Source organism: Carcharodon carcharias, chromosome 10 (genome assembly GCF_017639515.1).
Source record: "Carcharodon carcharias isolate sCarCar2 chromosome 10, sCarCar2.pri, whole genome shotgun sequence".
NCBI classification, from domain to species: domain Eukaryota; kingdom Metazoa; phylum Chordata; class Chondrichthyes; order Lamniformes; family Lamnidae; genus Carcharodon; species Carcharodon carcharias.
The window spans coordinates 38,241,673-38,356,602 of NC_054476.1; the positions used below are offsets into that span (position 1 = coordinate 38,241,673).

The 114,930-nt window shown below is 42.4% G+C and overlaps 1 protein-coding gene across 3 annotated transcripts; it reads left to right on the forward strand.

The window, feature by feature from the left end:
• The first annotated feature begins 12,029 nt into the window (after nt 1-12,029).
• phrf1 (PHD and ring finger domains 1) lies at nt 12,030-109,340 on the forward strand. Of its 3 annotated transcripts, XM_041198081.1 has the most exons (18): nt 12,030-12,185; nt 29,526-29,646; nt 36,095-36,241; nt 38,422-38,618; nt 41,895-41,978; nt 42,530-42,651; nt 53,338-53,429; nt 56,676-56,854; nt 62,856-62,994; nt 64,494-64,621; nt 64,706-64,893; nt 71,555-71,686; nt 77,895-78,052; nt 79,159-82,590; nt 87,753-87,907; nt 92,436-92,804; nt 104,424-104,552; nt 105,572-109,340. In XM_041198081.1, the coding sequence occupies exons 2-18, from the start codon at nt 29,541-29,543 to the stop codon at nt 105,722-105,724; spliced, it is 5,910 nt and encodes a 1,969-aa protein (XP_041054015.1). In that variant the 5' UTR covers nt 12,030-12,185; nt 29,526-29,540; the 3' UTR covers nt 105,725-109,340. The 3 variants fall into 3 exon arrangements, with proteins under 3 accessions (XP_041054015.1, XP_041054017.1, XP_041054016.1); XM_041198083.1 differs by lacking the exon at nt 92,436-92,804; XM_041198082.1 differs by lacking the exons at nt 104,424-104,552; nt 105,572-109,340 and adding an exon at nt 92,901-93,035.
• The last annotated feature ends 5,590 nt before the right edge of the window (nt 109,341-114,930 follow it).

Here is a 114,930-nt window from a genome sequence, read left to right on the forward strand (position 1 = left end):
GTCCAGCGGGATGCACATAAAGATCTGGCAGAGATCCTGAGGGTCTGTGTGCCACGGTCTCTGTATTGGAGGAGTCCATGCAGAGCGTGAGCACTGCGTGGCTCAGAGCTCTGAATGCACAGCATCCTCCATAGAGAGAGTGATGACTCTCATTGAAAAGGAGCTCTAGGAACTCAATCAGGGGTTTCTGGTGTTGCATTCAGAAATGCAAGCCCATACACTGGTAGTGCCCTCAGCAGGTAATATGAGAGATGGATGAGGCACCTAGTGACTTTGCTGAAGTCCCATCTATCTCTGGTGAGCAGGGAGGTTCAAACGAACCTCATGTTGGGAGATGACCTGCAGCTCCATGCATCTGGATCCTCTCAGGCTCCTGCTGATGGCAGCAGCTCTTCCGCCCCTCTGCCAGTGACTGTTGCATTCGTGAACACCGTGAGACTGAGGAGTGCTCAGCCATGGCACTGGGCTGTCCTGCCCTGTCAGGGCCTACACAGGCCCTGGCGATCAGAGGACAGCCGCCAAAGTCATCAAGGTCAAGAGGGCATCAGAGTCAGCAGCCTGCCTCCATTGCAACTTCCAGCGAGGGGAAAGCACCAAGATGGAGCAGGGAAAATTTAAGTCACTATGATTACAGAAAGGGTCTCACGGGTGAATAATTTTTCATTGACCTGATTGAGGGACCTGATCGAGGTATACAAGATTTTGAGGGGCATGGACAGGGTGGATAGGAAGCAGTTGTTCCCCTTAGTTGAAGGGTCAGTCATGAGGGGACACGAGTTCAAGGTGAGGGGCAGGAGGTTTAGGGGGGATGTGAGGAAAAACTTTTTTACCCAGAGGGTGGTGACGGTCTGGAATGCGCTGCCTGGGAGGGTGGTGGAGGCGGGTTGCCTCACATACTTTAAAAAGTACATGGATGAGCACTTGGCACATCATAACATTCAAGGCCAAGTGCTGGTAAATGGGATTAGGCAGGTAGGTCAGGTTTTGTCACATGTTGGTACAGCCGGGTCGAAGGGCCTCTTCTGCATTCTGTGATTCTGTGATTCTGTGACATGTGTGTAATTGTGCATGTATACCTCTCCCTTCAATATTAAAATGTGGGATCATCTGCAATCACCTGAATCCCCCACTGGTGCCTTTATGGGCACGTGCATGCAGTCAATGGCTCTCTGAATTCTTGGAAATCCTGCAATTGCAGTGAATCTTCTGGCTCGCACTGCCTGGCTGGCCTTGACTGCCATGAAGTGAATAAACCTTTGGAAAGGTTCATCCATAACCACCTTGATGCAGCTGTGGGCAGTGGATTGCGAGGCTCCACAGAGATCACCCACTGACCCCTGGAATGAACCTGAGGCATAGAAGTTCAATGGACACTGTCACCTCAAGAACTACCGGCATTAGGTGGCCACCTACATAGTTGGAGGCTATTTTGGGGCCGATCCTGTCACAGAAGTGACAGTGTCCCTGGAGAGGCGGAGCCTTCTTTGGCACTGAATCTCTGTTATATCCAGGTAGCATGATTGCTGTCTATACACTCTACCCATTGGGTATTGGCGTCATCTCCAGACCCTTCTCCGGACCCTTCTCTGGACCCTTCCTGCTGGCCCTCCACCCCTTCTGGCTGTGCCTCTCGGTTCAGAGGGCAGACGCTGGGATTGTGCCTGTGGGCAGCTGGCCTCCTCTCCCTTCTGGCCCTCTCCTCCTCTTTGAGGAGGCCCCTCCAGCTGAATACACAATCCCCATGTTTGTCCAGATGGCTGCACAGGTTTCTGCACTGAAGGGGCCTTTCTGCAGAAAGCCTCTGCAAATGTCTAACAATCAAGAATTATCTAAAACAACCAAAAAAATGCCAGAAACCATCCCTAATCCCAAAACAAACAATTCACAGCACAACGCTTAACTCTCCACCTTACCAACATCCTGTGGGCCTTTTATTCCGCCCTGGATGCAGAATGAATGAAAAATGTGAAGGCCGCCTGGCTAATTGGCCAATGCACCGAAAGTAAAAGCCCATGGGCCATTTAAATCCTGGTCAATTGGGCATTTAATGGGCTTAATTGGCCCTTTAACTGTCGACAGGCGCGCTTCCGATTTCAATGTGCGCCTGCCACCAAAATATCACAAGGCGGCGCAATGATGTCAGGACGCCCTGCTGATGTCATTGCACCCCATTTCATGAAGGGTTGGGTCTACTGTGCACCAGTGCAGCAATCGTAAAATTCTGGCTATAGGAAGGAACACAGGGTCATGAAGAGACTATTCAGCCTCTCGAGCCTGTTCACTGATTCGATCAGATCATTGTTGATCTGTATCTTAACTCCACCTACCCACTGTGGTTCTGTACATACTTAAGTGTGTCTTTCTCATTCATTGATGCGGCATATAGCATTATGTTTATTTCTCGTGGGTGGTGCCCATGTTATGCACAGGTTGGTTGAAGATAGTGAGTGACTGAGGTTATTAATTAGGTAATTTACCTTGTGTTGGTCACAGAAAGTGCAGTTCTAGGACAGGCATGATTGTCTTCTTTGTCATTCAGTTCCTGTCCTCACTGTCCCACACTGCGGAAATGGTCAGATATGTTTGTGTGGAAAGCATTTTCTTTTGTCCTTTGATTAGAGACAATTGGTACAAGCTGCACTAACATAGTGCCTTGAATATAATAAACCATTTCAAGGCTCTTCACAGGGAGAGACAAGCAGGAATAGGAAAACTGAGAGAGGGGTGCTTGAAGGCATAATTGAAGGGATAGGATTTGTGCATAAAGTGGGAGGATACATGGACAATAGGAAAGTTTTAAGGAGAGTTTTCTGGCATGGGAGGAGAGAGAAGTAGGGAAAAGAGTTCCAAACTTTTACCACCCTTTGCTTGTAGAGGTGTTTCCTAATTTGCTTCCTGAAAGGTCTGGCTCTAAGTTTTAGACAATGCCACCCCACCAGTCCTTGATTTCTCAAACAGCAGAAACTGTCTCTCTCTATCTATCCTATCTGTTCTTGTTAATACCTCGAAAACTTTGATAAAATCACCCCTAACCCTTATTCATCAGGAGAAACGCTTTTACTCAGGAAGTGGTGAGAATGAGGAACTTGCTACTACAGGGAGTAGTTGAGGCAAAAAGCAACAGAGATGCCAACCCCACTGCCTCATAAATCAAGGACAAACTCTTAAAACTTGAGAGATTTGGTATTAAAATCTATTTTCAAATATAAACATATAAACCAACATGAAATGACATGACAGTTGGTTTATAAACCTCATTAGAGGATTATTCAATCTCTAACATGTCAGAGATCTTCACAAAAACTAGATTATTGCATCTGAAAGTACCTCACAAAAAACTTTAAAAAAAACCTGCCTAATAATTGCACATGAGTCCCCCACCATTTCTCACACTAATCAAGGAAGGTAAACTGCCAATTATGCCAGGCTTGTCATATGAGTCCAGCCGTACCAGGAACAGAGGCTCCAAAAACTCGATTGGATAAATGCCCATGTTCCAAAGGTAAACAATTAACGTCTAACCCATTGTACAAACCCGCTCTCCACCTCTCACACTTCAGGAACTTTGCTCTCTGGGCAGGTTTAAGTCCCCAAAATTGCAGAAAAGTGGGATATCCAGACTCAATGGGTCTCACTCAGTACTCTGTGTTGATGAATCCCACTCTTTAAAATAAACACAGCTACAAGGAATTAACTGGACCTTGCTCTCTTCAACCAGAATTCTCCCTAAAATAAATGCCCATCTCTCCAAAATTTCTCCCCCAAAACCAATAGCTGAACCTGTGCTACAATTTCTGGGTCAAGCTGCTACACTAGGCAAAGGCACATGCACCGGTTTGGAGACAGCCCCACGGACTTCAAGAGCTACCACCACTCTCTCACACCACTGGTTGTAGTCACCAGCCCGCATGGTCTATCTCTCCCTCTCTCTGTTCCCGGGACAACATGGGCACGATGTGGGAGTTGCCTCCTTCTGAACTGTATTCGATTTCATCCTGACCTGTGAAAAAGCAAAATACTTCAGATGCTGTCAATCTGAAATGCCAATGGTGGAGCAATAATATTGTGGATGCTCAAGAGGCCAGAATTGGAGGAGTGCAGATATCTTGGTGTGTTATGGGCCTGGAGGAAATTACAGAGCTAGGGAGGGGGAAAGTACGTGGTGAAGGGGTTTGAAAACAAGCTTGAGGATTTTAAAATTGAGGTATTAACTGGACCCTGAGTTATTGGAGGTCAAAAGAATCACAAAGTACAAGGAAACCACTTGGGTCTAACATGAAAAACCATGCTTTAATGTCAGAGAGTGATTGGATTAAGAAATCTAGAGTGCTTGGCCATTACTAATAATCCTTGAACGTACATCAGGACAGGAACCAGACAATCCAGGATTAGTACTTAGTGATGTTTATAGTTTATTTACAAGAGCAAAAGGTAAATTTCAGGGGAAAATAGTTATATTAAATAAAAAATGAAGTATTTCAGCAAACGAGTATGGTGGAAACTAGATAAAAATGTGGATCATGAGTGAGATCATGCCTGGGTATTACTAGAGTAAAACGTCATTTATAATAACAGGCACTTCAAAGTTTGAGAGAACGGGCTGCAATCAGTAATAGAATCATTGAATGGTTACAACACCGAGGGAGTCCATTCAGCCTCTCCTGTTCATGTTGGCTCTCTTTAAGAGCAATTCAGCTAGTCCCAAGCACCTGTGAATTGCCTCTGTTGCCATTGTGTCACTTGCACTATGGCAACAGAGGCTGGAGTGATGACATCACTTCAATCTTAATCGTGTTTCTCAAAGCTCTTGAGATTGAGATAAAGAACGGGATGTTCCCATGATGTAGATTTTGACACCATGTCTCATTAGGAGATATTAGGACATTTGATATTAGGACCAAAAGCTTAGTCAAAGCAGTAGGTTATAAGGAGCATCTTAAAGGAGAGAGAGGTTTAGGGAGGAAATTATTAATCTTTGGAATTCTCTACCCCAGAGAGCTATGGAGGCTGGGTCATTGAATATATTCGAAGCTGAGTTACACAGATTTTTGATCTATGAGGGAGCCAAGAATTACGGGGAACAGGCAGGAGAGAGGAGTCAGTGTGAAAATCAGATAGTCATGATCTTATTGAATGGTGCAGTAGGCTCCAAGGGCCGAATGGTCTACTCCTGCTCCAATTTCTTATGTTCTTAGCAAATCATGGATGAGAATTTTAAAATTGAAGCATTGTTTGACTAGAAGTCAGTGCATGTCAATGAGAACAGGGGTGATAGGTAAATAGGACTTAGTGCAAGTTAGGAAATGGGCGAAAGAGTTTTGGATGGTCTCAAGTTTACAGAAGGAGGACCATGGGAGGTTGGCTAGGAATGCATTGGAACAATCAAGTGTAGAAGTAACAAAAGCATGAATGCTGATTTCAGCAGCAGATGAGCTGAGACAAAGTTGGAGTTGAATGATGTTACAGAGGAATTTCAGTTCTGTGAATAGATTCGAGAAACTGGGGGTGTTCTCTTTGGAAAAGGTTATGAGGTGATTTGATAGAGGTGTTCAAAATCATGACAGTTCTGGGCAGATAGGGAAAAACTTCCCATTGGTGAAAGCATTAAGAATCAAGGACACTGATTTAAGGTAATTGGCAAAAGAAGCAATGACTACATGAGAAAAAAACTATTTTACTCAGCGATTGTTTAGGATCTGGAACGTATTGCCTGAGATCATGGTGGCCGCAGACTCAATCAAGCCTTTCAAAAGGGAATTTGATAATTTCCTGAAGAGAAAAGATTTGCAGGGCCACAGGGAAAAGACAAGGGATTGGAACCAGCTGAGTTGCTTTTGCAGAGGGTAGGCACAGACACAATGGGCTGAATGGCCTCCTGTTGTCTAGTAACCCATCTTTGAATTCTATGATTATATAGCTGGAAATAAGTCGTCTTAGTGATAATGTGAATTTGTGATTGGAACCTGATCTTGGGGTTAAACACAACACAAATTTTGTATGATTCAGCCTCAGACACTAGCAAGGGAGAGGAATGCAGTTTGTGGGGGCACCGATGACAATGGCTTCAGTAATCCCAATATTTAATTGGAAGAAATTTCTGCTCATACAATACTGGATGTTGGATAAGCCATCTGATAGTAAAGATGTTTAAATTTGCTAAGATAATTTTATGTGAGTTGGCTTGTCTGATCTTAGATACTTTTAAGCAGAAGCAAGATAAATACATTGGGGCAAAAGGAATAGAAGGATATTGGTAGCAATTCCTTCAGTTGCCTAAGCCCCAAGTTCTGGAAATCCCTACACTTTTTCTCTCTTCAACAACATAAAAATTACTACAGATGTTCAAAATCTGAAATAAAAACATAAAATGCAGGAAACAGTCAGCAGATCAGGCAGCATCTGTGGAGAGAGAAAGTGGGTTAACATTTCAGGTTGATGAAGACCCTTCATTGGCTGTAAACAGTTAACAACAGGAGCACCTGATATTGATGTAACGACTGATGTAACTATGATGTAATGTTACATGAATATGAGACTGAGATCTGGTGGGAAGCAGAAGTACAAACTCATGTGGGGAACTGAGATGCATATTGACCTGTAAATAAACAAGAATGTTTTTTTACGAATACCAGTCTATGATAGTACTCTTAGGATAACAGGCAAACCTTGAAGAAATGCCATCTAGACCATGGACCAAAGACCAAAGATAGGGGCAGTGGACGGTGCAAAAAGACCCTGAAAAACTCCAAGAAGAAGACTGCAGTCCTGAAAGACCTACAAACCCTTGGAAAAAGAACAAGAAGAAAAAAGATTGAAATTGCACCTGAGAACGAACCATCATGGGTGCTGCAGATACAGGCAGACACACAGACCTGGAGTCCAGACAGCAGTGAGTACAGATTACAATCTACAAGCCAAACTACTGAAGCAGCAAAAGATCCAGAGCCTAGGACAAGCATGGAGTTTACATAGCTATTCCCAGAACCTTTCCAAAGTGCTGAAGGCTCAAAACAGGCTAAACATTGGGACAATTGGAAGAAGAGATTTTCTAAATACAGAACAGCTTCATGTTTGCACAACGAGGAACAAAATGATCAAGTCAGTACTTTCCTCTATGCAGTAGGGGCTATTGAAGATGATGTAGTAGCGAGACAAGGAGTTGATTTGGCTTCAAGCGAATATGATGAAATCCTCCAGGCATTTGATATGTACTTCAGTGTTCGAAAAAATTTGATCGTTGAATGAGCAAAATTTAATGAGAAGAATCAAAAACTGGATAAATGCATGGATTCACTCAAAATGAGCTGTACAAGTTTGTGGAAAATTGTGAGAATGGGATCCTCAGACATTAATTAATAAGCCAATGTATAGTAGTTGGGATCCTATCAGATCTCTTGCCAAGATTTAACTCTCACAAAGGCAGTGCAAATAGCATGACAGACCGAGCTTAGGAAGTAAAACAGAGAGGTTGTTTGTGGGAAAAGTGATGTCCCTTGGGAAAAAAAATGAGTGAAGCCATTCAATACGTTGGACAGAAAAGAGAAATTGCAGTGAAGCAAAAGCCTGCAACATCGGAAAAAGCAGGCCAACCACCAACTTGAGATGCTCTCAGGGTGGCAAGAAAACCCTGGCCAAGTGGGAAAAATACCCTGCAGGGGAGCAGAGTGCCACAACTGTGGAAAGTTAGAAATGTCTACCAATCTAAAATATAAGTAGCTCACAGGAAGAAATCACAAGGCCAAATGAAATCCAAGAAGTAGAAGAGCCAGAGGATAAACAAATAAGCTTCCTAGGAGAAGTTAACAAAACAGAAAATAATTGTTGGAGCATTCAATTAGAATTTGATGGTCACCCTACAGTATTCAAGCTAGATACTGGGACACGTGTTTCAGTATTACCGGATGAAGTAAAATGGCTTAAAAATATCGCATTACAACCATCCTCTTTCCAGTTGCAAGGTCAAGGAGGGACTACACTGAAAGCAATAGGCTAATTGGTGAGATTAAGATACAAGGATAAAGAAATTATTGAACCTCTGTATGTTACACAGAACCAAGAGTCATCATTGTTGAGCAGAAAAGCATGCTTGTAGTTGAAGCTGATTTACATGGTTGATGAAATTGCTAATGAGTAGTCCAGTAATGTATTCAGAAATGAATTTCCATCCCTTTTTTCAGGTTTAGGAAAGCTGAAGACAGAGTATCATGTAGCCCTGAGGGAGAATGCAAAGCCAATATGTCTCTTCACAGTAAGGAAGGTCCTTCACCCAGTCTTAGACAAAGTCAAGAATGATATTGAACACATTACAACAAGGGGTCATCTCTCCTGTAACATACCGTCAAAGTGGTGTTCTGGAATGGTCACAGTACCAAAGGCTAATGATTCAGTTAGAATCTGTGTGGATTTGACTCAGTTGAGCAAGTCATAGAGCACAGGATCCACCAATGGCATCAGTAGATGAAAATCACGCCAACTTAGCAAAAAGCACCCTCTTCACAAAACTGGATGCTAATAGCGGCTTTTGGCAGTTGCCTCTGGACAAAAGATCCAGATTGCTAACTATTTTTATCACCCTATTTGTTTTTTTCTTTTCTAAGGTTACCATTTGGAATTGCTCATGTACCTGAGATATTCCAAAGAACGATGACTCAGGCATGGAAGGAGTAATATGCCATATTATGCCAAATAGTAATATGCCATTCTTGTACATGGTTTATCGAAGGAAGAACATGACCGTTGAGTGAGAGACATCCTCAAAATCCTACAAGAAGCAGGTTTGACATTGAATGACAAATGTGTATTTGTAAAGCCTATGATAGCATTCTTATGCCAAGTTGTTCTCTTTTATTCATTTACAGGATGTGGGCATCGCTGGCTAGGTCAGCATTTATTGCTGTCCATTATTGCCCTTGAGAAGGTGGTGGTGAACTGCCTTCTTGAACTGCTGCAGTCCATGTGGCGTAGGCACACCAATGGTGCTGTTAAGAAGGGAGTTCCAGGAACTTGAACCAGTGACAGTGAAGGAACAGTGATATATTTCCAAGCTAGGACGGTGAGTGGCTTGGAGAGGTCTTCGAGGTGATGTTGTTCCTATATATCGGCTGCCCTTGTCCTTCTAGATGGTAGCTGTCAGATTTGGAAGGTACTGCCCGAGGAGTTTTGTTGAATTGCTGCAGTGCATCTTGTAGATGATACACACTGCAGCCACAGTGCGTCAGTGGTGAAGGGAGTGAATGTTTGTGGAAAGAGTGCCAATTAAGTGGGCTGCTTTATTCCAGAATTATGACCAACCCACAGAAAACCAATGTCATTAGAGAGTTTTCACTGCCTAAAAAAAAAATCACAAAATTACAAAGATTCCTTGGGATGGTCAATCAGGTAGGCAAGTTTCTACCAAACTTGGCAGGAATTGAGCCGTTAAGGCAGCTGCTGAGACAAGGTCACCAGTGGTGTTGGAACATGAACCAGCAAAATACTTTAGACAAAATCAAAAATCTCCTAATTTCACTAGAAATTCTAATGCATTACGATTTAGTGTTTCCAACAATTGTAGCAGTGGATGCACCATCTACAGACTTGGGCATAGCGTTGTTTCAAGTTCAAAAGGATGGACTAAGACAAGTTTATTATGCCTCGAGATCTCTCATGGACACAGAGAAGAGGTGTGCGACAACTGAGAAAGGAGCATTAGTAGCCACCCGGGCCTGGGAGAAGTTCTCTGATTATGTCATGGGATTAATGCTTAAAATTGAAATTGACCACAAACATTTGGTTACTCTTCTTAACCTAAAGGAATTGCAAAAATGTTGCCAAGTATTCAATGTTTCAGACTGAGACTCATGAGATATGATTCAGTTACTGGGTACATTCAAGAGAAGTACAAGACCACAACAGATGTGCTACCAAGAATACCAGTGGAAGGAGTCAAACTGGAAGTTTTAAATTTTATTGAAGAAGTGGAAGCATATTCTTTGTTCATTACTAAATACGTACAAGCTGCAGAAGAGATTACAAGAGATTAAGCAAGCACAATAACAAGGATGACAAATGCACCCAAATAAAGGAGCATTGCCAGAATGGATGGCTGGATTATTTTCCTAACAACCAAGTAATCACCAATACTTCAGAGAGAACATCTCACATCTAGTTTTTAATGACAGACTAGTCATCCCTAAAACACTTTGTCTCAACATTCTCCAGAAAGTTCATCAAAGTCATTCGGGAATAGTGAAATGCTGACTAAGAGCTGAACAGTCAATCTGGTGGACAGGCATCAGTCACCCCACTGAAGAGTTAATCATGAACTACCTTATGTATGCAGTGAATAGCCAACAATGGAGCGAACCACTGGTACCCTCCACTTTTCTTCGAGGCAATGGCAGTGCCTAGGAACAGATTTATTTGAGTTCAAAGGTAAAGTTTTCATCATTGTCATTGATTACTACTCCAGATGGTTTGAAGTGAGTAGACTGCACAGCATCATGGCAGAGGCAGTTATTATGTCACTAAAAAGAATCGTGACATATGGTAACGCAGATGTCATGGGGTCAGAAACGGTCCTCAGTTTGCTAACGAACTGTTCCATAACTTTGTGCAGGAATATGGTTTCATACATGTGACACGTTCACCTCGATATTCTCAGTCGGACGGAGAAGCAGAAAGAGGAATTTGAGCAACAAGGAATTCATGAAAAAGAACAAAGATATTAACTGAGTCCTTCTTAACTACAGAACCTTGCTACTAAAATATGGGTTCTCACCATCAAAACTATTGATGCGAAGATGGCTGCGAACATAACTTCCAGCTGTACAGCAAACACTACAACCTAACATTATCTCAGATGATCATGAGAAAGTTAGGAAGAGTGAGGAGTAAAAAGAGGCAATCAAGCTCGTAATTTCAACTTGAAGCATAGAGCACGAAACTTGAAAATGCTTTATCCCGAGGAGAGTATAGATACATTATAATAGAAAGAGCTCCATCACTGAGATCTTATAGAATTGATTCAGACCAGGGAAATATCAGCAGGGACCAAAGAGCTTTGATATAATTAGGAAGGAAACCAATGGAACCTCAAAATATTATTTAGATCCGGATGGGGACAAGGAACCAGAAACAAGTAGAAACTCTATAACCATCCAGGTGGAAGACCCTCCTATCAAACGAAATGAGAGTGCAGTTCGTCCTTAACCTCAAAATGAAGTCAGGACCAGATCAGGGAGATTGGTCAAAGCCCCACATAGACCAACCCTGTGAAGTCTAAGACTTTCGGGGGAGATGTCGGAGGATGTATAAAATTGGGATAAAGACGCGGGGTGGGGGGAGATGTAGAAAAGTAAAGGGTTAACATCAGGACCACCTGATATTGATGTAACTACTGATGTGATGTCACATGATGAAGAGACTGCGATCTGGTGGAAGCAGAAATATGACCTTGTGTAGAGTACTGAGCAGTAAATAAACAAGAACGGTTTTTTATAAATAACAGTCTATGGTAACATTCTTAGAGTAACAGATGACGCCTAAAGAAACCCCATCTAGACACCAAACTGAAAATGAAACATTTACTACTGCTCCCTCGATCTCACTTTCCTCCTATTTCCACTTCCAAAACCTGTCTCTTTGACCAAACTTTTAGTCACGTGTTTAATATCTCATGTGGCTCAGTGTTCTACTTTGTTTTGTGCTATCATTACGTTAAAGGTGCTTTATAAATATATGTTGCTATGCTGCTACGAAGGAGGCTCCACAACAATCCAAAACGCTTGACTTTCCACACAAAGCAGCCCTGACTAGCCCAATGACGTCAACACGGCGGCGCACGCACCGAAGCATCGGCAAGCGCTCGGCTTTTTCCGTCATTGCCCCACTCACTGGACGATGCCTTAGTCGCTCGGCTGTTTCCGCCACCCGCCCTCGGGTACCGAGGCAGCTCGGCTTTTTCCGCCACCGGGCGCTCGGGCGACGAGGTCGCTCGGCCTTTACGGCACCCGTTCCATGGCGCCGAGGCCGTTCGGCTATTTCCGCCACGCGCTCCCGGGCACCGAAGCCGCTCGGCTATTTTCGCCACCCGTTCTCGGTGCGGCGCCGAGGCGCTGCGTTCGCTTAGGGGCCCGTGTGGCGACTGACTGACAGGAGTGAGCGCCCCTGGAGCTTCCATCCTAGGACCCCGGGAACGAAGAGAGGTGAGCGGGAGAGGTGATCGGCCGGGGTGGGGGGAGAGTCAAAGCCCGGCCGGTCTGCTGTTTTAATACGGCACAGCCTGAGGCCTACACTGCCTCGGTGACAGAGTAATCCAGAGGCCGCGGTCACTGCCAACGACCTGTAGGTGGAAACAAGCCTGGGAGCAGAGTGCCAGGGCATCGCTCCTTCACCAGCCCGAGCCAGGGTGTCGGGTAGGAGCTCCCCGCTGTGGGGGTGTCGGTCAGACGTGGACCGGGAGAAGGAGAGTCCGTGGTGCAGGCCTAGCTCTGGGCTGCAGCCTCTGTCCCTGTGAGGGGGACCCTGCAGGAACTCAAATCCCAGGCTCTGTCACCTCACACCAAAATAAACAGGCCTCACTGCTCACCCTGTCAGAGCACTCAGAGTATGTGGAAACCTTCAACCTGCAGCAACTGACCCCAGACACATGCTTCCCACTCTCAAATACATATTTATGGGGTTTCCATATAAAATCTCTAAATAGTGTTTATGTATAGAGTCTATATATATTTAAAAGGATCACTAAAGTTATATCTCTGTGGTGTCTACATAATATATTTTGAACCTTTTAAAAGTTCTGTTTAGGCCACAACCTGAGTATTGCATCCAGTTCTGGTCACCACACTTAAGGAAGGATGTGAAGGTCCTTGAGAAGGTGCAGAGGAGATTTGCCAAATGGTTCTAGGGATTTTGGCTATAAGGTTAGGGCTGAGAAGCAGAGATTCTCCTTGGAGCAAAAGAGATTGAAGGGAGATTTAATAAAGATGTGCAAGATTATGACAGGTTTGGATAAGGTAGACAAGGAAAATCTGTTCCCTTTGGATGATGGTGCAAGGACTAGGGGGAATCAGATTTAAGATTTTGGGCAAGAGATATGGGGAGGATGTGAGGAAGAACATTTTGGTGAGTAGTAATGACCTGAAACTCGCGGCCTAGGAGGATAGTGGAAATGGTGAAAATGAATGATTTTAAGAGGAAATTGGATGGGCCCTTGAGGGAAATAAAATTGCAGGGATATTGGGATAGAGAGGTGGAATGGGACTGACTGGATTGCTCTATAGAGAGATGGCATGGACTCAGGCTGAATGGCCTCCTTCTGTACCGTAAATGACTTTCTACAGTTGGGGGTCTCTATCAAATACATGTGGGGAGTCTCTATGTAATATATATGTCTGTGGGATCAGTAAAGCATCTCTCTGTGTGTCTTTTGTTTTTAAATAATCAAAGGAAGCTGGAGGTGAGAGAAACATGAGCGAAAAGGAAATCAAGAGATGCTAAAAGGCTGAGATGAGGCAGATGGAATGAGAGGAGACTCATAAGAAGTATAAACACCAACACGGACTAATTGGGCTGAATGTCCTGTTCCTGTGCTGTATATTCTATACAATATATTATCCCTGCTTACATAATCTATATTGAATCAACTTATGGTGGAATATTACTGCACAGGAGGAGGCCATTGAGTCAAGCAGCTTACATTACAAAAATGTATCCAATTAGTCCCTTTCCCTGTTGCACTATCCCCACCTTTCCCTTCCTCCCCCAGATAACCTTGCAAAATTTCTCCTTTTCACATATTATCCAATGCCCTTTCATAATTACTGTTGAACCTGCTTTCACCACCATTTCAGATGTACGTTCCAGATCATAATTCCATTATCATCTCTCTCAGAGGAAGGCTGATTGGAGAGATTTTTTTATTCTTTCATGGGATGTGGGTGTTGTTGGCTTGGCCAACATTTATTGCCTATCCCTAATTGCCCTTGAGAAGGTGGAGGTGAGCTGCCTGCTTGAATATTGGAGTCCATGTGGTGTAGGTACAACCACTGCTGTTAGGAAGGGAGTTCCAGAATTTTGACCCAGTGACAGTGAAGGACCGGCGATATAGTTGCATGTCAGGATATTGTATGGCTTGTAGGGAAACTTGCAAGTGGTGGAGTTACTAGGAAGTATGGAGGAACCAAGGGATTTGGGTTTCTGTGTACACAAATCATGACAAGATACAAAGCGGCTAATGAAATGTTATCCTTTATCTTAAGGGGCTGGAATACAAAGGGAGGAAGTGATTCTTCAATTGTTCAAACCTTTGATCAAACTCCATCTGGAGTAACTGCATTTAGTTTTGTATATTAAACCTCATGAAAGATGAGCTGACTTTGGAAGGGGTACAGTGTAGATTCAACAGGACAATACCTGATTTAAAGATTAATTTATGAGGACTGCTTGTATGAACATGGCTTGCAAGGTCTTGAGATTAGAAAGTTGAGAAGTAATTGAGACATTTAAAATGATTAAGGGACTGGAGATAGAGAAACTATTTCCTCTTTTGTGGGAATCAGGGATTACGGGGGCATAATCTTAAAAGTGGAACCTGGTTATTCAGGGTGACGTCTGAAAGCACTTTTCCCACACTGTTGTGGAAATTTGGAACTCTTCTGTGGCGGTGGGTGGTCAGCTAAATTTTTCACAACTAAGATTAATAGATTTTTGTTAGATAAGTGCTTCTAGGGATGTTACATTGAAGCACAGCATGGAAAAAGGCCGTTTGGCCTGACTGGTCTATGGTTATGTCTCACCTGAGCCTTCTCCCACCCTGCATGATCTTTGCAACAGCTAATGAAGAAAGAAAGAACTTGCATTTTTCCAGCACCGTTCACCGCCTTATATATAGTGTATATATATAGTATATATATATATATATCCTCCTTCCACCACTGGCTCAAAGGGGTAGAAGTGTGCGCCCTCTACAAGATGCACTGCAGCAGCTTGCCAAGCCTCCTTCAACAGCAGCTCCTAAACCCCTCTAACACATGGAAGAACAAGGCCACCAGAACACCACTGCTGCAATTTCCCCTCCCAACCATATCGCAGTTCCTTCACAGTCACTGGGTAAAAAAACCAGGAACTTCCTTTCTAATAATACTTATGATGGACTACACTGGTTTAAGAAGGAGGCTCACCACCATCTACTCGAGGGCACTTGCGGACAAACAACAAATGCTGTCCTTGCTAACGATGCTCACATCCCATGAACAAATGAAAATATGTCCCAAAGTACTTACAGCCAATAAAGAAGTTTTGAAGTGTGGTCGTTGTTGTAATGCGGCAGCTAATTTGCCGATAGCAAGATCACGCAAACAGCATGTGAAATAAGTATAGCAGATAATCTGCTTTAGGTGTTTGTCGAGAGTTAGATGTTGGTCAGTGCACTAGGAGAACTCCCCAGCTCTTCCTCAAATAGTGCTGTGGAATCTTTTACATTCACCTTAGAGGGCACAAGGGCCTTTGGTTTAACATCTCATTTGAAAGGTGGCACCTCCAACAGTGTGGTGCTCTTTCACCACTGCCTCACTAACGATATACCATCAGTACTACCCGCAACAGTCCTTCAATACTGCCTCTACAACAGTGCTCCCTCAGCACTGTTCCTCCGACATTGTAGTGCTTCCTCAGTACTGATCCTCCAACATTGCTGCACTCCTCAGTACTACCCCTCCAACAGTGCAGTGCTCCCTCAGTACTGACCCTCCAGCAGTGCAGCATTTCTCAATACTGCCCCTTCAATGGTGCAGTGCTCCCTCAGTACTGCCCCTTCAATGGTGCAGTGCTCCTTCAGTACTGCCCCTCCAACAGTGCAGTGCTCCCTCAGTACTGTTCCTCCGATATTGTAGTGCTCCCTCAGCACTGATCCTCCAACATTGCAGCACTCCTCAGTACTACCCCTCCAACAGTGCAGCGCTCCCTCAGTACTGACCCTCTAGCAGTGCAGCATTCCTTAGTACTACCTCTCCAACAGTGCAGTGCTTCCTTAGTACGGATCCTCTGGCAGTGCAGCATTCCTCAGTACTGCCCCTCCAATGGTGCTGTGCTCCCTCAGTGCTGCTCCTCCCACACTGCAGTGCTCCCTCAATGCTGCACCTCCCACGCTACAGTGCTCCCTCAGTACTGCCCCTCCCATGCTGCAGAGCTCCCTCAGTACTGTCACTCCCACAGTGCAGTGTTCCCCCAATACTGCCCCTCTCACAGTGCAGCGCTCCTCAATACCACCGCTCCCACACTGCAGCGCTCTCTCAGTACCGACCCCATCACATTGCAGTGCTCCCACAGAACTGACTGTCCCACAGTGTAACACTTCATTGGCACAGCACTGAAGTGTCAGTCTAGTTTTTGTGCTCAAGCCTTAAGAGGAACTTAAACCAATGATCTTCTGCCTTGGGAGCTGTAATGGTGTGAACTGTTGTTTTTCATGGAACTATAAACTAGATGGGCTGCAAAGTCTCCTCCATCTATATTTATCTTGGTAATTACCAAATACTGGAGTGTACAGATTAGAACATTTTAACTCACTGTCTGCATTGTGTCTACACACAAAAACCTGAGCATCTCGTGCAACCAGTTTGGCATTCCAGGAATTAATTGTGTGAAGTAGTCTGATGTTATATAAATCTCTTTTCTACTTTAAGATCCTCTTAAGAACTCACAATTGTCACCCTTCCCAATATCTTCTTTGTTTGGGTAACCATTTTTGTCTGATTACTCCATTGAATCACCTTAGAATTTTTTTTACATTAAACGTGCAATGTGAGTTCAAGCTGCTGCTGAGGCGTTTTGATATTGTAATGGTGTATCTACAGCACATGGCCTGCAGCGGTTCAAGAAGGAAGCTCACCACCACCTTCTCAAGGGCAACTAGGGATGGGCAATAAATGCTGGCTGAGCCAGTGATGCCTATATTCCATGAATGATTTTTTAAAAAGTGCTATATCAGTGCAAGTATTGCTGTCTCTAATATATTAAAAACAACAAGCTCTGTTTATGGAGGCTTCACACTTTAGACATCAAGCTTTGTTTTAGTGCTGACCTGCCCTGCGTTTTGGGGAGGTGGCGATGGCATAGTGATATTGTCGCTGGACTAGTAATTTGGAGATCCAGGGTAATGCTTTGGGGACTTGGGCTCCAATCCTGCCATGGCAGATGGTGGAATTTGAATTAATAAAAATCTGGAATTAAAAGTCTAATAATGACCATGAAACCATTGTCGATTGTTGTAAAAATCCATCTGGTCCTTTAGGGAAGGCAATCTGCCATCCTTACCTGGTCTGGCCTACATGTCACTCCCATAGCAATGTGGTTGACTTTTAAATGCCCTCTGAACTAGGGGGCAACTAGGGATAGATAATAAATGCTGGCCTGGCCTTTTCAAAGAAAGCAAGAAACTGCATTTATATCCTTTCAGGATGTCCAACAGTGTTGTACAGCTAATTAAGTAGTTTTGAATGTACTCACGGTACATTCTCATTGTAGGGAAATGTGGCAGCTAATTTATGCAAAGCATGACCCCACAAAAAACAAAATAAGTGACAAGATTACTTGTTTTGGTGATATTTGTTGTGGGTTGCATGTTGGGTCGGACACCGTCATATCTCCCATCAAACTGGTAGATGGGCTTTGATTTGATGGGCTTTGATTCAATGTCTTTGATTCAATGTGTCACCTAAAAGACAGCATCTCCGACAATTCTGTACTTAGTGCCAGTTTTATTTACTTAGTCTAGTCCTTGAATGAGGTTTGAACCCAAAAACACTTGCCTCAGTAATGAGATCACTGTCATCTGGCCAGTTCATTTCGATTCACTGCCCCATGATACACCTCTTGCTTGCTGCTTTAACCATTGCTTCCACTAGTATCTACTAGTGACAGGCCCTTCATCAGTTTGTCCTTGCTTTAAATAACAATGCTGTCTCCAGATGCATCCCAAGGGATACAGAATGAAAGTTTCTCAGAGGAACATAGGAATTCCTGAATGAAAAGAAGCCCAAGATCCATATGGGTTCTGCTGCCATCCTTATAGTCACATAATACAACAATAATGGAGTTGTTGACTAATTATGGCAGTGTAACATCCTCTCAGTACTGCACTGCACTGTTATCCTAGATGATAATCTCTCTCGGGTGGGAGTGCCAAATGAACACAATTCAGCATTTGGAAGGCAGTGGTTCTAACGGACACAGTAACATTTTATTGTAAGGTTCCACTATCTGCTGCACTTGAACAAAAGAAATTAGAATCATCTTCATAAAACACTGCGTCTAACCCCTCACCCCCCATACTTTTAATATCCCACCCTGCCTAAACCCCACATTCCCACTCGCTCTTCTTACCCTTTAATATTCCACCCAGTTTACTCACCTGCCATAGCCTTTGGTATCCCACTATGGGATTAGTCTAATCCCACTCTTCCCACACTCCTCATACCCTTTAATATCCCACCCTACCCATTCCTCATACCTGTTAATATCCTACGCAGTCTAATCCCGCTCTCTTTCTCACTCAGTATACCTTTTAATATATCGCCCCGCCTAATCCCACCCTTCTTTCACTCCCCATACCCTGTAATATCCTACTCAATCTTACCCTACTCTTCTCTCACTCCCTGAATCCATTAATACCCCACTCAGTCTAATCCACCCTCATTGCTGAACGAAAAATTCCAAGGTCCAATTAATTCTCCTACCATTCTGGTAGTTGTATTTTAATCAAGACAATCATTCTTTACCAATTAGCTCACAATAGACCCAGACATGAGGCGAGACATACCCCATTGTAGTAGAGAGCTTGGAACCATAGAACTTTATAGTACAGAAGGAGGCCGCTTAGCCCATTGTCTTTGTGTCACTTTGAAAGAGCTGCAATTTAGTCCCGCTATCATTGCTGTTTTCCCATAGACCTGCATATTTTCCTCTTTTGAAAATTAGATATAAAAACTGCTTCAATCATCCTTTCAGGCAGTGCATTCCAGATCATGATAAATTGCTGTGTAAAAAGCTGGAAGCCAGTGTCCAGTGGCATACCACAGGGGTCTGTGCTGGGTCCCCTATTATTCGTTATTTATATAAACGACATAGATGACTATGTGGGCGGTAGGATTAGTAAGTTTGCGGATGATACAAAGATTGGCTGGGTGGTTAACAGTGAGGTTGAGTGTCTTGGGCTTTAAGCTTGGCCTATATAGCCAAGTGGTTATGGCACTGGGTTTGTAACCCCAAGATCAAGAGTTCAAATCTCACAATGGCAAACTATGAAACAATGTAACTTCATCTGAATAGGAACAGATGGAAACGTGTTTGTACTCGAAAGAGTTACAGGAAGATACAGACAGGATGGAAAAATGGGCAGATGGAATTTAACTTGAAAAGTGAGAGGTGATACACTTTGGAAAGAGTAATTTGACAAGGAAGTATTCAATGAACGGCATGTTACTAGGAAGTTCTGAGGAATAAAGGGACCTTGGCGTGTCTGTCCATAGACCTCTGAAGGCAGTGGGGCATGTTAGTGGAGAGGTAAATAAGGCATATGGGACACTTGCCTTTGTCAATCGAGGCATAGATTACAAAAGTAGGGAGGTCATATTGGAGTTGTATAGAACCTTGGTGAGGCCACAGCTGGAGTACTGTGTGTAGTTCTGGTCGCCACATTATAGGAAGGATGTGATTGCAGAGGACATTCATCAGGATGTTGCCTGGGATGAAACATTTTAAGTTATGAAGAGAGGTTGGATGGACTTGGGTTGTTTTCGTTGGAGCAGAGAAGAATGAGAGGTGACCTGATCGAGGTGTACAAGATTGAGGGGCACGGACAGGGTGGATAGGGAGCAGCTGTTCCCCTTAGTTGAAAGGTCAGTCACGAGGGGACACAAGTTCAAGGTGAGGGGCAGGAGGTTTAGGGGGGGATGTGAGGAAAAACTTTTTTTACCCAGAGGGTGGTGACGGTCTGGGTTGCCTCACATCCTTTAAAAACTACTTGAATGAGCACTTGGCATATCATAACATTCAAGGCTATGGGCCAAGTGCTGGTAAACGGGATTAGGTAGTTAGGTCAGGTGTTTCTCATGTGTCATTGTAGACTCGATGGGCTGAAGGGCCTCTTCTGCACTGTGTGATTCTGTGAAAAAGGCTTCTCTTCAACTTGCCTCCTCTTATGCCAATCACCTTAAACCTGTGTTCCCTGGTTACTGACCCTTCTTCCAGTTGAAGCAGATTCTCCTTCTGTACTCTGACCAAAGCCATTCCAAGTTTTGAACACCCCTGTTAAATCACCCCTTAACCTGCACTGTTCTTTATAAAAAAAACAGCGTCTCTGGTCTCTAGCTAACTGAAGTTACTTATCCCTGAAACCATTGTGGTAGATCTCTGTGTCCTCCCTAAGACCTTGACATGCTTTCTGAAGTATGGTGCCTAAAATTGAACACAATACGCCAGCTGGGGACTAACCAATGATTTATGAAGGTTTAGCAAAAATGGCCTTGCTTTATACTCTTTGTCTCTATTAACAAAGCCAAGGATCCCATGTCTTTTTTTTAAACGGCTTCTCAGCTTGTTCTACCACCTTTGAAGATGTGTATACATCCCAGGGGTCTCTGTACCTGCATCCACTTTAAAATTGGACCATTTCCTTTATATTATCTCTCTTCGTTCTTCTTACAAAAATGCATCACTTCATAGTTCCGTGTGTTAAATTTCATCCGACATGTTTCTGTCCATTCCACCAGTATCCTCCTGAAGCCTTAGTGTTTTTCTCACTATTATATTTCTGAGTTTTATGTCAGTGGCAAACTTTGAAACGATGCCCTGTATACCCAAGTACAGGTCATTAAAAAATTTTAAAAAGTGGAGTGACCCTAATACTGACTGCTAGAGGACACCACTGAACACTACTCTCCTATCTGAAAAGCAACCGCTCACCCCTACTCTCTTTGTCTTGGACGACGAATTAAAGTCCCTTTAATTCCATGGACTTCCACTTTGCTAACTAGTCTACTATGTGGCACTTTATGAAATGCCTTTGGGAACCATGGGTTCCTCTTGAGCAAGCCACACTTAATGTCCTGTTTCAACATTAGTCATATAATGTATCCAAATTGTTATTTTCTGAAATAAGCCTTACTTGATTCACATGCTCATCATTACTCATTGCTGAAATACTTGTGACAACAGTGTTAGTATAATGATTGCATTTTTTAAGTTCATAGATAATTAATTAAAATAATGCTTTTGTTCAATTTTCGTAAAATGTTATTCTTTTACTGTATGAGATTTGCTGTTAGATTCATAGAATTTTACAGCCCAAAAAGAGGAAATCAGCCCATTGTACCTGTGCTTTGAAAGAGATATCCACTTATTCCTGCACCCTTTCAAATTTTTACTCTTCAAATATTTACCCATTTCCTTTTTAAAAAGCTATTGTGGATTCTGAATCCACTGCTGTTTTTGGTCAGGAATTCAAAGTCCTAATAACCCTCAGCTGGGAGGAACCAATAAAAAAAAAGTTCCCATTCTTCTTTTGCTAATGGTTTTATATTTATTCTTTCCAGTTAGCAGCCCACTGACCAGTATAAATATATTTTCTCAATTTATCTTATCAAAACCCTTCATAGGTGCAAACATCACGTCAACTGCATTTTGCATTAAATCTTATAGAATGTGCACTATTCATAGGAAATTAATCTTGGTTCCGTTCATAATACGTTGATTGAGTTGTTTTTAAAATTAGATTTTGTAGAAGTAGCAGTGATTCTCTTTCATTCATAAAGCAATATAATGGTTTCCAAATGCTGCAATTGTACTCTAGTTGTGTGAGGCGATGTTTCATATCTGAGATTTTCAGCTTTGATACAAGCATTTTTTATGGTGCATGTATTGATAATGATGTGATGTTTAGATATACTGGATGTATCTGAAAATAGATTAAAAAATGAAGTGGATTTACTATGGAATGCTCTGGGTGTTGATTTACTCATATTTGGCAGACTCTGAGAGTTTTAGTGTACGTCAGCACAATAGATCTGAAAGTGTATAACTTTACTGTTCTTTAACCTGTAGATAAAAGCATAGCATGTTGAATTTGCTGCCTTGTTCTCAGTTTATTTTCTTAATGAAATCCATCATTAAAGATATTTATCTGTTATGTTGGACTTGCGGATTATGTTGTAAACATTTTTTTTTCATATGCTTACAATTCATATTCATTCTGGCCCTCGGTTCTTCAGTCTTGCTATCCCTCTTCTCATTCTCTCCTCCCTGCCCTGCAGTATAAGTGCAAACTGTTGAGACATGTTTGCAGGTTAACCAGTAAAAAGTGACATTTGATTAACAAGGAATATCAGTGCATTAGTCCGGTGTCCTAAAACATCCTTGCCCCTCTCTTCTTGTTTAAAACAGTCCTAAAACCTACCTCTTTGACCAACCTTATGATCAGCAGTTCTAATATCTGTTTTTTCTTTCATGGAGGTGGACCTTATTGACAAAGGCAGCAGTTATTGCTGACCCCCAATTGCCATTGAGAAGGTGGTGATGAGCCACCTTAAACCATTGCAGTCCACATGGTGTGATGCACCCACGGTGCTGTTAGGAAGCGAGTTTCAGGGTTTTGACCCTGTGATGGTGAAGGTACAGTGATATATTTCCAAGTCAGGATGCTGTGGGGTTGGAGGGGAGCTTGCAAGTGGCGGAATTCAAGGGCAATTAGGGATGGCCAATAAATGCTGACCCAGCCAGGGGAGCCCACATCCCGTGAATGAATAAAAAAAAATCATGATTCTGCTGCTCTTGTCCATCTAGGTGGTAGAGGGCATGAGTTTGGAAGGTGCTGTCAGAAGAGCCTTGGCAAATTGCAGTGTACCTTGTAGCTGGTAGATGCTGCTGCCACTGCGTGCTGGTGGTAGAGGGAGTGAATGTTTAAGGTGGTGGATGGGGTGCTGAACAAATGAGCTATTTTGTCCTGAATGTTGTCGAGTTTCTTGAGTGTTGTTGAAGATGCACTCATCCAGGCAAGTGGACAGTGCTCTATCACACTCTTAACTTGTGCCTGGTCGATGATAGACAGGCTTTGGGGAGTTAGGAGTTGAGTTACTTGGCACAATTCCTAGCCTCTGACCTTCTCTTGTGGCCACAATGTTTATGTGGCTGGTCTAGTTAAGTTTCTAGTCAATGGTGATTCCCTAGGATGTTGATTGTAAGGGATTCAGCAATAGTAATGGCATTGAATGTCATGGGGGGAGAGGGTTAGGTTCTCTCTTGTTGGAGATGGTAATTGCCTGGCACTTGTGAAATGTTACTTCTCATTTATCAGCCCAAACCTGAGTGTTGTCCAGATCTTGCTGCATCCGGGCATGGACTGCTTCAGTATCTGAGGAGTCACAAATGGAACTGAGCACTGTGTAATCACCAGCGAGCATGGCCACATCAAACCTTAAGATGGTGGGAAGCTTAGCAATTGAGTAGCTGGAGATGATTCAGCCTTGTTTACTGTCTTGATCTGCAATGTCGTCAGGTTTTGGTAGTGTTCTTTCTTTGTTGATTTCTTTGCCTTTTATTTATTTATGTTGTATTTGATCTAAAAATGATCCATGTGTTGATACAGAATACGCACTTGTATTTCTAGGTCAGCGTCCATGATCTCAGAATAATCCGAAGCACTTCACAGCCAGTGAGTGTTTTCGAAGTGTAGTCACTTGAAATTCGAAGATGCTTTTAGAAATTTGTACAGATCAAGATCCTACAGTCAGCAATGTGAGAACATCCAAATAATCTGATTTTTTTTCTCTGTGATGTTGCTCAGGGTGGGCAAATATTTGCAAGACACCGGGAATGAAACTGGACAGACCACCCAACATTGACCTAGGCACCGGGAACAGCAATGGCAAATCCAGCCCTGTTGACCCTGCAAAAATCCCTTACTAACATCTGGGGGCTTATGCCAAAATTGGGAGAGCAACAGCCTGACATAGTCATATTCAGTTAATCATACCTTACAGATAATGTCCCAGACATGACCATCACCATCCCTGGGTATGTCCTGTCCCAACGGCAGGACAGACCTAGCAGAGGTGGTGGCACAGTGGTAAACAGTCGGCAGGGAGTTGCCCTGGGAGTCTTCAACATTGCCTATGGCCCCCATGAGGTCTCATGGCATCAGGTCAAAAATGGGCAAGGAACCCTCCTGCTGATTACCACGTACCACCACCTCCCCTTCTCAGCTGATGAATCAGTGCCCTTCCATGTTGAATACCACTTGGAGGAAGCACTGAGGGTGGCAAGGGAATAGAATGTACTCTGGATAGGGGACTTCAATGTCCATTACCAGGAATGGCTCGGTAGCCCCATCACAGACTGAGCTGGCTGAATCCTAAAGGACATGTCGCAGACCCAGTCTAGCAGCTAAGTGTGAGGCAACCAACAAGAGCGAAAAACATACTTGACCTCATCTTCACCAACCTGCCTGCCACAGATGCATCTGTCAATGACAGTGTTGGTAGGAGTGACCACTGCACAGTCCTTGTGGAGACGAAGTCCCGTCTTCACATTGAGGATACTCTCCATCGTGTTGTGTGGCACTACTATTATGTTGTGAGGCACAATCACCATGCTAAATGGGATAGATTTTAAACAGATCTTGTAATTCAAGACTGGGCAACCATGAGGCACTGTGGGCCATCAGCAGCAGCAGAATTGTGCTCGACCATAATCTGTAACCTCATGGCCTGGCATATCCCCTACTCTGCTGTTACCACCAAGCCTGGGGATCAACCCTATTTCAATGAAGAGTGAAGGAGTGCATGCCAGGAGCAGCACCAGGCATACCTAAAAATGAGGTGACAACCTGGTGAAGCTACAACATCAACACTTGCGTGCCAAGCAGCATAAGCAGCAAGTGACAGACAGAGCTAAGCGATTCCACAACCAACAGATCAAATCTATGCTCTGCATTCCTGCCACATCTAGTCGTGAATGGTGGTGGACAATTAAACAACTAAGCGGAGGAGAAGGCTTCACAAATACCCCCATCCTCAATGAGGAGCCCAGCACATCAGTGCAAAAAGTAATGCTGAAGCGTTCGCAACAATCTTCAGCCAGAAGTGCTGAGTGGTTGATCCATCTCGGCCTCCTCCCAGCATTACAGATGCCAGCCTTCAGCCAATTTGATACACTCCATGTATATCAAGAAATGGCTGAAGGCACTGGATACTGCAAAGGCTATGGGCCCTGACAATATTCCAGCAATAGTACTAAAGACTTGTGTTCCAGAATTTACCGCATCCCTAATCAGGCTATTTGAGTACAGCTACAAAACTGGTGTCTACCTGGCAATGTGGAAAATGGCCCAGGTATGTCCTGTACACACAAAGCAGGACAAATCCAACCCAGCCAATTATCACCCCATCAGTCTACTCTCCATTATCAGTAAAGTGATGGAAGGGGTCATCAACAGTGTTATCAAGTGACACTAGTTTATTAATATCCTGCTCACTGACACTCAATTTGGATTCTGCCAGGATTACTCAGCTTCTGACCTCATTGCAGCCTTGGTTCAAATGTGGACAAAAGAGCTGAACTCCCGAGGTGAGGTGAGAGTGACATCAAGGCAGCATTTGACCAAGTGTGGCATCAAGGAGCCCTAGAAAAACTGGAGTCAATGGGAATCGGGGGGAAAACTCTTCACTGGTTGGAGTCATACCCAGCACAAAGGAAGATGACTGTAGTTTTGGAGGTCAATCATTTCAGTTCCAGGGCATGATAGAGGAGAGTCCGAGAGGGATCTCGGGACAGGCAGTCAGAAGCACCTAGAGGAGAGCAGAGGAGCTATAAAAACAGCACGAGAAGTGGCGAGAGTTCAAGAGCAGAGCTGACTGAGGGAGTTCAGTGAGGAGGGAGGAGGTGCTCCTTTCTTTTTCTATCTTTCCTCAGAAAGAAGAGCGACAGCCTTGGTAAGTAAGACCTGGTGAGTAAATTAGAAAAGTGTAATAGTTTTAAATAAGTAGCTATACTTCGATTTAACTGAGAAGCGCCAGGAATAAGGGAAATTTAGTGCCAATATAATAAAGTAATATAAATAATTTAAAATAGAATAAAGTTAATGTAAGAGAAATAGAGTTAGGACATGGCAGGGCAGCTCAGTCAAGTGGAATGCCTGTCCTGTAATATTTGCGAATTCATGGACGCTACCCGTGTCCTAGACGACCACGTGCAGGAAGTGCTGCCAGCTGCAGGAACTTGAGCTCTGGCTTTCAGAGCTTGAGCGGCGACTAGAGTCACTGTGGTGCATCCTTGAAGCTGAGAGCTATGTGGATAGCTTGCTCAGAGAGGCGGTTACACCACAGCTTAAGGAGCCGGGAGACAGAGAGGGAATGGGTGACAACCAGGTAGTCCAAGAGATGTAGGTAGATAGTGCAAGAGTCCCTTGGGGTCCCGCTCCACCAATCGGTTTTCCATTTTGGAAGCTGGTGAGGGCACTGGTTCTTCAGAGGAGTGCAGTCAGAGCCAAGTTTGTGGCACCATGGCTTTACAGGAGGGGAGGAAGGGCAATAGTGATTAGGGATTCGTTGGTTAGGGGAGCAGACAGGCATTTCTGTGGCGGTAGACGTGACACCAGGATGGTATGTTGCTTCCCTGGTGCCAGGCCAGGGATGTTGTAGAGTGGCTGCAGGACATTCTTCTGGGGGAGGGTGAACAGCCAGAAGTCGTGGTCCACATTGGTACCAATGACTTAGGTAGGAAAGTGGATGAGGTCCTGCGATCAGAATTTAGGAAGCTAGATAGAAAATTAGCAAGCAGACCTCAAATGTAGTAATCTCTGGATTGCTCGTAGTGCCACGTGCCAGTGAGTACAGAACTAGGAGGATAAGGCATATGAATGCATGGCTGGAAAGATGGTGCAGGAGGGAGGGCTTTAGATTCCTGGGACACTGGGACTGCCTCTGGGGGAGATGGCACCTGTACAAGCCAGATGGGTTGCACCTGAACAGTGCTGAACCGAGTTCCTTGTGGGGCATTTTGCTAAGAATACCAGGGTGCACAACATACTGGGAGAGACAGATAGCACTAGAATAGAGAATACTAAGTTAATAGGTGAAGTTGGGGTGAGGGAGAAAATAACAAAATCTATATCAGGGTTACTACGCATGTATGTGAATGCATGGAGTATAGTAAACAAGATTGGGGAGTTACAGGCACTGATTGCCATGTGAAAATATGATGTTGTGGTGATAACAGGGACCTGGCTCAAGGAAGGGCAGAACTGGATGTTAAATATCTCCAGGTACAAGATGTTCAGAAAGGATAGGAAAGGAGGAGAGGTGTCGATATTGGTTAAGGAGAGCACTGTAGTGCTGGAGAAAGAGGATTCTTGGACAGAATCAATTTGGCTAGTGCTAAAGAACAAAAAGGGTGCAATTACATTGCTTGGTGCAGTGTATAGACTGACAACTAGTGAGAAGGACATAGAAGAACAAATCTGCAGGGAAATTGCAGAGAAATGCAAGCATTATAGAGTAATTGTATTGAGTGACTTTAGTTACCCGAATGTAGACTTGGACAGTATTAGTGGAGAGGGGCAAAAGTTCCTAGCTTGAGTTTAGGAACATTTTCTACAGCAGTATGTGTCCAATCTAACAAGAAAAGATACACTGTTAGACCTGGTTCTTGGAAACGAGGTGGGCAAGTAGCCCAAGTGTCAGTGGGAGAACATATAAGGAGACAATGATCATTGTATGGTATGTTTTAGGATGATGATAGAAAAGGACGATAGGCAATCCAGAGCAAGAATAACTAACTGGATGAGAGCTGACTTCGATGGGTCAGAATGGAGCTGAGCCAAATAGACTGGAATGAAAGATTGGCAGGAAAAATTGTAACTGAACATTGGGCTATCTTCAAAAAATTGGTTCTGGCACAGTCAAGGTATATTCCATTGAAAGGGAAAGGTATGGCAAACAAATCCAGAACTCTCTGGATAATTAAGGAGATAGAAATTAAGTTGAAAATGAAAAAGTGTGCTTATGACAGGCTTCAGGTAGAAAATACAATTGAAAAACAAGAGGAATACAGAAGGTTCCGAGGGGAGGTGAAAAAATATATTAGAGAAACGAAGAGGGATTATGAGAAAAGACTGGCAGCCGACATAAAGGGGAATCCCAAAGTCTTTTATAGGCATATAAATAGTAAAAGGATGGTAAAAGGAGGAATAGGGCTGATTAGGGACCTAAAAGAGAGTTTACCCATGGATGAAGGGGCCATGGCTGAGGTATTAAATTAATACTTTGCATCCGTCTTTACCAAGCAGGCAGATACTACCCAGGCCATGGTGACAGATTAGGAAACCCTGTCACTAGAAGGGCTCAAAATTGATGAGGAAGTGTTGAATAGACTGTCGGTATTTAAAGTTGACAAGGCACCAGGACTGGATGAGATGCATCCAAGGGTGTTGAAGGAAATGAGAGTGGAAATTGCAGGGGCACTGGCCATAATTTTTCAGTCTTTCCTAGACTCAGGGGAAGTGCCAGAGGACTGGAGAATTGCAAATATTAGGCCCTTGGTCAAAAAAGATTGTAAGGATAAGCCCAGCAATTACAGACAAGTCAGTTTGACTGGCAAGATTCTAGAAACAATTCTTCAGAATATAATTAGTAACCACATGGAAAAATATGGGTGATAAGGAAGAACCAGCATGGATTTCTAAAGGGGAAATTGTTTTTAACTAACTTGCTGGAGTTTTTTTTTGAAGAGGTGACAGAAAAGGTCAATGAGGGTAATGCTGTTGATGCGATGTACATGGACTTTCAAAAGGCATTCAATACAGTGCCACACAGTAGACTTGTGAGATAGGTTATTGCTCATGGAATAAAAGGGACAGTAGCAACGTGGGTACAAAACTGGCTGAAAAATAGGAAGCAGAGAATAATGGTCAATGGATATTTTTCAGGCAGGAGGAAGGTTTGTAGTGGAGTTGCCCAGGGGTTGGTATTGGGACCCTTGCTTTGCCTGATACATATTAATAATTTGGAGCTTGGTGATCAGGGGACAAGTTTAAATTTTGCGGATGATACGAAGGGGAGGTGGGCGGTGGGCGTTGGGTTGGGATTTAATAGAGGTGTTCAAAATCTGTTCATGATTTTGATAGAGCAAATAAGTATAAACTGTTTCCACTGGCAGAAAGATCACAAATTTGAGACATGAGAATTTTTTTACACACAATGTCGAATGCACTCCCTGAAAGAGTGCTGGAAGCAGATTCAGTAATAACTTTCAAAATGGAATGCGATAAACACTTGAAAAGGAAAAGAATTACAGAGCTATGGAAATGAATAATTGGGTAACTCTACTAAAGAGTTAGCACAAGCATGATGGGCTGAATGTTCTCCTTCCATGCTGTATCATTCTGTGTTTTAATGACAGCGATCACAGACTTGATGACCCCCAAATCCGGTTGTTCTCTTTAAAATTGTGCCTCTGTTGGGTTTTAGTTAATGGTACCTCTTTGTTTCTTGTAGATATTCCATTTCTGAATGTACACTATGGATGACGACAGCCAAGATGAACTGATTAATGTAAATGCAGCACTGGGAAAAGAAAGAGGAAAGCGAGAAGTTGTTTCCATTTTCAGTGATGAAGGTAATGTTCAGCGCGAGCTTGAGCAAAATGAGGTACTGGATAGGATATGGTGGACATGCCAATGGGGTAAAACTATTCTTGTTTCGGGTCGACGTGCATATTTGAAAGGGACTGTATGCACATTGAAGGCAATGAACAGCAAAAGAGGGGTGGCATTCTGGGAAGGGAGCTTTCAGTGACACTCTAGCCTCAGAAATGTGCTAATACATCTGTGGTCCTGACAGGCTTATGATGAGTTGAATTTTAAATATTTAATCATTTAGCAAACTGAATTTTTCATTTTCTGTTTCTATGTTCTTTCCCCTTATCTCCAGAAAATGCTCACTATTGGGGTATGGCTCCAAGGTACTGGCAGTCACCTGGTACTTTTCTAAAGTTGTCATTCTTCACATGAAGGCACAGGCAGGGTGCGGTGACAAGATGGTGGGGCAGTCCACGGCAGGGAGACATCAATTTAAAATCAAAGCCAGGTCATTCAGGAGAGAAGTTAGGAAATACTTGTTTGATAAATATATTTTTGCTAGTCAAGAGCATTGAGATATGGAGCCAAGGCAGGTAGATGGGGTTAAGATACGGATCAGTCGTGATATTGAATTGTGAAATAGATTTGAGGGGCTGAATGGCCTCCTGTTTGTATTCCAGCTTGGAAGGCATCACCTATCCTGTTCTTCATCTGATATCCGCAAATGGAGTGGAGATCACTGATGATAATCTGGAAGGATCATTCCAGCTGACCTTTCTCTTCATTAGTCCAGGGGTTCTTTCCCTGAGCCCGCATGCTCAGCATAGGCCAAGGACTAAACCTCAGAGCTTCTGGACTGCGGGTGCTTAATTGTTCACAGCCATTGAAGGAGAAAAGCCAATGGAGCCACTAACCTCCTGAGGTCCCCAGCATCACAGATGCCAGTCTTCAGCCAGTTTGATTCATTCCACATGATATCAGGAAACGGCTGAAGACACTGGATACTGCAAAGGCTTTGGGCCTTGACAACATTTTGGCAGTGGTACTGAAGACTTGTGCTCCAGAACTAGCCGTGCCCCTAACCAAGCTGTTCCAATATAGCTACAACACTGGCATCTACCCAGCAATGTGGAAAACTGCCTGGGGTATTCCCTGTCATGAAGGAACAACCACAAAAAGCAGGACAAATCCAACCCAGCCAATACCGCCCCATCAGTCTACGGTTGATCATCAGCAAAGTGAGGGAAGGAGTCATTGAAGTACCACTTGCGCAGCAATAACCTGTACACTGATGCTCAATTTGGGTTCAGTCAGGGCCACTCAGCTCCTGACCTCATTATAGCCTTAGTCCAAACATGGACAAAAGAGCTGAACTCCATAGGTGACATGAGAGTGACTGCCCTTGACATCAAGGCAGCATTTGACAGAGTGTGGCATTAAGGAGCCCTAGCAGGGGATGTTCGCTGATGATTGCACAATGTTCAGCACCATTCGTGACTCCTCAGGCACTGATGCAGTCCATGTCCATGTGCAGCAAGACCTAGACACCATTCAAGCTTGGGCTGATAAATGGCAAGTAACATTCACGCCACACAAATGCCAGGCAATGACATCTCCAACAAGAGAGAATCCAACCAACTCCCCATGACATTCAACAGCTTTACCATTGCTGAATCCCTCACTATCAACATTCTGGGGGTTAACATTGACCAGAAACTGAACTGGACTAGCTATATGAATACTGCGACTATAAGAGAAGGTCAGAGGCTAGAAATTCGGCGGTGAGTAACTCACTTCCTGACTCCCCAAAGCCTGTCCACCATCTACAAAGCACAAGTCAGGAGTGTGATGGAATACTCTCTACTTGCCTGGATGAGTGTAGCTCCAACAACATTCGAAAAGCTCGACACAATCCAGGGCAAAGCAGTCCACTTGATTGAAACCCCATCCGCCACCTTAAACATTCACTCCCTCCACCACCGACGCACAGTGGCAGCTGTGTGTACCATCTACAAGATGCACTGCAGCAACTCACCAAGGGCCCTTTTACAGCACCTTCTAAATCTGCAACTTCTACCACCTAGATGGACAAGGGCAGCAGATGCATGGGAACACCACCGCCTGGAATTTTTTCTTCAAGCTACACACCACCCTGACTTGCAACTATATGGCTGTTCCTTCATTGTCCATGGGCCAGAATCCTGGTACTACCTTCCTAACAGCACAGTGGATGTACCTACACCTCATGAACTGCAACAGTTGAAGAAGGCAGCTCACCATCACCTTCTCAAGGGCAATTAGGGATAAGCAATAAATGCTGGCCTAGCCAGTGACGCCCCCATCCCTGATCGAATAAATAAAAATAAACCTGTCAGTTCGTCCTCTAATTAATACCCACTTAGCAAGACGAGGGTTAAGTAGGGAGAGCCAGCACCATTATGTAAAAGGTAAATCGTGTCTGACGTATTTGAGGAAATGTCAGTGTAGTGATATAAGGAAGTACAGTGTATGTTGTGCTTTTGGTAAGGTGACACATTGGAGGTTTGTTGATTATATTAAGGCACAGTGTTAAAGGCAGCATGGTAGCATATTGAAAATTGATTAAAGAACAGAAAACAGTGTGTGGTGCTCAATGGACATTATTTGGACTTGAGTATTGTAAACAGGAGTCTCCCCGTGGTCAGTGTTAGACCTGTTGCTCTTCTCATTGCACAAAAATGAGCTGGACTTGGCTATAGGAAACACTACAGCTGATTGTTTAGGTGCACACCTTTTATCACATTGTTTCTGATGTAGCAGGACATGCTTAAAAATCAGATTCGATAAGCAAAGGGACAGATATAATCCTTCATAAGCAGGATTGAGAGTCTCACATTGTATTTTACCTTTCTGCAGCCAGGGTGAGGGGCATCTCAAAACAACTTGACAGGATATTGGAGAGGGAGGGGTAGAATCCACTTGTTGTTATCCATGTTGGGACCAACAGCATAAGGTAGGCAAGTGATCCTGTTTAGAGGGTACCAGGAATTAGGAGCTAAATTTTTAAAAAATAACCTTGGATTATAATTTGAGGTGCCGTGATCTACAGAGCTACAGACCAAGAACTGGAAGGTGGGATTAGACTGGATGACTTTTTTTCAGTCAACACGGACACAGAGGGCTGAATTGCCTCAAGAATTTCTGTGTACTTGAGCTACATGCAAATTAAGGTGGGGATAAGTAGCTTAGGGTGGTGAGCATGTGGCTGAAGGAGTGGTGTTGGAAAGAGATATTTGATTTTATGGGACACTGGTATCAGTACTGGGCCAGAAAATGTGCTGCTGGGTCCAGCTCTACCTAAATTTGGCTGGGAATAAGGTCCTAATGGAAAGAATAAATAGTGGTCACAAGAAGTTTAAATGGAGGGCAGGGCTCGGGTGGAAAAGATAGTGTAAATTATAGATCGAAAACCAGCATCAAGGAAGAGAATAGAATAACAGTCAGAAATTGTGCTTTAGGTGTTATAGATAAAGGGAAAGTTAAAATATGTAAAGTGATTAATCCACAATAGAGAAATAAGAAACATGAGTCAAACATTAGAGCAGAATGAAAGGTGGCCCAACTATGCATTCTTATATAAAAACAGAGTAAATGCAACAAATTGATTGAATTGCAGGCAGAAATTGAGCTTGGAGGGTGTGACATGGTAGCCTTTACTGAGATGGTCTGCAAGATGCTCAGGTTTTAAGGTCCATAGGGAAGATGGGGAAAATGGTAGGAGTGCTAACTTGGTGATTAAGGATGAAATCACTTCAATGGCAAACAATGATACAATGAGAAGTAAGCAGGCAGTGGAAACTTTATGGGTAGAATTAAGAAAAATAAAACAATTTAAAACTGTAGTCGGAATTATGTACAGGCCTCCTGATAGTAGCTCTGAAATGGTAGATTATATAAAAGCAGAGATCTGACAAGCAGATAGCAACAACAGAGTGCTTTTATTGGGGGTTATAACTTTCATAAATATTGGGATGAGCAGATTGGCACTTCTCAAAAGAAGTATTGTGTCTGTTTGGGGTAACTTTCTGCAATAAGATGTCCTACAGCCAACAAGAGGCAAATTAAATTTTGCATTGAATAATGAGCCAGACTTGGTTAACAGCCTAATGGTGCATGAGCAGTTATCTAATAATGATCATAATATATTTATTAACAACTTTGATGGAACAGAAAGTCTCATAGCTAAATTTGCTGTTGACACAAAGCTAGGTGGTTTTTTAAGCAATGTCAGTGGAAGCATAACATTGCAAAAGAGATAATGACAGATTAGGTGAATGGACAATACTATGGCAAATGGATTTCAGGCAGGTAACTGTGAAGTCAACCACTTTGGACCTAAAGTGGATAGAACATTGTACTTCCTAAATGGTAAATATGAATCACAAAAACTGAGCATGCAGGTATAGCAAGTAATTAGGAATGTAAATGGAATGTGGCCTTTATTGCAAGCTGGATGGACTTTAAAAATATGGAAGTCTTGCTACAATTGTATAGGGCATTGGTGGCACCAGACAGAGCATTGCGTACAATTTTGGACTTGTTATTTAAGGGGGAATATACTTGCGTTGGAGGCAATTCAAAGAAGGTTCACTAGGTTGATTCCTGAGATGAAGGGGTTGTGTAATAAGGAAAAATTGAGCAGTTTGCGCCTTGCTCACTGGAGTTTAGAAGAATGAGAGGTAATCTTATTGAAGCACGTAAGATTCTGAGAGGGCTTGACAGGATAAATGCTGAGAGGATGTTTCCCTCATAGGGGAATCTAGAACTAGGGGGCACAGTTTTAAAAATAAGGGGTCTCCTATTAAAGGTAGAGGTGAGGAATTTCTTCTCTAAGGGTGGTTGATCCTTGAATTATTCTACCTCAGAGAGCAGTGAATGCTGGCTCATTGAACCTATTCAAGGCTAAGTTAGACATTGTTTTGATCTACAAGGGAGTGAGGGGTTATTAGCAGGTGGAGTTAAGGTCACACTCAGAATAGCCATGATCTTATTCAATGCTGGAGAAAGGCCTGAGGGGCCATATGGCCCTCTGCTGCTCCTATTTTTTATGTTCTTAAGTGAAAAGCTAGAAACAGTGGAGGTCCAAAGAGACTTCGGGTCCAGCTACATAGATCATTAAAATGTCATGAACAAGTACAGAAAATATTCAAAAAGGCTAATGGGATGCTGGCCTTTATATCTCAAGGACTAGAACGCAAGTAAAAGTCAGGCTGCAGCAATAGAAAGTCCTAGTTGGACCACACCTGGATACAGTGAGCAGTTATGGGCACCACCCCTTCGGAAAGATATATTGGCCTAGTAGGGAGTGCTGTGCAGCTTTACCAGAATGATACCTGGACTCGAAGGATTAAATTACAAGAAACGACGATCCAAACAAGGATTGTACTCCCTGATATTTAAAAGGTTAAGGGTTGCTTTGATTGAAGTTTTGAAGATAGTAATGGGAGCAGATAGGGTAGATAGAGACTGGTTCTGCTTGTTGGGGAGTCTAGGACTAGAAAGTGTAATCTATAAGTTAGAGCCAAACCTTTCAGGAGAGAAATTAGGAAAACTTATATCTGCAAAGCATGGCAGAAATTTGAAATTCTGTTCTATAAATGGCAATCGATGCTAGATCAATTGTTAAATTTAAAACTGAGATTGGATAACAAAAATCTAACAAAGGTATTAAGGTAGACGATTAACCATGATCTAGTTGAATGGCAGAGCAGGCTCGATGGGCTGAATGGCCAACTCCTGTTCCTATGTTCCGGGTAAGGGATAATATAGGGTAAAGGCATTTGGAGCTAGGTTGCAGATCAGCCCTGAGCCCATTGAATGGTGGAACAGGCTAGAGAGTCTAAATAGCCTCCTGGTCTGCCCTTGTGCCTATAACTTGTTGACTTTCTTAAATATAAGCTGAAATATCTGAAATTATTCAGCACATGCAATTCTAGTATTTTTTTATTCCAAAAATATACAGTATTTGTTTTATATCTTTACCAGTTCATCCTAACAGCTCTTTTTTTTTTAAAGTTTCACTATTTAGTGCATTTGTTCTCCCCTTATTGTTACTCTCAAGATGTTTGTTGAGCCTATTGGCCTCTTAGTGCTGTAAAATGTTTCGGTTTCAGTAAATCATCCTGTCCTCATAACTATAGTCTCTCATCCATGACATTGACCACTATAGCTTTTATTGATTGACTGAGTCTAACTTGAAATATGTATGAAATTTACTGTAATATCTGACTGGAATATTTTGCCATCCACTGGGCTCTTAGACATATGGCCTGTTCTAAGCTTACAATCTTGAGGTGCCTTAATCCTTCGGTTTGAGTATTGCCAGTGAGCTTTGCAGTTTTCACACAAGTAGTGGATAATGACATGTCCCCATTCCCAAAGAAGGATGGAGCGAAAGTCTAACCTCAGGCGTGTTTTTAAAACTCTGAACGTGTGTTCTTTTGTTAGAGGAATCTGGTAGCGAAGATGATGTAGATGAGGATGGTACAGACGATGATGATGATGAAGATGGAGAAGAGGCAGAAGATGATGACTTAGATGATGAGGAAGGTGACGAGGATGACGAAGGGGATGAAGATGAGGAGGCAGAGGAAGGTATAGTATTGGTTTACTACCTTGTAAGACTTGATCCAGTTGAGTTCACTAGTGCCTACTTCATAATTGATCTGAGTTAAAAACTGTTAATCCTGAAGAGATTTAAAATCTATAGGACCAAGCATTGTTCAGGTGCATTACTGCTCTTGTAAAATCTACATTTAAAAAAAATCTCATGACTGAGCTTGAGAGGAAATTTTCTCCTCAGTCCTCCCGCCCTGAATGCTAGATTCCTATAAAAACTGGTATCACTGGTAATGGTGCCCTTTGGTGCTTCAACTAAATAGCCATTGCTACATATAAATTGCATAGTGAACAGGACCAACACAACTAAGCCTGTTCCTGTGCTTATCTATTTGTGTGTGACCATATGTGGGTATCCTCTGCTGGTAGAGATCACTGGGTGGTGATTCAGGAACTCTAGGCAATGTTTTTTTTCTCTCTCTCCCTCCTTGTCCTAACTTGTAGATTCTTAAGCCAGTTGTACCCAAGCTGCAAATGGACAACATAACACAGACCAGGTATTTAATGGTGCAGGACCCTACAGCATGGAGTGGGTGGAAATTGTGCCAATCAATGCCTCGGTATTCCGTGTTATTCTAGACAGCCCCTACCACATAAAACATCCATGTTTAAAATGGCCAAAAATTTGATAACAATTAACCATTTTGATTTCTAAATTGCCAGTTGTAGCATCTTAAGTGCTGACCTTATTACAATAACAGCTGTCTTTACTCACCAGCTCATACTTTGATCAAGTGCACCAAAAGCAAGAGCAATCATCACTACACATCTTCAAGTTACTTATACCACAAACTAGAGGAAGCTCACTTTCCTTTTGCACTCTATCGAAACTATTTACAATCTTAAAAACCTCTTATTAAATCTCCCCCTAGCCTTTTCTGCTCTTGTGGGTATTACTGCAGTTTCTTAAGTCTTTTTTCAAGCTAGAATCTGTATACTATACTTTTAACTACTTTCCACTTTTAAATTTCTATTATTTGAATGGATTGCTAATCTTGCTCCATTATCCCAGCGTAAATTCTGTACAGAAGGAGGCTGTTCAGACCATTGTGCCAATGCTGGCTCTTGGAAAGAACTATCCAATTAGCTCCATTTCCGTGCTCTTTCCACATTGTCTTGCTGTGATTTCATTTTTAAGTTTTTAATCCAATTCCCTTTTGAAATGTTTCCAATGTGGAGGATTTTACATGCATTTCTTTTCTCTGCTGTACGTTGGAATGCCTGTAGCATTATCCCAGTGTAATTTGCTTATGTTGCTGTTCAGTCCTGCCCATTAAACCCTCAATCATGTGTTTATTATCTCTAGACTCAACTAGGTCTCCTAGCTGGCCTCCCATCTTCCACCCTCTGTAACTTGAGCTAATGTAAAACTCTGCTGCCTTACATCCAAACTTGTGCCAAGCCCCATAAATCCACTGCCCAGTGCTCGCTGACCCTACATTGGCTCCTGCCAATGTCTCGAATTTAAAATGATCATCTTTACGTTCAGATACCATGGCCTAACCTCTCCCTATCTCTATAAAAACTTACTTAAGCCCTACAGCAACCTGAGATCTCCACATTCTTCCAATTCTGGCCTCTTGTTCATCCCCAGTTTTCATCGCTCCACCATTGGTGGGCATATCTTCAACTGCCAGGACCTAAACTCTGAAATTCCTCCCTGAACCTCTCCTAACTAATTCTCCTGTTTTAAAATGTTCTTTAAAACTTACCTCTTTGACCAAGCTTTTGCTCATTGCCCTAAAGCCTCGTAATATAACTCAGTTTCAGAGTTGATAATAAAAGCAGAAAATGCTAAAATACCCAGCAGGTCTGGCAGTATCTGTAGAACAAACGACAGGATAAATGGCCATAGGCCTGAGACGTTAACTTTGTTTCTCTCCACAGATGTTGTAAGACTTGCTGAGTATTTCCAGCATTTTCTGTTTTTAGTTCAGATTTCCAGCATCCACTATTTTGCTTTTGTATTTGTTTTGATAATACTCCTGTGCAGCACCTTGGCATGATTTACTATGTTAAAGACACTATATAAATTTACATTGTAAACTCTGATCCACAGTCATGCTTTTTTATAATTCGGGTTTACAAGCGGAGGGCGATAAGTGGAAATGCCATTGAATTTATGAAAAAAAAATCAATTTTTCTTTTGTCCCAAGACAATGATGATGATGATGGGGCAATTGAAGGAGACGACACAGAGAAGGCCAGTTCTGGAGGGAAGTGGGGAAGCAACTCTGATGAGGAGGCTGAAAACTGCCCGATCTGTCTGAATACTTTCCGGGATCAGGCAATTGGAACTCCAGAAAGCTGTGCACATTACTTTTGCCTTGATTGTATCCTCGAATGGGCAAAGGTGAGTGCTGCGAACAAAGCATTGTAGTCTATTGAACGATTTTAAATTTCTACTATTAATGAATCGATCCCTAATTTGCTTTCACTGAGACTGCACCTCAGTGAGACAACCGCTGAAGAATATAAAATCATACTGCACAGAAGGAGGCTGTTCAGCCCACTGCTTCCTATCTGGGAAAATTGTTGGAGCTGCGGGCTGACAAGTCTCCGGGTCCTGATGGACTTCATCCTAGGGTCTTAAAAGAAGTGGCTGGTGAGATAGTTGATGTGGTTTTAATTTTCCAAAATTCCCTAGATTCGGGGAAGCTTCCATTAGATTGGAAGATAGCAAATGTAACTCCTTTATTCAGAAAGGGAGACAGAAAGCAGGAAATTACAGGCCAGTTAGCTTAACATCTGTCATAGGAAGAATGTTAGAAGTTAATATTAAAGTTGTTAGAGCAGGGCATTTAGATAAATTCACGGTAATCAGGCAGAGTCAACATGGTTTTGTGAGAGGAAAATCGTGTTTAGTCAATTTATTGAAGTTCTTTGAAGAAGTAGCATGTGCTGTGGATAAAGGGGAGCTGGTGGATGTACTGTATTTAGATTTTCATAAGGCATTTGATAAGGTATCACATTTGCAGAAAATAAAAGCCCATGGTGAATGGAGTAACATATTAGCATAGACAGAAGGTTGGTTAGCTAACAGGAAATAGACAACAGGCATAAATGGCTCATTTTCTGGTTGGCAAGATGTAACGAGTACCAGAGATTATGCTGGGGCCTCAACTTTTTACAATTTATATAAATGACTTGGATGAAGTGACTGAAGGTATGGTCACTAAATTTGTGGATGATACATCGATGGGTAGGAAAGTAAGTTGTGAAGAGGACATGAGGCTACAAGAGGATATAGATAGATTAAGTGAGTGGGCAAAGACCTGGCAAATGGAGTATAATATGGGAACATGTGAAATTGTCTATTTTGGTAGGAATAATAAAAAAGAAGCATGTCGTCTAAATGATAAGAGATTGCAGAGGGATCTGGGTATCCTAGAACATGAATTGCAAAAGGCACAGCAAGTAATTAGGAAAATGAATAGAATGTTATCGATTATTGCTAGGGAAGTTGAATACAGAAGTAGGGAGGTTATCCTTCAGTTGTATAGGGCATTGATGAGACTACATCCGGAGTACTGTTTACAGTATTGGTCTCCTTATTTAAAGAAGGATGTAAATGCATTGGAAGCAGTTCAGAGAAGGCTTACGAGACTAATGCCAGGAATGGGCAAGTTGTCTTATGGGGAAAGGTTGGACACGCTAGCTTGTATCTGCTGGAATTTAGAAGAGTAAGAGGTGACTTGATTGAAATACATAAGATCCTGAGGAGCCTTGGCAAGGTGGATGTGGAAAGGATGTTTTCTCTTCTGAAAGAACCTAGTACCAAGGCTCACTGCTTAAAAATAAGGGGTGGCCTATTTAAGACTGGGATGAGGAGACTTTTACTTTTTTGAAGGTAATGAGCCTTTGGAACTCTCTCCCTTAAAAGGTGGTGGAAGCAGAGTCTTTGGATATTTCTAAAGCAGAGCTAGATAGATTCTTGATAAGCAAGGGGGTGAAAGGTTATCAGGGATAGGTGGGAATGTGGAGTTAAGGTTATTCAGATCAGCTGTGATCTTATTGAATAGCGGAGCGGGCTCATGAGGCCGAGTGGTCACTCCTCTTAATTCGTATGTTTGTATGTACTCTGTCAAATCCCCTCATAATTCTAAAAACGAATTTACTTGTAACTTTCCTGGCTCTGAAGAGAATAACCCCAATTTCTCCAAATAACTAAAGTCCTCAACCTGGCACTATTCTGTTAAATCCCTGCACTCTCTCCAGGACCTTCTTAAGTTGTGGTGCCCAGAATTTTGCACATTACTCTAGCTGGGGCCTGACAAGTGTTTATTAAGTTTTGCATAACTTTCTTGCTTTTTACACTCTATTCTTCTACAAAGCCTAATTTTCTGTATTTTTTAAAAACAATTTTATCAACTTGTTCAGCCACCGCCCTTGATGTTCATTGGCATTACCATTGCAAACACCGCCCCCCAACCAGTAACATCCTGGGGATTGCCATTGACCATCACTGTCTGCAAGTTCCCTCCAAACCACACATCATCCTTACTTTGAACTACTTTGAACTGTTCCTTCATTGTCACTGAGTCAAAATCCTGGAACCCCCTTTCTAATAGCACTGTGGGTGTACCTGCACCAGATGGACTGCAACAGTTCAAGAAGGAGGCATACTACCACCACAAGGGCAATTAAGGATAGGCAATAAACGCTGGCTTTATCAGCAATGCTCACATCCCTTGAGAGAGTTAAAAAGATAACTTCACATACTTCTGCATTGCATTTCACTTACCTTTTGTTTGCCTTTTCAACATTCTATCTATATTCTGTGAGGTTGTTAATTATCCTCCTCATTGCTCATACATTTTTGGATTTTGTGTCATCTGCACACTTTGAAGTCATGCCCTGTATACTCAAGTCCTGACCATTAATATATATCAAAAAGAGCATTGTTCCCCAAATGAAGCCCTGGTGAGCAGCACTGTATATTTATTTTCAGCCTGAAAAATGACTGTTCTTCACTGCTCTCTGCTTTTTTGTATCCGTAATGATTTGAAAGAGATATGGCAGTAGTATTTCCCTTCGGGTTGAGAATGTCAGCCATGTCTTAGTGGGGAGCACTCTTGCCTCTGAGTCAGAAGATTGTAGTTTCACTACCCACTTCAGTGCTTGAGCACATAACCAGCCTGTCACTTCAGTGCACTGTTAAACGTGTGGTTTTTCAAATGAGATGTTAAACAGGGCCTGTCCCCTCAGCTGGATGCAGAATTCCACAGCACAACTCATAGAAGAGCAGGGGATTTCCCCCCTGTTATCGTGACCAATAATTATCCCTCAATCACCATTGCTAAAGCATATGATCTGATCATCACATTGCTGTTTATGGGAGCTTGCTGTGTGCAAATTGGCTGCTGCATTTCCTATATTACAACAGTGACTGCACTTTGGGGTATTCTGAAGTCATAAAAGAAGCTATATAAATGCAAATTCTATCTTACTTTACCTCCCACATGCTGGAAGTGCAGATATTGACAGGCCCTTTTAAAGCCAGCTGCCATATAGTGATAGCCACCGTTAAGTTCAGTCATAAAATTCCAAAGCAGATTGATTAACTCACAATTTTGCAAAGAAAAAGGAATTGCAATGATAGTTTATAAAATGTTTATTTCTCAAACAGAATGCCAATTCATGCCCTGTTGATCGAATCCTCTTCAAACACATCTGTGTTCGCACACATTTTGGAGGGACAGTTTTAAAGAAGGTGAGTTGGAAAGAAAACTGTTCATTAGAGTAGTATAAGTATGTTTGCATAAAATCAGGAAGATGTTTCTTTTTCCCCCTCCTGCTAGGGATCAGGGTGATGTGATTAGGAATTGGGGGTGGGTTGGGTTACTGACAGTGCCCTATGTGCCAGGAACCTCTGACGCTTTGCACAAATGTCAGTTCCCTGTATATGATCCTGGACAGTGAATTTCCTGAGGGCATCATAGGTGATCCTGCTTTACCAGGCATAGGGGTGTGCTTGGCTGTACCTAACACAAGTGCCTAACAATGACCCCTGGGGTAGCAAGGCCTGTTGAACCTATCCTTGCTTATATTATGCAAGTATCTAATGCACTTCCTTGTTTTTACTGCCAACTGTGACCTCGCATTGAGAACAGGCCCACTAACAGCCAAACTCAATTGAATGGGAATCACACCGTGGCTCTTCCTAATCTTCCTAGGTATCAGATGTCTGGTGTTGTTGAAGCAGGAGGTAAAGATGGTATCTTTAGATCATCAAACATTTAACTACTCACATTTCTTTTGAAGATTCCACTCCAGAACCCTGATAAAGGCAATGAAGAGGAGGAAGAGGATGTGACAAACTGTGAGGTGTGTGGACGAAGTGACCGGGAAGATAGCCTTCTCCTCTGTGATGGTTGTGATTCGGGGTATGTAACCAGCTAAACGTGATAACCTAAAACTGTGCTTGGAAACAGTGGTAATTCAAATTGCTTTTATTATAATGACAACCTATTATCTGATCTTTGGCATATCCGAACATTAGCACTATATTGGAAAGAAAATCTACAACTGTTAGTTCTGGGGAGCCACTTTTTTCCCTGTTCTCTGTTGTTTGATCTTTATATTATCTTTGTGTAGTATTTGTTGCAGCACTGCTTCAGCTAGTGAACATGCTAGAGGATGGGATTCCTTTCTTCTAAGCTTAGAAGTTCCTCCTCAAAATAATAGGGTTCAAATTGCTGATGGTCAGAATATTAAACATATAGTTGGTCAGAATATTAAACATATAGTGATAATTGTTATTTGATAATAATTACACACAAATTTAGCAGCACTTTGGTGAACTCTCAAGGTATCTCCCTGAAAATTCACATTACTGTTATCGACCTTAGGGTTCGTGACTGATCAGGCCTCATTGAATTAATAATCCTTTTATACTTCTGTCTGAACCCAGCTATGTGAGCATGCACATGTTCCATAGCATCAGTTTATTCAATTAGCTGCTCTTGCTCATTGATAACCATAATTTTAAAAGAATAATTTCCCAACTAGCTTCACCTTGATTAAACTGTCAAATCATTCAACTGGAGACAGTTACTGAGAGATTAATGAATTAGGGGCCCCTACAGGTGACGTTTTCACTTGGCCTTGGAAGATGTCTCCTGGGAGGTCAGCTGAGGGATCTAGGGGGCCAGAACAAGGAAGCTTGTGACTGAATGAACCCTTTTCAGCTAAACGTCTTTGTCTGGTAAGTTCTAATTCCCACTGACTGAGTGAATGTTGAAGCCCATTTGACAGGCATAAGCTAAAAGTTAATATGCCGATCACCAGACAATTGAATTATCCCTTTCCTTAGAAGCACACACATGAATCATGAGAAGGTTGTCAGTTGCTGCTTGGTCAGGGAATGCAATGAAACATGATGTGCTGAGGCAACAATGCCACCCTACTGGCTACAGCCTGCAACTACAGTACCACCGTGACTTGTTTACATGGGAAATTCTCATTCTGACTGATTACAGTGTTTTCATTGTCACAATGTTGAGCTAAGAAGCATGACTAAAATTGTTGCAGCAGGAATGGAAATTTGCCACTAGGGAATGCCAGGATATATTTGATTTCCAATGGGTTATTAGTTGATCTGCAATGGCGTTATACATGGAAATTCAAAGCCTAATGTAATTTTCAGTTGAAGTGGTGTCAGATGTTGGAGTGGGGAGGGCGGTCGTTACATCTGGAATAGTTTGAGTTAAAATAATGTTTCCCCATTTTAAAAAATTCTGCAATCCTTTGGGCATTTTCATGATAAATTCTTCTGACACATTTTATAAAGAAAACTGCTATGTAAACTTGCCATGCTGTTATTGCACTCTGCGGAGTGATTATTTTCAGTCCACTGAGGGCAAAAGAAGGGATTACAGTGTGATAAGTTTACGTGGGCAGGTGCCATTATAAAAATGTACTTGGGAAGTTAAAATGGGAATTTATAATTAACAAACAATAGGAAGTGTGTGCAAGTGCATGATTTTCAATATAGATTGGTGTGTGAATGGGAGGTTGTCACATGGAGTGAGCCGGTTCAATTTTACAGCAGGGAACTGTCAATTGCATGAGGTTTTGCATAATTTTTAGAAATATAAGATGAAAGCCTGAGTTTTGCTGTCCCCCAAAAAAATTAAAATGTGCAAACTTTTTTTTTTCTTCCTCTGTATATTTTTATGTAAACAGTTACTAGTTTATAGCAAGGGTTTACTGAAAGGTTTTTCTGTAATTTCACAGAGGCCAATATACCCTGGTGCAACCTTTCTGACTTCTCATTGTGATGTTTTTGGGGAAAACATAATCTACAAGATCATGGCAGATACAGTGATGGGGAAAGCTGTAACTTGAAGAAGATGGGCAAAACAATTCTGTGATAGAAATATCTATATAATGTATATGTGTTTGTCTGTGTATATGATATGATGTAATATTGAGGTTAATTTGATTTATCAAAGAAGCTGAAAATTTACAATAGATGTTGTCTTAGGAAGTAAGTTTTCCAAGGGTTATCATCCATTATCCAGGTGGGGTATGTTAACATAGTGGCTATGTGATTTGTTTTGAAAGTCAAACTTACCAAAATGTTGAGAGTGGAGGTCAGGAACTTCAACTCCCAATGGGCCTCAGAGCTTCTCTGCATGCGCAGGCAGGGAGCAGGCTACACATGTACAGTGTTTTTACGTTCTTTGGGCCCAGTGCGCCAGTGCCAGTAGAAAAATGGCGTGAAAATCTGGGCCAGGTGACCGGGAATGGAGTGCCACCAAAAAGTGGTGTTCCAGGCATGGGACAGGGAAAGGTCCTAAAGGGAGAGGGACAGGGAGAAGTCCCAGTTCAGTTAAAAAAGAGTAGAGGAAAAAGGCTCCAAATAGGGAAAGGGCTGTGGGTAACGGACTTTAAGTGAAGAAGGCTCAAGGGAAGTCCTGGTAATTGAAGAGGGTTCAAGAGAAACCCTGACGGTCCAAGAAGGCAGCCAAAGGTTGGTGACTCTATGCTCTGAGCCACTGGGGCAAAGATACCCCTGAGGAGCAGTGGTGTTCTGCTCGTCGCAGCCGAAGATCTGAAGTTGTGCTTGTGAGTTGGTGCCTGAGTGCAGACTTGGGAATCCAGGGGAACGGAATCTTGGGAGACGAGATTGAAACCCTCTGAGATGGGCCATTGTTGATACTGTCCAAATTGGAGTGACTTTTGGAAAGAATTCCCAGATTAGATCTTCAAAGGTGAAAACTGGAATTCTTCGTGAGAGAGAGAAGCAGAGCTTCAGTGGGATTGTTTGACTCACAGCGTTACTGATGTCTGGGTGGGTGTTGAGAAATTCATGGACTCTGCCTTGGTCCCATTTGCCATTTATTGTACAGAATGGTATGTTCAACTACAGTTTGCCTGTTAATTCAAATGCACCTCATTAATCCTGAATGTTATACAATAAGATAGATATTGTAAATTGTTTTATATTTATGACCTTGTATAGTAAAGTTTATTTTTGTTTGTTCAAAACCCGTGGAATCTTGTGGCTTTATTCACTTAGTAAGTGTCTTGAATTTTATATTTTGTCTATTTAAAACAAAACATTATTGGTCCTTAATTGAATCTTACCAAAAACCTGGGGGTCTGGCCAAGGATCATAACAGACTGGTCTAGTAATCTAGAGGTGATGTCTAATGCTTCAGAAAATGAGCTCAAATCCCACGATGGCAGCTGGGGAACTTCAATTGAATTTATCAAACAATAAAAAGTCGTACCTGTAATGATGACCATGAAACTACTGAATTGTTGTAAATACTGATGTGGTTCATTAATGTCCTTAAGGGAAGGCAACTTGCTACCTGTACCCCAGTCTGGCATACATGTGACTCCAGATCCAAGCACTGTGGTTGAAACTTAGAAACATTTACGACACAGAAGGAGGCTATTCATCCTTGGTGTCAGTGCTTACTGAAAATCCAGCCTAATCCATCTTTCTAGCTCTTGGTCCATAGCCCTGCAGGTTACAGCACTTCAGATGTATATCCAAGTGCATTTTAAATGCCACCCTTTCAGGCAGTGCTTTCCAGACCTATCCACCCTCTATCTCTTAACTGTCCATTAAAATCGTCCAGAAAGCTATTCTGTTGCACTCAAGAAGATGGATCACCAACACCACCTTGAGGGCACTTAGAGCCAGACGATAAATGCTTTCCTTACCAGCAATGCCTGCATCCCGTGAATGTGTAATATCGCTGAAATTAAATATTTTGCTGTTTAAACCATTAAGTCATTGTTTCAGTCCCCACTCCAAACTCCGCTCCCTAACTACTGACTTCATCCATTTCCCTGTGATTACCTGAGATTAAACCAGTCTTCACAATCTTGGTGTCACGTTTGACCCTGATATGAGCTTCTGATCTCATCATGCTTTCACTTTTTCACCACCTTAATATTGCCCAACTTCACCCCCTTCTGTCTCAGCTTATCTGCAGTTGAAACCCTTATTCATGCCTTCATTACCTCTAAACTTAACAATTTCAATGCACTCCTGGCTGGTGTTCCATATTCTACCCTCTGAAAACTTGAGGTCATCCAAAACTCTGCTGCTCATGTCTTCACTCACACCAAGTATTATTCCCCTGTCACCCCTCTGCTCGCTGACCTGCATTGGCTCCCGGTCAAGCAGTGTCTTGATTTTAAAATTCTGGCCTCTTGTACTTCCCTGATATTAGTCTCTTCAGCATTAGTAGTTGTAAATTCGGTTGTCATATGGTTAAGTTCTGGAAAACCCTCCCTTAACCTCTCCACCTCACCTTCCTCCTTTTAAAGCACTTCTTAAACTATACCCAAGCTTTGATCAACCGACCTAATATCTCCTTATGTGGTTCGGTGGCATTTTTGGTTTTATAATGCTTCAGTGAAATGCCTTCAGATGTTTTATTATGTTAAAGGCGCTATTTAAATAATTTGATGTTGTTGAGTGCTAAACCTTCAAGTGTTTCCAAAATATACAGCTGACTGGGACTGGAGAAAAGTAATACAGTAAAGCTTCCCAGAGGTTGGTACTAGGTCAGAATAGATGGAGAAAAACTGTTTCCCCTCGAGGAAGGTTCAAGAACCAGAGAACACTGATTTAAGGTGATCTGTCATTAATTCTTTTGACACATGAGGAAATTTTTTTTTTTTTTGCAGCATGTGCTTAGAATCTGGAGTGCTCTCCCTAAGTGGTAGAGACCAATTCAATCAAGGCTTTCAAGGCAATTGGATAAGCATCTGAAGAGAGAAACATTGCAAGGCCATGGGGGAAGGGTGGAAAGTGGGACGAGTTAAGTTCTTGCAGAGAGGCGACACGGACACGATGGGGGTTCAGTGGCTACCATCCGTGCTGTAACCATTCTATGATTCAATGACTAAGTTGAAGCTAAGTATCTACAGGGTAACACAGATAAAGTACAGTGATGTGTCTAAAAGATTCAGTACAGTGGCCTATCTAACAGGGTAACACAGATACAGCATAGTTGAGTGCCTGAGTTTCAGATTCAGTAAAGTGATGTGTCAAGCAGGGTAATGCAGATACAGTATAGTGACGTGTCTTAACAGGTGATACAGTGCAGCTGATCATCGACCTTATCTCCACTTTTCCGCTTTAACCCCAATTCCCTTGATTCCCATAGTGTCCAAAAAGTGTTACGTAGGACAGTTAGCTTGTCAAGCTTGACCCACTATTCACTGGGATCTTGGCTGACATGTATTTTATTTCCATTCACCCAGCTCAAAATTTCACCCACTTATTCTTAATACTCTTGCCTCAACAAAAACCTATTGATTGCAGTTTTGAAATTTTCAATTGACCCAGAGCCTCAGAAGCCTTTTTGCTGGAGTGAGACCTAGATTTGCACTACCTTTTGAGGAAGTGCTTCCTGACATTACTCCTGAGTGTCTGAACTCTAATTTTAAGGTTATGCTGCCTTGTTCTGGATTCGTCCACCAGAGAAAATCATCTCCCTCTCTCCGATCTATAACTCCTTTAAATCATCATATGTACCTCAATTAGATCATTCCTTAACCTCCCATATTCAAAGGAATCAAGCCCAGTTTCAGCAATCTATCTTCGTAAGTTAAGCCTTTTAGCTCTGTTATTGTTCTGCAGAATCCATGCCGCACCTCCTCAAAGACCAATATACCCTAAAATGAATGCAGTACTCCAAATGAGGCTTGCTCAGTTGAGGTTTGTGCTGTTTGAGAATTAGTGTCCCCATCTTAAGATTTTAATGGAGGAAAATAATCTGGGAAATACCATGCAGCATTTTTACTCAAAAGAAATGGGATAACTGAGTGTCTTCAGATAACTTTTGATGTTATGAGATGGCAATAATGATGAATGGTGAAAATCCCTGGTTTATATGTTAAAAGTATTTTTTTGGCATTTCCTTTTTAACTATAATCATTGGTCTTCTGTTCATTTTGGAGTCTTATAAGTATCTTAAAATTTCACCCATATATTTTGCAGTGATAAACTCTGAGAATTGAAAATGACTGAACTGAGCGACAAGTAATGAACCACAATGTATTTTTGATATCTTCACAGAGAAAGACACAAATAACTTCCCAGAAATTCTAGGGAACGAAGGGTTTAGTGAGAAGAAGGAAATGAAGGAAATTAGTATTACTAAAAAAATTGTGCTGGAGAAATTAATGGGACTGAAAGCCAATAAATCCCCACAGCCTGATAATCTACATCCCCGAGCACTAAAGGAGGTGGCTATGGGAATAGTGGATGCGTTAGTTGTAATCTTCCAAAATTCTGTAGATTTTGGAACAGTCCCGACAGATTGGAGGGTGGCAAATGTAACCCCACTATTTAAAAAAGGAAGGAGGGAGAAAACAGGGAATTACAGACCGGTTAGCTTAACATCTGTAGTAGGGAAAATGCTCGAGTCTGTTATAAAGGATGTGGTAACAGGGCACTTAGAAAATGTCAACATGGATTTATGAAAGGGGAATCATGTTTGACAAATCTACTGAAGATTTTTGAGGATATAACTAGCAGAGTAGATAAGGGAGAACCAGTGGATTTGGGGAGAACCAGTGGATGCGGTGCATTCGGATTCAGAAAGCTCTTGATAAAGTCCCACACAAGAGCTTAGTGTGCAAAATTAAGGCACATGGGATTGGGGGTAATATATTGGCATGGATTGAGAATTGGTTAGCAGGCAGGAAACAAAGTGTAGGAATAAATGGGTCTTTTTCTGAGTGGCAGGCAGTGACTAGTGGGGCACTGCAGGGATCAGTGCTTGGGCCCCAGCTATTCACAATATATATATATCAATGATTTAGATGAGGGAACCAAATGTAATATTTCCAAGTTTGCTGACGACACAAAACTTGGTGGGAATATGAGTGGTGAGGAGGATGTTAAGAGGCTTCAAGGCAATTTAGACAATTAGACGATTTAGAGTGAGTGGGCAAATATATGGGAGATGCAGTATAATGTGGATAAGTGTGAAAGTATCCACTTTGGTAGGAAAAACAGAATGGCAAAGTATTATTTCAATGGTGGTAGATTGGGAAATGTTGATGTACAAAGGGACCTGGGTGTCCTTGTAAACAAATCACTAAAAGCAAGCATACAGGTGCAGCTAGCAGTTAAGAAGGTAAACGGTATGTTGGCCTTAATTGTGAGAGGACTTGAGTACAGGAACAAGGATGTCTTACTGCAGTTGTACAGGGCCTTGGTGTCACCACACCTGGAGTATTGTGTGCAGTTTTGGTCTCCTTACGTAAGAAAGGATATACTTGCTGTAGAGGGAGTACAGCAAAGGTTCACCGGACTGATTCCTCGGAAGGCAGGGTTCCTGTACGAGGACAAATTGGGTCAACTCAGCCCGCATTCACTGGAATTTAGAAGAATGAGAAGGGGTCTCATTGAACTGTACAAAATTCTGACAAGGCTGCACAGACTGGATGTAGGGATGATGTTTCCTCTGGCTGAGGGGGTCTAGATCGAGGAGTCTCAGGATACAGGGTAGGCCATTTACGACTGAGATGAGAAACTTCTTCACTTAGGGTGGCGAACGTTTGGAATTCTCTACCACAGAAGGCTGTGGCGGCCAGGTCACTGAATATATTTAAGAAGGAAATAGATTTCTAGACTGTAAAGGCATCAAGGGGTATGGGAAGAGAGCGAGAGTATGGAATTGAGATAGAGGATCAGCTATGATCATGTTGAATAGTGGAACAGTCTCGAAGGGCCAAATGACCTACTTCTGCTCCTATCTTCTATGTTTCTGTCTAACATCCTTTTACATTTCAGCACTGCCATGACTGCATTGCGAATAGAGACAGGAGATATTCATACCCCTTTCCTCATTTCTTGGATGTCAATGGTCTGATCATGTAACCTATCCATGCAGCCCTATCATGCTGTGTGTCAGCATTCTCTGACACTGGAGAAACTGCTCTGCCTGATAATGGAAACACTGTTGTTTGGGCCACTGCACTGCTGCGAGATTCTGCACAGGCACATACATTTATTATTTGTAATGTGAAATCAGTTGGGGCAATGTAGGTGGGGTGAAATTCAGTACAGTGGGAATCCCAACATGTGCACCAATTTGAATATAAGGAGTTATTGTGGAACCAGTGGAATTTCCACACAGAAGACCACCATTCAGCCTATCTAGTCTGTACAGGTTTAATGTTCGAGCAGTCCTCAACTTGTGCTACTGTATGTCTTTTTCTCTCAGAACCCTGTATTTGCTTCAAACATTTATAAAACTTTATCTTTGAAGTTGCAAAATAAAGGGGACATAAAGTGACGAATTTAAAATGAAGGTATTGTTATTGTGGAGGTTTACTCATATTTTAATACATTGGGTGAGTTCATCGAGAGCAAAGAATTATATCGTTCAACATGTGAAACAGAGTTAAGTTGAGAGAACTGGCTGGTTTTTCATTAGGGAATAGATTGAGATGGTGGCATCATGACGAGAGGCAAGGATAATTTGGAGCTAATAGCTTTCACCGTGGAATATATTACAATCCCTTTAGAGACCAATAGCTTTGAAAAGGATATTTGAATTCCCAGTGACTGACCTAAAAGAATTGCACAACAAAATTTCAAGTTTTAAGATCTTTACTGTAGCAAACGAAGTAAAAGCAGCATCAAAAACATATCTCTCGTCAGTTTCTTAACTTGACCGATAACCCCACACCGCAGTTATACATTAAGGCATACCCTCCACAGGATTACAGTCTTTACAGGACCCAGTTCAAAGTTACACCCAGCTTCCAATAGGCTTGCTTCTCCCCCTTTCACTGAATTGTAACATCCATTGGCCATCAAAGGTCCTTGCCCTTTTTCCAAGAAATCCCAAACTAACCTCCAGCAGCACAGCTCACCTCAATGATTCCTTCTCCCTGCTACACCAGGATGAATCTTTCAGAGTTCTTAACTTCCTGCCAGTTCCTTCTCCTTGATTAGAAGACTTGCTGCCACCAGCATTCTGCCTGGTAATTACCACAGAACAGCCTATTCCTTGCTGCTCGCAATTGCTGTTGTCTCTATCCCGGACTCCCCCACTCTCTCTGTTCCTGTTCTAAGTCTCTGAGGCCGAAAGTCTGAAAAAACAAGAACAAAAACCTGGCACTTGTATTTCAATAGCACTCGACCTGGTCCCCTGATCCCCGTGGTAACCAGTCTTCTAGTCTTAGGGCAGAACTCAAAGCAGATCATGTGACTCTTCATTACTCCATTTTTACCATATATTAAAGAGACAGTTCAAAACATAACCCATCTTAGTAAAATGTGGCATTATATCAAAAAAAGAGAACTTAAGAGTTTGAGTTAACAAATCTGAAGTGACTAGGGAGTGAAAGCTTCACTCACCCACCCCAAAAGGGGAGGCAATTCAACTCCAAGCCTCACTCATCATTCAATTAGATCATGGTCGATTTGTACCTCAACTCCATTTGCTCCATATCTCTTGATATCTTGATGATTCCTTTTCCAAGTTTCATCCAGGAAAAGGAATCATCTCCTGACAATCACCTGTCTTAAAATGAGTTAGAGTAACAGCTGGGAAAAGGGTGATTGAAAGGTGCCTGCAGAATCTGCCTGAACATCACTGAGGAACACTTGCCTAATGGGGGCTGCTTTTTATGATTTATGAAAACTGCCTCCTTTCCTTCACACCCTGACAACTGTAGACATGGTTCATCAGACACTGTATGACCAACACTGATTTGTTTTATATTCAGCTGATGGATGACCACTTTCTAAATGCTGCTAGTTAAACTCAAATCATGTCTTTAAAAAATAATTCTTAGGATGTGGACATTGTTGGTGAAGCTGGTGTTTATTGCCCCTTCTAATTTCTTTTGAGAAGGTGGTGTTAAGAGCCTTCTTGAACGACTGTAGCAAAGGTGTTTCCACTGTGCTTCCATGTAGGCAGTTCTGGATTCTGAGCCAGCGATGGTCAGGCTGATGTGTGGCTTGGAGGTAATGATGTCTCCATGTGCCCCCTGCCCTTGTCCTAGGTGGTGAGCTGGAAGCTGAAAGTGTTAATTGAGTGGGCTTCACAGTCATGTAGGTTCAGTTCTGTCTTTCTTCCCTTGGAGTCCCCAGTGATTAATATAAATAATAACAGCTCCTTCAAGTCACATCCTGGAGATTTTAACCATTTGTTTAGTACCCTGAATGGAGAGTCGATTCAGGGGAATGGACTAGATGGGTGAAATGGCCCTTTTATCATTTTTATTTCATTCATGGGATGTGGGCGTCGCTGTCTAGGCCAGTATTTATTGCCTATCCCTAACTGCCATTCTTGAACCACTGCGTTTTTCAGTGCTAATTGAGTGGGCTTCACAATTGTGTAGGTTCAGTTCTGTCTTTCTTCCATTGGAGTCCCCAGTGACGAATATAGATAATAACAGCTTCAAGTTGTTGGAAGCAAGTTCTATAGCTCTGTATTGGAAGTAACAGGCTCGCTGGAAAACATTTGGTGCTTACATTTTAATTCTTTAAAGTTCTGCTTTTGTGTTTGCTTCTTAACTGTTCTCACTTATGAGCATTTTTTGCTGATTCAAACTGTCTCCATTTTTTTTAGATACCATTTGGATTGTCTCACTCCCGCCCTTGATACTGTTCCAGTAGAAGAATGGTTTTGTCCAGAATGTGCTGTTAACAATCCCACAGATGGTAAAAAAAATTAGCCATGTGATTTATATTTGGGGGAAAATTGCCTTTTTAAGTACTTTAAGTTTGATAACTGAGTTGATATCTGTGCACACTATATATATATATATATATATATATATATGCCTTACACCAATAGTTACTCAGAAAAAGTTAGAAGAATTAGAACCTCTTATAACTTCTGGCTAGTTAGTGTAAAGACTCAGACTGACGCCACGGGACTTCCTGCATCCCTGACCCTTATGGGGTTTGTCCAAACCCCCAACACCAACACTGCCCCCCCATGCCCCCACCTTTCCCCTACCTGGACCTCTGATCACTGACCTCCAACCCCCCTGAGCTCTGACACCTCCCCCCCCCCCGCCTCTTCATGGACATCCCCCCACCTTCCCCCAAAAACCTTTGGACCCCCCCGATCCCCACCAACACCTCCCCACCCCCCAAATCCTATCCACTTAGACATTTCTCCCCGGCCTGTCAATTTCGCTGATCCTTTAAACTTACCTGCTTTACGGCAGCAAGTGCCGTAAAAAAGGGGATGTGGCATCATTGAAACTGTTGGAACTACACTTTGCTGGGGTCTGTGAGGAGTCTTTTGATGCAGGCCCCGAGCAGCTCCATCGAATGGAAAGGTCAGCGTAATTTTCAAGGCCAGTTAAGCGTACGTTTATTCATCTAATTCCTGCGAGGCCGTACTTTCCAATGCTAGTTGGAAGTTTCAGCCCATAGGGGAGAATTTTCTCCCCGTCGGGCAGGCCGGTCGGGCACGGGCGTGGGCAGGCACGGAGCTGATCACCACACGCGATCAGCTGCCTGCTGCCGTTTTACATGGGCGGGCCATTTAAGGCCCGCACAATGTGTTGCGCGCCCAGTAGTGCTCAGTGCTACCTGTGCAGACGGGGGGAGGAGGGAGAGTCAGGGCCTGCTCTCTTTCGCACATGTGCGCAAAAGAGCGTAGAAATCTCCCTGAGGCACGAAGCTGCTTCAGGGAGATTAACTTCAGGTTCAAAGTTTAAAATAATGAAAGTTGAAAATTACTTACACATGTCCCTTCACGAGATAGTGTCACATGAGCTGGGACATGTTTATGAAATGTTAAAAAAAAAAATTTATTAACTGTTCATGAAACTTCATTTCACCTGTGGATGAGGTTTCATGAAAAATGCAAAAGCTGCCTGGGCTCCTCACCTGCCAACCAGCTTTAAGGTTGGACGGGCAGCCCTGTCAGATTGGTCAATTACTTTATTAATGGCCTTTACAGGCTTTTGACAGTTCGGCAGGCGCGTTGCCAACTCTGGTGCGATCGGAATGATGCGCGGTGACGTCGGGAGAACAGAAGATTCTGCCCATAGTGTTAGACTGATTGTGGTGCTGGACTGACAGTCCGAGAGCCTGTAATGTGGAGGAGTTCAGTGGTCACAGACCTTTAAGGATGGGTGGGTGGTCAGCAGAGGAGGGTGGCAGTGGCAGAGCCTTACACGTGAGTTAGCTGGCAGTGGTGGGGCATTCAATCTGGCAGCAGCAAGCATTCTACCAGGGGGAGGCAGTTAGGCTGCAGGCAGCTGGAAGAGGCCTGTGGGATGAAGCTGTTTGGAGACAAGGAGCGGAGAAGTAGAGGAGGTTGTAATGGAAAGTCTTGGGCAGCAGCCACCAGACAGGACAAAATTGTAAAAGATTTTAATTTTACTTAGAAACTTTGCCAGTTATGTAGCTGGCTGGAATCACATTTATGCTACTCCACAGTGATTGGCAGTGGCCAGAGTTTGTAATTGCAAGTAGATCTAACCCTTTTATATACCCCATGTGCCTATGCTGCTATTTTAGCAAAGAAAGAACTGAGAGTAATATCGCTCTTTTCAGCACAGTGCTTCACAGCCAGTTAAGTATGTCTGAAGTGTGGCCATAGCTATAATGTATGGAAACATGGAGCCATTGTACACACAAGGTCCACATTGAGATAACTGACTAGATAATCCATTTTACTGATGTCGATTGTTGGATAAATATTGGTCAGGTCACTGGAGGCAACATTAGTGTTCTTTGAAAAGTACTGTTATATTTACGTCCACCAGAAGTGGACCTCGGTTTAAAGTCTGCATCTGAAAGCCAGCACTTCAGACAGTGCAGCATTCCCTTAGTACTGCACTGGAATATCAGCCTTGAATTTTGTGCTCATGTCTGCGAGGTTGGGCTTGAACATATGACCTTCTGAGTCACAGACAAGAGGGCTACCCACTGATCCACGGCTAGCACTAAAAGTCAGCGTCAGCCAATATCATGGACTGAATTCTCTGGAGTGGGGCTATGTCATGCAAAATTATCTATTGAAAACCCAATAATATCACTATTTACAAACATGACAGCTAAATGGAGGTGCATTTCTAATGGATTCCCATTTCAGATGTACAAGAATATAGGTGTAGACCATTCAGCCCCTTGGGCCTCTTGCACCATTCAATTAGATCATAGTTGATCAATGTCTTAACTCCATTTATCTATCAATTTCCGTTTTGAAATGTTCAATTGACTCCCAGCTGTAACAGCTTCCTAGAGGGTTGAATTTCAGATTCCCACCACCCTTTGGATGACGAAGTGCTTCCTCTTTACCCCCAAATGGCCTAACTTTAATTTTAAGATTTTGCCTCCTTGTTCAGGGCTCCCCACTCCAACCTGACAAAATAATTTCTGTCTATCTTCTTTCATATCCTTTAATCATCTTAAACAACTCAATTAAATCACCCTTTATTTTTCTATACTCAAGGGAATACAAGCCTAGTCTATTAGACAAAGGGCTTTTAAATGCGTTTAGAAATCAAGTGTTGCGACACACTCGGTTGTATTAATGAATAATAGATGCTGTGGTGTTCATGTATTGAATTATGCTGCATTAGATTTTTTGTGTGGGATTTGTGATGGACAAAGGTAGCATTATGCTCTTTATCATAAATGTGCTATTGTACTCTCAATAAGACTACCGGAAGCTTTAGACTATGGTAAAGCAACAATGTAAATATAAGTTGTTCAGATTGTGTCCCAGTTAACTGATCATTGCTCTTGAACCTTTTCCCTGCCTAAAAGATGTAATTTGCCTGAATATAGGTCCTTTCAGGTGGGCCTACCAGTGCATTGGGCTATGGAACAACGAACTGGCTTGTTTCTTACTCTAAACTAAAACTTGCGAATGGAACAAAGCTCATCAGAAATGGTGTTACAGGAGGAATTGCTGACCCTGTTTCCCTCTGTTTGCAGATGTTGAGATTGATGATGAAGAGGTTGCCTTCCTTGTTGCTGATGCAGCGCAAGAACCCACTACTTCCCGGTTACGTCCATCTGCCAGAAGAACCCGTGCTATAGCAAGGACTCGTCAGAGTGAAAGGGTTCGGGAAAATGTAAACCGGAACAGGATTACCCGTGCACATCAAATCGAGGTACGCTGAATTTCACAATACAAAACTACATGGTTTGGAGATAGACTTGGACAATACAAAGCTAAGATAGCACAGGGGTCATGATGCAATGATGTTTTCAAATGTACTTTAGGGTATGTCTATGCCTGAGCTCCTACAGGGTTATGTCTCTGTTGGGAAGTAATTGATTAAGACTGCATCAACAGCCATGTAACTGGGTGTTCTATTTTTTAATTCATTCATTGGATGTGGGTTTCACTGGCTGGGCCAGCATATATTGCCCATCCCTAGTTGCCCTTGAGAAGGTAGTGGTGAGCTGCCTTCTTGAGCTACTGCAATCCATGTGGTATAGGTACACCCACAATGCTGTTAAGAAAGGAGTTCCAGGATTTTGACCTAGCGACAGTGAAGGAACAGCAATATAAAGTCATGGGGCTGAGTGACTTGGAGGGGAACTCCCAGGTGGTGGTGTTCCCACGTATCTGCTGCCCTTGTCTTTCTAGATGGTAGTGGTCCTGGGTTTGGAAGATGCTGTCAAAGGAGCCTTGATGAATCCCTGCATTGCATCTTGTAGATGGTACACACTGCTGCTACTGTGTGTTGCTGGTGGAGGGAATGAATGTTTGTGGATATGGTTCCAATCAAACAGGCTGCTTTGTCCTGGATGGTGTTAAGCTTCTTGAGTGTTGTGGAGCTGCACTTATCCAGGCAACTGGAGAGTATTCCGTCACATTCCTGACTTGTGCCTTGTAGATGGTGGACAGGCTTTGAGGAGTCAGGCGGTGAATTACTCCTCGCAGGATTCCTAGCCTCTGACCTGCGCTTGTAGCCACAGTATTTATATGGCTAATCCAGTTTAGTTTTTGTTCATTGGTAAACCACAGGATGTTGATAGTGGGGGATTCAGTGATGGTAATGCCATTGAACATGAGGGGGTTCTGATTGAGTTCTCTCTTGTGTCAGGCAATGACCATCTCCAACTTGTGTGGCGTGAATGTTACTTACCTGTTGTCAGCCCAAGCCTGGATAGTGTCCAGATTTTGCTGCATTTGGACATGGACTGCTTAAGTGGTGCTGAGCATTGTGCAATCATCAGCGAACATCCCCACTTCTGATCTTATGATGGAAGGAAGTTCATTGATGAAGCAGCTGAAGATGGTTGGGCTGAGGACACTACCCTGAGGAACTCCTGCTGTGATGTCCTGGAGCTGAGATGACTGACCTCCGATAACCACAACCATCTTCCTTTGTGCTAGGTATGACTCCCAACCAGCGGAGAGTTTTCCCCCTGATTCCCATTGCCTTCAGTTCTGCTAGAGCCCCTTGATGCCACGCTTGGCCAAATGCTGCCTTGATGTCAAGGGCAGTCACTCTCACCTCACCTCAGGATTTCAGCTCTTTTGTCCATGTTTGAACCAAGGCTGTACTGAGGTCAGGAGCTGAGTGGCTCTGGCGGAACCCAAACTGAGCACCAGTAAGCAGGTTATCGCGAAGCAAGTGCCGCTTGATAGCACTCTTGATGACCCTTTCCATTACTTTACAGATGATGGAGAGTAAACTGATGGGGTGGTAGTTGGCCGGGTTGGATTTGTCCTGCTTTTTGTGTATGGGACGTAGCTGGGCAGTTTTCCACACAGACAGGTAGATGCTAGTGTTGTAGCTGTACTGGAGCACCTTGGCTAGGGGCGCAGCAAGTTCTGGAGCACTAGTCTTCAGCACTATTGCCGGAATATTGTCAGGGCCCATAGTCTTTTCTGTATCCAGTGCCTTTAGCCATTTCTTGATATCACATGGAGTGAATCAAATTGGCTGAACACTGGCATCTGTGATGCTGGGGACCTCCAGAGGAGGCCGAGATACATCCACTCTGCACTTCTGACTGAAGATTGTAGCAAATGCTTCAGCCTTATCTTTTGCACTGATGTGCTGGGTTCCTCCATTATTGAGGATGGGATATTTGTTGAGCTTCCCCCTCCAGTGAGTTGTTTAATTGTCCACCATTCATGACTCTATGTGGCAGGACTGCGGAGCTTAGATCTGATCCGTTGGTTGTGGGATCGCTTAGCTCTGTCTATCACTTGCTGCTTATGCTGTTTGGCATGTAAATAGTCCTGTGTTGTAATTTCACCAGGTTGACACCTAATTTTTAGGTATGCCTAGTGCTGCTTCTGGCATGCCCTCCTTCACTCTTCATTGAACCAGGGTTGATCCCCAGGCTTGATGGTAATAGTAGAGTGGGGGATATGCTAGGCCATGATGTTACAGATTCTGTTCGAGTCCAATTCGGCTGCTGCTGATGGCTCACAGTGCCTCATGAAGGCCCAGCCTTGAGATGCTACACCTGTTCGAAATCTATCCGATTTAGCATGGTGGTAGTGCCACACAACACGATGGAGGGTATCCTCAATGTGAAGGCGGGACTTTATCTCCACAATGACTGTGCAGTGGTCACTCCTACTGATACTGTCATGGACAGATGCATCTGCGGCAGGCAGATTGGTAAGGATGAGGTCACATATGTTTTTCCCTCTTTTTGGTTCCCTCACCACCTGCTGCAGACCCAGTTTAGCAGCTATGTCATTTAGGACTCAGCCAGCTCGGTCAGTAGTGGTGCTACCGAGCCATTCTTGGTGGTGGACATTGAAGTCCCCTGCCCAGAGTACATTCTGCGCCCTTGCTACCATCAGTGCTTCCTCCAAGTGGTGTTCAACATGGAGGAGCACTGATTCATCAGCTGCGGGAGGGCAGCACGTGGTAATCAGCAGGATGTTTCCTTGTCCATGTTTGACATGATGCCATGAGACTTCATAGGGTCTGGAGTCAATGTTGCTCAGGGCAACTCCCTCCCAACCGTATACCACTGTGCCGCCACCTTTGCTGGGTCTGTCCTGCCAGTGGTGATGGTGGTGTCTGGGACATTATCTCTAAGATCGGATTCCATGAGTATGACTATGTCAGGCTGTTGCTCGCCTAGTCTGTGAGACAGCTCTCCCAATTTTGCACTGGCCCCCAGATGTTAGTAAGGAGGAGTTTACAGGGTTGACAAGGCTGAGATTACCGTTGTCGTTTCTGGTGCCTAGGTTGATGCTGGGTGGTCTGTCGGGTTCCATTTTTTTTTTATGACTTTGTAGCGGTTTGATACAACCAAGTGGCTTGCTGGGCTAATTCAGAGGGTATTTAAGAGTCAACCAAATTGCTGTGGGTCTGAAGTCACATGTAGACCAGACCAGGTAAGGATGACAGATTTCCTTCCCTAAAGTACATTAATGAACCAGATGGGTTTTTGCAATGATTGGCAATGGTTTCATGCTCATCATTAGACTTTTAATTCCAGATTTTCAGTGAATTCAAGTTCCACCATCTGCCCTGGTGGGATTCAAACCCAGTCCCCAGAGCATTACCCTGGGCCTCTGGATTACTAGTCTAGCGACAATACCATAATGCCATCGCCTAACCCAGAAACTCAAGTAATGATGTATTAAAGAAATTATGGCTGTTGTGAATTTGTGGTCTGGGTTTTGAGGTCAGCAGCAAAACAATGGCACTTGTCTTTAATGTCCAAAAAAGATGCCTACAAAAATCTAGCAATCTTTGTGGCATAGTTTTCACTTTTTTTGATGCTTGAATCTGGTGCCAAGTTAAGGGGCTTGCCAGTCGCATAGTAATATTAATGCCATCAAGCAGGATAAGCAGCCAATCACTTTGAAGTATTCTCACAGACAGCAAACCAGGAAGTAAAATGGACTGATTATTTTTCACTTTTAATTAACTTTTACGAAGACTGAAGTAAAGATTGGGAAATACATATTAGAAGCTGAAATATCATAAACTTCAAAAAAAAAATTTAAACTTGGAATTTTTACCAAAATGGAAAAATTTAATATTATCCAAATATAGGCCCAGATAGTTTCTTCAACTGTAGTTATGACTTAGCACACCGTTAAAATATCAGTTTCACTTCATTAACAAGGGGAGATCTTTTTGGGCGTTTTAATAGTGATATTATAGCATAAAAGGGGAAGTTCTTGTCATTTCAATGATGTTTAATTGATTGTAGCCTGGGGACTTCAATTGCATATCCTACTGCTCTGATCCAGTTAGAGACCAGCAACTTGTGTTGTAAAGTAGATGAAATTTGAAATACCAGTTACTTACTAAGAGAATAAAGCCACAAGATTCCATGGTTTTAAACAAACAGAATTTTTTTTACAAACCAACTTTCAACAAAGCAAATAGTCAATTCTGTCTAGCTTATACTCCAACACCCAAAATTAACATGAGGTAAACATGAATTAATGGGCAAGCTGAGGTCGAACACACCACAAACTGCACATTAAATGGTAAATACGACTAAGACAGACACGCACATTTTCTCAGCAGCTCACCCAGATGCCAATGATTACTGTGAGCTGCAAAAATTCTTTAAAGCTAGTCTTCGTCATGAGGGATTTCAGCTCCCCTCTTTCCAGAATCTAGTCTGATTTCCCTCGACCGCAACTCCAACTCAGCCTTGAAGCCCTCTTGCATCTTCTGCCTGCATTGAGTTGTCAGGCAACTGGATTCCAGCTCAGACACCCCCAACAACTGCTCACCTTCCAGGCACTCAATCACTTCTTCAGAGGCTGCTTCCCATTGGGTTATCCATGCTGCATCCTGTATCAATCACAGCTATTTATCTGTACTGAACAGACAACTACTGCTTACCACAGGTTTCTCTTTGTCCCAACTTCCAGCTTCACAGAGCAGACAGCTTCTCTGAGCCCCAACCCCCAAACAGCACGGAGCTATCAACTGCTCCTGGGCTTCTCTGAGCCCCAACCCCCAAACAACATGGAACTATCGACTGCTCTTGGGGTTCTCTGAACTCAGCACCCCATGGGCTTTTCTGAGCCTTCGCTGCACGGAGCTAAAGACCTTCTGCAGCCTCTTCAGCTTCTGATTAAACTTGTCCCATGGGTTCCTTTTTGCGCATCCCCCAGTTCCTGTGGTCGGGTTTCTGTGCCAAAACCCTGGTCATTCTTTTCACACAATCTGCACAGTCATCAAAGGGAACCTGGAACCGAGCATGCGCAGCCTGCCCCCCACCACACTGTGCGCTTGTGTCATTGCCCCAGGTATGCCGGGAGTTGTAGTTCCTTAACCAGGGCATGGCCTCTAAACAGAAAGTACAGAGAAACAAATTGGAAACATAGATTCCTTCACACTATGAGCAGGTGTAGAATCACTGATAGCAGCTTCTGCATTTTCATGTTATCCTACACATGTGTGGATTCCAGAAGTTGCTGTCAGTTTTAGAAGAATAATGATGGTGAACACACTGTTTTGCTGTCATTATTACTGCAAAATCTGGGCCTTTATAATAGGTTCCTTTTGTAAGCCAACTAGGTACCTTTATAATTGTCATTTCTTTGGTCATGTAAAATCCTTTTAGATAGTGACAGTTCTTAGAACTTCAGTTGCCTCAAATATCTCATCCTGACATTACAGCAGTGTATTGAGTTCCAAGTGAGATGGTAATTTATTTTCTTTGTATTTGAATTCAGTTTACTCGAAGGCAGTGACTCACACAGGGCCATAGGTTCACTTATATCACTGACTCCTCTTCATAGTTTACCCTGGAGAATTACAATTGCTGTGATATCCACTCCTATTCCTGACCCTAACCGGGTTAGACAACCATGCAAGTTAATTATCGTGTCTTCACCAATTAATCGGCCAACTCAACACTTCTGGCAGAACATGGTTGGAAATGCTTCAGCCTTGCATTATTAGAGGGGCAAAGCACGATTTGTGCTAAGTGATCCAAGCTTCTTTATTTTTGATCAAACCCATTAAGGTTATTATACGCGTCTCGGTATCATGGAATTTACAAGAGGTTCATGTTCTTTATCAATCGTCGCACTGTGTCATACCAAAAAAAATGATGACATGAGCTTGTTTACAACTGCTGGGATGCACTGAGCGATACAAAATAAAAATGTGCTTGGGGTTTTGTTATTACTATGTTGGTTTTTACCTGCAGCATGTACCACAGTACCTGATGAATGCGAGTCTGCTGGATGAAACTATTGAAACAGTCGTCGCAGGCTTAAACACAGCCGTGTATCATCGGCCCCTCACTCCACGAACTCGAAGCACAAAGAAACGTAGAAAAAGAACAGGTAATAGTGATTAGCTTCATGCATACAAAATGTCACGAATAAAAAAACCAGTGCCTCCTGCACTTAAGCATTCCCATTCCTCCCCATCATTAACTCTCCCAACAGAGCCATAGACTCTCCCGTCAAAGCCCGTCCCACTTAGCCAACGGCTCTCCCATCAAAGCCCATCCCACTCGGCCATCAGCTCTCCCGTCAAAGCCCGTCCCACTCGGCCATCGGCTCTCCCATCAAAGCCCATCCCACTCGGCCATCAGCTCTCCCATCAAAGCCCGTCCCACTCGGCCATCAGCTCTCCCGTCAAAGCCCGTCCCACTCGGCCATCGGCTCTCCCATCAAAGCCCATACCACTCGGCCATCGGCTCTCCCTTCAAAGCCTGTCCCTCAGCCATCAGCTCTCCCGTCAAAGCCCGTCCCTCTCGGCCATCAGCTCTCCCGTCAAAGCCCGTCCCTCTCGGCCATCAGCTCTCCCTTCAAAGCCCATCCCACTCGGCCATCTGCTCTCCTGTCAAAGCTCATCCCACTCGGCCATCGGCTCTCCCGTCAAAGCCCATCCCACTCGGCCATTGGCTCTCCCGTCAAAGCCCATCCCACTCGGCCATCAGCTCTCCCGTCAAAGCCCGTCCCACTCGGCCATTGGTTTTCCCATCAAAGCCCATCCCACTCGGCCATCTGCTCTCCTGTCAAAGCTCATCCCACTCGGCCATCGGCTCTCCCGTCAAAGCCCATCCCACTCGGCCATTGGCTCTCCCGTCAAAGCCCATCCCACTCGGCCATCAGCTCTCCCGTCAAAGCCCGTCCCACTCGGCCATTGGTTTTCCCATCAAAGCCCATCCCACTTGGCCATCGGCTCTCCTGTCAAAGCCCGTCCCACTCGGCCATCGGCTTTCCCGTCAAAGCCCGTCCCACTCGGCCATTAATTGTCTCAGCAAAGCCCAAACTGTGTACATTAGCTGCTACTTACTGTATTTATGCCCAAAGTTGTTGTCTTGATTACTCTGTTTCAATATTACATAGAATACACAGCACAGAAACACAATCGGTATTTGGCCCAACCAGTCCAACAATAGATTGTTCCAAACTTTTTTTGCTTGTGTAATTTATTTTCTCTAATTTTCATTTATTTCCTTTGACTCCTTCTTAATGTTTAGCAGATCATTATTCCCAAGTACGACATTCATATCTCTTTAATATTTTAGATATTTCACTGAGGCCTTCTCTTATTTATCCTATCCAAACTTACTAGCCAGTGAAGCTCAGATTCTCTGAAGGGTTATGTGGAAAGATTAATGTCCATAACCTGGAATGGGATTGGGAGCAGGGGGAGGGTGGTAGGGAGCAGGAGATGGGTATGAAAAGAGTGTATTTTAAGTGTGCCTAACTCTGCATTTCTATGCCACAGAATGGAAATTGGTGTAAAGACTAATTTCTAGCCTTGTAGTTGCCACTCACGCAAGCTGTAAGTGTTGACTTGAGACGTGTTCTAACTGGGGTCTCTCCAGGTAAAAAGAAGAAAAGGTTTGGAGCAAAGAAACCTCTCAGCAAAACCAGCCTGACATCTGGAACTAAGGTCAGCGGAAAGCGAAAGCGTAGGAGAAAAGTGAAGAGAAGGAGGGGAATGAAGAAGGCGGTGAGAGCAACATTGCTGCTGTTCTGTATTGTAGTTCTGAGTTTTCAGTCAAATGTCGGGTAACATTTTTGTGTTTTTAAATAGATTAAACCAAGTGTCACAGCACGCTCACGCATTGCAAAGAATCTTGGCCTTGGTAAGCCCGTAAATGGGATTTCAGTTCCTTCCATGTACAGGCCACTGGAGCCTTCCCTGAGGACTATGCGAACAGATATTGGAGCAGCTTCATTATCTGTGTATGGTGATCCCAATGACCTGGATCCTTTTGAAAGGTTAGTTTTCCATTGGTGTGAATCTTCTAAGATGCTTCTCGACTTTTGAATGCAAAACCTAGGCTGATGCCGCAGGGAGAGGTTTCAAGAGCACAGCCAGTGTTATGAACTAGAGATAGTTTAAGTAAGATATATTTGTATTTGTTGGAATAAGGTATATCTTTAAGTTTAATTTGTGTTTCTGTCATTTGCGTGTTAAGAAAGGGGGAACTTGAGTTTTAGTTTCACTTTAAAATTTTAATTAGGTTTTATGACTCCTGAAAGGAAGTTAAAACAAACAGAAAGTAGAAAAAAACTGGGCTGTTGCTTAGCATCAGGAGGCCTACACAGAGACAAGGAAAACACAGGGAAAGTAGCTTCAGTTCAGTTGAAAAGAGTTGCCATCAGAAGCAGCATAGGAGAGGGACAGAGAGCAAGTCCCAAACTAAAGTTGGAAATAGGAGCTAGGAGAAGCTGGGCAAGAGGGAGCTGCAGGAAGCAGATTTCCCCAAAGAACAGAAGAAGGAATATCGTGAGAAGATGTTCTAGTCAAAGGGAAAGAACGGGAATCTGGAAAAGGTCCTGTTAAGTGAAGTCAAGAGTGAGGAGCAGAGAAAGGCTCCAAGCTTAAAGGGAGAAAGCTGCAGGATGCAGGCTTAAGGTAAAATAGACTTTCAAGAAGCCAGAGATCCAAGGAGGCAGCTGAAGATCTGTAATTCTATTCTACGGGCATGTGAGGCAATGGTGTTCTGTTGGCATGGCTGAGTGTTTGAGAGAGAGAGAGAGAGAGTGCATGGAAGGCAAAGGTTGAATGCACATGGCAATCCAGGGGAGAGGAACATCAAAAGGAGAGTTCAAAACACTGGAGGTGGATCCTTGTGGAAGGCACCTGAGAGGAAGCGTCAGTTTGGAAGAAAGCAAGTTCTTGGAGAATGGAGATTGGAAACATTTGTGTGAAAGAGGGAAAACAAAAACAGAATTACCTCTCTGCGTGTGAAAGAGGGAGTTCAGTGAGACTGGTTGGCTCATGGTGTGACAAGCATCTGGGGGGGGGCAGTTGCTGAGAGATCCATATCATCTGTTTGGTGTTGCATCTGTCACTTGGTTTCAGAGAGTGGTGCCTGACCACAGCTTGCCTATTAGTTTACATGGGCTATGTACTTACTGTGGACACTTGAGTATAAGATAGCTTTTGTAACTTGTGTTATCCTTATTAATCTGAATATATCTGTAAAGGTATAGTTGTGGGTGAAGGAGCATAGTAATATAGTTCAACTTTTCTTGTTTAATAAATGTTTCTTTTTATTAAAAGCTCATCAGCTGACTCCTGTGACTCTGTTCAGTAGCTGCCCTCCACGTTTTTAAACAAAAAATTAAAGTTAGGATCTATCAAACGAGGTTCCACCCTAGGATCTGACTTGTCCAGTAGTAAACCAGCTGGGATCATGGTGGGGGCTTGTCCAGGATTATTGTTATAAAAGTAGGATCTTTTGTGGGATTGGAAATCTTTGATTTTTGGTGGGATCTGTGAATTCTTAAAAAACGATTACGTGGAGGTACTGGACATAGGAATTGGTGTTGCTGTGAGGTATATTATATGGGTTGGAATTTGAAATGGCTTTGGAGTTGTTAAGACTTTTTTACAGATAGAAAATGTAACCCTGACTGGTTTACAGAAATTAACCAAGAGTAAGTTAATGGAATTGGCAGATAAACTGGAGTTAGAATTACCCCTAGGGGCGAAGAAAGCAGACATAGTTGTGACAATAGCGCAGCATTTGAAACTGGAAGGGATGCCAGATAGACCATGTTCTCTGGGGTTGAGTCAATTGAATTAGCAAAGATCCAGTTGCGAATGAAGCAACTTGAATATGAAAAACAACTGAAAAAACTTGAATTAGAGGCACAAGAAAAGGAAAAGGGGAGTGCGTTTCAAAGGGAGCAAGCAGAAAGGCAGGAGAGAGGAAGAGAGCGAGATAGGATAAGAGAACTTGACCTCCAGAGGGAGAAGTTAGCAATGGAGGAAAGAGAGAAGGAACGAAAAATGGAATGCTGGCTTAAAAAGCTGGACTTTTAAAAAAAGAGAGACCTCAGATGCAGAGGATGGCTCTGATGGTGAAACAACCACCTCCAACCTAAAGCCTAGTGGGGAGATGTTTAAATTTGTACAATCTCTTCCAAAGTTTCACAAAAGGGATCTACAGGCATTCTTTATCTCATTTGAAAATGTGACTAAGCAAATGAAGTGGCCTAAGGAAATCTGGACATTGTTCTTACAGAGTAGGCTGGTGTATAGAGCTCATGAGGTAAATGCATCGCTGTCAGAAGAGGTATCTGTGGAGTATGATGTAGTGAAAAAGGCTATTCTTAGTGCATATGAATTGGTCCCTGGGGCATACAGGCAGAAATTTCAGAAAACAAGGAAACAGCCTGGGCAGACCTATATTGAGTTCGAGAGGGTAAAATAATTTTGACCATTGGATACAGGCATCAAAGTAGAGACAATGTATGAAGCTCTTAGGGAAATAATTCTCTTGGAAGAATTTAAAGATCCACTTCCTTCGGTAGTTAGAACCCATGTTGAAGACCAGAGGGTTAAAACAGCTAGACAAGCAACAGAGATGGCCGATGATTATAAACTGGTCCATAGATCTAAAGCCTTTTTCCATCATCCCCACAAACCCAAGAAGGATAGAAGGTGGGAAGGTGAAAGGAAAGCAAGTAGCCAGGGAAGAGAAGGGACAGCTGGGAATTCCCAGGAAATTCTTCCTCAGACCAGAAAGGAAGGTGGTAAGGGTGGCAGTGACATTCAAAGGCCTAAGCGTTTCCATTGAAACAAGGTGGGACATTTTTGGGCAGATTGCTGGAAATTAAATGGTAAACCTATTGCATAGTAGGAAAGCCTAAGGAATGCTCAGGAAAGATTGCATCAGAAAAGAAAGTGGTTGTTAAAACTGTAGCAGTGGTACAGGTGAAACATATTCCCTGAGAACTAACAGTAAAGGGGGATATGATTCAGGATAGTCCAGAGAATTTTTCTTTGAATACTGGTTAAGGAAGTCAGGCTATTAGAAGGTTTGGATGTTTTGTTTCGAAGGGAGAAGTGTTCCCTTACTCCTCCAACAAAATAAGTTAACAGATCAAAATTTTGAGAGATACTTGGGCAGATCAGTCATCGATGGTGGCTGATGATACAATTTGTGTTCCAGGCAGTTTTATAATGGAAAAAGCATTAATAAGGGGTATTAATGGAATTGATGAACCTGAGAGTCAACTTACAAAGTAACTTTGTAAACGGAATTGTTATGGTGGGAATATTCCTAGATCACCTCCTGAAGGGGTCAATTTTATTCTGGATAATGATTTGGCTAGTGGAGATTGAGATGTGGCAACGTATGTATTGCAGCAGGCGGTTGATCATGCTGATCTCAACAATTACTGTGGTCAAAAATTAAATTCTTTATGCCGATAACAAGCAATTGAAGGAAACCCTGATTAATGTAGAAAACCAAATTTCATGAGTAAAAGAGGAGTTTGCTAATGTAAAAAGAGAATTGGTGAGAACAATTGAGGATCAGCCACAGAAATTAAAATACTTGACTGAGGACTTGGAATGTCTAAATGATATCTAAATGATAAACTTGTAGAAGCAAATTTAACAAAGGTCAATATTCAGTTAAAACTTGATGAACTTCAAGCATCAGTAGTCTCTATGAAATATAATTGAAATTGCCTTGAACAAGAAAAGGAATTATTGGTAAATCAGAATAATTGATTGAATACAGATTAAAAATAAACTAACGAACTGTTAGAACATCATTGTGAAAAGAGCAATGCGATTCTTGAACGCTGAAGCAAACTGGAGAAAATGCTAGAGAAGATGTATGGTATGGAGGGTCACAGTTCTGAAGGTGTTCCTGTGAATAAAAAGTTCTTGCCGACTTGTTCAGTTGAGCAGAAAACTGATGCAAGTAATGTTACTGATGTATCAACTTTAGTAATGGACAATGTGAAAACAGCTCATGTGCATGCAGAATTGGAACTTAAGAATTGTCAACAAAAAGGACTGAAATTGGAAATGGTCTGGAAAGGTCAATGACCAGACACGCTGATTTACAAGTGCTTGCGGTGCCAATGCACAAAATGCAACAATTGGAATCCAGGCAAGTGGATAGTTTGAAAAGACCATTCAAAACCTGCTGAGGAGTGCACTGTTATAGTTCTTAAATTATGCAAAAGAATTGAAGGGTTGGAACGAACTATGAAATTCCAGAGGGAGAAAGTGATTGACATTGCTCAAAAAGAAGTGGAAAAGACCTGTTCAAAGCGGGATTGGGCGAAACAACGAGATCATAAAAAGTTTAAAGATCAAACCAAGCAGGAGTACAAAACCCTTTTGTCTGAATGCAAAAAAATCTCAATATCTTTGAAACAGCAAATAGAGATTTTGATCAGGGAAGAAATGAGATGTTAATGCAGAAAATTTTAACTTTGCTAAATCGAAATGAGAATTTACCACATTTGAATTTGGAAAATGAGGTTGGAATTACATCTACAGCTAATGAAAAGGACAATTGGACTGTGGACTTAAGTGAAACATTCTTTGCTGTGTTAAAGACAGAGTAAGAGGAAAACGAAACACACGACTTGAGTTATGATAATGCTATGATGTACAAATTCTGCTAATCTTGTTAAATTTATTGACTTTAAGTATATTTTTGTAATTGTACAGTGTGATGTGTAGTTGTAAAATGAGATGGAAAATTCATTTGTATAGACTGTAATAAGCTATTGTTAGATGTTTATGATAAATTTGCATGAAGCGGATGTAAGGCCATTGTAAAGAAACCTTCACTGTTGTGAAGCTTTCTTTCTTTCTTTCAAGGGGAGGGGTGTTAGGAGTTAGAGATATTTTAAGTAAATTACATTTGTATTTGTGTGTGATTGGAATAAGGTATATCTTTAAGTTTAATTTGTGTTTCTGTAATTTGAGTTAAAGGGGGAACTTGAGTTTTTAGTTTCACTTCAAAAGATGCCTACATTTGAATTAGGTTTTATGACTCTTGAAGAGGAGTTAAAACAAACACAAGGTAGAAAACACTGGGCTGTTGCCTAGCACCAGGAAGCCCCCTCAGAGAACTAGGGAAACACAAGGAAAGTAGTTTCAGTTCAGTCAAAAAGAGTTGCCAACAGAAACATCATAGGAGACGCACAGATAGCAAATTCCAAAATAAAGTTGGAAACAGAAGCTAGGAGAAGCTGGACAGGAGGGAGCTGCAGGAAGCAGGTTTCCCCAAAGAACAGAAGAAGAGGGGTCCTGTTATGTGAAATTAAGAGTGAGGAACAGAGAAAGGCTCTAAGCTTAAAGGGAGAAAGCTACAGGATGCAGGCTTAAAGCAAAATAGGCTTGCGAGAAGCCAGAAGATCCAAGGAGATAGCCTAAGGTCTGTAACTCTATTGTATTGGTACATGAAGTAGTGGGGTGTTCTGTTGGCACAGCTGAACATTTGAGAGAGAATGCATGGAAGCCAAAGGTTGAATGCAAGTGGCGATCGGGGGGAGAGGAACATCGGAAGGAGAGTTTGAACTCTGGAAGTGGATCCTTGTGGAAGGCACCTGAGAGGAAGCGTCGTTTGGGAAAAGATTCCAAAGCGAGTTCTTGGAGAATGGAGATTGGAAACGCTCATATGAAAGAGGGAGTTTAATGAGACTGGTTGGCTCATGGTGTGACGAGCCAGGGGTCGGGGTGGCGGTGGCGGGGTGCTGAGAGATCCATAGCATCTGTTTGGTGTTGCATCTCAAACTTGGTTTCGGAGAGTGGTGCCTGACCACAGATCGCCTATTGGTTTACATGGACTGTGTGCATACTGTGAACATTAGAGTATAAGATAGCTTTTGTAACTTATGTTTTCCTTACGAATCTGAATATACCTGTAAAGGTATAGTTGTGGATGAAGAAGTATTGTAATGTAGTTCATCTTTTCTTGTTTAATAAATGTTTTCTTCTTTTGTTAAAAATTCATCAGCTGACTCCCGTGACTGTTCAGTTGCCTCTCTGCACGTTTTTAAACAAAAAAAAAATAAAAGTTAGGATCCAGCAAACCAGGTTCCAACCTGGAATCTGACTTGTCCAGAAATAACATCAGTTGGGATCATAAAACCAGGAGGGGTGAAAGCTATGCATTTGGAAATGAAGCACAGGAACTTTGGGAATGTTCAGGAGACCATAGTCAAAGAATTGAAGTGCTTGGACTCTGTCTCAGGAGGATGAAGAGATAGGGTGGGGATAAGACCATGGATATGTACATGAGGAGGATGTTGTTGATGAGTCTGCTGGTGGCAGGTTGCCTACTGCAGAAGGTTGTGGATGCTCCTTTGTTGGGTATATTTAAGACTAAGATGGACGGGTTTTTGGTGTCTCAGGAAATCTAGAGATATGGGGTGTAAGCAGGAAAGGGAATTGAGGCAGAAGGTCAGCCATGATTGTGTTGAAAGGGATGCAGGCTTGATGATCCAAATGGTCTACTTCTGTTCTTATTTCTTATATGAAGCTCCTCAGGGCTTCCTTTTACATAAGAATTATAATTACATTATAATTTGGATATCATTTTAAATGTAAAATTACCAATGTTTTAGGCTTCATGAGGAAATTAAATAATTTAGAAATAAATGTTCTTTTTAGTGCTGCTGAACCTTTGGACAGGGAAACTTCAAGTCCCAGGTCCCCTCTTAGCAACAAAAGAAGAATTCTCTCCCGCTCAGCCCTGCGGTCTCATCGGCCAGTAGCCCGACCCATCTCTGTAAAAATCTCAAGGTAGGAAATGCCATTGATGAATTGTTACTGTGATTGGAGGTTTGTTAAAGGGTTATTCAGAATAGGAATATTAAAAAAACCTGTCTTATCCTCTCCTCCAACATTAGACAATCCCCCTTAACTCCCTCCCTTGCTGTAAAGAGAGACATGTTGCCAAAGCTTTTCATCTTGCAATCGTCAGGACAAATGCAAGAATGCCAAATTTCAAACGATCGCAACAATTTATACTAATGGGGAAAAGGGTGTTGATTAGTTGGCAAGTCGACTCTGGTCGCATTGTTGCCATGGAGAAAGCAATGGGCTCCCCAAGCTCCTGGGTGATTCAAAAAAGGCACAGGGCTTGAACATATTCCTTTTCTTTGCATATGAATGCATGTTGCTTCCAGCAAGCGTAAATGAGCCACATTACAAGCTCGACTGATTATCTTAAATGGGTTATGTAACAATCAGCACACTCAGGATTTTTCACCAAGTGCTATCCAATTGTGGAATCACAGGTAGTAGTAAATATTTTGTTTTGAGTTTTGCAAGTCCGGGCTGGATGAGTATGGTCTGTATTCTACTTATTATGAGCAAACATTCCTTTGGCTGTTGCTTTCTCCATGGCAGCACCTCAGCCAATCAGAGTCGACTGCCGTCATCACTCTTTTCTCCTTTAGTATAAATTGTTGTGATTGTTTAAAATTTGGTATTCTTGCGTTTGTTCCTGATGCGTGCAAGACAAAAAGCTTCAACAATATGTCTCTCTTTTCAGCAATATTTTCTTTGTTTTGGATATTTAGTAATTTCATCTTTCGATACTGATTTCAAAATTTTTCCTGCCCCACATATTAAGTCAACTGACCTGTGATTACTCGGATTAACCATGTCTCACTGTTTGACTTATGTTGGACATTCTCCAGCTACCTTCAATAGACCTTTGGCATATAAATTCTATGGTCTCTGCTTCCATTTCCCTCTGGCTCCTTGAATTTATCATGTCAGGTTTCAAAACTGTCCTGTAACTAACTTGCACAGTAACACAGAAAAATATACAACTCTGAAGAGGGCCATTCGGCCCATCACTTATGTGCCTATTCAAAAAGAACAATCCAGCCAAATTCCATCTTCTCTTGATCCATAGTTACAGCTCCAAAAGTGCATATTCAAGTGTTTTTTTAATGTGATGAGGGTTCCTGCCTCCACTTTAATAAAGTGAGTTCCAGACCACACTGCCCTCTGGGTGAAAATATTTCTCCTCAACTGCCCCTAGTCCTTCTGCTAACTACTTTAAACCTATGCCACCTGTTTATTAGCAGACCTATTCTGCTAACCAAAATAGATCTTTCCTATCCACTCTTTATATGCCCCTCATAATTTAATATCCTCAATTAAATCTCTACTGGTCTCTTTCAAAGAAAACAGTCCCCAACTATCCAAACTTTTGTCATAGCTAAAATTTTCCATTCCTGGCACATCCTTGTAAATGTCTTCTGTATGGTCTCTAGTGTGAACACATATGTCAAGTTAGCTGCGACTAACGTGTTGTATACAGTTCTAGCATAACCTCCCTGCTCTCCCACTCTCGGTTTTGGCTAATTAAGGAAGTTGTGCCATATGACTTCTTCACCAACTTATTTATCTGTCCTGCTACCTTCAGGTTCAGTATAAATATATTCTGAGGTTCCTCTGTTCCTCTACACTTGCAGTATCCTACTATTTATTCGTTATTCCCTTGCTTTGTCTGATCTTCTCAAATGTTTTACCTCACATTTCTCTGGATTGAATTCCATTTGCCACTTTCTTGTCTACCTGACCAGTTCATTAATATCTCCTTGCAGTCTACAGCTTTCTTCCTCAGTATCAACCACACAGTCACCATCTGCACATTAAGTCAATCATATATACCATGAACAGTAAGGGACACAGCAGAGAGCCCTGCAGAATCCCACAGGAAACAACCTTCCAGTTACAAAAACACTCATCGACCATAACCCTTTGCTTCCTGTCACTGAGCTAATTTTGGATTCAGATTGCCACTTGCCTTTGAATCCCATAAGCTTTTAACTTACTGATCAGTCTGCCTTTTTGGACCTTGTTAAAAGTCTTGCTAAAACCCATGTAGACTACATCAAACACATTACCCTCATTGACCCTCCCCCTAGTTACTTGCTGAAAAAAGGAAATCATTAATCAGGTACGACGTTCCCTAAATCTATACCGACTGTCCTTGATTAATTTATGTCTCTCTAAATGATGTTTTATACCATCTCTCGGAGCTTTTTTCCAATAATTTGCCCACCACTGAAGTTAGGTTGACTGGTCTGTAATTAATCTGCTTTGCAACAATGGTAAAATGTTAACTTCCTCCCGCAACACACCTCTAGCCAGAGAGGATTGCAAAATGATGTTATTTTCCTCCCTTGCTTCCCTTAACGGCCTAGGATCATTAAATCCAAACCTAGTGATTTATCCATTTTCAAGGTTCCTCACCATTTTAATATTCTCTCCCTCACTCTGTTTATTCCATCCAATATTTTGCACTTCCCCTTAAGTATAATCTATGCTTTGTCCCTCTCTTGTGATAACAGACCCAAAGTATTCATTAAGAACCATGCTCATGTCTTTCACCTCCACACACAAGTTTATCTTTTTGGTCTCACTCTTTCCTTAGTTATTATCTTGCTTATTATGTGTTTATAAAATATCTTTGGGATTTCCTTAATTTAACTTGCCAATGCTTTTTTCATGCCCTCTCTTTGATTTCCTAATTTCCTTTTTATTTTCACTCCTGTACTTTCTATACTCCTCTCGGCTTTCAGTGGTATTGAGCTCTTGGCATCTGACATATACATCCCTATTTTTGCCGTATCCTGTTCTCTATGCTCTTTTACATGTAAGGGGTGTCTGGATGTGGGAGTCCCACCCTTTTTTTGTGGGAACATATTTGTCTGAACCCTCTTTATCTCCTCCTTGAATCCCTCCCTCTGCTCTGGCACTTATTTACCTTCAAGTAGTTGTTTCAAGTCCACTTCGGCCAAATCACTTTATAGCTTACTAAAATTGGCCTTTCCCTGATTTCAATCTTTTATTCCTGATCTACCTTTATCCTTTCCCATAACAACTCCAAATCTAACTCTAAATTATGCTCACTACCACTAAAATGCTCTTTCACTGATACCCCTTCCATTTGCCCAGCTTCATTCCCTAAAACCTAAGCCCAGAACTGCCCCTTCTCTTTTTGGGCTTGCTTTTACCATCCTAAAAATGTTCTCCTGAATACATTTTGAGAATTTTGCACCCTCTATACATTTTACAATGAATTTTCCCAGTTAATATTAGGATAGCTGAAGTCCACTGCTATTACTGCCCTTTTGTTTCTGCATTTCTCATCAATTTGCCTACATATTTATGCTTCTATTTGCCTCTGTTTGAGGACCTATACTATATTTTCATCGGTGTGATCGCCCCCTTTTTTGTTCCTCAGTTCAACCCATACGGTTTCAGTTGATTCTGCTTCTAACATATCATTCCTCCTCATAGCTGTCATTGTCTCTTTAACCAATATTGCAACAGCCTTAGCCCCCATACCCCCAATTTTTATCCTTATCTCTATCCCATCTGAAAACCCCATAACCAGGGATGTTGAGCTACCATGCCTGCCCTTTAAGCCACGTTTCAGTAATAAGAATGGTATTGCAGTTAATACTTAATCTGTTGCTTATTATCTCTCAATATCTTTCACTTTAGCATATACTGAAGCAAAATTCATGTTCAGTATTGTTGGCACTATCTGCTTCTCCTCAACCAACTCTCTATTTATCACCTCAGATCTCAGCACATATTTTGACAATATTGTATCTACATATTTAAATTCAAGGTTGACTGTTACCCTAGGCTCCATTTGTGGAGTCTAATTGGTGGCAGTGGTCCCAATGGAAAAAAAAAACCCTAATTTTAATATCATAGAATGATTCAGCACAGGAAATTGCTTGTACTGTTTGGAAGAGTTATCCAATTAGTCCGCTCCCCTGATCTATCCCCATAGCTCTGTGAATTTTTTTCCTTTCAAAGTATCTTTCAACTTAGCTTTTGAAATAGTTATGATTCTGTTAGGGATCGTTAACATTTAAAGAAGAAATTCAAACACCCAGCAATTAACTGACAGAACTACGCCAAAAGATTTTATGGGTTTAAGCAAAGACAAGCTATATTATATGTAAAGAGAAAATAAACAAAGCAAGCACCACTAACTTAACACTATAGCTTATAAAGACTTATAAAGACTAAAACTCAGTTCTATTTTTTACTTTCCCCCACCCTCATAAGAGTACCCTTATCTTACGAAACCTTGAAAGTTCATTCACTTTTCCTGGGACCAACACAAACATATGCCACAGATCTCCGGAATTCACTTTAATTCTCCTCAGTGTACCAGCTATCTTCTGAGGTAAGATTCTATTGGGATCCTTCCATTAATCTTTTTGGGACACGACCCGCCACTTTTTCTTTACAGGCCCCTCATCTGTGAATACTTCAGCTCCTTGTTCCGGTTGCCAGCAGATACCCAACTGCCTTCCCACAGCTTTTAAAGCTAATTATATTGGCTGCTTTCTGCCACAAGGCCCTATGGGGACCACTAGATTTCTTCCATCAGCTGCAAGCTAGAGCAAATCTTCCAGTTGCTTTTCTGTCACATAACCCAAACTGAGATAGAGCCCCACCTGCATTCCACACAATAAGCCATGAAGTTAGTATTTTCTCTGCTTGAGGGGCAGGCCTAACTGACTATCTTCTCCTGTTGGCTTTTTCAATCTGGTGTGATAAAGTCTATATCAAAGCAAAACTCCATCTGCTGTCTATTCTAAAACTGAACTGCTTGCTTCTGTCAGTAAACACATACAGATAAATTAAACAGATAAATAATACCCTCCAACCAAGGCTCCACCCTGAATTACTATCACTATGGCACCATAACATGTTTTGGGGTGGTTCAAGCACACCTGCAAACAAATTATTTTACATTCAAAATATCTCTTTGATTCTGCAACCCAAATGAATAATTTCTATCTCTAATAGAGTTTTATGACCCTCTTTCCCAGAATTGATCCAGACTAAGTTATAGCTTCTTTTGTGGAGATAATGATAGACAGCGTGGCTCCACCAAGAGGTCCAGAAATGGGTCAGCTATTTAGGCTTCTCTCGCCATCAACTCTGACCTTGTAAGATAAGCCTAGGCTTCTTTGATTTGCCTTTCTTCGGGTTGTTTACCAGTTTCTTAACCAGGCTTTTTCCATTCATCTTAATACTTTAACCTCCAACCTGAAAGATATATCCCAGGAACTAAAAGTAATATTCCAAAACATGTGAATTATGAACTAGATAATCACAACAAAAATTATAAGTGAATCTGCTTCCGCCACCTTTTCAGGAAGCGCATTCCAGATCATAATCTGCTGTATAAATGTTTTTTTTTTCATTTCTGCCCTTTTTTGCCAATTATCTTAAATCTGTGCCCTCTGCTTACCAACTCTCCTGCCAATAGAAACTGGCTCCTGATCTACTCTGCAGGTCTGACAGCATCTGTGAAAAGAGAAGCGGAGTTAACATTTCAAGTCAAATACGACTCCTCTTCGCAATGTCAGATTTGACTTGAAATGTTAACTCTGTTTCTCTCTCCACAGATGCTGCCAGACCTGCTGAGTTTTTCTAGCATGTTCTGTTTTTATTTCAGATTTTCAGCATTTTCAGTATTTTGCTTTTATTTTATTCTGATTTACTCTACCAGATCCTTTCATAATTCCAGCTAGAAGTTGTTTGTTATCTGTCTGTGATGATTGGTTGGGTTGATGGTGTACCATGTTGAATCATATAGTAGCCATTAGACTTGATCTGTTGAGTTTTAGACTCAGTGAATTGAACCCTAATTCCTGTGTTCAAACTGAGGACCTTGGAGCCCATTGGCAGTTCGTACCCAATCAAAGTTATTGAAAGAAGAACATCCTGCCAGCATTATTGAACACTTGGCTGTCTGTGTAGATGGGCAGTGACTTTGCAGTTCTGTGTTCTTCTAGAAGACGTGTGTTGCCACATGAGTCTCCTAATAGCTTGAAAACTCTAATTAGAACAATCTCTACTTTCTGCTGTCAGCCTTACAGAACGGTCAGATGCGCCTTAGTCCTATGGCAGAGAATGTTTAAACAGAGATTACATCTTATCATTGTAACAGGAATGGAAGATTTCCAGTTGTTGCCCAGGAGGCAGAACCAGAAGCCACATCTGTACCAGATGTGCTAGGAAGTATCCTAGCAGGACAGGATGTCTTACTGATGGACAGTTCCGATGTTGTGATCAATAGGGATGGAACACTAAAGCCTAAAGATCGAGGTATTCTTTAAAACAGACCATCAAGTTATTTATCTTAAACAGGAGTTAGCTTAAGATTTTATATTGTAATAGAATGCTGGTCAACTTATTTGCTTTCGTGATCTTTCTAGTCCATGCTAGTTATCTGATTTATTGCTTTCATTGCCCTACTGAGATGATCTCCATAAATCGCCCACCAGATTTCATTTACGAACATAAGAAATAGGAGTAGGAGTAGGCCATTCAGCCCTTCAAGCCCACTCCACCATTCAATGAGATCATGGCTGATCTCCTGTCTCAACACCATTTCCCTGCACTATCCCCATATCCCTTGATGTTCTTAATATGCAGAAATCTATCAGTTTCAGCTGTGAACATACTCAACGACTGAGCCTCCACAGCCCTGTTGGGCAAAGAATTCTAAAGATTCACCACCCTCTGAGTGAAGAAATTCCATCTCATCTCAGTCCTAAATGGCTTGACCCATATCCTGAGACTGTGATTCCTGGCTCTAGACCCCTCAGCCAAGAGAAACATCCTTCCTGCATTTACCCTGTCGAGCCCTGTAAGAATTTTTTATGTTTGAATGAGATCACCTCTCATTCTTCTAAACTCCAGAGAATAAATGCCCAAGTCAATTTAACCTTTCCTCATGGGACAATCCCACCATCCCAGGAATTAATTTAGTGAACCTTTGTTGCACTCCCTCTATGGCAAATGTATCTTAGCTCTTTTAAGTTATTGGAAAAATCTGTTTGGACTTGAACTATTCTCCTCATTCTACTCCATTGTCTCAACCATGTTGTTCAATTAGAGCTCGCTTCACTATCAGTTTCTAGTTGGAACCAAAGGGTCCATGTTAGCCTGCCTTCCTGGTCTCCCTGCTTTCTTTGTAAAAAAAACCCCTCATTATCTTGATCACCTCTATTAAACCTTCCTCAACTGCACTGATCTAAAGAGAACAACCCCAGCTTTTCCAATCTATCTTGTTATCATCCTGGTAAACCTCTACGTCCCCCTCAAAGGACTTGACATCCTTCCTAAAGTATGATGCCCAGAAGTGCAATTCATATGCATGTCTTGTGTAACGTATTAATTTTACAATTTCCTTTCTGTTTTTGCATCAGGGCAACCTGCAAAATTGACGTCAAGTAGTAGCAGAACTGGTGAGACTTCTGGTAGATGTTCATCGACAAGTGCTTGCATCTCAGGGAACTCTGTAAGCACCTTGAAAGAGGATCAGGAAACTGCTGGCCTCACTACACCTGCAAAACATGTCTTGGGTACATTGCCATCTACATCTGGTTTAACATCTAAGCCGAGGCAACAAACAGCATCCAGCAATCCAAGACCTGCCTTTTCGGGAACATTTACTCCAATGCCTGAAATATCAATTGGCCCCAGGCCAGGTGAATCTGTGTCTTTGCTCAATACACAACGGACGGGAGCATTTAATAAAAATGTTGGGGATGGTCAGAAGAGCACCAGTGGCTTTACACCTTTCAAATGGTTAAATAGTGTCTCCAATTTGCATTTCAAAAACAATATGGGCACACTGAATAGAGTTCCACCCAAGCCACCTATTAGGAGACTTGATATATCAGAATTTCCTAGGATACCAAAGATCAAGAACCAAACTGGTAGTTTAGGGTTGCAAACTGGTAACAAACAAAACAATGGAATATCTCGAGCCTGTACAAACAGACTCGCAGGCAATGAACAGGATAGCCAGACCATAAATCCTATGGAATTTGGAAATAGCGAAAAGAATATTGAGAGACCTGTCCAGCAGAGACATCAATCTTCTACCACTACAGGTTCAGCTGGCTGTTCCAGTACTTTCCAAGAAAAACTCCGAGCTCAAGACTTAGTATCCAGCACGTCTGGACAGGGCTGTACAAAAGTGACAAGTAGCACTGGTCATTTAACTAGGTTGCCTAAGTTGGATGCCTATGACCCATTTGAACCCACGGATGACGAAGTTCAACATTGTAGCAAAAGAGACAAGAATATTTCACGATTGCAACTCACTATAAAAAAAGAAATAGATGAGATATATGATCCTTTTGATCCCACTGGTTCTGACCCGTCTTCATCTAGTTCCACTCCTGATAGGAATGAGTTAAGATCTGAGGGTGAATCTCCGTTGCCCAGCCCTGGTAATGACATTTCTGAAGGCGATGAGCAGGTAACTAATACGTTAAATCATTACTTTAATGCTGATACTGTACAGCTGTCTTGCGCACAGCAAACAGAGCATTGTAAAATCAAATCTGAAGCTCTGACAACAGAAAAACCAACTGACAGTTCTGATGGTTGTAAATCTCTGTTCTCTGAGGCAGAAGCTATTATTGAACCTCAGGCTAATATTGAAGACGAGGATATGAAATTGGGTGTAGAACCTGATGCGAGGAAGTGGGACAATACACACACAAACCGAGCATGTTGCAGCTTTCCAACATCTTCTGAAGACAAACCCAAGCCTGAACAGCAGACAGTAAATACAGACAGTGATGTTATTATTTCTTGTGTATACTCTGATGGGGGCACTTTGCAAGCTGTCAACAAGATTGTTCCCACTTGTGTGAGAACTGATGCAGATACTTCATCAGAAAATGAACTAAGAAAAACAGTGAATAAAAAGCTCCACACTAAATCAAAGGTTCGCTCAAGGTCACGATCGAGATCAAGTTCCCACAGCCACCACAAATGCAAGAGCTCAGTATCCGAAGAACTCAAGGGCTACAGATCAAGATCAAGATCAAAGGAACGGAAGAAGTTGAGGTCACGCTCAAGAGAACGACGGAGATCAAAATCTAGGTCAAGGTCTCGCTCCAGCAGCTCCGAGAAGTTTAAAAGACGGAAACCTAAACTGGATAGGAGCAAGGAAAAAAGAAGACGACGTTCCAGATCAAGATCTCGAGAAAGGAGGTCGGGCAGTTCTTCCTCTGGTGCGTCTACAGACAGTCACAAGAGAAGAAGGAAAATTTCAGGATCAAGGGACCACAAAGGCTCCTCCAGGCACTTTTGGAGCAACAGTGAGAAAGGAAAAAGAAAGCAGTACCGACGGGAGCAAAGCCGGGAATTGTATGATAGACGGAGCAGAAGATCGACCTCCTGGTCCAGGGAGAGAAGACGTTCGAGATCATGGTCTAGATCCAGAGATAGGAAAAAAATTTGGCCTAGATCTAGGGAGAAGATAAGGTCCTGGTCCCGATCTAGTTCAAGAGAAAGGAGATCATGGTCTAGATCTAGCTCTCGGGACAAGAGAAGGTCGCGAACGAGGTCAAGTTCCAGAGAGAAGAGAAAGTCAGCCAGGGCTAGGGAAAAGAGAAGATCAAGGACTCGATCTAGATCCAGGGAAAGAAGAAAACCAAGAACTCGATCAAGAACCCGTTCAAGGTCCAAAGACCAGAGTAGATCAAGATCAAGAGATAGGTGCTCGCAATCCAAATGGCAATTCACAGAATTAGAGAGGAAACAAACTTTCTTTCAAGAAAAAGTTAAATTTGGTGAGAAGGATCAAGAGCAAAAGAAAGCTTCAACTTACAGAAATTATGAGCCTTTGGAGAGGGAAGCCTCAGTAAAGAAACTGCTTATTTCTTGTAGTTCTCAAAGCTTGCAGGAAGGTAACTTTATACCAGTTGTTCAGAGCACATCTTGTTCAGTAACCATTAAAGAGGAATCAACACCATACATTGACAAAGTACAGGAAGAAGCAAACCAGAAAGAACTTTTTGAGCAGGACAAGGACTCCAACTGCAAAAGTGAGGGCTTAGGAGAAGATATTCCTGATGTTTTTGTTGGAGTTGACCACATTTGGGAAAGTAATGACTCCAGCACAAACCCGGCCAAAACAATAATAAAAAGTCCCAGTGTTGTGCCTGAGTGTCTCCATATCAAAAGTCCTTGTTACCAAGAGCCTGCTGTTTCAGATGAGGTTTCTATTCCCCTAATATGCCTGGGCAAACAGGAGGAGATCCCACTTTTGTCAGTAAATGAAGAAGTAGCTTTGGAACCTGAAGCTGAACCTTTTCAAGTACATTCACCAGCTAAATCTGACACACTTTTACCTATTATTGAGAGTTCAACCACTGCTGATTCAGTGGTACCAGTGGAAGATCAAGAAGAATCTGTGGACACGAGTACGGTTGAGGAACCACAAAGCTCCAGCACTCCGGTTAATGAGGCAGTGGCTTTATTTAAGAACGAACATCCAGAGAGCTGTGCAACAGATACATGCCCCCAGAAGGATGAACCAACCCATGAGACTGTGTCAGCTGGCCTTGGTTCAAACAGTGCAAATAAGCAAGAAGAAACACAAAGTGACGTGATTGGAAATGACTCATCAGAGAGAAAGCTAGAATCGATGAAAACAGAGAGCAATAGGGAGTGTGAGGAAATCCCCCTCCTGGAATCAACAGAGCCTATGAAAGCCAAGACTGAGAGTGAAACAGGTTTACAAAGCACTGTGGTGAAAACCAAACCCCTTGTCAAGAGAGTGACTTGGAACCTGGAGACAGAGGAGAAGGATGAGACTACCTCTGGGAAGCCTGCAAGTGAGTACAATTATTTCTCATTGTATTGTACCCTTTGAATTTTGGCTGCACAGACGAATAGCAGATTGTCTCCCTTTTTGGCAGATTGCACTAAAGGCCAAGATTCGATCAAATATTATAGGACCGCATGTTAACACTATCCTGGTAATAGAAAATGCAATGTTGAGAAGGATTGCAGTGTTTACTATGAGGTGTGTTCTTTACCAATGCAGCATTATGAAGCTAGACAAAAGGTTTTTGTTAGTTTTGATAACTTCTTTTTGCTAGAAGTGAGTTTGTCAGCATGATTTTATATTCCATTCAGAAACACTGCCAGTTTTTGAGGGGGTTTTGGACACTGAAATGTCAGTGTTCACCATCATTAACTCTGAATCTGACTGCAATTTCAGCAGTCTGCAAGTGCAGATTAACATGAAAATTCTGAAGTTGCAGTCTGTTACTCACTTCTCTGCCACGTGCTGCATTGGGGACATAGATTTAAAATAATTGTCAAAAGAACCAGTGGGTGGCAGGGTAGTGGGAGCGGGGGGGGGGAAATAAAAATTTTTTGATCTTGATTGCTCTGCTTGAAAGAGTATTGCATAAACACTTGAAGGGGAAATTCTTACATGACTGTGGGAAAGAGCGGTAATTGGAATGAATTGGATAGCTCTTTCAAAGAGCCAATAAGGGCATGATGTGCTATAATCTTCTAAGTTACCTCAATGTAGACCTGTTTTGCTTTTAGCTGGGAGCCTAGCACATCAGTATTAAAGACGAGACTGAAGCATTTGCAATCTCCTTCAGTCAGAAGTGACAAGTAGATGGTCCGTCTTGGCCTCCTCCTGAGGTGCCCAGGATCATAGATGCCAGTCTTCAGCTGATTCGATTCACTCCATGTGATATCAAGAAATGGCTGAAGGCACTACATACAGCATAGGCTATAGGCACTAACAACATCCCAGCTGTAGTGCTGAAGACTTACACTCCAGAGCTAGCTGAGCCCCTAGCCAAGCTGTTCCAGTACAGCTACAATACTGGCACCTCCCTGACAATGTGGAAAATTGCCCATCAAATTGTTGGAAGGTACTGTCGACAGTGCTATCAAATGCCACTCACATAGCAATAACTTGCTTAGCGACGTGCAGTTAGGGTTCCGTCAGGGCCAATCGGCTCCTGACCTCATTACAGCTTTGGTCCAAACTTGGACAAAAGAGCTGCACTTCAGAGGTGAGGTGAGAGTGATTGCCCTTGACATCAAGGCAACATTTGACCAAATGTGGCATCAAGGATTTCTAACAAAATTCAAGTCAGTGGGAGACGGGGGAAAATTCTCCACTAGTTGGATTCATACCTAGCACAAAGGAAAATGGTTATGCTTGTTGGAAACCACTTATCTCAGCCCCAGGATATCGCTGAAGGAATTCGTCAGGATAAGGTCCTAGGCCTATTTATCTTCACCTACATCATCAATAACCTTCCCTTGATCATTAGGTCAAAAAAAGGGATGTATGCTAATAATTTCACAATGTTCAATGCCATTCATGACTCCTTAGGTACTGAATCAGTCTTTGTCCATATGCAGCGAGACCTAGACAACATTCAGGTTTGGACTGATAAGTGCCAACCTAGAAACATGGGATTTAGGACCAGGAGTAGGCCGTTTGGCCATTTGAGCCTGCTTCACTGTTTAGTAAGATCTTGGCTGATTTGGGGTTGTGGTCTCAGCTCCACTTTTCCTGTCTGCTCCATAACTTTTGAATCCTTTTTCTAACAAAAATTTATCTAACTCAGCCTTGATTAAATTTAAAGACCCAGCCTCCACTACCTGCTGAGAAAGAGAATTCAACTCTAATGACCCTCTGAAAGAAAATAATTTCCTCATCCGTCTTAAAAGGGAGACCACTTATTCATAAACTATCTCCCGAGTTCTAGTTTCCCCCTCAAGAAGGAACAACCATCTGGTATCCGCCTTATCCAGCCCTCTCAAGGTCTTGTATGTTTCAATAAAATCATCTCTCATTCTTCTAAACTCCAATGGGTATAGACCTAACCTGTTCAACCTTTCTTCATAAGATAAGCCCTTCATCCCAGGAATGAGTCGAGTAACAATCGTGACGTACGTGCCAGACAATGAGCATCTCCAACTAGAGAGAATCTAATCATCACCCCCTGACATTCAACAGCATTACCATTGCTGAATCTCTCACCTTCAACATCCTGGGAGTTACCATTGACCAGAAACTGAACTGGACTAGCCATATAAACACTGTGGCTACAAGAGCAGGCCAGAAGCTGGGAATTCTGTGGCGAGTAACTCGCCCCTGGCACCCCAAAGTCTGTCACTATCTACCAGGCACAAGTCAGGAGTGTGATGGAATACTCCCCAGTTGCCTGGATGAGTGTGGCTCCAACAGTACTGAAAAAGCTCGACACCATCCAGGAAAAAGCACACTTGATCACACCTCATCCACCGTAAACACTCACTTCCTCTATCACTGATGCACAGTGGCAGCAGTGTGAACATATACAAAATGCACTGTAGCAACTCCTTCGACACCACCTTCCAAACCCACGACCTCTATCACTTAGAAGGTCAAGGGCAGCAGACACATGGGAATACCACCACCTGCAAGCTCCTCTCCAAGTCGCACATCATTCTGATGTGAAACTATATCACCGTTCCTTCAGTGCCATTGGGTCAAAATCCTGGAACTCCCTTTCTAATAACACTGTTGCATCTACACCACATGGACTGCAGTGGTTCAATAAGTCAGATCAACACCAGCTTCTCGATGGCAATTAGAGTTAAGCGACAAATGTTGGCCTTGCCAGCGATGCTTACATCCCATGAAAGAATAAAACAAAACCTGGACATATCAATGCACCAGACAATCAAAATGTAAAATGGCTTAATAAAATATATTTGTGATTTATAACTCTCTAACACAGCAGAGCTCATAGCTAGCATTTCAGTTTCTTCTTTACTTTGTAAGGAGTACAGTATGTCATTCCAACATGTTACCTTTGACAGTCTCATGCCTTGCTGCTTAAGTTGAGACCGGCAGTTATGGCCATGCTTCCGATTCAATTTTGCCCACTCTTAATTAAAGCCAGACCTCAATCCCCTGGCTCAGACATTGGGTTTTGCAACTGAGGCATAATATTCAGTTCATCCTTCCTATATTGGAGGCACCTGGATGTAGATGGACATGGGCATGTTCTGAGATACCCTGCACAAGCAACTGCTGCCTCTTGTACACCAACTCTCACATAATTCTGAGTGAGAAAGGCCATTTGGCCCATTGCTTACAACCACCCCCACTCACCTCCACCACACCACTCCCCTCCACCCATTTTTGGCATCCAGGGTTTTTGCCTCCACTACCCTAACAGGTCAATCACTCTGTGTGCAAAGAAAAATTTCCTGATATCACTCTTCAAAGTGCCCTTCTCTAGTTTGAATCTCTGTCAACCTCTCTCCTCCTTTAAGTCATTCCTCAAAATTTATCACTTTGACCAAGGTTTTGGTCACCTGACCTAATATTTCTTTTATTACAGAAAATGCTGCAAATACCCAGCAAGTCAGGGAGCATCAATTCTGACCAAAGGACATTGCCCTGAATCATTAACTCTGTTTCTCTCTCCAGCAGATGCTGTCTGATCCGCAGAGTATTTCCAGAATTTTGTTTTTATTTAGTTTTTGTCCTAATATCTCTTTCTATGGCTTGTGTCAAATTTTGTCTGCTAATAGTCCTATGAAGTGCCTTGGAGCATTTTTACAACATTAAAGTAGCTACATACATGCATGTTGTGTCTCCTAGCTCTAATGTAATATTGAAGGTTAATTTTTTCTACACCCTTAACAATCGTATATCTGTCTGTAAGATCGTCTTCCTGAACTCCCCCTTTCCAATTTTTATAGCCCAAGTCTCTCCGGTTTTTCCTCAATCCCTCAGACTTCTGACACTGAAAATCAGTCTTATGGCTTCTCTCTGTATTGCCTCAATCAGTGAAGTATCTCCTTTACTTCATGGTGGCCAGAAATAGCCTCAGTGCTCCAGTCATGGTCTGATGAGAACTCTGTACAGTCTGATCATTACTTCTCCTGGCATATGTTCCACCATTCTGGCTATAGTTCAATACCATGTTAATTGCTGCTCTGCACTGGTTGACATGCTTCGTGCTTAGTTTATTGTGACAGGAGGGTCTCTTGCAGCTCCATTCACAGGGCATGAGTGATTCACTCTTTTTTGTCCATCCCAAGTGTAGTATCTTGGCTTTCCTTGCATTATGTTTCATCACCCACTGTTCTGCTGACTTTATATCTTTTATCCAGCTCATTCTATAATTTCAGAGCTGCCTCATTCAATCTCTCTGCCCCTCCTAATGCCCGCCTGGCATTATTGAATATTTGATAACTTTGCTTTGAGTTTCTGATTCCAGGCTATTGATGTGAGGTCCTGGCTGTTGATCGATGTCTTTTAGTTGTGAATGTTGATGTCCACCATCTTCATAGCTCACCTGCAGGTATCCTTGTAGCTGAGGTATGGATGTCCAGCAGGTCAAGACCCAGTGGCCAGTTTACCATATAGAAGGTCTTTGGGTATATGGCCGTCATCCATCAGTTCTGATGAAAGGTCATAGAAACTCTGTTTCTCTCTCTGTAGATGCTGCCAGACCTGCTGAGTGTTTACAGCGCTTTCCATTTTTATTACACAAACTAGGGTTGTATTCCCTGGAATTAGATGGTTATGGGGTGATTTGATTGAAACTTTCAAGATAGTAAGATAAACAGATAGGGTAGATAAAGGGAAACTATGTTGGTTGGGTAGGATAGGGCTAGGGAGCATAACTGGAAGCACAAAGTCAGGTTATGAAACCTCCCCTATACCTTCTGGACAGAAACTGAATTTTGTCTTGCTGTGCATCCAATCCCTGTCAACACTGATGATATCCAGCACCAGATCTTGAAGGGAGATGATTACTCAGCGCAAATACCTATTGCAGACATTACGGTATGCTAGCTTGAGAATTGTTGCGTAAACGTAAAAGGCTAATTAAGACCACACATGCTGGTTTGAACCTGTTGCATATTAACATGTTAAGTATGGTAAAGATCCTGTTCAGATTAGATGTTGTAACATTTGGCTTTGGGTTTAAAGCTATCCTTTTTTTCACAGGGACTCCATTCTACAGGACACAGAGATTTAACAAAGAAAGCATCTGGAAAGCTCCAGAAACAAGTCAACCACCAAATCAGGTGCCGATGTTCCAGCCTCCAGCAGCAAATTTTATGATTCCTCCTCCAATTTTTCCTGGTCTGTTTCCACCTCAGGTTAGTGTCACCGCTCGATCTTGCAGATAGTGTCCTGTTGTTTTTCTGCTTCTCCAGTGATTATAGCGGTTAGGGGTTCTTACCAAAAGCAAACTTCTTAATTTTTTTCTAAACAAATTGCACTTATCAAATTCCCTTTCATGTGAGTTTGAGAAAATGTGTATAGGAACAAGATGAAACCATTCAGCCCCTCAAGCTTGTTCTGCCAGTCAGTGAGATCATGGCTGATCTGTGCCCTAACTCCATCCAACCCACTTGGCTCTATGTCTTAAATACCCTTGGCTAGCAAAAACCTATCGATTCTATAACAGTTGCAATGCAGGAGTGTTGAATTGAAGTTTTATTGTTGTTTGTCAATCTGCTTTAAACAATGCAAATGAGATGTTTTTGTTAATCTGTTGTAGCAAATAATTAGATTGCTTGTGAGGATTGTCACTGAAAATCTATATATAGATACAAGTGGGTTCCTCTTGGATATATGGCAGCAGGGGCAGTAACCAAAGGGCACAGATTTAAGAAAAGGATGTGATTGCATTGGAGGGGCTGCAGAGGAGATTCACCAGGATGTTGCCTGGGATGAAACATTTAAGTTATGAAGAGAGGTTGGATAGACTTGGATTGTTTTTGTTGGAGCAAACAAGACTGAGGGGCGACCTGATTGAAGTGTACAAGATTATGAGGGGCATGGACAGGGTGGATAGGGAGCAGCTGTTCCCCTTAGTTGAAGGATCAGTCACGAGGGGACACAAGGTCAAGGTGAGGGACAGGAGGTTTAGGGGGGATGTGAGGAAAATCTTTTTTACCCAGAGGGTGGTGACAGTCTGGAATGTGCTGCCTGGGAGGGCGTGGAGGCAGGTTGCCTCACATCCTTTAAAAAGTAACTGGATGAGCACTTGGCATGTCATAACATTCAAAGCTGTGGGCCAAGTGCTGGTAAATGGGAATAGGTAGGTAGGTCTGGGGTTTCTCACGTGTCGGTGCAGACTCAATGGGCCGAAGGGCATCTTCTGCACTCTGTGATTCTGTGAATTGGCAAATGACACAGGGGGAGCGAGAATTTTTTATGCAGTGAGTTGTGGTCTGGAATTCACTGTCTAAAATGGCAGTGAAAACAAATTCAATAACTTTCAAAAGGAAATTGGATAAACATTTGAAAAGGAAAAGGACGTGGAACTAATGGATAGCTGTTAGAAAGCAATACAACAGGTCTATTGGACCGAATGGCAGCCTCCTGTTCTGTGATAAATCGAAACTAAAACACAAGTTGAACTGATGTGAAAAGCAGCACTTTCCAAATCCATGACCACTGTTGACCAGAAGGAGAAGGGCAGCAGGTGATTGGGAACACCACCACCTCCAAGTTACACACCATGCTGACTTGGAACTATATCACTGCTCCTTCAGTGTTGCTGGGCCAAAAATCTAGAACTCTCTTCCCAACAGCACAGTGGTTGGACCGATAACACAGGGACTGTAGCTGTTCAAGAAAGTGGCTAACCACCACTTTCTCAAGGGTAATTAGGGATGGGCAATAAATGCTGGCCTAGCCAGTGATGCTCACATCCCATGAATGAATAAAATGTTCAAAGTATGCGATCAGTAAAGTTCACAACATGTATAAGGTTATGCCCAGCCAACATCACATTGTGTTGATGCTTTTAGGTTTGAGAATTTTAGAAAGAGAATGCTTGGATAATCAAACACCATACTTTGAATAGAATAAATGGCTCTGAGAATGCCACTTCACAGATGTGCTTTCTCTTCCATTTGCTATATTTTAGTTCACCCCTGCCCTTTTAGTCACCCGCTCATTGTACTGTTCCCCTAACTGAAAGGGTAGAGTTGTTCTCAGACCAGTGTCACTTCTTCTTGAATTGGCCACTAGGCGGTGTTTGAGGTTGAAAGGATTGATTTATTCCTTTGCAAATTTCAGGTTCATTTTATTGTCAGAAGGGGCTAAAGTCAGAAGTGCCCAGGTGTTCTTATCATAGGCCTGTGGACAGAGGATACTTTCATTCCTTTAGTCAAGGCCAGATTTTAACCCAGTTGTATTTAAAATGTATGGAAGGGTGCAGTGAATTATTACATCCTCTTCTCACCTTGGGGAGTTTCATTGGGACCCATATTATGATCTCTCTTTTCACTGTCAGTTGTATGAGGTTTTTAATTATTTTTTAGTGCTGGGGATTGGAATCTTTCCTACTTAAGGCACTCAGTGTCAATATAAAGCACCCCATTGTATGTTGTTACACAGATGAAATGTAAAGGTCATTCTACTTTGTTCTAGCCATGTGCCTTAACACCAGCACCATGACTGCATCAGTGTGACCTTTTGTTTCTGTTTTCCACTCCTGGGCATTCTCTAGCTTCTCTAACTGAGATTGCCAGTTAGTGCCGTGAGCTGGGTGCCGGAGCTGAATTGAGCGTGTCCGAAACTCATTTTGCATAAGACGGGAGATTTTCATCCGATCAGGCTGGGCTGACTTTGGACCTAGATCCTAGGAAGTGGAATGGTGAGCGTGTACCCACTGCCCCATCCTGTTTTCCCAGTGACTTAACGAGTTTTGTGGGAAATATGTTTTAGGGGCAGTCCCAACAAGCTTCCAAACTGGTTTGGGCTGGGACCCCAGTGATTGTCACGTACTTGGGCTAAATCAGTCACGCAAGTATAGCCAGTGTATTAAGTGGAATAATGCTGATGTTGTAGTAACATCGATGCCCTCTTATGGTTTTGGGGTTGGGGGGAGCACCATTTCTGGAACAGAATAGAAAGAGGGTCACCATTTGCACCTACTGTGCGCTCGATGCTGATACTTGGATGCTAAAATTGAGCAATGCTCTTCCCTCCCAGTTGTGGTATTCATCATTTCCAAATGTGCAAAATTCACCACACAATCTGAATTCATTTATTTTTTTAATCTCAAGTGAATAATAAAATGTAAAAATATTCTGTGAAACCTCATTCTGCTGAATACACCCAACTAGCTGGTGCAGAAGACACACTTCATAAATGGGTTTGAATTACAATTTAAGCTGTTAAAAATAAGGGCCGTCCCACTTAAGACAGAGATGACGAGGATTTTTTTTCTCTGAGGTTCATTAGACTTTGGAATCCTCTTCCATGAAGAAAAGTGGAGGCTAGGCTATTGAATATATTCAAGGCTGTGTTAACCAGATTTTTGATCGACAGAGTTGAGGGTTATGGGGATGCAGGCAGGAAAGTGAAGGTAAAGCTACAATCAGATCAACCATGATATTGAATAGCTGAACAGGCTTGAGGAACTGAATGGCCTACTATTACTCCTAATTCATATGATCCTTATAATTTTACTGTTTTAATAGTTATCTTACTCCAGCATCAAATATTGAGCGAGTCAGAAGGTTATAGGTTCAAGCCCCGCTTCAGGATCTTAACATTTAATGTGGACTGATATTAGAGTGCAACACTGAAGGTGTGCTCCGTCAGTATATTCCCCCTGCCAGGGTGCAGTGATTCCTCAGTAATGTCCTGCCGTATTTTTCTACCAAAAGTGCAGCACTCCCTCTGCATGTTCCCTCTGACAATGCAGTTCTCCCTCTGCCCTGGCCCCTCTGTCGGCGCAGCGCTCCCCCCTGCCCTGGGCCTCCAACAGCGCAGCGCTCCCTCTGCCCTGGGCCTCTGATGGCGCAGCGCTCCCTCTGCCCTGGCCCTCTGTCGGCGCAGCGCTCCCTCTGCCCTGGGCCTCCGACGGCACAGCGCTCCCTCTGCCCTGGGCCTCTGACGGCGCAGCGCTCCCTCTGCCCTGGGCCTCTGACGGCGCAGCGCTCCCTCTGCCCTGGGCCTCCGACGGCGCAGCGCTCCCTCTGCCCTGGGCCTCCGACAGTGCAGCGCTCCCTCTGCCCTGGGCCTCCGAAGGCGCAGCGCTCCCTCTGCCCTGGGCCTCCGACGGCGCAGCGCTCCCTCTGCCCTGGGCCTCCGACGGCGCAGCGCTGCCTCTGCCCTGGGCCTCCGACGGCGCAGCGCTCCCTCTGCCCTGGGCCTCCGATGGCGCAGCGCTCCCTCTGCCCTGGGCTTCCGACGGCGCAGCGCTCCCTCTGTCCTGGGCTTCCGACGGCGCAGCGCTCCCTCTGCCCTGGGCTTCCCATGGTGCAGCACTCCCTCTGCCCTGGGCTTCCCATGGCGCAGCGCTCCCTCTGCCCTGGGCTTCCCATGGCGCAGCGCTCCCTCTGCCCTGGGCTTCCCATGGTGCAGCGCTCCCTCTGCCTTGGGCTTCCCATGGTGCAGCGTTCCCTCAGTGTTTCAATGGGAGAGTTGGCCTCAGCTTTGTTTAAATATCTGGAGTGGGAGTTTATTGGAGAACCTTCTGACTCAAATGCAAATGTACTACCTACTGATCCATGGCTGCCAATTTTTGGTCACTACTTGGGCACGTTTTTTAAATTGAGTGCTATGTATGGCCCAGTATTATGTGAATGCCTACCTGTTCTGTAATTGGTACAAACATTTTACTGTTGTGGATTTCTAAGTCTTTTTCTTTCACCCATGCAGGCATTTAACCAAGTCAACATGCCACCACCACCTTTTATGCCACCTTTCCCACCACTACATCCACCTCCCTATGCACCAGTCAGCCAGCCTACAGTTCCGTACATCGTGCAAGGGAATATCCCACTGATTGGCTCCACTGCTGTGCCTCCATTACTCCCACAGCCCACTTACCAAACTGCTGCTCCTGCCCCTGTCCCTGTCCCTATCCCTGTCCCTGCCCCTGTCCCTGTCCCTGCCCCTGCCTCTGCTCTTACTCTTACTGCTACTCCTGTTCCTGCTAATTTGGCTGCTGAAACACAAGTGGTGCAAACAGAAGGAAACCTGGACACCGAAAACAAATCCAATGAAGACAAAGCTCAAAATGAGAATGTAAGAGAGTTTGAACACAGTTGCAGTAATTTTGTTTTCATCCATCAGAATCTCCTTGATGGGGGCTAAAACCTGTTGCTCATTTGTAATTTGCAGAACATTGGGGTATGTCAGCTGTATCCGAGAAGTGATTCCCTTTATACTGATGATGCACATCCTAGTTCTGTGTTGCATGTATTCCAGTGCAAGCGTTGTTTTATTAGGTTAGTATTGTGATTTTGTAAGAAAGTAAGTGCAAGTTCTGCAAGCAGGAGTTTCTGTTCCATCCTCTCAGAACGCATACTTACAGAACTAGCACCAAATACTGGGGGAGAGCAGGAGCTGAGAGACCTGGGAGGTGTGTGAACACAAATTTGAATGTAGCAGGACAAGTTGAGAAGGCTATTCAAAAAAACATTGGCATCCTCGGCCTTATTAGTAGAGGGATAGAGTACAGAAGCAAAAAAGTTATGCTAAACCTTTACGAAACAATGGTTAGGCTCCAGCTGAAGTATTGCATTCAGTCCCGGCACTGCATTTTAGGAAGGATGCCAAAGCTTTGCAGAGGATGCAGGGGAGATTTACAAGACTGGTTCCAAGAATGAGGGACTTTGGTTACGTGGAGAGATTTGACAAGCTGGGGGCGTTGTTCACCCCAGAGCAGGGAAGGTTAAGAGCAGATTTAATAGAGGTGTTCAAAACCCTGAATGGAGTAGATAAGGAGAAACTCTTCAGTGTAGGAGAGTCGGTAACTAGGGGACACAAATTTAAGGTAGTTAGCCAAAGAACCAGAGGCAGCATGAGAAAATATTTTTTACACAGCAAGTTGCTGTGATCTGGAATGTGCTGCCTGAAAAGGTGATAGAAACAGATTCAATCGTAACTTTCAAAAGAAAATTGGATAAATACTTAAAGGGTAAAAATATTGCAGGGGAAAGAGTAGTGCAGTGGGACTAATTGAAAGGCTGTTTCAAAGTGCTGGCAGTGGCAGAATGGCCTCCTCATGTGTTGTAAGATTCTATGATTTTACAAAGAACCTGACTGTAAGGAAATCCTTATGAAGAGGTTAAATAGAACCCTGCACCCTCTTTTAATGGAACCAGTTCCTTATCTAATTAAACATCATTTAGCCCACAACTTCCCTCACCTTAAGGCAAATTACCCAAAGATTAAATTGCAATAATTCAGTTGCCATTCCAAAACAATTTAAAAATATTCCCCATGTATACTGAAAATTAACTTGTTGCATTTGTATCCATACATCTTTCAAACCTACCTACGATGTTTCACTGATGTCAAAGATAAAGATGTCTCTTCTCTTGCGTTGATCTTAACAGTTTTTTTCCAGACCTTTTGATGATGGATGTTGGATTTTACCACTGGTAGGGTCACTGATTTGGTTATCACCTTGCCCAGTGACTTATCTGGGCCATAGACTGGTACACTTGATGCCTGGCTATCTTTCGATGGATTATAAGGTTACACTCCCAAATGACCCCTGCGTTTCATCCCTGACTAATTACGGTTTTGATCAATCTGTCTTTTCCAAATTGGACGGTCTAAGTCACAGGGCCCAGGTATTCCAATTGGAACTGCATTACCAATCAAAACTGCATCTCCACTTTTCAGCCATTTCTTTTTATTATAATGGCGTAACATGTTTTTGAATGATACTAGTAATGTTAACCTTCCTACAGCTAACTGGGTATGCAGCTATCTACCTATCAATGATTCAGTACTGTGTGCTTGGTCCTGCCATGTGACATGCGTCAGTACATTGGATAAAAAGGCATCTCCTGACTAGCATGTGTGACATAGATTTAATCATCTTCATCACCATCTCAGTCTTTGGAGATTTCAAGGTAAGGATAAGATTGTCTGTATTCCACGACACTTCATAAATTCTGCATTTTACCATTGCCTGAAGTCAGTTTTTCTAGCAAAACCCAGGAGATATAATGGAAATTCTCAACATTTCACTGGTGGGGTTGATGGTTCTGAATGGTGTATGAGTGACCTCAGACCACCTTAAGGAAATTCTCATTCACAGTAGCCAGTTTGGATTTGTTGCCATTGTCTTGAAGGCCAAATTCAGTGATTAGCTGGATTTGTAACTTGCTTAGTTCAGTTCTCTTGAAGGGATAGACAATCTTGTAATACGTGGCCAACACTGGAATCCAAACTTGGTCATCAACACAGAGGCCAAGGCTTTTAGCGCAAATTCACCCTCTCTAAGCAGTGTGATTTTCACATAGGCATGCCAATAAATGGGTCTGAAACTAAATGCTCTGTATTTATCTCTAGAATTCTTTATACTTCATCTCTTTTTCTATAATATTTTATCACATCTGACCATGCTTATAGCGTAAATGCATAATGTGTAACAAAGGTTTGAGTTTTACTTACATAGAGTTGCGTCGAATGTACAGTACAGAAACAAGCAATTTGGCTTGGCTGGTCTGTGCCTTTGTTTATGCTCCACACAAATCTCCTCTCACCTCTTTTCATCTCACTTTATAAGCATATCCTTTTATTTGTTTCTCCCTAGTGTTTATCTAGCTTCCCCATAATACTACTTACTGCGGTAGTGAGTTCTACATTCTAACCACTCTATTGGTGAAGAAATTTCTCCTGAATTTTTTATTGGATTTATTGGTGATTATCTTATATTTATGATCCCTAGTTCTGGTCTCCCCCATAAGTGGAAACATCTTCTCTACCCTATCAAACTTTCATAACCATAAATACCTCTTTCAGCTTTCTCTTTTCTAGAGATAAGCCTGTTCAATCTTAACTGATACATATAACCTTATAAGTTTGATGAATATTACTTTGAGTTACAAACACTTCCAGTAACATACTGTTCAAAACAGTGATTTCATGTGCAGAATTACAGCTGTCAGATTTTGTATCTTTCAGGGCTAACTGAGGTGATTTATTAACATCTGTATTTTGTTTACTGGATCTGTGCTTACTTTTGCAATAATAAACCAACAGTTTGATAGGCATGGTCTTGTAGCTACTTGGACTCTTTAGCTCCAATGTCAACAGAAATTGGCTAATGATTGATAATCAAAATAAACCTGTCCTTACTGCTATCAATGCCATTTTTGTGGACCAAATGTGATGGCTACTGCCTCCTTTTCAAGTGTGAATTATGTTTTTCTGCAGTGGTTAATGATCCAACTGCGGGTGGTCTTTCTTGTAGCTCCTTTAGAAGAATGCCAAATGGTAGCACTGAAGCCTTCACATCATAGAATGGTGCAGCACAGTAGGAAGCCATTTGGCTCCTTGTGCCTCTGTCGGCACTTTGAAACAGCTATCTGAATTATAATACAATTAACCACTCCCCTATTTGTTTCCCATAACGATGTATTTTTTCCCCTTCAATTATTTATCCAGTTTCCTGTTGAATTTTTCCATTGAATCTGCTTCCACCAATCACAGTCAGCTCTATTAATAGTCCACTTTGAAAAGAAAGACCATGGACTTGTTCTGATGAGTGTTAAACTAGTATCTGTTATATAATAATTTTACTGAGCCCTCGCATTCCTGGGGGTACCTCATATTAAGGATGTCAAGGCCTTGGAGATGGTGAAGAGATTTACTAGAATAGCAGAATATTCCAGATCATCATAACTCACTGTGTAAAAAAGCATTACCATATGTCACCTCAGGTTCTTTAGCCAATCACTTGAAATCTGTAAATCTCTATTTACTGACCCTTCTGCCATTGGAGAGTTTCTCATTATTCAGAATTTTGAGCACCTCTGTAAACCTTCTCTTAGCCTTCTGTGCTCTAAAAAGAACCATCACAACTTCTGCAGTCTCTCCACATAATTAAAGTCCCTCATCCCTGACACCATTCTAGTAAAAACAAAAGCAAAATACTGCCAATGCTGGCAGCATCTGTGGCGAGAAACAGAGTTAATGTTTCAGGTCAAGATGGCCTTTCACGAGAACTGATCTGTTGAGTATTTCTGCTATTCTAGTAAATCTCTTCAGCGCCATCTCCAAGGCCTTGACATCCTTAATATGAGGTACCCCCAGGAATGCGAGGGCTCAGTAGAATTATTATATAACAGATACTAGTTTAACACAAATCAGAACAAGTCCATGGTCTTTCTTTTCAAAGTGGACTATTAATAGAGCTGACTGTGATTCTATTGTAATTCCTGGGATACAGGGAGCTCAATCTGTTAAAGAACACTTGAAAATTTTAATTGAATCTGATGAATTTATGAAAGCTGCTGAACTTATAGCCCTTCAGATCAGTGACTAGAAATTCTAATACTTCCATCTGAGTTTAATGTTGGAACAATGAACGTCAACCCATCTTTTTAAACTCCCCTCCCCCAGGACCTCAAGACTTCAAGGTTGAGTTGCTGCGCATTCAGGCGAGGGAATAGGTGAATCGCTTTTTCCTGGCTGGCTGACAGTGCGGTGCTGTGAAGAGGGCTGCCCTCCGGTTGAGGCAACTTGGGCGGTGGGGGGCAAGGGCTGCACTGCAGTTGATGGCAGTGCACAAGCACGTGGGTGGGAGGGAAGCAGTCACACAATAGGGAAACCTAGTATAAAGTGACCATTCCTCCACAGCTGAAACAGTTCAGACGCAGCCACATTGACATGCTTGGAGTCGGGCTTGTAGCTTATCTACCCATTCAAGCAACACAGAGGCATGAGTTGCCACCAAGTGCAATCCTCCCATGCTTGCCTTTGCAGCTCCAACAACTGAGACATGACCAAGTCCAAAGGCTCGTCACCTGACTCGGACTCTGCAGATTTCTGGCCTCCAACAGTCCTCCTAGTGCCGGAGACCTGGGAAGTCCCTGTGGATCAGACAGTGTGATGTGTTCACCGGATTGTGATCCCGAGGCTACCCTAAAGCTTGGTCCCAACGCGGTGTGTGCCTCTGCGCTAGTGGAGGGTGTGAGTGAGCGCTGTGATGGGTCTTCATATTCCTCTTCAGAGGTTTCTTCGGGGCTTGATTGGAGGCCCTGTGTCGAGGACTCTTTCGGCTGTTTCCCAGATGTGCTTGTGAAAGCAAGGAGAGATAATTGGTGCATGGCAGTGGCCTGTAAAACAGGACACATCACACAGCATGGTTGTCTGATGGATGTTGCACTGCTGGATCCTTACTTGGTTGTGCTCAGCTGACCTCATCATCAGCACAGGAACAGACCAGATCCTCGCCCCCAGCTGGATGGCTCTATCCTCAAAGTCCATGAGGAACTTGATTTCAGGCATTCCTCTACCATTTTGCGACCTCTCCCTGTTGTTGTATGCCTGCTTGTCATGAATGAATAGAGATGGAGAGAGTGTAAGCAGGACACCTGCCAGGACAGATGATAATTATGCCTGGCCTGTGTGGGTGGTGAGTGGTCCCATGGATGGGATGAGGACAATGAAGTTTTGTGTGCAAGAGTGAATGGTGATGTCCCTTGACCTGGCAGAGAGTGAGATCCCTGTGGATGTGTGATGGGTTTGTGAGTGTGAGAGTTGAGAATGATGAGAAGAGTGATTTATCCTGGCAGAATGGAGATCATTCACCCTCTTTCTGCCTGGGCAGCTGTCCTCTTTACACTGATCACTGCTGCCACTGCCTCTCATGCTGGATTGGTGATGTTGCTGCCCTCCTGCAGCCAGAGTGGGGGTAGAGGGCATCACGGCAGGCCTCCACTGTTTCCAAAAGGCACTCAAGGGATGCGTCATTAAGCTGGGAGGCTGCAGTCTTCTTTCCTTTTGGGGCCATGTCTTTGCAGTAGTCCTTGTCAGGAAGCACTGAGAGATGTACTCGCGGCTGCATTTTAAATTTGGCGCCCACGGTGATGGAGCGGTGAGATAATGGTTTGGCAGCCGAATGAGAGCCTGTTCTCCAGCAAAACGGCATGTTTCCCGGGAATGCATTATTAATGAGGCAGTGTTGGAACAATACAGCCACCATCACGTCCAGCAGATAAAACATCCTTTTTCCTGCCCACTACCATACTTAGTGCAAATATGGGACGATTCCGCCCATGGTATTTTTAAAGTATATGTATGACACCAGTTGTGGTTTCAAGAATTTTAATATGCCATCCTTTTGCATGCTGTTTAGTCACACACACCATCTCTACTGTTTTGTTAAATACCGTGTACCTGTGTAAGAGCCCTTTGGGTTTCTGCTGAGATAATTAGTTTTTCGTATTTAACAGTGGAAGATGTCCCTCTAAATGAAGATAGGTCTTTTTCTTAATACACAAAGACAGTCTGATCTTTTGGATACATAACTGGGTACCACTTGACCTGTTTAAGTCTTTAAAATGACAGTTGTATCCTCTGCTCGTACATTTTTAAAAAAATTTCCTGCATAAATAAATAATTAAGCATCTGTATCTAATTCTGTTTCCAAAGTTTTTATTCTCTTTTCACTGCAGTGAGAATTTCAGTATTTGCTTCTAATATCATTGACTCAAGAATAATTTCTCACTCCTTCCTCCAGCTCCTAACATTTCATTGCTTGAAGCAGAATCACCATTGTCATTTCTGCTACTGGTCACGGTGATTTTCACTGGTCCTGAATTTCTGTTTAATTTACTGTTTCTTTTGCTCTATTACACTTCAGTCATAAATTTTCAATTAGACCATTCCTGATCAGTATCTTAACTCCATTTACCCTTGATTCTGTAACCGTTAAAGCCCTTACCTAACAAAAAATCTCTTAATCTCAATTATGTAATTTTCAGCATCTGCACCTTTTTTGGGGAGAGAGTTCCAGATTTCCTCTAGTCTTTGTGTGAAGAAGTGATTCCTGACATCACCCCTAAGTGGTCTGGCTCTAATTTTAGCATTATGTACTTCGTTAGCTCAGGTTAGGAGATCTTGAGATCATGAATTATGTTATATAAATGCAAGTCTTTCTTTCAATATTCCATATCCCTTTTGCTCTATACTCCTCCCACCAAAGAATATAGTTTCTATCTATCTACCCTATCAAATCCTTTAATCATCTTAAACACCTCTATCCGAGTACCCCTTAAATGCCTCTACTTGCTTGCTTAATTTCATTATACTGAATGTTTTTTTTAAATACTGCAATCAGCATTTTCTCACCGGTTTCTTTTCTTGATGAGGCATTAAACGGAGGCCCGATCTTTCCTCGTAGGATGTAAAAAAAAAATCTAATTACACCATTTTGAAGAAGTGCAGGGGAATTCTCCTGATGCTTTGGCCAATTCCCTCAATTAACATCACTAAAACAGATTATCAGATCATTATCACTTTGTTGTTTGTGGGATCCTGCTGTGACTGCCTTGTTTCCCACATTACAACAGTGACTACACTTTAGAACAGTACTTGGCTGTAAAGTGCTTTAGGACTTCCTGAGGTTGTGAAAGGCACTGTAGAAATACAGGTCTTCCATTTTCTTTTTTTGTCTACATTCCTTTTGCACCACATTCATTGTTTCTGGAGCTTGCTGGTTTGTGTTTCTGCAATCTTATTTTGGCCTTTGCCATATGTATGAATTCAACTATTGCCAAAAATGGTTTTGCACTTTATATAGTTGAAGAAATTACAGCCAAGGAGGACATTTGACCCCTTATGCTTCTATCATTGCTGTTTCAAAATTCTTTTTTAAATTGATAAGGACATCGCTGGCACAGCCAGCATTTATTATCCACCCTTAGTTGCCCTTTATGAAGGTGGACTTCCTCCTTGAACTGCTGCAGTTTTTGTGGTGAAGCTGCTCCTTCAGTGCCGTTCCAAGATCTTGACCCAGACCCAGCGACACTGAAGGAACAGCTGACATATGCTCGACTTTTTAAATTATGTTACAATTTCTGTCTCAATAGCTGGCATCATAGTAGTTAAACTACTTGATTATTAATGGCTAACAGAGAATGTGAGCTCATCTCCCAAGAATGAATTTAAAAAGAAGGCGCTTTGTGGTAAAGTGTTCCTTTTTTAATAATTATTTGTGAACAATTTGTCTTCTGATTTTAATTTTTGTTTTAATATCATATTGGTGAATCTTCCCTTATTCTCAGGTTCTTCCTGTAATGAGGTGCCCAGAATTGCAGGCCGTACTGCATTTTGGGGCAAATCAATGTCCTGCACAAGTTCAACCATCACTGCCTTGCTTTGATATTTAGCACCCTATTTATAAAACCTGGAATCTAATTTTTCTATTTTGTGGCATTTTATATCTGTCCTCTCATGTTTAACAATCTATATATCTGCCTCCTAGACCCCAGATTTCTCAAGTTTCTACCATTTAGGGTATAATAATTTATATCAGTGTGAACTTTGGCTCAGTGATGGCATTCTCTGCCTTCTGAGACTTCCAGTGCAGTACTGAGGGGAGCGCTGCACTGTCAGGGGGTGCTGCCTTTTGGAAGAAGCATTATGCTGAGACCACATCTGCCCCCTCAGGTGGATGTAAAAGATCCAATGGCACAGAAGAGCAGCAGAGATCCTGGTCAATATTTATTCCTAAAAACAATTACAACCTAGCCATTTATCTCATTGTTGCTTGTAGGAGTTTACTGTACACAAACTGGCTGCTTTTCTCGCATTACAACAATGACTGCATTTCAAAAGTGCTTCATTGGCTCAAGTTTTTGGGAGATCCTGAGATCATGAATTATGTTATATAAATGCAAGTCTTTCTTTCAATATTCTACATCCCAAAATGTATTTCCAATTTTTTCTCTGCTCTAAGCTAAATCTTCCCCCTAATCTGTTCACCTTGCTAACCTTTTTGTGTTCTACAATCTCCTGCATGCTCTTATTTTTGTATCAAAAAAAAATCAGTACCACTCCTCATGTATTTGTGTCCAAATCATTTATAATATTTGCAAACGACATAGTTCTGACCACCAACATTCCCGCTTGTTTTTTTTTGTTGTGCACAGCCTTTTTATTTAAGTATGTGAGCCCTTTAAATTTTTTGTATGGCCTTTTAAAGGAGCCGATTTGTGTTTGGCCTGCATAGGAAATTCTGAGTTGCTGTGTGACCATTATCTTAGAGGGAACATTTCTGATCATAGATTCCTAGGAGTCACTACTACCCACACCTAAATAATCTGCAAGAATATCCATTTTTTTCTTTTCTCTCTGCTTTCTAATCATGAGTCTTCTCTCTATTCACGCTGCTTTCCCTTTAATACCCTGTGCTTTAATCTTTACTCCATTATTCTGTCAGTGAAAATCAAAATTGAAAGTTTAATTATTCATTTTAGGGGGAGAATGATGAGTTTATGTCTCTCCCCTGCCTCCAAACATTTTTGTGAAGTGTTATTGTCACCCCCTTCTTCCTAAATCCCAGAATTATCCTGATATTCCGAGAGCAATATCATTGACAGCAAGTTCCCTTTTTTTTATTCTTTGAAGGGATGTGGGCTTCGCTGGCTGAGCCAGCATTTATTGCGCAACCCTAATTGCCCTTTAGAAGGTGGTGGTGAGCTGCTTTCTTGACTAGCTACAGCCCATGTGCTGTAGGTACACCCACAGTGCTGTTAGGAAGGGAGTTCCAGGATTTTGACCCAGCGACAGTGAAGGAACGGCGATATATTTCCAAGCCAGGATGGTGAGTGGCTTGGAGGGGAACCTCCAAGTGGTGGTGTTCCCATGTATTTGCTGCCCTTGCCCTTCAAGATGGTAGCGATCATGGCTTTGAAAGGTGCTGTCTAAGGAGCCTTGGTGAGTTTCTACAATGTATCTTGTAGATGGTACAAACTGCTGCTACGTGCATCGGTGGTGGAGGGAGTGAATGGTTGTGGATGGAGTGCCAATCAAGCACGTTGCTTTGCCCTAGATGGTGTCAAGCTTCTTGAGTGTTGTTGGAGTTGTACTCATCCAGGCAAGGGGAGAGTATTCTATCACACTCCTGACGTGTGCATTGTAGATTGTGGACAGGCTTTGGGACGTCGGGAGCTGAGTCATTTGTTGCAGGATTCCTAGCCTCTGACCTGCTCTTGTAGCCACAGTATTTATATGGCTAGTCCAGTTCAGTTTCTGGTCAATGGTAACACCCAAGATGTTCATAGTAGGGGACTCAGCGCTAGTAATGCCATTGAATATCGAAGGGTGATAGATTCTGTCTTGTTGCAGATGGTCATTGCATATGACATATATTGCTGTCCCTTCATCATCACTGGGTCAAAATCCCAAAACTCCCTACCAAGCAGTTTTATGGAAGTATTTTAACTAAATACAGAGCGCAGCAGTTAAGGACACCCAGAGGTGGGCAATAAAGGGCAGGTTTGCTGGTGTTGCCTGCATCACGTGATAATTATCCACTCCTATCTCTCCGTTCACCTTATGATTATGACAGAACCTTAGATCACTATGGTTCTATTCCCTGGAGCTCCGTCATGATAGCTCTCCATCTTTCTTTCCACCATTAAGAATCTCCTTAGGGCCCAGTTCGTTTACTAAGCCTTAGTCGCGTGATTTTCATCAACATTAGGCCTAGTCGGGAACAAAAACAAAAATACCTGGAAAAACTCAGCAGGTCTGGCAGCATCTGTGGAAGGGAGCACAGTTAACGTTTCGAGTCTGCATGACTCTTCAACAGTTTTCCTATTTTTCCTTAGTTCTGTTGAAGAGTCAAGTGGACTCGAAATGTTAACTGTGCTCCCTTCCACAGATGCTGCCAGACCTGCTGAGTTTTTCCAGGTATTTTTGATTTTGTTTTCGATTTCCAGCATCCACAGTTTTTTGCTTTTAGGCCTAGTCTGGAAGCTCCTTGGAATTTTTCTCTGTTTTATGGCTATTTCCAACTGTGTAACACAGACAGAATTCTAAGTGCATTGGGATGCAAAGTCAGCCAATTGGATAATTTATAGGCTAGAATATAAAAAGAAAGACTTGCATTTATAATGCTTTTAACAACCACCAGGCATCTCAAAGCACTTCACAGCCAATTAAATACTATTTGAAGTGTGGTCACTGTTCTAATGTAGGAAACACAGCAGTTAATTTGCACACAGCAAACTCCCACAGAGATATGATAATGATCAGATAACCTGTTTTTGTGATGTTGATTGACAGATAAATACTGGCTTGATACCAGGGAGAATTCCCTTCCTTTTCTTTGAAGTAGTGCCATGGGATCTTTTATATCCACCCGAGCAAGCAGATGGGACCTCAGTCTAACGTCTTGCCCGAAGGATGCAATGCTCCGTCAAAACTGCATTGAATGTCAGCCTTGATTGTAGTGCTTTTGTGAGACTTGAATCTTGAACCTTGTGATTCAGGGGCGAATGTGCTACCAACTAAGCCATGGCTGACATGCATGTTAAAAGTTTTCTTTATCTAGAGAGTGATGAGAATGTGGAACTCACTACCACAAGGAGTGGTTGAGGTGAGTAGTATAGCTACACTTGAGGAGAAGCTAGATAACATACGTGTGGGAGCAAGGAATCGAAGGATATATTTAATGTAGTTAGATTAAGTAAATACAATGGGAAGGACTCATGTGGAGCATAAACAGCGACCGAATGGCCTGTTTCTGTGCTGTGCGTTCAAGACCATTCTGAGCCCAGAAGTAAGTTTAATGTACAGTTACTTTTAGGTTACAATAAATAGTGACTGCAATGCAATTTTATGACCAGTTAGAAAGAAAATGTTCATTAAACTATTTTGTTTATATTTCAGTATATAAAGAAACTCCATGTGCAGGAGAGGGCTGTCGAAGAAGCCAAATTAGCTTTAAAGCCCTATTACCAGAGTAAAGAGATCACCAAAGAAGAGTACAAAGAGATACTACGGAAAGCAGTGCAAAAGGTAAAGACACAATAGAATTTTTAAAGCAACCTCATAACCAAGTGTGCTGATATGGTGTAGTAGTAATAGGCTGCTTTAGAAAGGCTGAGTTGAAATGGAAGCTCCGTTTTTAAATGTAGAATCCAGCCATTAAAAAACAACCAAAGGACAATCAAGAAATTGAACTATGGGGGTTGCTCACTGTTAAAAGATTGAACTAATCTGATAATTTGTTTTAATAATCCAGAGAACTAGAGTTCAAATCCCACTGCGGCAGTTTGAGAATTTGTAAATTAAAAGCTGGTGTCAGTAAAAGTAACCATGAAGCTATCAAACTGGCTCAAAAATCCAGTTGCTTCATTAATGTCCTTTAGGGAAATACGCCGTCCTTACCCAGCCTGTATGTGACTCCAGTCCCACTTCAACGTGGTTGACTCTTAAATGTGCTCTGAAGTGGCCCAGCAAGTCACTCAGTCATATCAAACCAGCAGCAGTTCAAGAAGGCTCACAACCACCTTCTAGGGCAACTAGGGATGGGCAGTAAATGAATTCTGCTTCTAAGCCATGCTACTTTTGTCCTTCATTCCACATGTGCAATCATATTAAGCCAGTGAGTTATTTTTGAAGTGCTGTGACTGTTGTTATGCGAGATGACATGGTAGACAATTTACATACAGCAAGGCCCCATAAACAGCTAACGTGTGGTACTAGGTGAAGGGGAAATCCCTCTGGGCTATTTTGCTGCTACAGGATCTTTTACACTACAATAGCAGGAAAAGACAGCCTTCGTTTAACTTGCATCCAAAAGAGCACTCCCTCAGTACTGCGCCGGAGTGCCAGTCTAGATTATGGGCTGAAGCCCTGAATTCACAAATTTTTGAATCAATTGCAAGTGCTATCAACTAAGCCAAGTTAGTGCACTGAAAATGAATAGGCAAATTAGTGCAACAGAAAGGGTTGAAGATGTTGGGTACTGAGTTGGAAGGAATGTTTTAACACAAAATTTGAAAGATGTGGCCTTTTTTTATGTCATGCTACAGATCTGCCACAGCAAGAGTGGTGAAATTAACCCGGTCAAAGTTGCTAACCTTGTGAAAGGTTATGTAGAGAAATACAAACACATCAGGAAATACAAGAAAGGAGCAGAGGGAGAAAGCAGCAAAGAAACAGAGGCAAAGCCGGAAGCAAGCTGAAATGCATGAAACCTGCAAGGACAATACCAACTTTGGTTCATTGTACGGTTTCTCCTGTGAATGTGGAGGACACTCCAAGACCAATTCAAACAGGGCAATGTTGGCTGCAGCACCGAGACACTTTATATTTCATGGTATCGTCAGTCAATGTATAAATGCACCTGGGAGAAAGGAAAAAAAGGCTAGAAGATCTTCAACTGGAACCTTCCTGCCTGTTCTCTTTTCTTTTGTACAATAGAACAAAATTTCACACTGTGACTGTCTATCCTGCCATGAATCCGGTTTATAGACATTGTTTGCCTTTAGCATAATGTTCCTTTACTTAAGATCAATTGAATACTTGAAGCTCCGTTTAGTCAGTCTGATTGTGCCTATAAAAGGTAAAAGTCTAAATAACTCGGGTTTATAAAACATTGGTCACTTTTTTCAAACAGTCTTTCTATTTTTTAGGTTACTCGTTTCTGGGTAAATCATAACATATTTTGGCTTATCAAAATCTGCAAAAAGGATCATCAGTGCTCTAAACTGCTTGTCATAAATTATAATTTAAAAGCCATATTTGCATCTTTTATTGCTGTAAATAATATTCAAATAATTCATTTGTCAGAGAAATGGAGTGTTTTTTTTCCTCCCCCTGCCCCCCCACCCCCCTCCAGTATGAATAATTATGGGTTTGTGATGATAAAATGCACTGTAAATGGTATTCATCCTGGGTTTATTCTTTCTGTTTGCCCTGTGCTTGCACAAACCCTGACTAAAGTTAGAATAACAATGCACAGAAACCCCATGCTAAACACTGATCCCAAATTTCTTGCGACTTAACGGAAATAGTCACCTGTTGCTTTAACACAACAGGAAATGGTCCTGGGACTTCATATTTTCGTAACATTAGAATCACAGGAACAAGAGGAGACCAGTCAGCTCCTCAAGTCTGTTACTGAGAAACAGGAGGAGGTCATTAAGGCCCTCAGACTTATCGCACAGGAACAGAAGGAGGCGATTCATCCCTTGAGCCTGTTACACAGGAGCAGAAGGAGGCAGTTCAGCCTGTCAGGCCTGTTACACAGAAATAGTAAGAGGCCACTTAGCCCGTTAAGCCTGCTACACAGGAATATGAAGCCACTCGTGGCTGATCTAGATCTCAACTCCATTTACATGCCATTGTTTCAAGTCCTTCAATACCCAAACCCCAAAAACATCATATCTCTCAGTCTTGAAGGCTCAAATTGTTGCCCAGCTTCCACAGCTTTTTGGGACAGAGTTTCCAGATTTCTACAACTCTTATCATGTTCTCTGAATATAGCATTTTTTAAATTATCTCAGGATGTGGTCATTATTTTTTACTCATGCCCTGACAACTGAGTGGCTTAATTGTCAGCCATATTGTGTGGGACTGGAGTCATGTGTCAGCTATGGGATGATAGGTTCCTTTCCCTGAAGGGCATTAGTTAACCAAAGCAAAGTACTGCAGATGCTGCAAATCTGAAATAAAAGCACAAAATGCTGGAAATACTCAGCAGGTCTGGCAGGCTCAGTAGAGAGAGAAACAGAGTTAATGTTTCGGGAATGACTTACATTGGTGACTGCTCACAAATGACCTTTCCTCATTGGTGAACCAGTTGGATTTTTCATGGTTATTTTAAGAGTGCCAGCCCATAAATTACTAGTTTGTATTTAAAATCGACAAAGCAAATGGAATAGTTGATTTAAGTCCAACATTTATTTTGCTAGCTATATCTACTGTAAACTTTAACTGGTTCAGAATTCTACTCTTTTCATCTCTTCTGCACTAACTTCTGACATGCCTATTGGCACGTTGGTTGTACAACCAGGTTTTTTAGGGCTTCTATACCAACTCCCTCACTGCCTGCTCAGTGTCTACTTCCACTTCTCTGTGAAGGGCCTGGGATCATTTTTCTACATTCAAGGCCCTTTATCAATGGAAATTGATTGTATTGTCCACATTGCTGAACGTTTGTTACACTAGAGATTTTCTGTTTCGAAATATGAGCTTTTTGCCATTTTCCATCTTTTTAAGGGAAAACAAGATTAGTCTGTTTAACTGTGAAGGTAAATTTACAAATCTTTTCTGATTGCTTATAAGTCAGGCAACAAGAGATGTCTATTATTTTAAAGAGATGTAAAATCAAAGTAAATGAGCAAGATTTTACTTTAGAAAGCCCAATATTGATTGTTTATCTGGGGTTAACCTCTGAATTATACCTACTGTGTTCAACTGATCACTGAAGGCTTTAATCCCGCTGAAAACACTTCTCTGCCTCACTGTGGGCATTGCATTTTATGGAAATTTATTTGTTTTCAGCATGCATTACATTTTCTAATTTTTCACATTCAAATGGTTTTGATCCAGGTGTAATTGGGAGATTTTTCTAATGGAGAATTCAGTGGGATGAAGCATCTAATAAGACTCTCTTGCTGTTTAACTAGTTCTTATATACTTTTGTCTAATTGGGTTTTTTTTCTGTTAAAAGATGCTGTGTACCTGACGGTACAATGGCTAGGTGCCCAGCACTGGAGGGTCAGTTTCTGACCTGTCCAGAGTTAGCTGACCTCAGTTAGAGCTAGGGTTGGTGTCCACTGATCAGGCAGAAAAAGAAATAAGCAGGTCTGAGTTTCTGCTCTTGATCACTGGGTGAGGACAGGATCAGAGGCAGCTGTGATTGAATAGCCCACCAACAGACATCTTCTTGGTGAAGAATGGCCACTTCAGACTTACAGGAGAGTTTAGAACTATCCCTCAACATACAGAGAGGTATGAGGTGACCCTAGGATGTTGGCTGATTACTTGCCATCTCCAAACAATGATAAGTTAGCTACTACAAATGCTCCATCAATTGAGTTCAAATCCGCCAGGTGAAACGCTGAAGTTGTGTAGTGCTCTCATTTGAGTTGGAAGCTACTGTATACAGTTTTGGTTAGTGGAATGTAAAAGGGGTGCCAAGACTTTAGAGATGGTGCAACAAAGTGGCTAATCCTTGGTGTTGGCTAAATGATCTATGAAAAATAACCAGATTGGCTTGTCCTTGGAAGCTGGGAGCTCTGTTGCTGTAATTTACTGTTTATAGATTTACCAACACCGAGTGATGAGGTTTTGGGACTATCAGCTTTCTCTGTGCACTTAAAAAAAATTGCCATCCTTAGCGAGCTTGCTTAATTTTAAGTCCCTGAATATCCCACATCAGGAACACACAGTAGTGAACTAGGAGCAAAAGACTTCAACAGTAGTCTGATCAGACAGTTCTGAGTGAGTTGCAAACTATTTTTTCACATGTTTGAAAAAGAAAAAGAATCAAAGTATCTTAACAGTCCTGGAATTTGCTTTCTTATTTTCACTCATGGTGTAGGGAATTCGCAATGTGGGCAATTGAGGCATTTAAAATTTTTACCTCCAATAATTTTGCATACATAGATTCGTCGTTCACTGCTTAGGACTTGGCCATTGTGTGTGAAAACAAACTTTCAGTAGAATTTTCAACATTATCTACGTTTACTTTGATTCATTGTTAAGGAGTGGTTTGAGTTTCAAAATGTTGAAAGTGTTGATTTAAATTCCAACAGCTGTTAACCCAGACATCGATTACAATTCTTTATGTCCTATTGTGGTTCATCGTTTTTTTTTTTACATGTTCAGTCTCGGGATGTGGGCATTGCTGGCAAAGCCAGCAGCTTTTCTTTTTGCCCATCCCTAGTTTCCCTGAGAAGATGATGAGCATTCTTGATCTGTTGCTGTGCAGCAGTTTAACACACCCAAGTTGCTTGCTAGGCAATTGCGTTGATGTGTGACTGGAGTCACATAGATTTCTTTAGCTACCTACCTACAAGAACAGCAACTTGCATTTATATAGTACTATTAAGGTAAAACATCCCAAGGTGCTTCCTAGGAGCGATTTGTGACACCAAGCTACATAATGAAACATTAGGACAGGTGTCCAAAAGCTTGGTCAAAGAGATGAGCAAATTCAACCTGATTTCCCTACCTTATCCTCATATTTTGTGATTTTCCTTCAAAAAGCTATAATGGATTGTGCTTCACCATGCCTCCACCCCACCCCACCCCACGTGCTGTAATAATTTTTTAAGTAAAAATAATTTCTAATCTTTCCACTACTAGATTTCTGCCCTCTAACTCAAACCTCATTTCACCCAAAATGGAGATTTGAGTTTTCTGATTTATTAATTGCAGAGGCTTTGGGATCTGCTGTGTTGCTGCAAATTCCCATTTTAAGGCTTCCATTTTGTCTGCTTGTTACCTCACTTTGGGTCATAGCGAGAGTGCTTACTGGATAGAGTCCCAGGATTTCGCAGTGCTATTTCCAGCACTGAGTGAGGGTTGTTGCAGGACACTTGCTGCAGTGGCACAATTTGATACAGCTCAGAACTAATTAAATACTCTGATGTATCAGCTTCTCAGTGGTAGTTGGAGGAATCTGTTTAATTCTGCTGGAAGAGCTGAAACTTTTTTTAAAAGAGCGGGATCTGATTTTGCAGTCAGGAGTTGTAGACTCTCCCATTGGTGATTTTTAAGGTGAGGGGCTCATTTTTTAAACCCAAAGGATGAAAAGCTGGTCTCAGTGAAGCTGTTGAATTATCAGAAAAACATAGCTGGTTCCTGATAATTCAACAGCTTCACTGATGTCCTAAAGTGTTTTACTACCAACTAAGTACTTTTGAAGTGCAGCCACTGTTGGAATGTAGGAAATGCGACAAGTGAATTTACAGCACAGCAGGATCCCATGAGCAGCATTGAAATATCACCAGATAATCTGTTTTAATGATGTTGGTTGAGGGATAATTATCAGACAGGACACTGGGCAGAACACGCCTGCTCTTTAGAGAGGGAATCCTCCTGCCTTGGCCTGGCCCATATGTGACTCCTGTCCCACACTAACCTTCATTCTAACTACCTCTGAAGAGAATTAGCAAGTCACTCTGGTATCAAACCAGATCAACTACTGCTGTGACCTAGGCATTGAATTCGGACAGGACAAAAATACACCAACCCAGCTGACCCTGTAAAATCCTCACTAACGTGGGGACTAGAGCCAAAGTTCAGTGTGTTTATGTTTATCATTACTTCTATGTAAAATGTGCTGTTCTCTTTTTTGAGGCTGGAGCAATTTATTTGAAACAACTTTCTCTCCTTTTAGCTGAAGTCACTTACTCATGCTGGGTACATATCTAAGTTGCCTTACTTTAAAGTTTTTGAGCTTGGATGATTTTGGTGGGCTATTTGACTGTGGAAGGCATCACTGCTGAGCCTGCTTCACGTCTCTACGCCTCACAACATGGCATCATAAAGAAACAAGTCCTTGCTAATCTAGGTTGCTGGGGCGCTCTGTGGTGTCCCTATTGTCATCATGACAGTGATCAATTAAATGAGCACAGACCCCTGACTGAAATATTTTGGGATGTATTCTTTCACACAACAATAACCAACTTTGGATTGTAGTCATTGCATTTCATTGTATTCTTGCATACTTAAATCTCACTTTTTGTGGGAACATAATGACCAGGGATAAGGAGCTTCTGTTATGTGGAGAATTGTTCTCAGAGCGGAGATTATGGGGGGTATTGGTATGTGGATCAATAACCAGAGGACACAGATTTAAGATAGTTGGCAACAAAAAAACTGGGATGGTAGAATTTTTTTATGCAACAAGTTGTTATGATCTGGAATGTTCTGCCTGAAAGAAAGGTGAAAGCAGATTCAATAATAACTTTCCAAACGGAACTGGATAATCACTTGAAAAGGGAAAGAAAATGATATAACAATTCTGGCATCACAGTTTAGGAAGGATGTGAAGGCATAAGAGGATGCAGAAAAGATTTATGCAAATTGAGATGAGGGACTTCAGTTTTGTGGATAGATTGTAAAGCTGGGGTTGTTCTCAGCAAAAAGCAGATTGAGCAGAAATATGATAGAGGTATTTAAAATCATGAGGCATCTAGGCAACCTAGTTAGGGAGAAACTGTTCCCATTGACAAAGGGTTGAGAACCAGAGAACACAGATTTCAGGTGAATGGCAAAAACGACATGAAAAACTTTTTAATGCAGCGACTGGTTATAGGATCTGGAATGTGCTGCCTGAGAGGATGGTGGAGTCAGATTCAAAAGGGAATTAGCTAAGCACCTGAAGGGCATAAATTTGTAGGGCTACCAGGAAAGGGCGGACGGAGTGTGATTAGTGAAATTGCTCTTGCAAAGAGTTGGCACAGACTTGACAAGCTGATTGGCCTCCTGTACTGTAAACTATGGTTCTGTGAAAAGCAGGGGGATGGGATTAATTGGATAGCTTTCAAGAAGCTGGTACAGGCATGATGGGCTGATTGACCACCTCTATGGTTGTATGACTTATTTTTGCTATCGGGTGGAAGAAATGGTACTGGAGCATCAAGAGAATTCCCTTATCTTCAAATAAAATGATGGGATGTTTAACACTCACCTGGACTGTTGGAGCAATCTCACATCTTGGGCTGCTGGGAGCTTCCTGGTCTGCGTACAACTCCAGTTTGGATGATATTACTAGTCATCGGAGGAACACATTGCGTGACTCCATTTATTCTTTGTGGAGTTCCGATCTCTTCTAATCACATGAAGGTTTCTGCATCCCAGATGTAGGGCTGAAGACTGGTACTCCAGCACTAGTCATATCTTGAGCCAAGGTACAACGCTGGCATTTTAACTGAGGTAGTAGAAAATTGCCCAGGTAAGTTCTGTCCACTCCACTCCCCATTACAGCCTTAGACTAAACATGGACAAAATAGATGAATTCCAGTGGTCAGGTCAGAGTCAAAGCAGCACTTGACTAAGTGAGGCAACAACCTCTAGTAATATTGAAGTAAATGGTAATTTGGGAAAGCTCCCCACTGACTTGAGTCATACCTAGCACAAAGGAAGATGGATGTGGTTTTTGGAGGTCAATCATCTTAGTCCCAGGAGATTGCTACATAAGTTCCTCATGGTAGTGTCTTAAACCCAGCCATTTTCAGTTTCATTCATAAGTCCTCTTGCTTGCATGCACTAAGACCTGGGTGAATAAATAGCAACTAACATTTGCACTGCATAAGTGCCAGGCAAAAACCATCTCAAGTAAGAGAGAGTCTAGCCACCTCCCCTTTATATTCAAGGACATTATTGTCACTGAGTCATCTACCATTAATGTCTTGGGGGTCAGCGTTGATCATAAACTCAACTGGACCAGCCTTATAAATACTGTAGTTACAAGAGCAGGTCAGAGGTGGGAATTGTGCAGTGGGTACTACCTGACTCCCCAAAGACTGTCCACCATCTACAACACACAAGTCAGGAGTGCGATGGACTATTCATCACTTGCCTGAATGGGTGCAACTGCAATAATGTATGAAGTTCAACACCACTGTTATGATCCCAGCAGATGTTACAACTGGACAAGCCTGATCCCAGGGTGGAACCTGGCTTGATAAATCCTAACTTTTTTGTTTAGTTACATGGAGAGTGGCTACTGAACAGAGTTAAGAAATAAGCTGATGAACTTCTAACAAAAGAATAAAACACTTATTTAACAAGAAAAGATGAACTATATTACAATACTCCTTCAACCCACAACTATACATTTACAGATATATACATGTTTGTAAGGAGAACGTATGGTACAAAATCTATCATATACTAAATGTTCACAGTAAGTACACAGTCCATGTAACCAAATAGTTGACTTGTGGTCAGACACACCACACTGAAATCAAGTGACAGATGCCACCCCAGACAGATGCAATGGATCTCTTCTCAATTCCCCCCAGGCGCTTGTTACACCGTGAGTTAACCACTCTCACTGAACTCAGTCTCTCATGTGAGGGTTTCCAATCTCTACTCTCGAAGAACTTGCTATGAAATCTTCTCCCAAATTGATTCTTTCTCTCAGATGCCTTCCACAAGGGTCCACCTCCAGGGTTTCGATGTTCCTCTGGATCACCACGTGCACTCAAGCTTTCTTCCATGCACTCTCTGACTCGAGTCATGCCAACAGGTCACCACTGCTTCACATGCCCATAGTAAAGAGTTACAGATCTTCATTGGTCTCTTTGGACCTTCTGACCTCTCGCTTTAAATCTGATTCCTGCAACTTTTCTTCCTTTAAGCTTGAAGTTTGGGGCCTTCCTCTGCTCCTCAATCTTAACTTCACTTAACAGGACCTTTTCTAGGTTTTTGTCCTTCCTTTGACTAGAAGGTCTTCTTCAGACTTTCTGCTGTTCTACTCCCCTGGATTTTGGGGACTTTCTTCTTTAGTTTGGAACCTGCTATCTGTCCCTTTTCAGGTCCTGCCTGTCCTGGCACCTTCTTCCAAGTACACTTAAACTGCTGTTTTTCTCTGTGGGTGGGTCTCCTTCTCTGGACCCCTGATGCTAGGCAATAGCATAGTTTTTTCTACTCTAGTGTTTGCTTTAACTTCTCTTCAGGAATTGTAAAACTCATTAGAAATGCAGGTATACAAACAGAGCTTTAGACCTGCTCTGGCTAACTGATCAAGATCTTCTGGGTAGAGTTTTCCACAATGAGGGAATAGTTTTGCTCTGTCTTCTTTAGACAGTTCTGTCCCAAAAGAGTTTATGGTGATGATGAAAGCAACTTGCCAAGGCTTCATCAACAGCACTTTCCAAACCTGTGACCTATACCACCTAGAAGGACAAGTGCAGCAGATACATGGGATCAGCACCACTTGCAAGTTCCCCTCCATGTCACACACTATCCTGACTAGATCCTAAGTTTCACCTTTTAACCCACAAATAGAAAAAAATAAATAAAACTTAAACTTAAAGATATACCTTATTCTTAACACACCCAAACGCACATATAATTTACTTAAACTATCTCTATTTCCTTATACCAATCAGGGCAAAGCAGCCCACTTCATTGGCACCTCATCCACCATCTTCAACATTCACTCCCTCCACCACTGTTGCACAGTGGCAGCATTGTTTACCATCTACAAGATACTCTTCAGCAACTTGCCAAGGCTTTGTCAACAGCACTTTCCAAACCTGTGACCTATACCACCTTCAAGGACAAGTGCAGCAGATATATGGGATCAGCACCACTTGCAAGTTCCCCTCCATGTCACACACTATCCTGACTTGGAACTATATCATTGTTCCTTCACTGCCACTGCGTTAAAATCCTTGAAATTTCTTCTTAACAGCATTTTGGG

Coding starts and splice junctions, on each gene's coding strand:
- phrf1 (XM_041198081.1), top strand. CDS start 29,541: ATGTACACTATGGATGACGACAGCCAAGATGAACTGATTAATGTAAAT. Junction 41,979..42,529: donor GAGGGACAGTTTTAAAGAAG/GTGAGTTGGAAA, acceptor TTTCTTTTGAAG/ATTCCACTCCAGAACCCTGA. Junction 56,855..62,855: donor CCCGTGCACATCAAATCGAG/GTACGCTGAATT, acceptor TTTTACCTGCAG/CATGTACCACAGTACCTGAT.